Source organism: Mchenga conophoros, linkage group LG6 (genome assembly GCF_057382185.1).
Source record: "Mchenga conophoros isolate Kocher_MC1m ecotype Shallow Benthic linkage group LG6, M_conophoros_male_GT1.1, whole genome shotgun sequence".
Classification (NCBI taxonomy): domain Eukaryota; kingdom Metazoa; phylum Chordata; class Actinopteri; order Cichliformes; family Cichlidae; genus Mchenga; species Mchenga conophoros.
This window is the reverse complement of record NC_140531.1, coordinates 31,678,394-31,822,572: the sequence shown is the minus strand read 5'-3', so window position 1 is coordinate 31,822,572 and position 144,179 is coordinate 31,678,394. Positions and strand designations below refer to the sequence as shown.

General features: G+C 38.7%; 5 protein-coding genes across 8 annotated transcripts; 1 reads left to right on the top strand and 4 right to left on the bottom strand.

Annotated features, from left to right (window-relative positions):
* The first annotated feature begins 29,313 nt into the window (after positions 1-29,313).
* LOC146572956 (uncharacterized) lies at positions 29,314-34,826 on the top strand. The gene is made up of 2 exons (XM_085277429.1): positions 29,314-34,514; positions 34,717-34,826. Exon 1 carries the CDS (start codon positions 29,410-29,412, stop codon positions 34,045-34,047), a length of 4,638 nt encoding a protein of 1,545 aa, XP_085133555.1. The 5' UTR covers positions 29,314-29,409; the 3' UTR covers positions 34,048-34,514; positions 34,717-34,826.
* Positions 34,827-66,343: 31,517 nt separating this feature from the next.
* On the bottom strand, positions 66,344-70,862 carry LOC146572955 (ependymin-like). The gene is made up of 6 exons (XM_085278706.1): positions 70,718-70,862; positions 70,384-70,418; positions 68,998-69,132; positions 68,482-68,665; positions 67,974-68,061; positions 66,344-66,840 (listed from the first exon to the last, which is right to left on the bottom strand). Exons 1-6 carry the CDS (start codon positions 70,860-70,862, stop codon positions 66,690-66,692), a joined length of 738 nt encoding a protein of 245 aa, XP_085134832.1. The 3' UTR covers positions 66,344-66,689.
* A 5,416-nt stretch (positions 70,863-76,278) lies between these two features.
* On the bottom strand, positions 76,279-111,131 carry pnpla6 (patatin-like phospholipase domain containing 6). Of its 4 annotated transcripts, XM_085277428.1 has the most exons (37): positions 111,023-111,131; positions 105,007-105,095; positions 99,981-100,034; positions 99,500-99,587; positions 99,307-99,389; positions 99,076-99,167; positions 98,814-98,954; positions 98,272-98,431; positions 97,764-97,844; positions 95,855-95,983; positions 95,595-95,675; positions 95,037-95,172; positions 94,395-94,463; positions 93,817-93,917; positions 93,284-93,463; positions 92,726-92,803; positions 92,339-92,544; positions 91,126-91,257; positions 90,840-90,963; positions 90,492-90,605; positions 90,314-90,389; positions 89,640-89,789; positions 89,420-89,483; positions 88,957-89,125; positions 88,639-88,821; positions 87,822-87,940; positions 87,397-87,553; positions 87,157-87,273; positions 86,978-87,047; positions 83,923-84,039; positions 82,089-82,205; positions 80,230-80,378; positions 79,740-79,892; positions 78,994-79,110; positions 78,780-78,867; positions 78,352-78,497; positions 76,279-78,005 (listed from the first exon to the last, which is right to left on the bottom strand). In XM_085277428.1, exons 2-37 carry the CDS (start codon positions 105,052-105,054, stop codon positions 77,931-77,933), a joined length of 4,164 nt encoding a protein of 1,387 aa, XP_085133554.1. In that variant the 5' UTR covers positions 105,055-105,095; positions 111,023-111,131; the 3' UTR covers positions 76,279-77,930. The 4 variants fall into 4 exon arrangements, with proteins under 4 accessions (XP_085133554.1, XP_085133552.1, XP_085133553.1 ...); XM_085277426.1 differs by lacking the exon at positions 82,089-82,205; XM_085277427.1 differs by lacking the exon at positions 83,923-84,039 and having other exon boundaries at positions 95,049-95,172.
* Positions 111,132-111,652: 521 nt separating this feature from the next.
* On the bottom strand, positions 111,653-117,307 carry LOC146572953 (ATP synthase peripheral stalk subunit d, mitochondrial-like). Its single transcript, XM_085277424.1, has 6 exons — positions 117,195-117,307; positions 115,836-115,966; positions 114,304-114,400; positions 112,259-112,330; positions 111,926-111,988; positions 111,653-111,837 (listed from the first exon to the last, which is right to left on the bottom strand). The coding sequence occupies exons 2-6, from the start codon at positions 115,955-115,957 to the stop codon at positions 111,706-111,708; spliced, it is 486 nt and encodes a 161-aa protein (XP_085133550.1). The 5' UTR covers positions 115,958-115,966; positions 117,195-117,307; the 3' UTR covers positions 111,653-111,705.
* An 888-nt stretch (positions 117,308-118,195) lies between these two features.
* On the bottom strand, positions 118,196-120,541 carry LOC146572952 (homeobox protein MSH-C-like). The gene is made up of 2 exons (XM_085277423.1): positions 120,030-120,541; positions 118,196-119,454 (listed from the first exon to the last, which is right to left on the bottom strand). The coding sequence occupies exons 1-2, from the start codon at positions 120,448-120,450 to the stop codon at positions 119,042-119,044; spliced, it is 834 nt and encodes a 277-aa protein (XP_085133549.1). The 5' UTR covers positions 120,451-120,541; the 3' UTR covers positions 118,196-119,041.
* Between the last annotated feature and the right edge of the window lie 23,638 nt (positions 120,542-144,179).

Below are 144,179 nucleotides of genomic sequence, written 5' to 3'. Positions count from 1 at the left end.
ATTTGTCTGATGACTCGATGCAAATGACAATATTTCTGTGAAAAGCTACTCACATGTTACTCTTGCGGGCATTGGACATGTGGTGGTGCATTAATTAGCAAATGTTATATTTGTCAGATAATAAATTATTCTGTTTCTTGCTACAAAGATTACTTAACCCCTTCATTCATTCATGCATTAATTATGACCACCAGAGGCTATTTTTGTGTGTGTATCTATACACAGTATATATCTATCTATGAAAATATCAACGTTTTAATACAGAAATTGTTTTTGAGAGATTTCAGTAAAAACCAACCCAAACTACAATGTGGAAACTTTGCACTTATAAATTGGTATAGCTTACAGAAAGAAACAGACAATGTCTCACTCTTAATGCACAATGCACAATAGTCTTAGCATTTCTTATAAACACATTTTACATTTGAATGGAAAGGATGGTGGTAATGCAAACTCTCAGCCCATCAGATGATTCAAACCTAAAACCTTCTTCCTGTGAGATGACATTGCAAAGGACTTTACTGATTTTGACATTTGGTGTGACCTTGACCTTGATCCACTTTTCACCCAAATTAAATCAGCTCGAGTTGTTATTGGTATCTACAATCACAAAAAATTCAAAATGGTACACTGAAATTCGTGGACACTGAGCTGCTAACAAACAAAAAAGCCCCCACAAAACTTGACACTTTACTGCCACACGCACAACCTCCAAACGTGAATTTTAATCCTCCGTAAAAGAAGACCATGCAAAGAGATTCACAGGTGAAGTTTAAATCAGGGGACATGGACTCAAACAAATATACCTTTAAATCTGTACTAAACTAAACAGCTCAGCTGAGCCAGAATATTTTTTTGAATAATGAATAAGAAGAATAGAATAGAATAGAATAATCCTTTAATTGTCCCACAAGGGGAAATTTGGCTGTAACAGCAGCCAGAAAGGCACATATACAACAAACACTACACAGGACACAGAACAGAAACATACACAATTTTTCTTACATATTTACATCAAGGACAATGGTTACTATAAACAGAGAACTGTACAGTTATTAAATAAAATAAAATTAACTACAGATGAGAGGCAAACCAGGCTGTAGTGCGAATCGCTTGATTAAATTATTGCAGTTACAGCGCAGATGTAAACATCTATGATTGTTGGGAGCAGTTTTGATTGTACAGAGAAAACATAACTTGGTTGCTTATCACAAGGAAACTCCATGGGCCTCATTTGCATTTTATATTTAATTCTAATTAATTATTAATAATATTCACTCCAACGATTTTTACTGCACTGCTTCTCCTTTGCCTCGTGTCTAAGCATTATCACAGCTCTCAGCAACTATACATTTGAAACCTTTTTGAAGCATTAAGGGCGATTGTGGCTCAAGATTTGGGCGTTTGTCTTGTAATCGTAAGGTTGCCAGTTCGAGCCCCGGCTCCGACAGTCTCGGTCGTTGTGTCCTTGGGCAAGACACTTCACCAGTTGCCTACTGGTGGCGGTGGCACCAGTGTCTGGCAGCCTCGCCCCTGTCAATGCCCCAGGGCGGCTGTGGCTACACTGTTTCTTGCCATCACCAGTGTGTGAATGGGTGGATGATTGTGTAAAGTGCTTTGGGGTCCTTAGGACGAAGTAAAGCGCTATACAAATACAGACCATTTACCATTTTCATTTAAACTGAGCTGAAAAATAAAATGCATCACAGACAGAAAAAGAAAACTTCTTCTTCTATCAAATAAATCTCCTCTGATGTCAAATTTATGAGTAGAATGAAAGGCAAAACAAATAAAGCCACAGAGCAAAATCAGTGACAGTACTTTTTTTAAAACCAAGATTTGATTGGTTCATATTGGTTACATGAGAACTGATATGAGCTAATAGAAATGACGCACTGGGGAAATTAATATGACTGTTCCATCCTAATATTACAGTCCCAGGCTTGACACTGATGCGGTGCACACGTTTGTTCAGAAATCCAGGCATTTGAAAACTCTGCAAAATCTCATCAAATTTTTGTAGATTGTTGCAAACGTTGAACAGGTGTAAGTAGCAATTAATGCTTCATTAGTTGTGTGTTTGTTTCATCGTGTTCTGGCTCTGTCGGCTTCTGCTGCTCTCCATCTGTCATAAACAAACATATTTCCCCTCAGGTGTAAGTGGCCTCTTGAGTTATCTCTGTTTGTGGTATCTTCAGGTGCTACATTTATTCTGCTCAAATTTGTTCTTTTGATCTCTTTTTACTGTTTTTTCCACTGTTTGCTAGCTGCACGGCTTCATTATGCAGCAGTCTGTCCCACTCGCCCTCGCTGAGTGTTTAATTGGTCTTTTATATGAATCCCAACATGTTTCTCCAAAATGAAGAGAACATTTTACTCCTCAGGGCATGGCAGTTTGTTTTTTAATCTAGTAGCCCGTGTGCTTACAAGTTTTTAAGCATTAGCATTTGTATTACAATGAAAACAAATGCTAAATTCACATCTGATACTTGTCTGAAGACAGGTGCTGTGGCCAACACAAATGCATTGTCACAGCAGCTCGCGGCTACAAATTCAACACAGATGCTGGCATGGCTTGTCAAATTCAACACAGATGCTGTTAAAGTTTGATTGCCTGCTGAAAGATGTAATCATTCGCCACGTTGCATCTCGCTCCTCTCTGAGCAATTTTAGTCTTGCACTGCTAACCAAGGATGAAGCCAGTCCTACTCCCAATCTTTGTTTGAATGTTTCATAAAACTTTGATTTCTAAAATCCCTCATTGCGCAAAAGAAATGGAAAAATAGTCCCCATTGTGCACAGTAATATTAGGGCAGGCATCAAGTTAAAAGCTGGAAAGAAATGGATAGTTACAGTGCACAGTTAAAATACAGCCAGGGAAAACCGTAAAAACAAACCACACCAATGCATATGACTGTAAGTAAAGTTGTGCCTTTTTTAAAAAAATAAATAAAGACAAAAACAACAAGCAAAAAAAGACCAAACTGAAAGCCAAGCTACTGCTCTGGAAGCTGAAGTGACTAGATTCGAGGACCATCTGCCAAACAAACAAAGGCATAAATCAGTGTTTTGACCAAAATGGAAATCTCTGGTCTCTTTAAGTCACCACTAAGTTAGTGGAGAAAAACAACATTAATGGATGATGGTGCTTGGTGAGTCTTTTAGCCTCTTTTCATAACCTAATTGTTTTAGTCACTGATCATTGTTTTCATGTTTTCTGTGTCATTAAAGGAGTGGCAGATGCTCTCTGTGATAAACCACCCACCTTTTAAAGAAAATTATCCACATCGTTTGTCTAAAATCAGACAGGCAAATGCTGCTCAGTCTAAATGGCAATTTCGCTTTGCAATGTTGGCTTCAAACCTTTTTCTGTTGCTTTCAAGCTTGTTAACCAAATTAAGTAGAAACACATCAGAAAGTTTAGACTTTTCTGCTGAGAGTACATCATGTTGCCATTTGGCTGCAAGGGCTGGAAGTGGGAGATTTATTAATGCCACAGGAGCAACCAAAACCAATTGTTTATTGCCTGCATTGGGACCGAGCCTACATGAGTATACTAACAATGAGGAGACATGCTCATAATGCCACTGAAACAATTATTGTTTTCTCTTTAGCATGCAAAACTTCATGATGTTCAGTAGCTATTACTGGGAAACAGCACCCTAGTATTCAGAAATTTCTCTTGAATTTAAAATAATTTCAGTCAGTATTCAACTCCTTCAAAAGGATAACTGTTAATTTACACACAAGCTGAACGCATGTTCATGTGTCCCCTGTGCATGTGGCACAAATTTCCGTGCTCAGTTTGTTTTGAATTAGATTAATGGCTTTAGTGAAGCTCAATATGTCTAATATGGCCTTGCTGAGGATTGCTGGAAAAACAGAAGAGACATCCAAATGCCTTTTAATTATGTCAATATATTTGTCTTTGTGCTTTGGCAGGAACTTTGTCTCTTTTTCTTCATCAATTTTGTTGACTACCTTATGCCTCTTTTTCTGCCTCCCTGTATCTTTCTCTGTTTTAAAATTCAAATACTTGTAGAACATGAAATTTTGTTATTAAATGTTCAGCTTCAGTCACTAATCCTTTTTCACTTCACCTGCACATTTAGTGCAGTTTTACACATTTAAATTTAAAATAAATTTTTAAATTTTAATACTGGATAAAATGAGCATTTGCCCCATCAAAAAATATTCACAAACGTAATGATGACAGAAAAGTTTTCAGTAACGTGTGCAAATTTGTTAAAAATAGTGCTGTCAGCGTTAATCTCGTTAAAATGATGTTAACGCCATAACCGCATTAATGCCATTAACGTGTTAGCGAGTTATTGCGGATCGCCCCGTGCGAGATTAACGATTAACAGCACTAGTTAAAAATCAAAACTGAAATACCTTATTAACAAAACGTTTAGACTCTACTCTAGATTCCTAGATGCATGCTCTTTGATTTGCTAATCACTTAAATGGACTGAATAAACTGGACAGAGTTTGGATGTCAGGATAAATCTTAAGGCATACATTTCAATTCTTTGCATTCTTTCCTCTGTGATGAAAATGTGGGAAGACACACATCAGAGAGAAAACTATTTCTAGAGCTTGATTTTTTTTTTCCTCAGGAGAACATCTGCCTTAATAATTGTGATATGGAAATAGTTCAGAACCAGAAATCTTCCTAAAGTGACTGATAACTGTCACTCTTTCCATGGCAGAAATTGAAGAAGCTGCCAGAAGGATAAGTGTCTCAACAAAACCAATCAAATCCTCATAGCAGGAAGAAGAAACTATAACTGAAAGGGACATGACAGCCTACTGGAAGTTAGCCAGACTTAACTATTTGTGCAGAACTCAGAGCATTTGCAGGCAGCAGCAGAATCAACTGTAGGTGCTCCTCAATGAAAAGAACCAAGAGACTGCTCAGAATCCAGGGGGAGATGTTACAAATGCAGCCAAACACAGAAAGATCTCTGAAAAAAACTCCAGATGAGTTGACGAGAGTCAGCTGCACAAAAGAGTAAGGTGGCACCTCAGGCAGAAGAGGTGGTGGGATACGCCCACACAGGCACCACTCTATGCAGTCCTGTGAAAAAGTAAAGACACATTACTGCTTCTATAAAAACAGGATCATCAATTCGCTGATCCGAGGCATTCATGTGTGCGTTAACACAATGCCAAAGCTGTCTAAGACATCAGCAGCGACCTTCGAGAAACAATTGTTGTCAGTCTGGGCAAAGTTGAAAGGCAGGCAAAAAAAAAGAGATACATATCAGACTCTACAGGTCTCATCTAGTGTGGTAAATGTTAATCACAGTACAATTGTTCAAGACTGAAAAAGCACAGCTTATTTGCAAGGGTTGACAGGAGAAAGTCTCTTCTTTTTGTAAACAAGGTGACAGAACTGCTTAGGTTTTTGAAAGTTACATCTAAATACACCACAAGACACCTGGAACAATGTTATTTGGACAGATGAGACCAAAGCAGGTTTTGGCCATAATAAGCAGTGGCATGTTTGGTGGAAACCAAACACAGTGTATCAGCACAAACACATCAGACCAATATATATTAATCCAATCTCATGAACTGACAGTATGAATGTAATGGATTGCCCACACCCAGCCAGTAAACTTACCCAGGGAGACTGGAAAATGGCTTCTTACAAAGTATTGATTAAAGGTCTGAATAGTCAGGCAAATGAGAAACCTCATCTTTTCATTTTCAATTTATTTATAGAAATTTCAAGAAATATGCTTCAGTATGATTTTATGGGCTACTGAGTGTGGATTGATGGGGAAAATTGTCTTTTGTGTTCATTGTCTGGAGAATTCATGGCATTATAAGTTGTGCAAAAAATGAAGGTACCTGAATACTTCTTGAAGCACTACAGGGAGCAGTAGACACTGCATGGCACAGTAGAGAGAAATACAACACTGTGAGTAAAAATCTTTTGCTTTAAAATCAATACAAGTCTTATAAAATGTATATAATGACAAGGGGCATAAAGTGCAGTTGTACTACTTCTAATCAGAACCCTGCAGTGGCCACTGACCAATGTGTACGTCAGCACCACAGGTCTAAAGAAAAAAGCTTTTTCCTAGAACGCCTCAAATCAATCTCAGAAGGGCGAGAGGGGAGGAGGAGGAGGAGGAGAGCAGTGGAGTGGGGGAATCACAGAGAAAGCAGGCGGGGCGGGAAAAATATGTTCACAATGGTTTCATAAACCCAGGTAGAAAGCAATCTTGAGAATGCTCCTCACATATCGAAAGGTGCCCCTGTTCTCACTCTGCCTGCTCTGTAAAGCACCAAATGGGCCGATTGCTGTCTTATAAGGTTGTTGTGGTCAGACAAGCTCTGTGCCTCACCGAGGTGAAGATCAGAAGAGAGGTACTTAAACAATACAGGCTTATTGTGAGCTGTGGGAACTTGTTACAGTGGAAGGTAAAAAGAACGTGTACGGACTAACGATAGCGCAGGTGAACCAATAGTTGTTTGGATCTCTGGAGAAAAAGAAGTGGCTCTCTCTAAGGAAGAGGAAGGTTCAGAAAACAATGCTGCTACTAATTATTTTCTATATCATTCGGCTTTTAGATTTAAAAGCCAAGAAGGGGGGTTTATGTTTATTCACTTTGTAAGAGTCTGCTTTGAAGATGAAGATTACTATAACTTATGTGTATTAAATAGATTACTAAAGTAGCTCATTAGCTCAGCTCAGCATAAAAACTAAGAGCTGTACTATCTTCTATGGGTACCTAAAAGGTACTACTTTTGACTTGGGAAGTGACGCCTGTCCTATTCAATTTATTTGACATGAGAAATTGGCAGCCAGGGGATCCTGGTGAGCAGGTGGGTTGGAGTCACAAGAGACTACAGCAATGGTGTGAGATTTAGCTAATTTAGTTAGTTGAGTCAGTTATGTGATTTATTTATTTAGTTATTGAATGGTTAGGCAATATTACACCCATGAACAAAGAGTTATATTATTAGATGCAGTTTTAAAGAAAGACCCATCAGATTTGAGCTAATTATTTATATCTACATGCATGAGTTTGTGTGCAGAATGGTGACCTTGTACTGGCCTCTGAGGTGTCAGCATACATATCTTTACCCTCTGTCAGTTCTTGTATTAGCTGTATAAATCTGTGTTGGTCACATCACTCAGAGAATAAGCTGTGGCACTGAAAGTGAGAGGTCATTAGTTTTAGTGGTAAATCTTTCTCGTTTCTTATTCTTGCCATGAGCTAGATTTGTGTTTGTTTGTTTCAATTCTTGTAATAGAAGTAATAGCCACACATTTTTGAATAAAAATGTCCAAATCAAGGATGCTGAGCAGACAGCAATGCAACACAAAGTCAGAACATATGCAAGGTTTTCATGGAACTACAAAGCAATCAAGCTGAGGCTTAGAGGAGCCTCCAGAGAAGACAGTCCACTGTTTTCTCTGAGACAATAAGTGTACAATTTAGTTTTTGGTCTTTCTGTTTTTTTGTCTGACTTTATTGTTAGTAACATTCAGGCGGCAGCTCTGAAGACAAGAAATGCATAGTACAATTACAAGATTCATAGTTTAGTCAATTCACAGATCAGAAAGAAAGAAATGAGACAGCAGAAACCAAACCTTTTACTTTTACAGACCTGCTGTTTTTTCACAATGTTGCCACTTACAAGCTCGGTAATGATCCAACAACAACAGCAACTTAACCGATGGTACAAGCAAGGACAGAAACCTCACCATCTGAAATGATGTTCATACAATAGCTTTTTTAGTGTAGGCTGATATTAGGGAAAACTCTCTTCTTACTATACCAAACTATTAACTATATATAAGTAACCATATAAACTTTCCTTAAAAGGCATTTATGGAAGTCCAGCTATAAACATGTTACTGTCGTAGCCTTCTTCCATTTTTGCAGATTTCATATTAAAGCACTGCATGATATCAGCTAAAGATATTACAAGAACCAACAATTAAAATATGTTCTGATGCCGAAAATATGAAAACATGTCATTGTATCTGTGAGCACCATGTGTACCAACGCAAAAGTGGAACTGAAAGGACCAACACATGTCGACAAGTGTTCTAGTCTATTGCTACATGCTGAGGAAGAAGAAAAAGACTACTCACAACTATAGGAAAAACTACGTGTGAAAGATGGTGACAAGTGCAGCTGCTGCAAAAGATCTTCCCCAACTTGTTAAACATCTGGCACCACCATGCACCTGATTTAAAACACTTTTTAAAAATAAAATAGGTTCAACTACAAATGATAATGTTGTTTTAGTATCAAATGGTACAGAGAGTTGTGCCATTCTACTATATTAGTAGTAACTACTAATGTGACTACTGACCGATGGTACTGTGGCATCCCTAATATCAGCTCACTCTGAGTATCAGCAGTGTTGAGATCATTTATTGTAGACTGTACATTTATTCTTTTGACATTATGAACCACATTAGCCTCAATTAGATATTGTGATAACGAGTATGGAAGACAGGAGAACATGCGACTGGAGATTTTAAACTGGTACATAAGTATCTTCTCCAAATTCAGCCCCAGGTGTAACTATCATAATTACATAGTAACTACCATATTTACTTGGGCATAAAATTAGTAGCTATTTATTAAAACATCTCTCTATACTACAAGGCAACATTATTATAACGAATATAGGACTACAGATTTTTTTCTGTCTGTCCTTGGGCATCAAAAGCTGGGACACCTAAATGTAAAGAATGAATGATGTATTAAAAAAAGATTTAATAGGAAGAAATCTAATTCTCAAAAAGCAACATTTTGAATGACAGTAAAAACTTTTGCACATAAATATTATTTTATGGAATAATTTTAGGGCATTTTTGACTTAACTTAAAAAAAGAATAGTAGCAGAACAGGAAATGTGCTGAATTTTGTCATATGAATCAGAAAGCCATCGCTATATCCATTTTCATGTATATTGATGCAGTGAGAAGGTGAGCCATAATTTAGCAGAGTGAGATTGCCTCTCATTGGCTGAAGTATATTAAAAAGCAGGATTCAAATCTGGGAACTTTCTATAGCCTCCAGAAGCTGAGAGGTGGGCTGCTTGGCTTTGCTGTCACGCCTTTGTGATTTTAAGAAAAATATTTTTCATGCAGAAAGAAAATAGATTATAGAACCCTGTTTGAGAATATGGTGAGAGATGATTTTGAATAAGATATTATTCATTCACTCCTCACATGGCTTCCACACTTAACAATACACAACCTTTTCCTCTCTGCACATTTGCATAATGATATACAGACGCTAGATGATGTTGCATAAATTTTAAAAGCTCCTCTTTTGCTACAGTGTATTAATCCCAGACCAGTTCAGGATGGCACGATGATTGAGTAAAAACTATTTTACTGCTTTTTTGACAATGTGTCTCTGTCATCTCTTTCAGTTTTCAGAGCTACACCGAAACACTTTGTTTTCAGCTCATGAATGTTTTATTCACCCGTGGTCAGCTTCACTCAGGGGGAAATGTTGACTGAATTATTACGTGCACAAAAGCTGATCATCAGAACAGTTTTTTTTCTGGATCAACCTTGCGAAATTCACGACTTCATGTTCTCACTAAAATGAAGCAGTAATGAGTTACGTGGTAACACTGCGGATGCCATCTGTTTTCAACAGATGACACCATGGCGCTGCAGTCAATATTCAGATTTTACCTGAGGTCAGATGATTTTCAATTTATTTGCAAAGCATCAGTAAATCAGTGAAAAAAAAACAGTTCCACTGTTTGCATAACACCCTTTTGATAACACGTTCTGTGTTTGGTGAATGGATTGATGAAGCAATACTAACTATTTGGCAAAACATAGTGAACATTATGACCGATGTGCAACATTGATGAAAGATTCTCTCTCATAAAGGCTGTAAAACTCAACTTTGCAGTCCTTGACGTCTTCGTCACTTTGCAATTTTGAAACCTTTCTAAACACAGCTGAATAGTTTTACTCTATTTTGATTTAATATAGTCAGCCAAAAGCTTGCATAATATTTCTTTATTGCAAATTTATTCTTAGGCATCAAAGTTTCCCATTCCTGTATAATCAAGGACTGCATTACTATGGGTGACATTTCATGATTCCTATTTATGAACCCAAAGAGATTTATAAAGACTGCAGCTTCACACAGTGTTATAAGGCATCTTTCAGCTCACAGCTGTGTTTTACAGCCCACAACTTTGCTGTTTACTTGCTGCCTCCAAGAGGCCAAAAGTTTTGCAAATGCTGCTTTAAATTATATAAAGCACTCTGAAAGTTTTCCACCTGTTTTAGGCACATATTTAAACAGTTTTAATTAACCTTCAATCAGGATCTGCGTCCATCATTGAAAGCTTTGATGACTGAATGCTGTTTAGTGTGCAAATATATAACTGAAGCCCACACAAAAAAAGAAAAAACACACATCAGCCACTTCAGGCTTTTGTGATGTGTCTTCTCAGAGGATGATGGTTTATGTTGGTAGTTGTAATTTATAACCATTAGTGAAATGATTTTCCTCAACACCAGATTTATCATTGTTAGGAAGATTTATCCCACCATCATGCCGAGAACAGATGAGCTGGACTCGAAGAGAAATGCTCCTCGCTGTCATCTGGCGTTGCTACACTATAGTATATATGAACATGCATCATGCATGTGGGCGGCACAAAATCTAGTCAGGGACCTGAGAACCCAGACTCTCTGTACACTGTGTATTAAATGCAGCCAAAGTTTGTGTTTGATTGTATTATATCATAAAGGCGTTTCTCAGTACCTGGTTTCCCCCAAACATGGTGGAGGCAATTGTGACCAAAAAGTTCAATTTGTGTTTCATCAGATGAGAAGTCTTCGCTTGTTATGTTCTGAGAGTCTTGAGCTGCCTATTGGCAAATTCCCAGCAGGCTGTCATGTTCCTTTTAGTGAGGAATAGCTCGTGTCTGGCCATTCTGCCATGAAGGCCTGATTTGTGGAGTGCTTCAGTAGTGGCTATCCTTCTGTAAGTATCTCCATATGCGAACTTTGGATCTCAGTCATCGTGACTTGTCTGACCACATCTTTGGAAAACTTTCAGTTTTGTGCCTTGACACACTCCTGTCACTGATGTACAGAGAAATCTCTTAGCTTCAGAGTTTCGTCGTGATGCATCCTCAATCATCCAGGTGTTCATCTGGACACAGCATCGAAAACACTACGTCCAGGCTTCAGAGCTTAGGTTGTACACAGCATACGCCATTGACAGTGCGGCCTTCTGCTGACAGGTTCATGTTTTTCCTTCATTCAGATTAATTCAGTAGTCACAGGTGGCCTCCATTTAAGGACCACTGATAAAAGTGGGAGCTGTAGCACAAGTGATCATGCGGAAAAAGTGAATCGAGTTGAAATTAAAATGAGTCTGAAAGAGACCTAAAAATCCAAATGTTCTGTAAACATGAGCTTGTCCTGAGGCATGACAATAATTATTTGTCCTTGAGGGAGCACGCGCCTGTGAGCTCTTAGTCAAGTGCCATTAATGCAATGTATTTGCATCCTATTGTACTGTCGTGCTGTCAAGTCCTCATGAAGTTGTACTGTTGGGGCCTTTCTGAGATGTTCTGAGTTTACTGCTATTTATATTCAATACTTTATGATAATCTTAAATGCAATTTAGTAAGTTTTCAGAAACGCAGTTTGACTCTAACCCCAGAGCAGTCTATTCTCATTTTTGGAGCAAAAATATTACAGTTCTTTCAAAGTCCCTGTAATACACTGGACTAGGACAAAAGCCAGGCGGCTCACCTTGATTGATACATATATCGTACATACACACATTATGTATAGATTTCATTTCATTTTGTTTGACTATTGAAAAAGGTTTTACTCCGGTTGGTACAGTTGTTGTTTGGTTAGATCTTAGTTGAACTGCAGCGTGTGGCAATTAAACAACATATTTTAGGAATTAGCAGTGGTTCATGGTCAAAGTAGCCATTCATTTTACCTGAATCCTTGAGTCTCTTCCTTCCCCATTATGTACTTCCATCTATTTTCTTAGCACGTGAATTTCACCTTCCTCTGTCTCATCCTTGCTTCTCCACAGCTGGTGCTAGCAGCAGCCTCCTGTGACTGTGATTATTAGTTGCTGCTGGCAGAAGTCGCAAAAGTACAGAGATTCTGTACTTAAGTAGAAGTACAGATACTTTGTTACAAAATGCTCCAGTAAAAGTATGGATTCAACTTCTTTACTCAAGTAAAAGCAAAAAAGTACCGTACTCTAAGCAAGAAAGTTAAAAGTAGCTCCTTTAAGGACAATTCTACCATCTATTTTTACACAAAAGTAACTGGACCTTTTGCTATACAAATAATACAATAATTCTAGTACATGAGAATAAAAATGAAAGCACTCATCTTCTATCCGCTATTTAGGACACAAGCAGTACAAGAGAATTAAATATATGTGTTTATTTTTTCTCTTGCCTACATTGTAGAATGTGACTTTGTATAAAGTTGGTATAACAATTAAATTCCATCAATGAACCATCATCAGCTTAAATGTAAATGGTGAGCCCCCAGCAAAGGTAGGAAGAGGGACTGGTCGCATTAATTAGTTTGACTGGGCGATCCAGTGTCAGCAATGAAAATGAGCAAATGGGCTGTGCTTGTAAGACTGGTGCACAGCAGCCCTTTAAGTGGAGCACATCTGTGCTTTGACAGGTATCTCACCTCTGTCAGAGAACAGTAGATGTTAAAAACCAGTCAAAAATAGAATCCATGCCATCAAAGATGACACAAATCTACAAATACAAAAAAAGACCATAAGTGGTTGAAATAAAGCCATCTACTTATTAAAATATGTGATAAAATGACAGCAGAACATTTTGTCTCTCTGATTTTGATGTCTAGAAGCAATGAGTGCTCCACCACAGCACGGTGGAGGTCAGCAGTGCAAAAAGAGATCAAAATCACGAGTTCATCAAGCTCCAGTCTGCTCTAAAGACTCTGTTTCTGAGTCGTTTCCTGCCAGAGCCACTAGTAGAAACCCCCCCCCAAAAAACTGTCCCCCACTAGTAGAAGAGGGGGATATCATTTTTTATATTATCTTACTTGTCATCTTAGACAGTCAGCCTTGGCTGTGACTAGTTCCATGCACTTGTTCAAACCTGTTTTCGAGGGCCACTCGGTAGAAGATGGTTAAACTAAAGTGAAAGTGTCCTCAGATGGAAAGCAGCTGAAATGACATGTAAATTGAACTGATGGGCTGCTTAAATTCACAGTACAAGATGAAAAAGGATTTAATGCTAAGCTGTTCTAAGAAGTTCAAGTATAAAAATATTAGAAATAAGCGTAGTAGTTCCACTAATTTACATTTTTGTGTTTTGTGTCCCACTTTGTCTTTTTCAAAAATTTGATGAAATCAAATATTTTCAGAATTCTAAAGGAAATAATGTGAATGATAATGTGAAGTTGAGTTCACCATAGGTGGTTTATAATAATGATAAAAAAAAAACCCCTAAAATGTAAATTAAAAAAAAACATACTACAATATGTATGAGACAGAAAGGTTTTTTTTCTACATTTTATTCTAAGCACAGATCTTGTGGCGTTCTTGGTTGTGCTCCCACTAATATGGGTTTTGTACATCTGGCTTCACTTCACTGGCTCCTGTAAAATCATAGATTAAAATCCTTTACTTAACACTTCCTGTTTGACGAGGGAATAATATATCTCAGAATTCTCATAGCTATGTAATATCACAACAGTTCAGGCTTACTGTTCCCAGACCTGTGTGAGGCAGAGCCTTCAGCTGTCAGACGCCTCTCCTGTGGAACTTCCCATCATGCCCTGAGCACCTCTCCTCTACTCTTTTTCACTTCTTACCGTTTTTCTGTGTATTTCATGCAGCCCCTGCTTCATGTCATTAAATGTGTGTCTCTCTCTAACATGCTTCATCTTGTGTGGTTGAGCTTGGGATGAGTCTGGTCATGTTGGAGATTTCTTAATGGAACGTAAAAAGTTCCTGGAAATTACTGTTGTTGCAATTTGATGCTATATGAATAAAATGAATGACTTGAGTCGCCGATTTTCTTCTGGCTCCTCCTTATCTGTTATGTCCTGTGGAGATCCATATGGGCCTTTTAAAAATACCAGGAGGTAAGTAACTAGGAAGCAATAACAAGAAACCAGCAGGAAGGCAGCAGTGATTTTAAGCGTTTCTAATCTCTTTTAATCCTCTCTTGTCATTTCCTCTGAAGGCATATTAATGACAGTGATATGTCATACAGCATGCTCACATATTCTGAATAATCCCCATTTATTAGTTCATCAAGCTAAATGTATTGCCATTGCTTGACTTTGATAAAGGTTATCTAAAATATATTTATTCTTAGATTTTATCACAACCTTCTATTCCTATGCTGCTCACCTATTTTAGCGAACCATCTATTTGCCATACTGATGTTTTAAATGTTAGCGCTAATGTTCTACTTTATGTTTGAAGTTTTGACATGAGCTGTCCTTAACAGAGTTCTGCACAAAGATCATATTAATCTCAGCTGTAAAGTACTGATTAAGCTGCAATGCATAAAATGTATTAATATAAAAAAACGAAAGTATCAGAGCCCCAAAAATGTACGTTTTCAAAATGTATTTCTAAGCTTGTCCTTGCCTGCTGTGATGAATGCAAGGTTTTCTAAGCCTCACTTCTAAAACACTTTGAAATAGTACAAAGAGCGTTTGAATGGAGTTAATCAGGCTCTTGTTGCATCAGATCTCTAAATTTAATTGGCCGTTGACAGCGAATCTCAGTACACAGCTTGGTGAGTGACTTTAAAAACAGTAATGAATGGACTAATGGTGAGATCTTCATTGAGTTGCTCACAACCTGAATTTATAAGCATCCTGTGCCTGGATAAGAAAGATTAAAATTAGGATAATTAAATGCATAATACTACCAGACTAAGGTTAGAAATGGTTCATGCAACTTGTGTGACCACATCAAAAATAAAAAGTAATGATTCCACATCTTGCCTGCCACACTCAAAGGCAGCGCAGACTGAAAAGCCACCCATAGTATAAAGCGGGAGAAGCAATTTTGCAAAAATATTATACGCATTTTAGAAAGAGCTCCTGTGTTGTGTATTCATAGTGTTTATTTATTATGTCAACATGAAAGGTGACAGACACAGACAAAGGAGCAGAATTAATGCTCCTGTTCTATGCATGTCTATAGGATTTATTTAGTAAATGTTAAGTCTGCTTTACCCCTGCAGCAATGGTTAAATAACATGCTATGATGTGTGCATCTTGGCTCCTGGTAGCTCCTATTTTTTTATTCTGCCCACTTTCCAACACTTTTATTCTTTGTGTCTCTGCAGCAACTTGCAACATATGCTGTGAATCTGGATCAAAGTGGCATACCAACCAGCAAACCGCCACTGCAATCCTTATAGCCGTATCCACCTACTCAGATATAATACTGAATCCAACGTTGGAATTCTTTCTTTTTGCTCTCTCTTTTGATACAACTTAGAGGGGAACATGTGACCTCTTTGCTATTTTTAGCTTCCATTCACATGTTAAAATAACATCCTGCTCTGGGAATAATAGTGAGAACTTGTGCATGTATGACATGCTGATATATCATAATCATAATGTTCCTTCTCTCATGCACTGGATTTGTGTCAGGATGAGGTCGTGGACGAAAGAAGGAGGACCCAAACGCTGGACTCACGGTGCAGAGATGAAGAGGATTTATTGGAGGGTGAGTGAACAAAGCAGGACAGATGGAGTGACTGGCTGGCTGAAAGACTGGAAGAATGGCTGGCTGACTAACTGAACATACAGACGGAGGGACGACATGAACATCAACATCAATGACACGACAGAGAACTGGTGAAACCGAGGAACTTAAATACACAGGTGGATGATGACAATGATTGGAAACAGGTGAGTACAGGGCTGAACATAATCTGACTAATGACACGGGAGACAAGCTGGCACGGGAAAAAACAGGAAGTGAGAACATTAATGTGGCGAACCAAACTGAACACGAACAAACTGAAATCACTGGGTCAACGACCCAGGAACCCTGACAATTTGTCATCATTTTCAGAGCTGCAGTGGTAACATATAAAACATATAACCACCTGGACAGAACATTTTGTGACAGCACAAATGTGTATCAAAGGTTTGTGATATTAGGCTGCAAGTCATTCTTGGTGTTTAACTATATACCCCAAGGCTATACCTTCTGCCAGGCACCTCAGATACTCTGTTAGATACTTGTCCTGAGGATATACTTGGAATAAAATTTTTATTTTCTTTGTTCATAAGCTTTATATGAAGTAATGTGAGATAAGAGAATAGTTTTAAACTTTGAGTAACAAGAAACCAATCACACAGAGACAAAACTTTAGACAAAAAGTCATTCAGAAAACTGCTATTACCTCATTATCTTTATGAAAATAAATTATTCTGTAAAGATAACAATGACAACACAACATGACAAGATAACAGAATGTCTACCACTGAATCATTTTGATGTAAAAAGCTAGTGCTGTTAAGATATTTGTGCTCTTTTTGATACAGATGTCAAAATGTGAACTTTTAAAAGAAACCCTAACTGCTTAGCGAGCTTATATAGACACAGTACACACTGTGTATCTATATATAGACTTGCAGATTCTAGGTTAGACCCTCTTTTGCCTTCAGAATTTCCTTAATTCTTTCTGGCATAAATTGAACAAGGATATAATTGGTGGTATAATTGAGTCCATATTGACAAGACTGCACCCTACATCTGCTGCAGATTTGTCTGCATCACATTCATGATGTGAATGTGAACATTTACTATAGTGAACTCAAGTTCAGGAAAGCAGTTTGAGATTATTTGGTTTGTTTGCTTTGTGTTGCAACACATCACTGAAGATGAGAACACTGTGGTCACAAAGGGATGGACATGGGCAGCAATAATACTCAGGAAGGCTGTGGTGTTTAATAGATGCTCAGTTGGTACTAAGGGACTCAAAGTGTGTCAAGAAAGTTTCCCCTACATCATTACAATACCAGCAGCATGAACCATCGATACAAGCCAGGATCGGTCTATGCTCTCATGTTGTTTTGATGTGTACACAAAATTCTGACCCTGAATCTTGCAGTAGAAATCGAGACTTATCAGACTGGGCAACATTTTTCTATCATCCAGTTTAAGTGAGCCTATGTGAACTGTAGTTTCAGTTTCCTGTTCTTATCTGATAAAAGTGGCACTCATGTGGTCTTCTGCTGCTACAGTCACCTGCTTCAAGGTTCAACATGCTGTGAATTCAGAGATGCTCTTATGTATACCTTGATAATAATTCATTATTATCAGGATGTCCTAAAACCTCCCTGAAAAGCCTTCAGCTAATCCAAAATGCTGCAGCAAGAGTCCTGACAGGGACTAGAAAGAGAGAGCATATATCTCCTGTTTTGGCTTCCCTTCATTGGCTTCCTGTTAAATCCAGAATAGAATTCAAAATCCTGCTCCTCACGTACAAGGTCTTAAATAATCAGGCCCCATCTTATCTTAATGACCTTGTAGTACCATATCACCCTATTAGAGCACTTCGCTCTCGCTCTGCAGGCCTACTTGTTGTTCCTAGAGTATTTAAAAGTAGAATGGGAGGGAGAGCCTTCAGTTTTCAGGCCCCTCTTCTGTGGAACAAGATTCCAGTTTGGATTTGGGAGACAGACACTATCTCTACTTTTAAGATTAGGCTTAAAACTTTACTTTTTGCTAAAGCATATAGTTAGGGCTGGATCAGGTGACCCTGAATCCTCCCTTAGTTGTGCTGCAATAGACGTAGGCTGCCGGGGGATTCCCATGATGCATGGAGTTTTTCCTTTCCAGTCACCTTTCTCACCCGTGTTAATAGACCTCGCTGCATTGAATCATATCTGTTATTAATCTCTGTCTTTTCCACAGCATGTCTTTATCCTGTCTTCCTTCTTTCACCCCAACCGGTCGCAGCAGATGGCCCCGCCCCTCCCTGAGTCTGGTCCTGCCGGAGGTTTCTTCCTGTTAAAAAGGGAGTTTTTCCTTCCCACTGTCACCAAAGTGCTTGCTCATAGGAGGTCATTTGATTCTTGGGTTTATCTCTGTATCTATTATTGTATGATCTACTGTGCAATATGAAGCACCTTGATTTGGCGCTATATAAGTAAAATTAAATTGAATTAAATCTAATTGGTTGTAAACATGGTTATTTTAGATACCGCTGCTTTGCTATTAGCTTGAAGCAGTCTGACCATGCTCCTCTGACCTCTGCTTTCAGTAAAGCATTTTTATACAGAGAACTGCTGCTCAATGGATATTTTCTCGTTTCCAGGCTATTCTCTGTAAAGCCTAGAGATAGATAGTTTTCCTAAACTGGCATCAGACCAAACTGGTACTAACAGCCACTTTATGTTCATAGTCACTTAAGTCAACTTTTGTCTGATGCTTGATTTGAGCTTCAACATGCTGTCTTGACCATTTAGATGCCTAAATAGATTGAATTACTGCCATGTGGCTTTCTAGCTGCCACTGAGATTGGATATATCCTGCAGTGACAAATTACACAGGTGTACCTAACACACTGGGTGGTGAGTGCAGCTTCCTTAACTGCAGAAAGAAAGAGAGAGACCATGACTTCTAAAAACGAAATGTTTAAAAGTTCTGTCCAGAGACAGAAGATGTTCAGCAAAATCCTACAACTATCTTGAAGATGTCTCACCTGTAGTTAAGCGTGAAGCAGTGGAAGGCTGTTTAGTAAGACTGTGGAGTGCTTACCAGTTTGGTAAGTGTCAAAGCTACACATACTTATGTGCAAGACATATACATACACACACATCCTTTGTTATTACAAAATAGGCTCTGAAAAATGTCTTTATGCTTGAGCTTCAATATGCAAGTATGAGGTGCTATAGAGTCAGTCAACCACGGCATCTCATGTCTCCCAGAAGAGGCACAGTTGTAGTGCCTCTTCAGATAATTGGCTGTAAATATGGCATATTGCTGAGATTTTCTTTACCACATCAGTGAGTGCATGCTTACATATATGAGTTCATGCCAAACTTAACATTTTTGTTAATCTCTGGATGCCAAAGCTGAGATCTGCTGAAAAAGAATCCGATCTGAGCAGTTTATCTCAGATGCTTCAATAATAAAATCCTGTCAGGTGCTGAAAACAAATGCATTGCCCAGGCTGTCTCTCCTGCATTTTGTGCTTCCCGTTTAAATGGAATTCAGGTGAGACTGTTCCCTTGCTCACTCTCTCTGCCTAGCTCACACTCAGAAAATTAAATTTGGAGAAATAAAGAATGGCATTAACACTCTGATGGATCACAGTTAGTCTCAAAGTGTATTTACAAAGAGGTAACTGGAGACTGTTACTGCGCGACTCTGCCTTGAGGAGCCCTTTCATAAGGCTCTAGCTACAATAATGGGAGATGGTTTCCATGACAATGATGCACTTTTGAGGGGTAAATGAGCAGGAGCTTGAATATGAACTTTCAAATACCCCAACCCTCCCACCACCCCTCCCACCTGTAGGCAATGAGCTCCTCTTGATTGCTTTTGTCGCTGTGTGAGGTGGAAAAGAAATGTTTAATTTGCAATCATGATGACATACTGTACCATTAGATGAATCTGTGCACAGAGACACATTTTCAAGATTGCTTTTCATTTGCGTTTACCTTGTATCTCATCACAGTGACTGAGCATATCAGTTTTCTATTCCCATCTTAATCCTCTAATAACATAAAACCAAAGTAGTAATAGTGCAAAACAAAACAATCACACCAATCAATAATTGCATTAATACTTGACTCTATAATGTATGAAGAAAAAACTACTCCCAAGTTGAAATTCAGCCTCATTTTAAGATCTTTGAGCTAATTGTTTTGGCATTCAGTTCAAATATTTATTTATCTGGTTCAGTATCACTGTTCTCTGTAAACTAATACATAGGTCTAGTCAAGGTTATGACTGTACCCAAGCATGAAACTTAGCACCTGCCCACTATCTCCAATCAAAATAGGAAAAAAGGAAGAAAAGTGACTCATCATCAGGCTTAGAAAACAGTTAATGATCCATCCTGTATCCTTTTTTTCAGAGTAGAGATGGAAATGAGCAAGCGGCTGTAAAACAAACCTCTGTAAGCTGTCATTGTTCCCAACATCTACAATATTTTTTAATAAAGAATAAGCGCAATTTAAAAGTTCTAGAGTCACCACTTTACTGGAGTTCTACTATGGGAAAAATGCTTATTAATTAATTAACTAATTTATTGATTGATTTTTGGTGCTTTTATGATGTGAATGCTGCTATATTTGCCACCATTTGCCAAAGACAAATTTCCCACGCAGGATAATAAAGTTTATTCTTATCTTATCTCACCTTGCAATATTTAGTGGGCCAGGAGCAATATTTCTGTTGGTGACCAAAACACATAAAAGAGTGAACAATGAATGTGGATTTGGCAGATGGACAGATACTATCGTGCTTGGGCTCAGATTGGACAAAAAAAGAAGGCAAAAATGAAAGTAAGTGGCTCAGTAGAGAGGTCTCACAACATGAACACGACCAGGAACTGCCAGATGAGAGAAAAGGTGTTAGAGGTGAGTAAGAAATTTGTGATGTAATTTTGAGACCTTACTTGTTAGTTTCTCAGGAGATTTGGAGGGTCAACGATGGCAAACAGCTGGATGGCTCAGGTATGAGTACCTGGCAGCGTTTGTAAAACTCCTCAGGAGAATGGGGATCCAAGATAACAGATTTGTCAAGCAGGCTTTGGACAGCAAACTGGGAAACAGATGGAGAAACAGGGTTACAAGACAAAACGCAGAAGATCTCGCATGTTTCAAAGAGGGCCTGATTATCACCGCACTGGTGATAACATTGACGGAGGAAAGCTGCCCTTAAATATCATGAGCTTGATGAGTTAACTCTGAGCATGTGCGGAAGGATAACCCTTACAGAGAAGCTCCACCCACAGGCGGCCCACAACTCCACCTGAGACTTTGAGAGATGCTGACTTGAGATTAATGTTAATGTTACTCTGTGGCCTCTAAATGAACAAAATAGGAACTTTGCTAAGAGCCATAGCAAAGAGTCGCGGTTAAACAAACTTACCAAGTTAACTTTAGCTACTATGCAGCATCCCCTTTAACAACTTCCTTGCTATTCAACACTTCTTACTTCTGATTCCAGCAAGAAGTGTACTTAGCTACCCATGACTTGCTAACACAATCTCTGGAGAAAGCACGAAGGCCTCTTGAGGACTTAGAGAAATGAAAAACAGGAAAAATGGGTTACTGTTTTTCAGGAAAGCTATCTACCTGGAGGAAGGTGAGTGAAGCAAGACAATGAAAAAGAATTGAAAAGAAACAGTATGAAAAGAGGAGCAAAAGAAAGATGAGCAAGAGAAAAGCATCTTCACTGCATGAAGTAGAATTTCTATACTTCGTGACAAGTGCAGGCAAGATGAATTGTTGTAACCCACGTGTGTAACTGGATAATGGGATTGCCCTGCTTGTACATCAGAAAAGAAAAGCTGCCTGAAGAATAAAAATCTGTACACAAAGGGAAAAGACACACAGAGTCCGAATGTGTGGGAAGAAAAATGAAGAAAAATCCCATGGGCTAATAGTCACAGCATTAGCTGACTGCCATCCACCTTGACTGACCACAAAAGTCTCTCCACGGGAACTATCATTAAACCCTCCCAACAGGTGTCTGGGTGAGTGATTTTAACTAGAGTAAACAGAACAAGATTAATGGTGCGAAATAACACACAAGGGCCAGAAAGACAGCGATGCAACAGTGACCGTGTCAATGAAACGATTATTAATGTTTGGTAAGGTGCAGACATTGTCTTTGTCACTCTCATGCTTCTCATTGTGTGTTTTCCTGCTGCAATGTTTGGTGCCCTGGATAAACTAAGTATGTGTGTTCATGTGATCAAATGATTAGGAATATATTGTAAATGATTTCCAAAACATGGTGTGTAAACACCTCATTCAAACATGTATTACTCTATAAGTTTTGTCTTGGCATATTAAAGCAGCAGATGAAGTGAATGAGATAATAGTTTTTATAGCAGAGCTAATCAAAATACTTTATCATTGTTCCCTTTGTTGAATCTCTAGATTCAGCTGTTCAGCCCAGGCTGGTATGGACAAATCAATAGCAAATTTAGGATGTCAGCGCTGAGCCGGTAGCTTATTACATGAGCCAGTGTTATTTACTAGCTTTGGGCTGCCTACCCCTCCTTGGCCCTCCCTCCCTTTCTCTCACCTCTTCTCTTCTTCTTCCTCTGCATGTTCCAGGTAGTAGTACAAATAGTCCACCACACAGTAAAACCCACTCCCACTCAATGTCACCAGGAGATGATTCAGAGAGAAACCAACCTGTTACATGCCATTTCCATCACAAAGTTTTAATATTAGTCCTACAGCCCCAAACACAAGGCCTATAGCTACTTGTAGCTGCATTCTCTCTAGTTGCCACAAGGGGGCGCCTCCTCAGGTATCAAAAAGAAGTCGCTGCATAAAGTCTATGGAAAAAAGTTCCCAGCTTGCTTGATTTTTGACCTCTGTGAACATTTTCTGATGAGTTTATGATCTTAGTCACTGGTTTCAGATCTTAGTTAATACAACATGATGTTCTTTTTTGTAAATTATGGCCCCCATAAGAGTCAAAGCACACGATAAAGCAGGGTTTGGAATAGGACTGGCTAATGGCCCTTAGCTTCTCAGTCAGATCCACACCTTGCTCATTGGTTTCATAAAGCTACATGATTATGGCCAAAACAGTTAGCTTGTAGCATCACAAAGGGAAACCAGCGGATCATGGTTGCTATGTCCACCATTTACATTTATTAGATCACCACCACATATAATGTCTATGCCACAGATGCTATTTAAATATAATCATCGCTGCTATCCAAGTATTTAAAATTCACAGTTCTAAAATATTTGTGTGTTCTTGTTTTTATGACAGATTTTATAACAAGTCTAAGATTTGTTATTAGACCATCTGCCCATAGATATATAAGCACTACATGGTCTATTGTCAGTAGGTGTGAGAGTTCAGTAGGAGGTCATACACTGTGAACCAGGACATACTGTATATGAGCACATGATGCTACAGTGTGGCCATATGCAGCTCAGATTACCTCTCTTTAGACTCTGATCCATTAGCTCATATTGTGCTCTCGGTATGCATTCACAAAAGATATGTAGTAATGCGGGATCTTACTAGGGTCTATGACCTCAGTCTTTAGACTGGGAATATACAGTACTTTCTGTCTTAGTATCTCTTTATTTTTCAAATAGCCCTTTAGTGCAGAAGAGATAAAAATAAATGATTTGGTAGTAGAAAATGAGACGCAGTTGTTAAAATCACCAATGTCACAAATAAAGGCTCCACAGCACAGTAGATCAACAAAAATACATTTTTAAAATGAGTCACAGGAAAGAAGAGTACAGCCAGGATTTAGTATTGTCCTTAGAGAAGCAGTTGTCTGAATTCAGTAGGACTGCAAGCCAAGCATCTCTTTTTCTGCTCTCTTTCTTTGCCGAGTTAAAAACTATTATATCCAAATTTATTTCATGGCAATGTACTTTTTAAAATTTAACATACTCAAGTACTAAACTTCGATATAGCTTTCTATATGTGCACTATGACCTGTTAGTCTTGCATCAAGGAGCACAGGTTCATTGGTCATTGTTAACCAAACATGGACACGCCCATGCACATGGGCAGTGGCTCGTAGTCGAGTGAGTTTCCAGAAACACTGGTTAACTGTGCCAATGAGATGGCAGTAGTTTAAATGATGGATGCAAGTGTGCAATAAAGACATCCTTTGTTGGGATGAATGAAATAGATGGTTTTCACTTTGGTATGTTTTAACTGATGTCTGTTTTTGGATATCACTGGTCAAGCACTGATTGCTATGTCTGTCCCGACTAAATATAGATAGTGATATAAGCTTATAGTATGATATAACACATTAAACTTCACCACAGTACATAAAGAAACTATGATTACCTTCGCCTTAATGAGCTGTAACAACAAACGGCTGCTTTCCCAAGCATCAGTAATATGAATCCAATACTGTAACCTCACAGTGCACTGACAGGAGTGCTTTTGTAACATAGTCAGCATTGTTTTTGAGGTTTTATACACATTTTTAAGATGCATCCCATTTGATTTAAAAAAGCACCTAATTTTTACTCTGCTTTGTAGCATCAGCTGAATGTTGAGAATAACTAGGAAGTAGTTTGTGTTTTCTGTGATTGTTTTCATTTATTATGCCTTTTACTTTGAGTGCAGTCCAGTAATTCAATTAAAAATGCTTAATAACTTAAAAGAAAACTCACAGATAAGAGACCAGAGTAGATCAATGGCAAATTGCAGTCCTAAGGTCTGTTTTATAATACACATATTCAGAAATAAAATGAGTCATCAATTGTTAAAAAATCGAGAAAGCATGCATGTTTCTTTTGGTTTGGTTACCGAGGCAGCTTGGCCTGCTGTGCACCGATCATCCAAATGTTACTGAACGAGGAGGTGGCTGTGATTCTGCCTCTTCAGTGTTTACACACAGCTGTTTAACCAGGGAACTTTAGCCCACAGAATGGCTTGCCGGCAACATGGCAAAGGTAGGATTATGCCTCTGCCAAATGAGGCAGAACAGGCTAATTCTATTTGAGCTTACTTGAGTCAACTTTACGGCCCAATTAGCCCCATGTAGGAGGGTGATGGTGACAGGAAACAACAATGTTCCCTTTTTGCCAGCACAAAATAAGAGATATTAAATAATTCCTTCTTGTTTATTGTACTGGCTGGCTTTAACTTGGCATGGTGGAAAATTGGTCACTGGCCATATTGGTTTATGCTCATTAAAGAGGAAATAATACCTTAATTTCCCACTGGTTGTTTTGATTTTAGAGCGTCTCTAGAGCAGCTGATTTATTTCATGGTGCCTGTTCACTGTCTCTGTTTGTTTTAATGTCCGGTATTTTTGTCCCATGTATGTTTTTGTCAGACCCTGTTGTCTTTTTTTCTGGTTTTTTTTTCTTTTTGCAGCCTTTCAGCAGTTTAGTCTCTCGGTAATATTACATTTGGTGGTTACATATAAATTCAGATTAAATAAATAAATACATTTGACGACTGAAATTGCTCCAAAAGGCATACAAGCATGGTTATAAGGACAAGGTGAATTCTTGCAGACAATCCACAGCTGCAGCCATATATGTTGGCATCAAAGTCCAACTTTATTGCAGTTGTTGTTAAGGAGTGATTTGGCTATAGAGGCCAAACTGTTGCGAGTAAGCTGATAAATGTGGCTATTTATTTTGTAAATTTTGTAGATAAGCCAGTTCCTTGAAACCTGCTCACAGGCAGCTGCCTATACCAATAAGTACAGAGTTCTCTTCTTCTCTGTTATGTTCTAAAACACAAACTGAATCTGTGATAGGTAACGTTTGGTTTTTGGTTGAAATGGCATATTTCAAACAATAATCTATTCCAGAATATGAGTTAACAGTTAGACATCTACAGCAACAAACATTTCAACAAGATGATAATTGCTAATTACCTGCTTATTCTGTGACATCAAGGTAAATTAATTCTTCAATCAAAACATCTAATTTCCAATGTAGGAAGATTGTAACAAATTCCCTTTAAGTGTTCAGACAGCTGGTGTCAAATTTACAAATAGCAATAGTTTAAAGTCTGTTTCTAAAAGTTTGGTGTAAAGCTTAAGCTAAAACAGAAATAACATTAACATAAAATAACTAAAACAGCTTAAAAACTACTTTGAGATGGAATTGGAAATTTAAGTTAAAAGGAAAAGTATGGTAGATGACGAGGAATTTGTTTTTATGATTTGAAGTTTTTCATTTTTTATTTTTCAGATCAAATAACTATAGACTGAGAAATTATTTTAATTTGCTTTTCGAATCATTGTATCAGACTGTTTGATTCCTTCGAGTGTAGCAGTGGCTGCAAAAGTCGGGGATTTGCCATACCATTTATTTCGCAGGCATTTCTCAGAGCCAAAAGACCATTTTAGCAGCCAGTTGGAGGGTGTGGGTGACACACCAAATAAAATGGCTCAGCAGAGCAAAATTCTCTTTGTTTCACTGCCCAGTTAAACTGATGGGACATGAGGTGACACTGCTAGTCCAAATATCTGTGATGATGCTAAGGGCCCAATTTTCAGGCAGTAGACTGTTGGTGTTTTGTTTTGGTTGTATGAATTAACTAACACAGTGATGACTATTCATTTATACTTGGACTCACATTCTCTGAGAAGGCAGTGAATAATTTCGAAATTAACAGCTTGACCTGAGGTGTATAGTAAAGATTTATTGTGAGAATAAATATTTAATTGAAAGGGTGAAAAAATACCACTGAAAAAAGAAAAACTAAAAGATATTTATGACATATTTAGACGTGAAACTGACATACTGATTTGTAAATGTTTAAGGAACAATCATCTTAGAGCCTCCTCAAGTATATTGTTTTTCATCTCAATATACTTGAGGAGGTAAAAGGCAACAGTGAAAGGATTGTGAAAAGCATACTGTCATGTGGAGAGAGTGCAGAGAGAGTTAATTGAGTATCACATTTCTGTTGTTACTATCTTTAGTAATTTCAGTCTTTATACAAAGAATGAAAAAAAAAGTACACATAATTGGATATCATTTCTATAGATAGCCTACTCCCCGCCAGGCTTTTAATCTGTTATAGAATAATGACTCACAAGTATATAAAATTATCTGCTGTCCAACTGATTCTTTGTGTAGAGATGGTCACAGATTTCTAATTTAATGCCATGTCTTTTAAAAGTCACATAAAGATAATTACAATTGTCTAACCCTTTAAATCGGGAAATAAACTCAGCTATTAATACAAGGAATTTTACCTTGCATCATCCATTGAAACAGCTTCTTTTCACTTAAAAAGGAAAATCAAATTAAAGGGTCATATTTGAGATTATTTGGGACACTCAGTAGGTGACACTAATCATTGTGTATGAAGCATGAGTCTTCATAAATGTGGATCTTAACAGCAAATGAAAGGCTCCCAGAGAAACACGACCACAAGCTGGTAAATCAAGCTTATTGTCATGTACACCGCAAAACACAAGTGGTTACACAGAGCAATGAAATCCTTACTTTGCAGGTTCCCTTCACACAACTAAATAACAACCAACTAAAATAAAGAAGAATAAATTTAAGCCTGAGCATAGAAAATAATAAATAAAGTAAAACAGTGCTTTGTAGCACTTGTAGCTTATGTAGCTTATGTGTGGGTGTAGTCAGGATCTAAAGTGCAAGTAGCTGCAAAACTGTCACAGTGGTAATAAATATAGATGATGCAATATTAAAATGTTATGTTATGGTATATATATTTACAAAATTGCACAAATGTACAAAATAATTTTACCGTAAGTTATTTTAAGTATTACCAAAGTAAGTTTATGCAGTCCACAATATTGAACCATCCATGATGCATGAACATAATGCATAATAAAAAAAATATGAAAAGCCAAGGTTAAGCCACTGTGTAATAGAGCATGTACCCCTAAAGTGTAGCATATTTACATATTTACAGTATAAATTACTTAAATATAATTAGTATATAATTATTTCCTCTAGCTGACCAATGATTTATAATCTAATGGAGTTTTTGTCTCGAGCAAGATTAAAAACCTCTGCAAGAACTTGCAGAGGTTTGCACATGGTCTGGAGTTGTGACTGTTGTGCATTTGCCGTACATTGGAGTAGTAATTAAGGTAATCTCCTGCAAGTTTCAAGCCGCTGCACAGCGATTTTCACTGCATATCAAGCTGTGGCTGCCGTCAGCAGCAGTTATGCAATTTGAGACAATTTTATGGTTCAAGTTACAATGAATAAGTGAAATACTTTATTGTTAATATATGTGTGTGATGTAATGTATGTTGTTGGCTGGAAATACATTTACAAGGGTTACAGAATGTTTCCGGGGTGGAACCAATGTTTAGTCTGTTGTTTGGGGTGACAATATTTTCAGTTACACGCCACACTCGGTAGAGCGCAGCATGCTTTTCGTCTCTCTCTGGTGGTGGTAGAAACATGTAGACGCATGCAACGGAGTGTTCGACTATGGGAAAGAGTGACACTACAAGAAGCGTTTCATTTAACCCCTGCAAGTTAATGCGGCCAATGAGGTATGCAATTTGTATATGTTGTGATAGAAAATAAGATGTTTGTTTGTGATAGAGCGAGCGAGTTTATGGTAACCACGTGTATATGTTAGCATTTTGTGAAGGTAAATTGTAAGCATTTGTGTTGTTTAATGATGTACCTTATTGTTTATTCTCTATGAGAACAATGTACGGTGGAAATTGATTATTTTATGTTGTTGTACAGTTCTCACGGCATCGTTACGGCATCTCTGGTGGCATCGTTGGTGGCGCCCGTGTGCAATAAATGCCAGTAAATCAAGAACGCCTTGTGTTCGTTTTTCAACTTGGAGGGAGTTACAGTGAGAACTCAGTCTGCTCGGCATGAGGCGAGGAGACGAGTAGCGGTGTCCTCATCCACTGGGCAAGAAGAAATTCATCGCACGCTAGCATCAGACAGATAAGACTATGCATACGCCAGTTAACCTAAGCAGCAAACAGTTGAAGTTTACATGGACGATCCTTTAAGTGATGCATTTAAAACAAGTTAAATGTTAAGAAGTGGGTCAACTTTGACGACTGTTTAACGGAACACTGTAAGAACTGAAAGTAATCTGTGCTCTGCATATCTCCTTTCTAAGTTCATGGTTCTGTCTAATAAGATTTTTTATAGGTGAAGTCATTTTACCTATTCGTGTTATTTGGATGCTAGAAGTGTTGTAGAATTAAGTGCTGCGTCGTATGTGTTGTTGGTTTAGGAACAAAGTTCACCATATTTATACGACTCAAGATGGTATTCATTCAGATATTTTATTAAGGTTTAAGGTGTTGTAAAATCTTGAAGGTATTATCCATTCTTGATGTTTTGGACAAGTTCACCTAAAGACAAGGTTAAGCTTGTAGCTATTAATATTTCAGGCAATTGAGCTGGTCTGTTGTTAAACCGCATGTCTGTTAAAGGTATAGCTAGAATTTATTTTGTGCCAAGTAATAAGTAAACATCGCAGAATGGATCAAACAACTGAATATGAAACTAAGAACGGCGACTTACTTGAGGATAGTAGTGCCACAAATGTACAGCAGTCATGTGAAGAAGAGCCACGAAGAAGTCAAAGATCTCGAAAGCTTACTGAAAAGGCTCAGCAACTGCATGATGATAAGTCAAAAAAACTTCAGCATCGTTTCACTACAACTTATGATAAATGGAAAGCAAACGCCAAGCAAGCTAAGAAAATGATAAAGGGAGCCCCCTCTGTTGAGGTTGTGAAGGATTTGATGTGTAAGTTAAGTTGTGCATCAGCAGATGTGAAACACGCATATGAAGATTTGCGCAAATGTGCTTCCCCAGACAGTGAGATCCGTCGTAGGGCAGACACCTGTGACGCGGTATCCAAAATAATCTTGGACAATGAAACCACTTACCTTCAGAATAAAGATAACGAAGACGTTCAGATAGAGGATTTAGTCTGGCCTGAGTCTAGTTCAGTGTTTTCATCTTCAGCTTCTCAAGGCACAAGTAAGGGCTCTCAAAGAAGTCTAAGCTCTGCAAGCAGTTCCAGCATAAAGTCACAAAAGTCAAGCCTTTCCTCCATTAAGAGACAAGAGGCCGTAGCAGAGCTAGCTGCTACACAAGCTGCACTAAAGGTCCTGCAAGAGATAGAATGTGAGCAACAAGAACTTGAAAGTCTTGAAGAAGAAAATCGAAAGAAGATTGCATTACAAGAGGAAGAAAATGTGGCAAGAAAGAAAGCACTGGAAGAGAAACGCAGACAAATAGAGCGCTTACAGACTGTTAAGGAGCTAAGTGCGGCGAAGGCACGACTCCAAGTTTATGAACAAGACATAAGCTCGGATGAGGAAATAACAGAGTTACTTCATAACCACGCAGCTCAACAACATAGATCTCCAGGAGTTGTAAGGAGTCCACGTGAGCATCCCGTGATACACCAAGCAGATAGTATCACAGTCCTCGCTGAAGCAATAGCAGAGTCTATTAATGTAAGCCGTCTCCCAACACCTGAACCATCTATCTTCATGGGTGATCCACTAAGGTATAGCGATTGGAAGATGTCATTTCAAACCCTGATAGGCAGGAAAAACATTCCAGTAGGGGAAAGAGTCTATTACCTTCGTAAATATGTTGGCGGACCTGCAAAAAAGGCCATTGAAAGCTACTTCCTATTAGGAACGGATACAGCTTACAACTCAGCATGGGACATCCTGGAAGAAAGGTTTGGAAGTTCATTTGTGATAGCTAAAGCTTTCAAGGATAAGCTTGCCGCATGGCCCAAAATCGGACCCAAAGACAGTGTTGAGCTGAGGGATTTTTCAGACTTCCTTAGAGGCTGCCAGGCTGCAATGTCCCAGATTAAGGGTCTGGAAGTATTGAACGACTGTGATGAAAATCAAAAACTTCTAACAAAACTGCCAGATTGGCTGGTGGCCAGTTGGAATAGGAAGGTGATTGAGATAGAAGAAACTTGTAATGTGTTTCCTACTTTCAGTCAGTTCGTGGAATTCATCACAAAGGAAGCAAAAATAGCTTGCAACCCAGTGACTTCTCTTCATGCCCTGAAGTTTAATGATGGTGAAAAGGTAAAGATAACAAAGGCACGAAACATTGGTGCAAAGGTGCTTGCGAGCAACTCTGAAGAGAATGCAGAACGTAAGAAATGCACTTTTTGTGAAAGATGCAATCATGGCATACAGACATGCTGGAAGTTCAGGGAAAGACCAGTTGAGGAACGCGTTAAGTTTGTTCAGACAAGGAAGTTGTGCTTTGGATGTTTACAACCAGGACATCTCTCAAGGACCTGCAAAAGAAGGAGTCTTTGTGAGACATGTAAGGAAAAACACCCAACATGTTTACATGAAGACCGTGAAAGAGCAACCAGAAGAGAGAAAGGCAGTGATGAGCATGGGGAGAGTGTAAAAAACTCGAAATATGCTAAGTCAACGGAAGGAACAGAGAGCAAACATACTCCTGAACCATCAAATGAAGCCACGTCAAACAGAGTAGTGCAAGGTATGGACAGCATGTACTCCTCTAGGGTTGTCCCAGTTTGGCTATCTACATCAAGTAACCCAGAGAATGAAATTCTTGTATATGCACTACTTGACAACCAAAGCGATACCACATTCATTATGCAAGATAAGGCAGAAGCTCTGGAAATGAAAGGGGAGGCTGTGCAGTTAAAACTCTCCACACTTTCATCCAGAAATACAATCATCCCGAGTCAAAGGTTAGTTGGACTGCAGGTGAGAGGTTTCTATTCATCAAAGAAGATTTCTCTCCCTGTAACCTATTCAAGAGAGTTCATCCCTGCCAATCTAAGTCACATTCCTACACCAAGAACGGCAAGAGCTTGGACACACCTAGAGCATCTTGCAGAGGAGATCGCTCCATTGATTGAGTGCGATGTAAGGCTTCTCATAGGATACAACTGTCCACAGGCTTTGCTGCCCCGAGAGGTCGTCCCAGGTAAAGACAATGAGCCATTTGCTCAAAGGACAGATCTTGGATGGAGCATAGTCGGTTGTGTTAGCCCATGTGTCGACTATGGTGATGCTATAGGAAGCAGTCACAAGATTGTCATGAAGTCAGTGAAACCTCACCTCCAGACATCTAAGAAGCTCACAAACGAAGTGAAATATATATGTCGAACCCAAGTCAAGGAGTTCATTTCACCGCCAGATGTGCTGAGGATGCTTGAGTCTGACTTCAGTGAGAGAAGAGTAGAGGATGCTAATCTATCTCAGGAAGACTTGCGTTTCCTAACCATCATGGAAGAAGGAATCAAAATCAAGGCGGATGGTCACTGTGAAATGCCGCTCCCCTTCAAGAAAGATCGACCAAATCTCCCAGACAATAAGACGTGTGCAGTCCATAGGCTTCGATGTTTGAAAGGAAGATTTGAAAAGAACAAACAATATCAAAGGGACTACACGACCTTTATGAGTGAAATCATAACAAATGGGGATGCAGAAAAGGTCCCAAGAGGAGAAATTAACAACAGTCCTGTGTGGTACATTCCTCATCACGGGGTGTATCACCCACACAAGCCAGGAAAAATACGGGTTGTATTCGACTGCTCAGCAAGATTTGAAGGCGTGTCACTAAATGATCACCTTCTTACCGGACCAGAATTAACGAACAGCCTGATAGGTGTTCTCTGTCGCTTTCGCAAGGGACAAGTTGCCATAATGTGCGATATCGAGCGTATGTTCCATCAGTTTCACGTCAAAGCAGAGGACCAGGACTACTTGAGATTTCTCTGGTGGGACGATGGAAACTTCCAGGCTCAACCATCAGTCTATCGCATGCGAGTGCATCTATTTGGAGCTGCCTCTTCCCCTGGTTGTGCAAATTTTGGGTTGAAACATGTTGCTGCCCAAGGACATGGTCACTACAGTGAAACGACCATTCAGTTCATTGAACGAAACTTTTACGTGGACGATGGGCTCACAAGTGTCGCAACCAAGGATGAAGCCATTAAGTTAGTAAAGGAAGCAAGGCAACTCTGCAGTGCTGGCAAACTGCGAATTCACAAATTCATTTCTAACGATCATGAGGTACTTGCATCCATTCCAGAGAGTGAACGTGCAGATTCAGTACGAAACCACAACTTGGTTCTTGGTGAGTCCCAAATTGAGAGAGCTCTGGGAATCAAATGGTGCATTGTTGCAGACCAGTTCCATTTCAGAGTGATTGTGGATGAACGCCCACTTTCTAGAAGAGGAGTCTTATCAACTGTGGCATCCATCTATGACCCTCTCGGCTTTGTGGCACCATTTGTTCTGGTTGGAAAGCAAATACTCCAACAGATGTGTCAAGACAAGGTTGGATGGGATGAACCACTGTCAGAAGAGCTCAAACCACGGTGGGAGTCTTGGCTATTGGATTTAAGGAACCTGGCTGACATCAAAATTCAGCGCTGTTATCTCCCAGAAGGTTTTGAGAAGGTCGAAAGATATGAACTGCATCATTTCTCAGATGCGAGTGTTAAAGGGTACGGTGAATGTTCTTACTTGAGAGCAATCAGTGTTTCAAACCAAGTCCACTGCTCTCTAGTTATTGGCAAAGCCAGGGTGACTCCTACAAAGGTCACCACAGTACCCAGGCTTGAGCTATCAGCAGCAGTTATTGCCGTGCGAACGAGTGACCTGCTTAAAAGGGAGTTGGAAGTTCAAGCCAAAGAATTCTTTTGGACAGATTCGAAGGTTGTTCTTGGATACATCAACAACGAGGCTAGAAGGTTTCACATATTTGTGGCAAATCGCATTCAGCGTATCCAAGAAGGTTCCGATCCAGACCAATGGAGATATGTGACTTCTGAGAACAATCCCGCTGACCATGCATCACGGGGTCTGACAGCAAAGGGACTAATTACTTCCAGCTGGTTCACCGGTCCAGATTTTCTCTGGCAGGATAAACTTCCTGCTGATGACATTAAGGTGGGAGAGTTGGGAGCTGAAGATCCAGAACTTCGTAAGACTTTTGTCCATAAGACACTGACCACAGAAGATTCGTTGCTCAATCATTTCTCAAGATTCTCAAACTGGACAAGGCTAGTTAAAGCAATTGCACGACTCAAGCGATACGTCAAAGAGCTGAAAGGTCTGATGTACAGAACAAACGAAGTCACCAGTCTTGAGGAGAGGAAAGAGGCAGAGCTTTTCATCATAGCTACTGTTCAAAACGAACTGTTTTCTGAAGAAATCAAAGATCTGAAATCGAAGCAGACAACAACAAGAGATCGTGCAAATAGGTTGCACAAACTGAATCCTTTCTTGGATGAAAAGGGTGTGTTGAGAGTGGGAGGTCGGCTGGAGCATGCAGATTTACACCCACAAAACAGTTACCCTACTTGAAGCTGAATAGTTCAGAATTCTTGTCTCTGTGATCTATGTGACTAAGGGACTGTATACACTTGCCTTTACAACGAGGTTCAGTTGAAAAATCATTAATGATTTGGTGGGAGTGTGGCTGCCGTCAGCAGCAGTTATGCAATTTGAGACAATTTTATGGTTCAAGTTACAATGAATAAGTGAAATACTTTATTGTTAATATGTGTGTGATGTAATGTATGTTGTTGGCTGGAAATACATTTACAAGGGTTACAGAATGTTTCCGGGGTGGAACCAATGTTTAGTCTGTTGTTTGGGGTGACAATATTTTCAGTTACACGCCACACTCGGTAGAGCGCAGCATGCTTTTCGTCTCTCTCTGGTGGTGGTAGAAACATGTAGACGCATGCAACGGAGTGTTCGACTATGGGAAAGAGTGACACTACAAGAAGCGTTTCATTTAACCCCTGCAAGTTAATGCGGCCAATGAGGTATGCAATTTGTATATGTTGTGATAGAAAATAAGATGTTTGTTTGTGATAGAGCGAGCGAGTTTATGGTAACCACGTGTATATGTTAGCATTTTGTGAAGGTAAATTGTAAGCATTTGTGTTGTTTAATGATGTACCTTATTGTTTATTCTCTATGAGAACAATGTACGGTGGAAATTGATTATTTTATGTTGTTGTACAGTTCTCACGGCATCGTTACGGCATCTCTGGTGGCATCGTTGGTGGCGCCCGTGTGCAATAAATGCCAGTAAATCAAGAACGCCTTGTGTTCGTTTTTCAACTTGGAGGGAGTTACACAAGCTAAATGAAATGAAAACAGATCCCTGAAAAGAAATCAATTTGGTATCTACAGTCTGCTCTGGGAAATGTTAGGCAATAATGCAAAATGTGTAAGTTATATTGAAATAGATGTAATTAGGCAAAATCACCACAATAATGAAACAGATTTTTCTGTGAGCTAGATATAAGAAGAGTAATCAGTGAACGCATTTCAATGACTGTGAAGTCTGTTGGATAGAATATAAAACATTTTAAGAGAATATGAGCCATTTACTCTCAGCACGGTTTGGTAAACAGGCATTATTCTTGGAATAAAAAGCCTCATATAATTTCTGCTAATGACACAAGTAAAAATTAGAAGAGGGTAAAGTGTCATGGATAAATAATGGATCAATACATATTATAAAGATTCAGTGTCACAAAATATTACAGTACAATATGAATGCAGTATAGTCCTGTTTGCTGTTAAATCTGAATCCATCTCCCAGTTTATTTTATAGAGGAAAAAAAAATCAATGCTCAAATAGAAAAAAAGGAAGATACAGAAAATTGTATTTACCATCCTGCTTTCTCTGCACTGATACTCCCAGCCCCTACTGTTCACCCCATTTATGTTTGGAAACTGGGCAGGGCGGGACAGTAAGGAAAATAGTTTTTCTGTAAAAAATAAGTGGTTTACCACATGAATGATAATCATGGTGCTGTTGGTTGCTTGGTTACCATCTCTTGAAATCAGAGGTTGTCGAGGGACAGGAAAGGGTTCTTTGATCCTCTTGGGGTTTGTGTGTTCCAGTGTCTTGAATAGCACGTCAGATAAGGACAGTCATTTTTAGGTTGAGAATTTATTGTACATTTAAAACAAATATTATTTGTATCTATATTATTTAAATATATTAAAATAACATATATTGTTATTTGCTTCAAGTGTTGACTGATAGCTCTGTCTGATCCCATTTCCAGGTAGGAGTAGAGAAAAACAAACGTATCACTGAAGTTCTCTGCAAAAATTTCAAACACACTTAACCGATGATTTCACTGTGTGGGAGAAGTTTAAATGGATGTTATGTAGGTCGGTGCGGCAGTTTGGGGCCTGAATAAACACCTAGCAACAACCTCATCATTTAACTAGTCATTAATATTTACATTCCTTCAAAGGCCCAATATGTTCTCTTTTCTAGATGACTGATTACAATTAAATAAAGTTCATTAAGCTTTAATGAAATGCAAGCCTCTGTATATTGCTCTTGCCTCTATAACACAAGAGCAATGTGAGAAATCATGAACCAGCTGTAAAGGGTAAAATCAATCACTGTTTTTCATTTAAATGCCAGGCAAAGAAGCATAAAACCATAGTGAGCGTGTTGATTACACAGCCTTAGACTAACCAGCTTTCCAGAGAAAGAAATAGACCAACCATGGTTCATTTCTCAACACCAATCAAACTTTTCAAGGACTGCAGATTTTCAGTTTCTGTGTTTTGCCCTTGAAGACGCTTCCACCGATTAAGCGTAACAAACCCCTGATGTACGGGCTGCAAGGACAGCCATATAGACATATACACTTTAAGGAGTTTAGTTTGACTGTCTACTGACTGAAAATCCTGCTGTCAGAGCACAACACTATACATAAATCTTTAAATGTCTAAAGATGCTGTGACGGGCCTGGGGATGAATATGGGGGCAGGAGTTCAAAAAGTTGTACTGTTTTAAGACAAAAAGACATTCTGGTTTCAGTGTGGCATTAGAGCATGCCGGAAAACGCATTTGTAGGACATGTCTGACAACTGAAGGCAAATGCATTTATAACAACTATGAAGAGCTACACTGAAGTGACGCAGTATGCTGACAGTGTTTTCTGTCTAAAGTCATCAGTGTTGGGACTATTATTAAGTAACGCGTTACAGTAACTACGTTGTTATTGTGGTATTGAGCACGGTAACTAGTTATTATGCCAAAATCAGGAACGCGTTAATCAATACTGGGATTTAGATAGGCTTGTTATTCGTTACTTCGTGTGGTGGCTATCACGGAGCTTCCACAGATTCAGTAACATTAGCAAGTGGTGGAGGCCAGCAGGTGGATGAGGGAAAGGGGAGGCAGGAGGAGAGCCCGAGGCGGCCGCCGGTCCGAGCGTCAGGTGAACTGAACTTCAGGTAAGAAGTTATAACCTGCAGTCTATCTGGGTCAGATATAAACCAAGTTTAGGTGGAGTTTATTTTCGTTATGCTGACTTTTTACAGTCAGTTACAATAACTCGTACTGCGTACTAGCTAGCATGACGGAGTTTCTATACAGCTGGGTGGGTACTATGATGTTACTGATAGTGAACTTTATTTTGTTCATAAGGTTAATTATTAGAGTGTCCAACCGTCCCCTAACAAACGGAATCGTCTCGTATTCAGAGAAAATATTACGTGTTTCGTATTGAGGTGAAAAGGAACAGTTTGTCCCGTGCTTCAGCTAGAATGAAAAAGACACAAAGCTGGAGTTATTCTGTGTCTTTGCTGCACAGCTGCCTCTTCTTCTCTCATTCTCTCCCCCTCTCCCTCCTGTTTCTACTTCAATCATGAAACTGATCAATGATCAGCTGATTGGCTTTTCTCTCTTGTTTGTTTATCTCTCACTTCGTGCCAGAAGAAACCAGCGGATGTCGCGCTAAACAACAGCAGCACATTTAAGTTTGATCAGCTGTTGTTAGAATTTATTTAATATTACTTTCTAGTATCAGCTGATGTTTGCTGGAGCCACAGCTGTAAAGCTGCTGGTCATGATGTCGGTTTGTATAGCTGGTGAGAGGGAAACATGAAGATGAAACCAGGAGATGTCCTTACTGGATCATCAGAGCTGTGATGGAGAAACAGGTTTACCTTTTAGGTGAGTTGAAGGGAAGTTATGAACTGTTTCTGAGAGACAAATAACACCAGGATCCTTTTTTATGTAGCTGACAGCTGCTAACTGTGGGTGGATCTAGCAAAGTTTTGCCAGGGGGCCAGGTAGGGCATTAACAGGGAAAGGGGGCACAAAGAATACTTTTCTTTCTTATTCTCATTTAAAATGTCTAGCTTTTAAAAAATAATTATCTGAGTCTTACAACAAACGATTGATAGATTGATACATATATACCATCAAGACAGTGTACATCACTGTCACAACAGCGTTTGTTTTCATTCAAAGGCTTTATGATTTTTCCTATAGTCAAAATGCCCGGGCCGATTTTCTGTCCCAGTCCAGCCCTGTATGCAGCTCATCTGCAGTCTGGTGTTACCTACATCTTCCTATTCAGAAGGCAGAATTTCCGAGTTCTGAGTACAATCAAAAGCTGTGACGTAGGCTAGAATCATGGCAGCAGTCAATGACGGTCCAGGCGTGGGATTTCTCTCGTGGAAATATGCACATTATTTTTTCCTATCTGTTGGTAGGTGGCACAGTGCACTTGTGGCAAGTAAGCAAGCTAGAAGACTGGCAATCTTGCTGGGTATCCAGTTATGGAAGCAACACGTTAACAAGAGAATTCTGAGTAAAACCAAAGTTACTTTCCCTAGTAACTAGTTACTTTGAAAGTAACGAGTAACTTGAAGTAACTGAGTTACTTTTGATGGAAGTAACTAGTAATGTAACTAAGTTACTAATTTAAAATAACATGGTGTTCTGCCTTTTTGTTCGCATGAAAAGTTATAAAATAGCAATCTCTGTACACTGGGACAGGATCTGGTTAAGGTTTGCATCTCACAAGATGTGGAAACTTAAATTACTTTGTACAGCCTTTTAAATTCAGACACTTTGCAGGGGTGGAGCAATGGAGGGTTGAATGTCGAAGGTTTTGTGAGCCTAAAGAAAGATTTCTTCGAGAGGTGAGAACATTATCAGACCTCTTCCACCGTAACGTTGTTAGATATTACACGTTTTGGCTGGAGGATACTGAATACGAGTGGGACCTTAGAGATGACAGTTAGCTTGTTATGCTAATAAAAACTGGAAAGTTGGAAATTATTTCTGTCTGGTCAACCCTTTAAGTTCATCAACACTTACACAGGGAATGATATAGGGTTGCAGTGAATACACCCCTGGGTATGGGACCTTTTCTGAAGGTGTCCTGGCAGTTTGCTAAGAAACTTTATATAACTTTCCCTGTAACTTACATATATATTTGTGGCCATTCTTTTTTTAATTTTGGCTTCAGCAAAAGCAGATGGGCCTGAAGAGATGAACACATAATATCTGTTGCCAAATTTAAAATTCATATCAATTTAATGCTTATCTGAGCTCAGTAAAGCCTTAGCTTAGAAAAGAAAATATTAAATAAAATTTTAATTTAAAGGTTTATGTAATTCTGTGTAAATATCACCAAAACAACCAAAGCTCAGGGTATGGCTATCAGTCTGCCACTACACTTGTAACCTTTGCAGCCAGTATGTGTTAGGCAGTGTTTTTTTCTAACTCGAAACCAGTTTGGCAACGATGAAATAAAACTGACTGGTGCATGCCAGAATCCACTTATCGTGGTACCTGATTGTTGCAAAGTTTTATTGCAATTCAAACTACTTTCATGGTAAGTGCTATTCTTCCACAATTCTCTTTTAGAAATTGAGCTTAGCCTTCAGTGGAAGCAGTCATCTATAGAGTGTACCTGAAAATGAGCAGATTTTTTGTAGCTTCACCCTGTTCCTTGCCTCCATTATATCACTTGAAACACCTTGACAGCAAACAATTCAAAGGCTCTGGTGGCCCTGAGAAGAAAACAGTCTCTGCGGTCCTCTGTCAGCTCCGACCGTCTTTTGCCTATGTCTATAAACAAACACAAGGCTGCTGACAAAATTAGTGGTCGCATTCTTTTCTGCTTTCCCTGAACAGAAACTCCGTTTCACCATCTGTGGCTGGATTTTGAGTGCAGGTGGGTGATTTCCCTGTAAATGTTAGTCAGTTGGCTGTAGACCTTCAGCGTTCTGCCAGGTCTCAGTGTAGAGGATTTGGCTGAGTTATAACTTGCATATGTATGCTGCTTTGTGAGGCTGGACACCATCTGCAGAGTGTCAGCTGTCCCTCTGTGTGTGTGTGTGTGTGTGTGTGTGTGTGTGTGTGTGTACACACAGCAATAAGACTCTGTAAAGGGGCTGGATTTTCATGGGTTGGAAAATGGTATTTAAATCCTAAATGAATGTAATTGTTATTGTCATTTTAAGTAGAGATTTGGTTTTTTACTACACATAGAGGCAATTTTATAGAGGCAAATTAATTTACAAATTTTATTCAGTCTCTTGAAAAATATTTCTGGCTGCATGAGGGTTTTTCTTCTTTTTCTTCTCATCACAAATCATGATGATCACACCTGGTGAGAGAACACACAGCTTGTGCTCAGTGCTTTTCAGTTTAATTTCGAGAAGTACAATTAAACCTATCATACTGAGGATTCCCAAAGAACGCGAAGTGAATTTTAGAGGCGGCATGGATGCATGTCAGTGAAGAGACATAATTATATGCAAATACACCCTTGGAATATTTGTCTAAACTAAAAAGGTTTCTTCATGAGCAAAAATACATGTGAATCCTGTGTTTCAAAAATATACAGAAAATGGAATTAAAAAGAAAAAAACAAAAAACTAAACAAAATGGAGGAAAATAAATTGAGGTGGGTTAATCCAGAGGCAAACTGAGTTGAAGTGTCCTTTGCTACCTAGTTTACAACTAGTGTACAGCTGGGATGAATTAACCAGGCGTGAGGAGTCAAAATAGTGTGAGTGATGTGAAGCCAGGGTTTTCTTTTCTTACTTTAAATATGCTTTGTCCTTCTTTTGTCAGCATCAATGTAACATCAAAACATTTGACTGCAAAGAAATGAGGGGTGCAAAGATTTGAGGTACCCCTCATTTCTTTATTTTGGAGTTAAGACTTTCTTGTAATGTATTAAAAGTGCACCACACTTTCTCAAGTTTCTGAAGTTCAAAGTTTCTTTGCACATTGGCCTATCAGTCATCAACAAATTATTCATTGCTCATTTGTTTGATGGAATCTATGAAAAATGCCAAAGACAACACAATCTGGGATCATCTTGATAGAGAACAGAACAAAAGACAACCAACGTCCAAAGAAGAGCTTTGCAATGCCCTCCAAGAAGCCTGGACAACTTAAATAAACTACAGGAATGGCTCCCTTAGACCAGGGGTTGGCAACCCTAGGCACGCGTGCCATAGCTGGACTGGCCATCGGGCATACTGGGCATTTGCCCAGTGGTCCAGTGACTTTTTTTTTCTTTGTAACGGTATAAACAATGAAAGGTGGTGGATTGGCCAGATGCTGGCCGGTGTGTAAAAATAACTCAGTTGTTTGGTGGTGGCTATGGCGGAGCTTCCACAGATTCAGTAACATTAGCAAGTGGTGGAGGCCAGCAGGTGGATGAGGGAAAGGGGAGGCAGGAGGAGAGCCCCGAGGCGGCCGCCGGTCCGAGTGTCAGGTGAACTGAACTTCAGGTAAGAAGTTATAACCTGCAGTCTATCTGGGTCAGATATAAACCAAGTTTAGGTGGAGTTTATTTTCGTTATGCTGACTTTTTACAGTCAGTTACAATAACTGGGTGGGTGCTGTGATGTTACTGATAGTGAACTTTATGTAATTCATAAGGTTAATTATTAGAGTTGCCAACCGTCCCCTAAAAAGACTGAATCGTCCCGCATTCAGAGAAAATATTACGTGTTTTGTGTTGAGGTGAAAAGGAACAGTTTGTCCCGTACTTCAGCTAGAATGGAAAAAGACACAAAGCTGGAGTTATTCTATCATTACGCTGCAGCTGCCTCTTCTTCTCTCATTCTTTCCCCCTCCCTCTCCTGTTTCTACTTCAATCATGAAACGGATCAATGATCAGCTGATTGGCTTTTCTCTCTTGTTTGTTTATCGCCCAATTTGTGCCAGAAAGAGGAAACCGGCGGATGTCGCGTTAAACAACAGCAGCAAGTTTAAGCTTGATCAGCTGTTGTTAGAATTTATTTAATAATAATTTCTAGTATCAGCTGATGTTTGCTGGAGCCACAGCTGTAAAGCTGCTGGTCATGATATCAGTTTGTATATCTGGTGAGAGGGAAACATGAAAATGGGACGAGGAGATGTCCTTACTGAATCATCAGAGCTGAACAGGTGATGGAGAAACAGGTTTACCAGAGATCACATTAACATGTGTGTCTCTGTATTAACAGACATGCCATATTGGCCCAGTTTATTTTTCTTATCATTGTTGTGAGGAGATCATAAATAGCATTTGCATGTTCTGTTATACAGTTCATTTGCTGTTATGGAGTTCTTGTTATGGATAAAAAGTGTCTTTTTTTTTGTTTCAAAATAGCTGATAACTATTCGCTAATAGCTGCCAACATCTGCGAACAAATATAATTCTATAAAGTTGTTCTATATAGTGTATAACTGTTAATATAGAGCGTTATTAAATTTATTGCTAATGCAATCATGTGGCACACTGACTTCTGAGGAAATTTTAAATGGCACTCGTCATCAGAAAGGTTGCCTACCCCTGCCTTAGACAGTTCAGGTTGTGTTGAAGAACAAAGCTGGTCATACCGAATCTTGAACTTGAAGCTTGTTAGAATTGTAAAGACACTGTTTTTGCCGAATATACTTCATGATATTTGGCAATCGTCTAAAGGTGTTGTGTGTCGGCTGTGTGCGGACAGGAATAGGACCCAAGGTGCAGACTCCAGAGACAAACTTAAACCAAAACAGCTTTAATGCTGAACTCAAACATAACATAACTGGAAAAAAATCAAAATAAACTAACACCGGTGGATTGACAAAACACACAGCAAAATAAACGGTAGATCGCGACACAGACACAGAGAAACACAGAGCTAAAATACACAGAAGGAGCAATCAGGGAGTGGGTAACAGGAGGGAAACACAGCTGGGGCAAATCAGGCCTGACGAGACAAAGGAGAAGCAAAACCAAACACATTAACATGAGACAAGGACTTTCAAAGTAAAACAGGAAACATAACACAGACTCACAGGCAAGCACTATAACAAAGGGAACAGAGACGTGGGACCAGGGCAGACACAGACACTGACTGGACGTGGGAATACAGCAGACAGGGGAGACAGCAACAAAGGAACACAGACAGAAAACCAAAACACTAAAACTCTAACCAAACCCCACCCAGAGGACCTTAACTAAGAAAAACCCGTAAAGCAAAGCTAGAATATAATGAAATAACAAAATCAAAGAACCAAAAACACAAAACACTGGGTCAACAACCCAGGGACCCTAACAAAAGGAGGATGAAGTCATTATGTCCATTGATGGAGAATTGATTGAAAGAGTTACTGAATTTCGTTTTTTGGGTGTAATAGTAGATGAAAATTTGACGTGGAAATCTCATATTGAGTATATTAGAAAGAAGATGGTTAAAAGCATTTATATTTTGGGAAATGTAAGAGATTTATTAGATTATAAAACAATGCACATTTTATATTTTTCATTGTTTTTCTCATATTTTAGTTACTGTGTTGAAGTTTGGGGGAATACATATGAGAATACTATAAAACCTCTAAACGTATTACAGAAGAAAGTGATACGAATGATTCATAACGTTAGAGAACATACAAATAAATTATTTATAAAATCAAAATTATTAAAATTAGGAAATTTAGTGAAATTACGCACACTATTAATTATGTTTAAGGCTAAAAATAATATTTTGCCCTTTAAGTTACAAAGAGTATTTTTAATGTGTTCAGGGGGAGAAGACAGCAGAAGGAAATTTTATTTTAAGCATCAGCTAGCTAGGACTACACAAAGATTAATGAGTCCAACGGTTAGGGTTATACGACTGTGGAACTCTCTTCATTATAATTTAAAGAATTGTATAAGTTTACATTGTTTAAAAAAGTGTTACATGCTTAAAACGATAACTCAATATGAAGAATGCGAATGAAATTGGAGTTCATTGAAAATGGATCCATTATAATTTTTTGTTTTATTTATTTTAATTTTATTTTCTCCTTGTTACTATGTGGAGTGGTATATTCTGATTGTAAATTTGTTGTGGTTTGGGTTAGGACCGGAGATAAATGTTAATTAGTTTTTTCCCTGATTTTTGGTGCCCACTTGTAATATAAGTTGGAATGTAGATAGGGGGCAGGGTTTAATAAGAATATTTTCTTGTTCCTGCTCCTTTTCACACATGGTTGTAGGGCTTTATTGATAGAAAGTGTGGTTGGTTTGTTTGATCTGTTGTACCAAGTGTGAAATAAATAAATAAATGAAATGAAATGAAATGCCCACTTATACTGGCACAATCTCCCATCTACATAGAAAAATATAAAAACAAAAGCATGTCATTTTCTCATACAGTAACATACACTCAACAAAAATATAAACGCAACACCTTTGTTACTGCTCCCATTCCCCATGGGATGGACGTAGAGACCTAAAATTCATTCCAGATACACAATATAACCATCCCTCCCAAACAGTGGTCACAAATCAGTCCAAATGTGTGGTAGTGGGCACATCTGCTATATTGAGATAATCCATCCCACCTCACAGGTGTGCCACATCAGGATGCTGATCTGACATCATGAGTAGTGCACAGGTGTACCTCAGACTGCCCACAACAAAAGGCCACCCTGGAATGTGCAGTTTTTTGCGCTATTGGGGGTCTGGGGACCCAGAACCGGTCAGTATCTGGTGTGACCACCATTTGCCTCATGCAGTGCAACACATCGTCGCATGGAGTCTATCAGATTGTCAATTGTGGCCTGTGGAATGTTGGTCCACTCCACTTCAATGGCTGTGCGAGGTTGTTGGATATTCGTGGGAACTGGTACACGCTGTCGTATACGCCGGTCAAGCACATCCCGAACATGCTCAATGGGTGACATGTCCGGTGAGTATGCTGGCCATGCAAGAACTGGGACATTCTCAGCTGCCATCTGCCCTGAACAATGTGAACCATGATTCATCCATGAAGCGCACACCTCTCCAACGTGCCAGACGCCATCGAATGTGAGCATTTGCCCACACAAGTCTGTTATGGCGACGAGCTGGAGTCAGGTCAAGACCCCGATGAGGACGACGGGCATGCAGTTGAGCGTCCCTGAGACGGTTTCTGACAGTTTGTGCAGAAATTGTTTGGTTGTGCAAACCAATTGTTCCAGCAGCTGTCTGGGTGGCTGGTCTCAGACGATCTTGGAGGTGAACCTGCTGGATGTGGAGGTCCTGGGCTGGTGTGGTTACACGAGGTCTGCGGTTGTGAGGCCGGTTGGATGTGCTGCCATATTCTCTGAAACGCCTGTGGAGACGGCTTATGGTTGAGAAATGAACATTCAATGCACGGGCGACAGATCTGGTTGACATTCCTGCTGTCAGCATGCCAATTGCACGCTCCCTCATTGCTTGTGGCATCTGTGGCATTTTGTTGTGAGACAAAACTGCACATTCCAGGGTGGCCTTTTGTTGTGGGCAGTCTGAGGTACACCTGTGCACTACTCATGATGTCAGATCAGCATCCTGATGTGGCACACCTGTGAGGTGGGATGGATTATCTCAATATAGCAGATGTGCCCACTACCACACATTTGGACTGATTTGTGACCACTGTTTGGGAGGGATGGTTATATTGTGTATCTGGAATGAATTTTAGGTCTCTACGTCCATCCCATGGGGAATGGGAGCAGTAACAAAGGTGTTGCGTTTATATTTTTGTTGAGTGTAGTTTCTCTGTCACTGCTTATGGGTTTGGTTCAGATATCATGTTCTCTTCCATTTTAAATTTCAATATTACATTTTGATGACGCCATCTGAGCAATAGTAAAGACGTACCTGAAGCTACTGATGATGAGAAATGACTTCTGGTGCTTGTCATAAAACAAAGCATTTGAAAGCTTTAATCACAGCATGGGCGACTGCAAGGGTTCAGATGAAGGATGCTCTAACAAATGAAAAATAGAAAACATTCTGGGTACATGACTGTGATTAGTGATTCTATGCTACACAGCATAGATGTTTTCTATCTTGACTCCTCATTGCTTTTACATTCTTAAACATTAAAATAAATGAAAAAATTTGGATATAGATACATCAGAAAATGGAAGCAAGTTGACAGACTCAAACCACAGGCAAAATAATACCGCAGTATGGGCGTGCACTAGCAAAAATAATTGTACAGGATGTAATAAACCCAAATATGAACTACAATACTGAATTGCTGTTTAAATCATTGCATTAATATGAGTTACTTCTGATAACTGAAAAGAAAAAACATGTTGATAATACATTTGCTTTACTTTGATTCATAAATAAAGTCTTGTATTACAAGATTTCATTTTTCTTTACCCCTATTTAGCATCCCCTCTTTTTTCAACAACAGTCTGTAAACACCTGGGATCTGAGGAGGCCAGCTGCTGCACTTTTGGGAGAAGAACTGTTCTCAGATATAGGAGTCTAGCTGCTTAATATTCCTGGGCCTTCTTTATTGCATTTTCCATTTAATTATGTGCCAAATGTTTTCAGCTAGTGAAAGATTTGAACTGCAGGCAGACTAGTTCAGTTCCCAGTCTCTTCTACTATGAATCCATTCTGTTTTAATAGATGCAGTATGCATTTATCAGTGTCTTCAGGAAGATACTGATAAACTAAAAGACCTTCCCTGAAAGCTATATGGAGCAAATGTTGCTTTAAAAATGTTTTCTCAGATGTACTATTGCCATAAAATTCAAAGTGAGCCAATATTTTTCATAGAACAGTAAAATATCTGAATTTAAGCATTTCAACAATTTAAACATTTTAAATATTTAACCCTATTTTCTGTGTTTTATTTTGAATAAAGTATTGGTTTATGAGATTTTTACATCATTGTATTTTGGCTTTTATTTACATTTTACTCAGCATCCCGGCTTTTTTGGGACTGGGGATTGTTTGTTTTTGTTAGAATAGAATAGAATAGAATAGAATAGAATAGAATTCAACTTTATTGTCATTGCACATGCACAGGTACAGGGCAACGAAATGCAGTTTGCATCCATCCAGAAGTGCTTTAGTGATATAGATATATTACAATATATATTAGCAATAATATAGATATGTGAGTATATTACAGAAATGGGTCTATTATGGTATGTTATAATGTACACGGTATGAAGTATGTTGTGAATATTCTATAACTATAAGTATGTACAGGCTGTAGTGAGTACAAGCTATGTACAGGATATGAACAGGATATAAATATGAAAAACTATACAGAATATGAAATAAATAAATAAATAAATAAGGTAGGTATAGGTATATTGTGCATAGTGTGACATACTTTTTAGGGATATAGTGATGGTTCATGCAGACTAAAGCACACATGAAATGAACAAAAGTAAACAAACAACACCATTGTTGATGTCACAAACAAACGGTTAACGATGACCTTTGAAACCTTTTTAGGGGAAGGTGGAGAAAGGCAGTAAACGCACAACTTCTGCGAACCAGTGTCACTGCTCACCTCCTTTACACACATCACATAATGGCCGTAAACAATGTGTCAGATCAGTGCAGAACATCTGAACAAAGCTGGTTGAGAGCAGAAACAATGCATGTAATGGAGGCCAGCCATTCTTAACCTCAGCTACCCATTACACTCACTGAGCTATTTCTGTAGCTGTAGGTATGGGGACAAACACATACACACAAAAACAGAACTTAAAACAGATATGACTGGATTAACGGGGGGATAATGGCAGGTGTTGATGGGCTGGTTCCATTATTTCTTCCATCAACGGCTGCTTGGTGTTTGTATAACAGTCACAGTAATAGCAGGTGTTTTTACTTAAACCAGAGGCCTTTGGGGTACAGTTTAGTCGGCTGAGATAAAATCCTGATGTGTTTGTGATACTCATTAAAATAACAACAAAAAGCAAAAAACAATTGTGGTTATTAGGTGCAGAATATCACTTTACAAGCTTTGAAAAACAAGCAGCGTTTGTTAAAAAATTCGACAAATGGCAGATGCTTCATATTTCAGTTTTCCGACACAGTTTTCCTCAAACTTTTGCAAAACATGCTGCAGTGATTGATTCTTGAATAAATTCTAATGAGCATAATGATCAGATTAAAAAAAAATATTACGTACATAATATCATGAAAATAGTATTTCCCCCCTCAATGATTTCTTTTCTTTTATGGGTTATTTGTCACATTTAATGTTTAAAATCATTTCATTTATTAAGAAATTAGAAAGGGGGCAAACACGTTCTCTGGCACCTTTCAAAACAAAGAATCATTTTTTACATTATCTACATTTCTCATCTCCACGTTATTTCAACTATTGTGTAAGACTGAAAAAAATTACATTAGAGGAGCAGGAAAATATTTTGTTTTCAGACTTATGCCTGAAGATGTTCGAAGCTAATGGCATCAAGTGATGATCAGAGAATCTTAAACTTCACAGAAATACACACCCCCCCCCCAAACCCCCACAAAAACAAACAAACAAAAAAACAAAACAAAAAAGACAAAAAACAAACAAACAAAGACTGCAACAACAGCTTTACTTTAGGGGTGCAACATTAAAACTGAAACCGTAGTCATTCTTTACTTCATTTTTGTCTTATTGATCAGACTTTGATGGGAATAACCAAATTATTTCTCAAAGAATTTTGATTCAAAAGATCTTGGTGAGCATTTTGCTTAGAAATACAACCTTTTTTGTGAACCCACATCTATTCAGTGATAGACACAGTGTAAAAAGCTCTGATAATGAAGTAAATAATAATGAAATTGTTTGACTTTGATAGAAAATGTTTTGTTCTGTTACGGTAAGAAGCTGATTCCAGCTAACGGCTGAAGGCAAACGTTTTATTCTTCACAGTTTCTTTTCTCGTCAGACACAAGAAATGTTATTTTCTTCACGTAGGCAGAAAACTGCATTCAGAAAGTCTCTTTGTGAGACATTTAGCAATCTTGTACAATCTTACATGTACAATACACATGTAAGTATTTGAATTTAAAACATAATCTCACTTCATTCTCCGTGAGGCTAAATTTGGTTTACCATGGTAATTTCACAGAGGTTCAAAGATACCACACATGCATAAAATGCTTGATGTAACTATCTAGCAAAACAGTTGAAATTTTATTAAATCTGAACATGCATCTTAACAATGTCACTTTCAGGCCTGACATAAAAGGAATACAGCACTAACGCAGTACTTCTTCATAGCCACATGTTGAGGGCAGACTGGAATCTACACTGACTCTCTGTCGCCTCTTGAAGTACAAACAAGACAGGACTGAGTGAACTAGTTTGTATGCACACTTTTAAGTTCTCACTCCAGGTGAAGAGGAAGATGTCTGTGACTTAATGTCAAATCTGCCCTTTACCTCTAATAAACTAGAAGTGCTCTCGCTCTGTGTGTGTGTGTGTGTCTGTGTGTACGTTATTTGCTTTTCTTGATGACCTTTCATTGAATCTGTGTTGACATTAAATACTGTTAAAGTTAAACAATCAGTCATGACTGTTATTACTTTTTCTGACACTGATGTATAGAAATATTTTTCGATATTACTCTAACAGAGATATTAGTATAGCGCTAGATAAGAGTAGGTAAGAGTTTCTATGATATAAAATGAATGTGTTCACTTTTATGACACGTTAATTTTTTCACAGTCTGTTTCAAATAGGTCATCTGACAAATAGGCTCTGTTATTATTACCTATGACATATAACAGCTGTATTGTGGAAATTAGATCGAATGATAAATGTAAGGATGAAATATTTAAACACTAGTTAAAGATATTATTTGTTATATTGATCAAGCATCGATCTATCCAGTTTCTTAACTGCTTTTCTAATTTAGGGAGAGGACTTGAGCCTATTCCAGTTGTCATGGGATAAAGGGGGAGTACAGCTTAGAGTGCCACCAGTCTAGCACAGGGCTAAATATCATCAGAATGATTGACACGTGAATCAACCTAATAACTGCCTAATCAAATGAATTCATTAATTAATGGTTGAAAAAATATTCCCAGACTACTTTCAAAATTGAGCCACATAGTGTGAGGGGTGGGGTTAACATTTCCTTAACTGTGCTGGTTATTCCAAACAGGATGTTACCTATGATCTGTGTGATCTGTCTGAGTGGGAAGACTTAAATATTAAATATAGGTCATTCAAATGTACCTGGCTGATCATTTCTACCTTTCAATATTTTGGACTTCATGAAAAAAAACAATACTTATTACCTGGTATAAAAAAGTTTTGTGAATTTTTTATTTATTCACAAACCTGGTAATTTGATCTTGCATGGCATTTAACTATCTTCTCACCTGCAAAACTACTGCAGAGACCGTTTTATATTATTATTATTACTATCATTAAAATGTTAAAAGTTGCACTTTTAAAGTTACTGTTAATCTTTCACTGGCAGACTGACTTTGTACATGGTGTAACAGGTTTAAATAGATGCTATCATGAGTATGTTTGTATTGTTAAAATAGAAACCTCATGAACAAACAAGAACAATCATGCTCAAGTACACTCTTCCAATGCAAATATAAAGAGAAACCCAGTTCTGAACATACATGCACGCATAATGAAGGTTGTTATGCAGCACTGACGCAGTGATGGAACTTAGATGACGGATGTTGAAGCGGATCTTCCACCTCCAGTTTGCGATACTACTGTTCATAGAGTGAATGTACATAGAGCAACAGAAGCTCCGCACCGTGTGAACTACAGTGACCGCACAGGTTAAAGACAAGCTGCAGAGAAAAGCATGCAGGATCACAATGTATGTACACTGTTTAACTAACAGGACCATGTAAGGGACAGTCGAAAGTGAGTACCACAACAAATGCTGAGCTGAGCTTCCTTTAAAACTGCTTTGAAATTGAGTTTAAAGTGAGCTCCCTTTATATGATTTTTGGCAGACCAGATTAGAAATTGAAGCCCTTCGGGGTTTTGGGAAAGATACTCACTTTCAGCAGGTTGAAGTGAGTGAGTCGACCTTTTAAATAAACCAGGACTAAAGGTACCAAGGTATTAGCTATTTTTGAGGGGGGAAAATTTTGCTTTTGTGATGACTGAAGTTTAAAAATAATAACCCAAAAGAATTAATAATTAATAGCTCAAGTTTATTTCTGTCTATGTGTAATGATAATGCAGTTTGTTTAATTTAAATCAATTTTATATATTTAAATATATAGCTATATATACAGTTATATACAGCTCCAAGTTGCAGTAGCGGTTACCTCAATGTGCTTTACATTGTAAGGTAAAGATCCTACAATAATAGAGTAATCCCCTTTGATTAAACACTTCGGGAGCTTAGGAAGAAACCCCGGCAGAACCAGGCTCAGGCAGGGGCAGCCATCTCCCACGACCAGTTGAGATGATAAAGATGCACATATTACTTTGCAATTGGTACTAGAATACCTGTTGCTATATTTTGCTAAAAATGTATTTTTGCTAGAATCCATGCACCCAGCTAAGCCCTGCTGATCTGTCTGTTACTTTTGTTTTATATGCATAAATTATGTTAGTCACATTTTGTGGATAAGCCTTCCGATCCCACAATTGTGGGTATCTGTATGAAGTTCTATGGATGAAAAATCCTACAAACACCGGTAAAAACACAACTTAAGCTACTATAGGAGTTTCTCAAATGTAGATTAAATCCATTAATCTCACTAATAAAACTTTACAAGCAGGGCTCTCTTCACTGGTGTGATTGCAGGAGGCAGGGTGGAGGGGTGTAATGTAATTCATCTTATTACTTCAAAGAAGAATTACTATCATCTATTGCTCATAATGGTCTAATGATAAAGTTTTAGTACTGTTTACTCTTCAATATAAATAATTAATCATTGTAATTCTAATGATTGATTATTATTTCAGTGTTTTTGTGCACCTTCTGGCACTTAGTGCCCTGAAGACGGTGCGTAATGTGTATGTAGTGCTGGGTATGTTGTTGAATGTGAGTACGCCTTTACAATTAGTGCCAAAAAAGGACTCTACTACAGTTACCTACAGTCATATGAAAAAGAAGGTACACCCTATTTGATTTCAAGGTTTTAGGTGAGAGCAGCTTCAAACTGCTCTCGTGTATCTTGCCAGCTTCTAAAGTTTTTTCTGGATTCACTAAATCTTGAGTAGTTTTGAAATTGTAATTTCTGCTTGGCACTCTTTTCAACTTTAACGGTGCAATCATTGCTGACCAACACACCCTGAAGCTTCCTTACTTGGTTCAATTCCTTACAAGGCTAGCCTGGCTTGCCTTGTTTTTTAGCCTGTCTGTTTGCAGCCCTCAGTCCATGGCTGTCTGTGCTCAACCAGCATACTCACAGTTACAAGAGGATATCCAGTGACTGAAGCTCTACCTTAGGAAGAAGAATGAGCTTATAATACAGTTTGCATCTGTGACCACCACACAAGTGTAGCACCTGGCTTCTTTACACGTTACCTGCTGTGGCAACATTGGCAGCTGCTCCACCACTCAGTGCTCGGTCCCAGCAGCTTGCTGTGATTCCCCACTCCCCTGGTCTGGTTCAATAACCTCTGGAGGAGAGCTCGTCATCTCAGCTGATCTCCTGGGTCTGGCTGATGAGATGTGGCCCATCCTCATGGTGAAGCCAAAGTCCAAAGTCTGCTCCACGTCCTGTACCTCAGAGCCGTAGGCCCTGGAAAGGGCAGCAAGGGTCGTACTAGACACCCACTCCGTCTACACCCAGAGGCTAAACAGCTGATGAACACATTTTTAAAACTGAAAAATGTGAACACACCATGATCTCCCGTGCAGGACCACCTGAGTGACCACTTAAGTTCTAATGGACTATCTGCTCCACAGCGGGATGATGCTTCTGCCTCCATGGCTGCTGGAGACACCGGTGACCATTTAAGCACTGAAGATGGGATTGCTGCCCAATCTGTAGCTTGCCTCCACCAGTGTGTGAATGTGAGAGTGAATGAATAGTGGAATTGTAAAGCGCTTTGAGGGTCTCAAAAAGCACTATATAAAATGCAATCCATTATTATTATTATTATAACAGGGATGCTGCTCCAATTTCATTCCTCAAACTGACCCTTCTTGTGATACCCCAGTCACTGTACCTATCCGGGGACCTGTGTGAAGGATATTACTATTCAGCTGTTGAAAACCCACCATAAACCCTTGGCAATAGTTATCCATGTCAGCACTAATGACTGAAAACCTGGTCAGTCAGAGACCCTCAAACAAGACTATTTACCTTGTGGACAGTCTGCTGGACACCGGAAAGCAATACCACTGGTTCAGCCTTGCAGAAAACAAGACTTTCAGTTTTAAAGTTGGCCACCTCATCTTTACCAATTTCAGTGATTATAAGGCATAAACGGAAAAAATCTTATATTGTCCATATTTGTACACCCAAACTCAGTGATCTAATTACTGTGCGACAAAGCCTCTTCCTCTCGAGCCCGTCTCTCCTGCAATTATTGTGCTTTTTAACAATATAGCTTTATCTAATAAACCATTCATACTTAACAATTTTGTCACAGCTCAGAATTTTGATATTTTCTTTGTCATTCAGACTTTGCTTAAACCAGACGACTGTCGTCCTCTTCATAGAACTTTGCCCAAGTTCTTGAATTCCCCGAGGTGCTCAGGCCATGGTGGGGGAATAGCAGTGGTTTATAAGTTTTATCTAATTTGTGTCCCATTTGATGCTTGTTCTTTTGACTCCTTTGACTTAGTATCTTTCAATTATAGCATCACTGATCATATCCACCACCAAAGAAGAGAAGGCAGAAAAGCTAAATGTAGACAGAAAAAGACTAATTTATCTCCATGTTCACTCCAATATCCATATGAAGGAGTTACTAGTCATACTCAACCAACTCATAAAAGATGTGAGAACATTTTTTTTAGAAGTTTGATTAACAATAACAAACATAGTCCGAAGTTTTTATTTGACACCATCAGCAAACTTCTTAATTCTCCTTAGTCTGATATCACTCCCATGCCTTCCAATGAGTTTGAATTTTTTTAGATTTCTTTACTGGAAAGATCAACAGTATCAGGTCACAGCTCAAGTCTGTACCTCTTCCATCAGTATCAAACAGATATTTCAGAATTCATATTAATCAAAGTATGTCCTCATCTGCACCGTTCATATATGGAGTGCCCTGGGTTAAATCCTTGGACCAGTTATGTTTTCCTTATGTATGTTACCCCTGGGCCAAAGAATTAATATCTTTTAATGGAATCTCTTATCCCTGTTATGCAGATGACAGAGTTCTATTTTCCTGTTAGCTCCAACAACCTGAGCAGCTCCTGCTTCAATGTTTTTCTGCCATTACAAATTGGATGTATTCTAATTTCCTCCATCTCCATTCCGAAAAAATCGAGGTTCTAGTGTTCAGCCCATTCAGTTTCTCTAAGGAAGTATAGCCCCTTTTCCATTGGTACCCACTCAGATCGATTCACAGTGGTCTTTAATGGTTTTCTGGCTTTTCCATTAGGTCATAGTACCTGGTACCAGGTACAAAAATAGTACCTGCTAAGCTGGGGTTCCAAAGCGATCGACCAGGTACTAAAATGTGGCATCGTCAGACTCCATGCCACTGATTGGCTAGTCATTGGTGTCACTTGATGAGTCATTAGAGCTTCTCATTCAAGAAGATCAAAGTTGCCATTTTAGAAACTGGCCATTGGGGGAAATGGCTACAAAAAACAATACTGTGGTCCCTGAGTCTGATGAAAGCCACAGACCGAGCCGCAGGTACGTCATCGCCTCGATGTCTGCCTTTGTTCTGGCGTCCGTGTCACATACTAATTATAAAGCCTCAGATGAACAAGCAAAAGTTGTGACATCTGCTTGATGACATATGATGCCACATCAGCTTTTACTCAACAGAAAAATACCTAAAATGCAGATGCAGTGTTTAAGCATACCCTTACTTGCTTCAGTACAAAGGGTGAGTCGCAGCTAGGTGCAGTTATTAAAATGCATATGATTACTTTATAAGCAGCAAATGCGGCCATCACTATAACAAGAGATGTTTTGGCAATTTGTTGGGGTGGAGCATTCAGGTGTGTGCTCACACAACGCCAAGGAGCAAAGTCATCAGCAATGATCTTAGCGAAGCCATTTCAAAACAATATTGAATGATGTTCATCATTCTACAATGTAAAAGAGTGGAAAAATTTCAAAAACATTCTGGTGGAAAAGTTGATGTTAAATGTCAAATTTCATGACACTACAGTTAGAATAAGACTTAAACGTGGCTTGTTTGCAATGGTTGCCATGAAAAAGCCTTGTCTTCCTTAAAAGGAATGTAATTGATTACTTCAAACTATTTCTGCTAAAGCTGCTTCTGTAAGTTTTTGAATCATGGGCTGGACTTGATTTTCAGGCTCTTCTTCTGTGTTTTTGCTTTAGTTTTGTCAAATAGATGATGACAAAGTGTGATTTGTCATGTTCTGTAGTTCATCCAAGGTGGTATTTACCTAGAACTGGGTAAGGACCAGATTATTTTACTACATTCTGATATGTTTAACCGCAGAATTGAAACAGGGTTTATTTCTTTTCGCATGTGACTTTATTTGATGGTTAAATATCAGTGCATGTGTCAAACAAATGTCACAAAGTTAAAAAATTCTAATGTTTAGGTCAGTAAAGGTAAAAAAAAAACTTTGAAGCATACATCATGTGCTGTTTTGTGTTCATGTCAGTACTGATTTTTTTTTTTCATTCCCATGGTTACTACACTTACACAATCACAACTTGTGCTACACAAGTGTGAGTGTCAGTAACTACACATATATCATTCTTTTTGCACCTATAGATGATTATAACACTGCTCAAACTTAAAACCACACAAATCAGGTCTCTATCCTTGCTTGTGACTACTGAAGGTGGAGACATGTCCATCTGAGACAAGGTTGTACCAGCAGCCCATAAACAGGTTTAATCAAATTCTGGTTGTGAAGGAGTGTTTAGCCTCACAAACTCCACATGATCTGTTCCCACACTGTGGCTTTCAAATGCTGGTATGAAATTCTTTATGCGAGGGAAATCTCACTGAATGGTTTTATAGTCAGTGGCAGATTAGACTGAAATGAAATGCTTTAAGTCTCATCTGAAAGGCCCTTAATTAGAGAATTTGTACTAAATATTATGCTTATTCACAAAATAACAAACTTAGCCTTTAAGAAAAGAGCTAGTTTCATGATGTCATAAAAACTGAATAGAGTAGCTGTAAGGTGGTTCGGGTTTTTTTTGTTTATTTGAGTGGAAGCGAGCCAGAGATGAATGATATCTCATAATTAAATGCAGAGTGTGTAAACATATAGTGAGTGAAAAAGGGGACTGAAGAAAAAACATTCAATGCATCATGGACATGGACAGGAATTAGTAAGAGTTTAGCAACTGTCCTGGATGCGGTTTTCCACTTTACCATTTATCTGGTCCATTTGTGCAATAAAAATAAAAGTCCATATCCATGCTCAAGACTGTGTCACTATTTTCCTCCTGGGACATGCGAACTGAAATCAGCTAAGAGTAGAGAGGGTGTCTGCCTCCCAAAACCTGAACTGGAAGCCACAGAAGAAGGACCTGAAAGCTGAATGCTCTGGCTCCCTTGCTACTTTAAAATATTCTAGCAACCGCAATAAAGTTTAACTTTTGCTTACCTGACTAAAGACTCCATTCCTCCACATAAAGCCTCTCCATTTCAAGTTTGAATGTACTTATTGGTTTGGGTTCACCCCGTTACAGAATTACAGATATTTTTAAGTGGGTGGAAGCAAAAGTACCTAAAGAGAAAATATAAACTCCACACAGAAAAATTCCAGAATGGATTTGAATCTAGACCATCTCTCTGTGAGCCAACAGTGCTAGCAACCACACCCACTGTAGAGCCCATATAGGCAGACAGGTAGGTGCAGGAACCAGATCAAACTCAGAAAACAGTGAGAAGATGCAGCACATGAATGAAAGAACAGTTTATTCCCCTTATTTACTGATTTTTTTGTTAGGCAAGATAAATCCATCTTAGCTGTGAGTAATTATAAATGGCTAATTACAAATGAGTTTATTGGAGTGTGGCCTTATTGTCCCAATAAACAATAATAGCATACAATTTTTTTGAATGCATCTGAAATTTTTTTTTAAAAAAAGGGTTATATAGGGTCATCGGTTTAAACTCATGCAATAACATCTATTTAATAAAAAAATGTGCATGATGCTAATTATCATAAAATTAATTAATCAAGAATTGTGAATAAAAATAAAACATAAATAAAAAAGGTGAATACACTATATATTAAAATACCCATAAATCACAAACATGATGAAATTCTATGACCCTTTCCAACAAATAAGTGAGTGCATGCAGTGAACAATCCAATATTTCTACTAATATAATCTGGAAGACAGATACCCATGAAATGGGAATCCCAGTATTGTATTGTGTTTATACACTACAAACTGTGCTATCAGTTTGTAGTGAACAAACACAGAACAGAACTCTGTCTCTGTCACCACCCCATAGGAGGAAGTGCCATTGCCAAACTTTGAAGCTCAAGGGAACAGATAATGGCCAATGGACAAATGAACTGGAACAGCCATCAGTATTTATATTCCTTTCAGAAAACCTGGCTTTCAATTCCAGATTAGTTTTGATTATATATGCTGATTGACATGGATATGTCAGCAAATAGACAATATTTTTGATCCCACAAGAAGTTCTTGCTGTAGGCATGACATGCGAAGGAATTCATAAAGTCTATATATCTTCACGAGTTCATGCCTAATACAAGCATGAAAGGCAAAAAAATGTTTTTAAAATAAAAGAAAGGTTTATCAAAAATAATCTGGCATTTTGTGGTGCATTTTTTTTTTTAAATCATTTGTTTTAAAATTGAAAGACAGCACCGGAGATGTAAAAGTAGATGTGTTCTGATGACTGCTGATACAAAATCAAGGGTGAGATTGTCATATTTTTTTCCACACACACCTTTTGTAATAGGTGAAAGCTATTTATTTAAAGTTAATAAGCAATAAAACAACAGACATATCAACAACATGAGAAACATGCAACCCTTAGACAACCCTTAGTAGAGTAAAGCAATGCTAAGCTGTGCCACTGCAGTGACATAATTTGTATTACTACAATATAGTTTCTTATTAGTATGCAAAGCTAGTTTCTTTAGACCAAATACCTCCTCTCAGTTTACATGTTCACTTTGGAAGAGAGATCTCAAAACAGATATGTACTAAGATTAACACCCTCTGTTAACAGACATTGCCAGTGGCTGAATTTAATTCTACACTCTGGGAAAAGCTTTTTTAATCCTGTTTAACTTTGTGCTAAAAGTCACCCTCTGTGAGAAGTCAATGAGCTCAGATGGGGTACACATGTGGGGAGATTTTCCTGGATAATGGTAAAAAAGAAGAACAATATGTTTACTCCTGGGGACTCTTTGGACAATTCTGTGTCAGCCAGTGAGATCAATTCTATTTACTGCAGCAAATCTCAAACAGATTTACAGCATGGTTTCCTCTATTTGTGCCCTCTTCAGCTATGGCTTTCATCCCTTACATCGAATTACTCGTTCTGCAAATAACTTACACATTAAATATCTGTTTCACAGGAACCTGTCAAAGGCTTTATGTCATGCAAACTGAATAACATGACTTTTCTTTCTTTATGATGCCAGATTATTGTATTTGGAAAGGTTGTAGCATATGCCTGGGATCTTGTTTGTGTATATATATATATATATATATATATATATGTGTGTGTGTGTGTGTGTGTGTGTGTAAGCATATTCATGACCATATGTTTTGCCTGTATTGTTGAGCCTGTTTAAACAAGCTTGTGTCACAGACCCGCTCAGCAAAGTCATAAAACGCGTTATCACAAATTAACTTCTGCTTTTTCTCTCACTTTGAAAAACAGTTTCATAACATTTAGTGGACTAGCACTCGAGGGCACTTACTCACAATTATAGTGTATTTTAAAATATTATAGCGTGCCCTTACCTTCTCATTATATTAAGTTAAGTTGACATAAAGAAAACCCCATTGCATGCATGGATGAGGCAGATAGAGTCCTGTTTATGCACAGCAAAATCTCCAGTGTTAAATTAACACTAGAGAGTGTCTATATGGGTCCACACCTCTGAGTGTTAAATACAACACTGTTGAGTGTTAAATTAACACTTTTGACAGTGTTATATGTTTAAAAGTAACCTAGTCAGTTTTGAAGATTAACAATGGCTAACACTGAGCAGTGCTGATTTTCTAACACTGGAAAATAACTCAAAATGTTAGAAATATTCCAGTGTTAGAAAATCAGCACTTCTCAGTGTTAGCCATTGTTAATCTTCAAAACTGACTAGGTTACTTTTAAACATATAACACTGTCAAAAGTGTTAATTTAACACTCAACAGTGTTGTATTTAACACTCAGAGGTGTGGACCCATATAGACACTCTCTAGTGTTAATTTAACACTGGAGATTTTGCTGTGTGGGCAACCACAAACTCACTGAGGAACACTGGGTTTGTGATTTCAATGTAAAAGAACAAACTAAACAAGTGAATTTGTTGTTGTTGTTAACATGTCTGCATATTTTACACTGCAAATTTTAAATGTTTTCTCTAATATGAACTTAAGAAAAATTTGGATTGAAAACATCAAATAAAAGAATTTAACAGAACTGTAAAACCCTTATATCATACCTATCCAATGATGATGACATGAAACCCCGATTTACAATCATTTAAAGTTATAGTTAAACAACTGCGGGGAATGTGTGTATTTGCTTTCTTGGAGAGTGTTAAGTGATTTTTTACAATGCAGCCCTGAGCTTGTCTTACTCGTCTCAGCTATGTGAGAATGTTAGCGTCTCACTTAGCTGGGATCAGACATTAAAACATCTTTACTCAGCCAGCTCCCTATTATCAAGTCAGGGTAATGTGTCATGTGAGAATTGCCATCCCTTGCCTATCCAAATGTAGTATTTCCAATAGTGAGGACACATCTGAAGCAGACATGTCAGAAAAAGCAACTGGAGAATGTCCTGACCTGATTGTCCAACACTGTCCTAAGCTTTACTTGTTTCCAACACACAGCAGATGTTTTAGCTTAAAAACAGTAGTTTGATTATTTAAAAAAAAAATTTAAAAAAGAAAAATGCTGAAAATTTGACTTTGCTTGACATGGAGGCAGTATTGAGACTTAATTCAAAAAGCAAAATAAAAGACATGTATAAAGAAAATCCCTTTACTTTTGGTTCGAAACAGTAGGCATCTCCCTCTTCAGCACCTCTGCAATCGCCTTAGACTGTCAGGATCCTGGGTCTCCTGACCCAGCGTGTTTAGTTCTTTGTGATTCTTGTATTTTGTACTCGTGTGATTTATTCTATGGTTTCTAGTTTTGATCCCGTGCCCTTCATGTTTCTCTGTGCCCCCTCTGTTCTGTGTACGTCTGTGTCTTTGCATGTTTGAGCTTCTTGTTTTCTGTCACTCTGTATTGTGAATCATGTTCTCATGGTTGGTCTTTTGTTACTCCCTTGAGTCTAGTTTCTTGTGTTCCAAGCTTAGTATTTCCCTCTGTGTGTTTTGGTTCTTAGAGTCCTCTGAGAACCAAAATACGCAGAGGTTTATGACATCTAAAAAACTCAGACATGGTTTATGTCTGTGTTTCTTAGTTGCTGTCTCCACCGTGTCAAGTCCGCGTCTCTGTTTTATACTTCCTGTTTTACTTTGAAGGTCCGTGTCTTATGTGAATGTGTCCTGCTTTGCTTCCTTGTCTCGTCAGTTCTGATTTCTCCCAGCTGTGCCCTCCTTCTGTGTCTCATTCCCCTCGTTACTTCCCAGTGTATTTAAACCCTGTGTTTCTCTGAGTCAGTGTTGTGTTGTCCCTCATTCTGTGTGGAGTGCCCTGTGTCTCTAGGTTGCTTTTTGTATAACTTTCCCCTTCCAGCAAATAAAGCTGAGTTCTTTCCTCGTGCCTGCATTTTGGGTCCAACTCCTGCCTGCCACACAGCAATTTATGACATAGACAACCACCAGATTCAAACCCAGATCCTTCTTGCTGTGAGGCAACATTGCTAATCACACCATGCCTTTCCAGCATCAGGGAACAATACGTTTTGATTGTTCAGAGGCTTTTCCATTCAAGTAAGCTCAAAATGCAACACACAATGGAGCATAATCATGTGAGGAAATGTAATTTGCATACAGTATGGCATAAACATGTTTTTAAATTTGAAGGAATTCCTTTCCAGTAATACTTATCTGGGTACTTGTCTATGTAGCTGAGATGGACAAGTGTCGCTGTAAAATATCAATGACACTTTGAATTAAAATACAAAAACTTATGTTTGTATTTTTGAAAGAGTAGCTAGGTTGACGTAGATATCTACTTTAAACTAAATTTTAGGGTGTATACCATTTTGGTTACAATGCCCATTCAATTTCATGGTAACCTGCAAAGATGGCTTTTCACCTTCCACTTTTCAAATAAATGTAGATGTAAAGATGAGTGCTAATCAGAAATTACACACAGGTTGAATGAATGCCTTGTGCTTTTTGGGGGGGGAAATATATTGTGTATGTCAGTAAAATCTCCTTTACTATTAAATAAAATGTACATTGCTGCTCGTACAGTTAGCAAATAAACACATGAGGAGGCAGCTAGAAGATTAATGACAAAGAAAGAAAGAAAGAGGAGCAGAGCTAGAGAAGTATGTAGAGGAGGAATTGCCTCTCTCATTTGCGTAAAGAGGATAATTGGTGGCTGACCCTCTGATGTCCATCAACCTCTACTGAATAGTGAGGTGAGAATGACTAACAATGTTCTGCTGCATCACAAGCTATAAAGCACACTGCAGTTCACACTCACACACCCACAAATTCTCATAGACACACATTAAAACCTATAACCTCGCACACAGAGTCTTATTTGTATGTGTAGTACCCACTCACTGGAGTCATCACTCACTAATGCCTGTAATTAGGGCTCTTTGATCAGGCTGGATGAGTACTCAATAAGTACACTGAGTAGTAATACAAGAGGTTTTGTAGCCATTTGCCGTGTGTGGGGGATGAACGAGATTTCATACATTTATTTACTGATCTATTTTCTTTCTTTTTGGTACATGCTGTGAAAAAAAGGTTAACCTGTAAGAACTTGTAAATTAATGTGCTTCTCTGCAATCAATTTTAATATGCAGTGACTTGATCATCTGGGAGTGTTTGATAATGTGAGGTGATTTTCTAAAGGCATGGAGATGTTACTGCCATATAATTAAATACTATCTGTTTGCATATGAGTCAGAGGGAAAACGTGGCACATTTTGAGTTTAAAAACAAAAACAGCCATCATAGTGCAGCATGTGCTCGTTCTCCCGGATAACTCATCCAACAGGAAGCAATATTATACCAAGGACATGTTTGTATGTGCACTGTGGGTGTTGGCATCAAACAGCAAGAGCTTCTCTGTACACATCATACAGATGACATATAGGCCTGATCAAATATTCTCCAGTGGAAGAAAATGATGCTATAAGGATGCTGTAATTCCAAAGTAAACCAAAAGCTAAACCCAGTGGTTGGCTCTTCTCGGTGTTAACTTGTTTGTCTCATTGAGACAGATAAAATCCTAACAGAGAAAAGGGACTGGCTGCCCTATAAGTCAGCACCAGATCACCAATTTGTATCTGGACATTTGTGATGAAGTATCAGTTGCAGATGGAACTGCTTAACGACACATAACGACATCCTGATTTGAAAGACAAGATAATAAGCCAATTTGTCTAAAAGTCTCGTGTTAGACGTGTTTGAATCAAATGTATGTGTTTTTTTCCACAAATATAATCATTTATCATAATGTTAAAATTTGCCAGTTTTACTTGATATGCTTGAAAAAGATTCCCATCAGCCTCAGCTGTGCTTTGAATTTAGTGCTGATCAGCAATTATTAGCAGGATAACACAGCTACAATAGTGGCAAAGGTAAACATAACCTTCTGTGCCAAATGTCATTATGCTACCAGTCGGGCTGGGAACCGGTTCACTGATGTTAGACTGGCTACTGCTGGAGGGTAGAGCGAACAGCATGAAGCACAGGCAGACACAGCTGCAAATGATTGTCAGAAGTATTGCATGTGCTCCTATAGTGCCTCAGTGCATTTTCACAGCTTGGTCAGTTCCTGTCGACATCTTTATTTGGTTTGGTCATATTTTTTGACAGCCAGCCCAAGCGACTGTCACTGCAGGATGAATAGTAGAGTTAAACACGTTGAACATCAAATATTTACCGTTAATGTATTTGTGATTTCAATGTGTTTAGCTTTTTTATTTTTCCATTTCATTTGGGCGTTTTCATTTGCCACTGATGAGAGTTTTAAGGCAGCAGGGTTTGAAATTGCTTCTACTTTCCAGTGACTTTGTGACTGATGGTCAATCAGGCACAAAATTAACAAATCTGCATACAGCACCTCCTACGTTAACATTTAGGCTCAAGTGAATCTGGCCAATAAATAAATAAATAAATTAAACAAAATAAATGTAATTTCTTATCACAACAGGTACTTTACAGTGAGCCTCCTGCACATTTCTCAGCCTAGGTCGCAGCATGCTTAGAGAATCATTAGACTGATAATTGGGCAGACTTGCAGGGCTATTTTTGCTGCTAATGCTTCCATAGCAGGTTGTCAACTCTTAAATCACAAAGGACAGATGGCTAATTTTTCACACTGGGGTTAGGTAGCTACCTCTGAACAACATAGTGTTGATTATTAGACGATGACTCACAATTCCCTGAGGTGAAATAAGTGTGATGATCCTCTACTAATAAAAATAAATTCTGTTATTATTGACGTTCATTGTGTAGACAGGTATGACTATGAGAGGACATGGAGGAATTATACTGTACCTCAAGAAAAGTAGAAAAGACATATAAAGATACACTCTTTTTATGTGCGAGATACAAACTCATCAGCGCTGGATATTGTGTTCGTGTCACTTTACCTATTTATCTCGAGTACCAGTCATATATTATATTATGCGTCACAGATAACCTTGACAAAAGGACTAAAGAGTTTATTGATGTACTTGTCAACAAATGCAACTTCTCATGTGAAGCACTGGTAGCGTATATAAAACTGTATGACTGATAATACACCACAGGTGTCGTATACAATGATACTGCACCACACAACCTTTAGAAAAACAATTCTCAAAAACTGCCAGAATTTCAGGCCACATCTAGAGTTGATTTGTAGTTTTTAGATGCATCTCATAAAATATTTGAATGTACAATATTTATGATATAAAACACTGAATGAATAAGACATACTCAAATATGAATGCAGAGTATACTGTAGAAATAAGGCTCTCGGTAAACACACGCAACATTAGGCTGTTGTTCCCTGGGAACATTTATTAAAGCCTTATATAATAATTATTAACAAGGTAATTGAGGTTTACGACACAGATTACTCAAGCGCATACACTACAGCACATTCAGTTGGAAAAGACAAATGAAAGCAGTATCATCTGAGATGATGAGGGATGCTGCCTCCATCTGCTGAAGAATGACTAGTACTGCAGTTTTCTACGTGAGACGTTAAGCACAACAAGTTATCTGAATAATAAATAATTTTCTGAAGGTTCTGATCGATTTTAAAATCTGTTCCCCAGATTCCCCCTGATTTAAACAAGAAAATGAACATGTATGTGACAAATTTGCCCCTCATGATATACACTACTTTCATTTCTGCTCTTTTGCACTCAGTTTAGATGCATCCTGACTTCTTTAGAAGATGCTTGATGGAGAACAGTGCAAACAGCCTCATTTTAAAAATACATTTTCCTACATTACCCCCAAATGACTAATTTTGTGCTAATATACATTGATTATTGATTATTGTTTGATTTGCATTGTATATGTAAAAACTCTACACTCACTTTCTTGAAGCTGTTTTCATTGTTAGAATCTTATGTCATCAGTTGTGGTAATTCATGATTAACTACATTGAAAATGCATTGGAAAAGGAAATATTACTGAAATAAAATTCCTGTTCATCATAACATAAAATGGTTAAGTTATAACCCAAAAGCTATACTTTAATTTTGTGTAATATTAAGATGGCTATTTTATTGTATAATGATTTCATTAATGCAAATCACCTGTTGCACATTCTGAATTTGTTCAATGTATTTGTGTAAGTTTTGCATTAACTGTTTAGGAATTACAACAATTTGTATACCGTTTCAGAGGTTCAAAAGCAGTTGGATAATTGACTAATAAACTGTTTTATGACTATGTGAGATTGGTTCCCTCAATGTCTAATAAAACATTTGACAGATAAAAGATCTGGAGTTGATTCCTAATGTCATTCTTTCATTTGGTATCTGTTTACAGGAACGCTCAATATGAAGTTCAAAGAGACGCTGATGCAATTGCACCAGCAGAAGCACATTATCACAGAGCTTCACTGTTGATACAGGAAGGCTCTTTCACTGATCAGTATCAAAATTTATTAGGTCAGATCCTCTGATATGTAGCTTCATATAGATTATCTGTATGTGTGTTTATAAACAGTTTTCAGTCAGAAGATAAATATAGAGCAGTCTGTGATAAACGTTTTATGATCTTTATCTTTATCAGTTTTCAATGGCAGTTACTTAGAGAAAAAACTCTAACCCTCTGAACATTCAAGTGATGCAGGTTTATCAATCTGACATAACTTTTATTCTTGGGATTACATGGAAATGCAAAGAAAGGATCTTTGACACCAAAGCAAATATATACTTAACTGATCATACTGTTGAATGCAAAGATTATCGTTAAGCTGACAACAGAGCCCAGACACATTTCCTTTCTTCAATTGTTTGCCTGATTTTTCAGTTTGGTTTACCCATGTTTTGAACAAACTAAATGAAAAGGAAATTAAAATGTAAAGGAAATAAAAAGAAAACACATTTATGTAAGATGTTGAAAACGGCAATCTGTTCTGCAGTTCAGATTTTGATGCACACAAAGGTCATCTTCACCATGACATCCTTTTGTTCTTCATAAAACCATATTTTACATGTTGTTTCACACTAATATGGTGACACTAATTTTTCGTGCGTACCCAGTTAATTCCTTTAAAGTCTTTACTTAGGTGTAATCAAACAGCAGGAATGTGCAAATGCAAATGGTAAAAATGGTAAATGGCCTGTATTTGTATAGCGCTTTACTAGTCCCTAAGGACCCCAAAGCGCTTTACACAACCAGTCATCCACCCATTCACACACACACACTGGTGATGGAGAGCTACATTGTAGCCACAGCCACCCTGGGGCGCACTGACAGAGGCGAGGCTGCCGGACACTGGCACTACCGGGCCCTCTGAACACCACCAGTAGGCAACGGGTGAAGTGTCTTGCCCAAGGACACAACGACCGAGACTGTCGGAGCCGGGGCTCGAACCGGCAACCTTCCGATTACAAGGCAAACTCCCAACTCTTGAGCCACGATATTATATTAACATTTTCCACACAAGCATTTAAGTGCAAATAATTTTATTGACATAATGACAAAGACAGAAGACAAAGCAAATCTGAAAACTGTTATTTGAAGGTCTCCTTTATGTAGTGTTGACTGCGTATCTGTAGTTCTCACTCTAATAATATAGATTTTTTTTATTTACATTTTCTACCTACAATCCAAAGGTAAGGTCTGTGAATTGCAGATGACAACTCTGCTGGATGTCATGTTAATGTAACTTTAAAATGACATGATGATCCAGTCATCATCTCATGATGATGACTGAATCATTCAGGTCAAATATGGATTTCTGCTGAGGGACAGGATTTGTAATTATCTGTAATTATCTTTCTCAAGATGCTCAAGATGTTTACTCTATTCTCTTGCTCTTCATGGCCAGAGACTCCATGACAGTGAAGAAATTATGTGGTGTTTCTGTTTCCTCCAGTTCAGAGTTGGCACAGAAATCAGGAGGCAAGTAGTCCATAGGGTTTGAGGTGCCAATTACCCAGTTGAAGGTGCTGAAATTAAAAAAATACAAGTTTACTTGTATGACTAGGTTACCAACATCAAATTCAAAATTTACAGATGGAAAGCAGAGAATAGAACGCCGTAACACTTCAGTGTCTTAACTTTTGCATGGTTCAGGGTCAAAAATCCAAAACAGGTTCTCATACATATGATTCTGTTTTCTACTGTATAATATAATAATATGATATGTGTTTGCATTATATTGTTAGACATACTGTAATAAAAAGAAATTCCCTCTCAAATCTAAAATGGTTGCTGAAGTTGTTTTTAATATCATTAGCACAGTTTTTGTTCCATTTTGTCTGTTTTAGTTTTATATTACTGCGACAAAGTGGGTGGAGCATTTGCACACTTTAACACTCACCATTTGTCTTATGCGTGTTAATTTTACACACAACATTATATTGTTTTGTCTGCTTGTGCTTATTTGCTGTGGTTTGCCAATCCTAAGGTAACATTGCTTCACTTTGTGTGTGTGTTAAATTTGTGGTTAACATCAAAACAGTTGATCAAGTTAAAGGAAATACACACACATACATTTTCAAGTGTATTTTATAATGTTCAATTTTTTTAAAAAAAATTTTCCCCAGGATCCATGCAGGTCAAGTATCTTGTTACTTTTATAGTGCTGGTGATGTCATGATTGACATCACTGGGCCAAACCAAGTTGGGAAGGGGGGGGGGGGGGGGGGTCTTTCTGTAGGAAGGCTTGTTTTAAATGGATTTGTTAAGAATATTCGAATTATTATTGAATTTTTAATTATTTATTTATAGGGAACCATTTAGCCATGAAATTGAGCTAGTGATAAATTACTGAGTGTTATGTGTTTCTCAGATGTTCATGTTGCTTTGTAGTTTTACTGGCTTACCAGCTATTGGTATATCTGGACTAATTGGCTGTGTAGGCTTCAGATGGGGAGAGGTGTGCTGTGTGTGTTGTGTGCCTATCATGTTGGTTAGTATATATTAATTTATGGAATTTCATTTATGTCTAAGTTTCATATGTCATGTAGAATATTGTAAATCTTATCTAATCTACCCTTTTCTCATAACTCAACTTTTTTTTGCTGAGTCTGTCTACATACCTTCCCTTTACATTCGAGACAGACTCTCTTACAGTTACCTGACAGTGAGCCACCCAGATTGTGGAGTATAGCTTGTGAAGGACACAGGGATGCAGCCGATCTCAGTAAAGACAGTTGAATAAAAGCCTGAAAACATACAGTATAAGTTATATGTAAACAGGCTACCTGAGTGGCATAAATGGAAAAAAAGTGTTATTTTACATTTACTAAATTCACTACTATTTCTTTTTATTTTGTCATAAATAGGAATTTACACTTCTTGTCACTATGCTCGACATGCATGCACAGGCAAAGGTAATTTGGTCATTTAGTAGTACATTGGCTTAACCTAATAACTAGTAGGATAGAAAGGTTTATTGTAACATACTGCCAATCCTTTACTACAATGTCTACTTGAAATTACCAATCAGTGTGTACATTTACACAAAAATAAATTAAAATTTGCCTTCCAAAATAATGAAAATAGCACATAGCACTAGTGGTAGTATTCATGGCCTTTCAGCCTTAGAATTAGTACAGAAGACATTTATTTTTGCTTCTTCTTACCATTTTCTGAAAGACTGCCATACCAGGTGTTGGTTAGCACACCCATTCCCCAAGAGGAGGAGGAGCCCATGAACACCTGACCCATCAGTTTAGCATCAGGGGGAACTTGCATGGGAATGAAGGAGGAATCCAGCTTCATCTTCTTGCAAGAGAGTGTTTTCCAGTTGGACTCGTAATAGACCCCCTGAAAGGATGAACAAAGAGAGTGAATGCTCTTTGCCTGTTCACATCTTGGCTTGTATGCTGCCACTGTAGTATTGTAGCCAGCACGGTCTTATAATATGTTTGCATAAATATCAGTGTGTTTTTGTCATTTTATACTTTCATTTTATTTTTTCAAATGTCACACTACGTTTATTTATTTTTTTATTCTAAAGATTGGAATTCTGTTTATGTGTTAGGTAAGACAGAAGAAATGAGTAATTTGAATGATATTTAGATACTTTTTGAAGTGGGAGGGATCATTATGAAGGAAAAAAAACACAAAACATCAACAGTGTAATGAGGCTTTACTACCTCTCTAAAAAGCATCAGCTGGTCCAGAGCAAAGTCCTGATTGTCACCAATTCCGAAGTTTTTAACTCGCATCCTCTGTCCCAAAGCATCATAGGTTATTAATCCCGTTGAGGAGATGAGTCCATCGCCAGTCATCTGAAAAGGAGAGATAAAAGCCAGTTTTATGAATGACCTAAACATTACTTAATGGTCATTAAATTATATTTAATCTGCTATGTCTTTAGTTCAAAAGTTTGTATGATGTCTGACTGCACTACTGAGAAAAGCACAGAGAACTGTCTAATTGATTCACAGCAAGAAACTGGATATCATGTGTCCATCCAAGCAACAAAATCTTTGTCTCAATGAAATGAAGTGTTTCTAGTTGTGAGAACTCATCTGAAGCAAATGATATCATCTTGTGAGGCTTGTGAGCATGTGAGAAAGTGAATGTCTCAAACATATATTCCTGAACTTGTCTCTAGTTAATGTCTAAAACCCAGGTACTAATGTTAAAACATATTTCAGTACAAGTTGAAGTACTTCAACTTCAGCTTATTGATCAGCTGACCTGGTCTTTGTGGATCTACACAGCTGAATTCAACAATACATCAGCAGTTATTTCATAAGTTGTCCTGGCTGGTTTCCATCCTTTATACTGACAGTAAGCTGTTTATGCTGTCTTCATATTATACTGTATACAGCCACAATCAGCTTAATTTCAAATTCATTTCAAAACTTCTGAGTATTTTCATGAAACCTTTAAATAATGCATTCAGATTGTTTTGCAGCATGTTTCACAATATGTAAAAATATAATGCCACACGTACAGACCCAATATTTGATTTACAAAAGTGAGGACTTACATGTAAACTTTGCATTTCCAGTTTATCCAATACCACTGCAATATAGTGTCAATATGAATATAGCTAGCAACACTCTGTGTGACAAACTGCACACACACTCATGTGTTTGGCTAGATGCTGAAGTGCGGGTTAGGCAAACCAAGTGTGCGACAAACCAAAGGTAACAAGCTTTTTTTGAAAATGCGTGAACTAGAAAGTACAGATATTTTTTAAAAATGTAGGGAATAAAAATAAAAAGTTGTCAGAAAAATAAATACTAAAGAAAAGTACAGACACCTGAAAATTCTAGTTAAGTACAGTAATGAAGTATTTAGACTTCATTACTTTCCATCTCTGTTAAAACCTAATCCGTACATATTAAGGCACAAAAAACTGCTCTGTTGCTGCATAATCATACTATTATGTAAGGACATATTACATCCAACAGAAAAGGGTTTAGTTGGCATAAAATGCAAGAGAAGTTTGCTTAACACTGATCAGAGCAATAGAGATATATAGTAAGTTCCTAAAGATTATCTGTGGAGCACATCAGTGAACTCACCACAGTGAGCCCTCCACTCAGCAGCTCTGGAACGACTGTGGAACAGAAAGTCAAAGTCAAGCTTCATTTGTTATAACAATCTAAAATTAAATGCATAAATATACTCATTGGAGAACCTTAGCTTACTATACAAATTAATCTTGGCAGCCTAGTTTGACTATACCTGGTTTTTAAGATAGATTAAAAAATATGTCTGTGTCTCTGAGTAAAAATAACTTTTCTAACATTATGAATTGAGTTTTTTCATATTTCTGTTTCAGGCACATTTAGCAGGTCTCTTAACACAGATATAGACATCAGTTTGAGTATCTTGTTCATCTAAGTCCATACTCACCACAGGGTTTTGGGTATTGGGCGACACCCACTGCCAGCAAGAGGCTCAGGCAGGACAGCACACTAATGAAGTTCATGGTGAGAAAGTTGCAGAGTCGCCGGACCAGGAGAATCTGTGAGCGCTCTGGTTCAGGAAACACTTCCATATAAATCTGCTAACAGGAGGCAGTGCCCACATCATGTGACGTCCTTGTGCGTTTTCTGGACTATCTACTTCACTAAATAATTAACAGTTGTACTTTACAGTTTACAAGACATGGCTGTTTTTAATGTTGAAGCCTAAAGCTCATGACTTAAACTGAAAATAAAATGCAAGTAGGCTATTCTAATATGCCTTATATTTTATCTTAAATTTACATATCTTTTGCAAAAAAAAAAAAAAGGGGTGTATAGAATGTCATTAAAGTATTAAAGAAAAGGTCCTTAATCTGAAAGATAAAAATTAATAATAATAAAAATGAACATTAATAGTATAGCCCTTTTTGAAGGTTATTGCAAACAATTAATCCTTAACCTATAATTATTTTGCATTGCATGTGTTGCAAGTCTTCTTACAGTTTGTGCTATTCAAACCTGAAGATTTAGTGCCTTTCTCAAAAACAAATTTACCTGTAAATCATTAGTTAATGGGCTAAATGGCTCCAATCTTTTAACTGCAGATGTAAATATTCCCATGTTATTCTAAATAACTCCACCTGCTTATTTCTCAGCCTTGATGACAAAAGCATATCTGAATGTCACACTGTGGCGAGTTCTTCAGGATCCTTTGGTTATGCACTTCTACCGGGGGAACTAAAAATTAAACAACTGACTCACTTAAAAGCATCAGTTAGTACAGACCAAAGGTCTCACCGGCTTTAAAAACTAACGTTTTTAACTTGCATACTCTAAAAGCATGATAGGTTATCAATCCTGCTGAGGTGATCTGCCCACTGACATTCTAGGTTTTGAATACCACAAGTGGCAACAATGATTAATACATCAACATTAACCAAAATACAAAAAGTAATGCTTACTTTATGTGTTGAGTATTTGTATAAAAACAAATATGATCGCCACCACTTTTCAGTAGCCCAACTGTAGCTGATTAATAATGTCATTATTTCAAATATTCCTCTAATGTTCAGAAATTCTAACGGTCACCTTCTTATTATTCTTCCCTACATAACAAAATCCACAATGACACTTTAATAAATATATTTTTTACTTGTTATTATTATTTATTTTTACCTGTGAGTGAGTGTGATAAATGACCCTCTTTATTCAGGGCATTACAGTTCACACAAGGCCAATTTCCAGTGGAAAGAGATTTGGGAAAAAAATAAAAATGTATATCAGCATATGCATGTTCATCATATATATAAATCTGTCTTTACACAATTGACTCTCAAATTAGCAGAATGCATAGTGGTAAATAAAGAAGGATTATCAAATACTTTACCAAGAGAAATGGGTGAAAAAGCAGAAGCTATTAAATACATTGTGTGCGTTACTGTCAGTGCTAAATTTCATATAAATAACAAGTAGCATTAATATAACAGCATGATTAAATGATCTTAAAATGCCTGTTGAAAAATAAATGAGGAAGATGTCTGGGGAATCTGCTTAAAAATTATGTTCACAAACAGTGAGATCTGTAAAAAGTCTTAAAAGTAATTTTTAAAAATATGATCTATCTATATATATCTATATATATACCTATATCTCTATCTAGATATATATCTCTATCTAGATATATATCTATATCTAGATATAGATATATATATATATATATATATATATATATATATATATATATATATATATATATGTTCAGGCCTATGCATATATATATATATCTATATCTATATATATAGCAGTTGTCAGCCACCTCCTGTACATGGATGACATCAAGCTGTATGCCAAGAGTGAACGAGACATCGATTCACTGATCCACACTACCAGGCTATACAGCAATGACATTGGAATGTCGTTCGGACTGGAGAAGTGTAGTCGGATGGTATCAAAGAGAGGGAAGGTAGTCAGAACTGAGGGGATTGAACTACCAGAAGGCAACATTGCAGAGATAGAGGACAGTTACAAGTACCTGGGGATCCCGCAGGCAAATGCATAGGCCTGACAACTGCTCCGTTCCGTAGTCGGTATCCGTAGCCAGTCTTGTTAATGATCTCACTGAGGGGGTTCAGGCCTATGCAGAACAGCAGTGGGGACAGAGCATCTCCTTGGTAGATCCCGCACTTGATGGTGACTTGTGCTATGGGCTTGGAGTTGGCCTCTAGTGTTGTACGCCACATCCCCATTGAGTTCCTGATGAAGGCTCTTAGGGTCCCATTGATCTTGTACAATTCTAGGCATTCCAGTATCCAGCTGTGGGGCATTGAGTCATAGGCCTTCTTGTAATCAATCCAGGCAGTGCACAGGTTGGTCAGTCTGGTCTTGCAGTCTCGGCTGATTGTTCTGTCTACCAGTAGCTGGTGTTTTGCGCCTCTGGTATTCTTGCCAATTCCTTTCTGTGTCCCGCTCATGTATTGACCCATGTGCCTGTTCATCCGATATGATGCCTGACAGGAGCTTCCATGTAGTACTGAGGCAGGTTATTGGTCGGTAGTTGGAGGGGACCGGTCCCTTCTTGGGGTCCTTGGGGATCAGGACCGTCCGGCCTTCGGTTAGCCATTCCGGGTGTCTCTCGTTAACTAGCAGCTGGTTCATTTGTGCTGCCAGATGCTCGTGGAGTGCAGTCAGCTTCTTCAGCCAGTAGGCGTGAACCATGTCAGGCCCTGGTGCTGTCCAACTCTTCATACTGGAGACCCTTTCTTGGATATCTGCCACTGTGATGGTTACTGGACCCTGTTCAGGGAGGTCGCTGTGGTCTGCCCTCAGATCCTCTAGCCACTGAGCATTGCCGTTATGGGTTGCGTCCTTCTCCCATATGCTCTTCCAGTATTGCGCCGTCTCCAGCCTTGGTGGTGCTGTTCTCTTATTATTGTTCCCTTGCCACTGAGAGTACACCTTTGCTGGTTCTGTGGAGAACAGCTGGTTTATTCTCCTGCCTTCTATCTCTCTGGTGTACCTCCTCAAGCGGCTGGCCAAGGCTGTGAGTCTTTGCTTGGCAGTTTCCAAGGCCTCAGGTATGGACAGCTTGCTGTATTTCTTAGGCACCGTATTTGTCGCACCTTTCTGCAACTCTGTTAGTTGGCTAACCTCCCTCCGTGCTACTTTGATCTTGCCCTCTAGCCTCCTTCTCCATGGAGGGTACTGCCCCTTGTCGCTGTTCAACTTGTAGCCAAGCATCTCACTGATCACTGCTGCCGTATTGTAGATCAGCTTGTTAGTGTCGGTAATCGTGGTTGTAGGTATTGCCTGTAGTGCTGCATTAACATCATCTAGCAGACCTTCTGAGGGTACTTCACGTAATCTTGGTAACCGGCTACGGGGGATCCAGGTTTCAAGCTTGGCCATGATCCTATTTTTCAGGTCAGTTCCTCTCGCACTCAACGATCCTTCTCCTATCGCACTTGGGGCTATGTACCCAATCTCGGGTGGGGGTGATGATATCTCCCCCCTGACCTGGCGTCCTGACTCCTCCTTGCCGTAGCATTTGTGTTGTACCTCGTCAATCTCTAGCTGTGAGAGCAGTCCCTTCTTTCGAATGTATATATATCTATATATCGATATATAGATATATATCTATATCTATATATAGATATAGATATATATATAGATATATATAGATATATACAGATATAGATATATATAGATATATATCAGTCACACGTTAAAGAGGACAGGTCAAAATCTAAATTTAAGCTACTCTTGTCTGGGTTTTTTTTATTTTATACTTTTATTATTTATTTTGATATATGGTATAATTGTAGAAAGATTTACTGAGTGTACATATTAAATAAAAGGGAAACCTTCATACAGATAAACGCCCACTACATGACCATTCAGAATATGGGTCAAATGGAAACAGCTGCCACTGACTACTGATAGTGATTAGAAAAAGTTGGAAGGTGCTCCATCTTTATCTTAGGACTGATAGTCGTTTACACCACATAAAAAGGGGCATAATTTACAGGAGGTCACTGTGGATCAAATGTTTTACTTGGTTAATATTAAATGCAAACCAAAGTATTTATTTTATCAACACGCTGGCAGTTTGGTTGTTGATTCAGCACTTTGTTCCAATTTTACTCTCTACAGTTACCAGGGTAACAAACACAAATCACTCAAGCACAAGCCAGCAAGTTTGAGGTAGTTTTACTTTACTTGTTTTTCTACTTCTGCACCACTACAACAGAAGGAAATACTGTACTTGTACTTCCTACATTTATTTCACGACTGCAGTTAAATAAAAGTTAGATAAGAATAATTTAATCTCCCCCACAGATTATAGAAGTAAAACAATAACAATTAAGTGAGTAATGAATAATTAAACTTAGGAATACATGGCTATTATTTTAATAGCCCTTTCTAGATGCAAACTGGCTGCTTTTTTGTTTTTTGTTTTATTAAGCAAACAATTAAGAAATTATTCAAGAAAATATGCATAAATTTGATCCATGGTTAAAATCATTTAAAAGTTACGGCTAGATACAAGATTTCTCAAAATTGCATCCACCTGAACTACTGGAACAGTAATAAGTTATTGTATAAGTAAATAAATATAAATATTTCTAAATATTTAATGATAACTGTCTTTAGACTGTTTAGATACATTTTTGCAACAATACACTTTTAAATTTATGAACATTTTCAGAATTTAGTTTTTATTTGTACCATGGCACTTGTACAAAGTGGTGAATATCCTTAGATTGTACTAAGCTAAGAAGCTATAACTGGTAGTATTTTAAGTAGATTCAATGAGTTTAGAGCTTCATGGACTTATCAACAGGTTTGTTAACTTTCCTTAGTTCTCAACACAGAAAAGCCAAAAAACAACACTGATTGTCATCAGTAGCTTCATGCTGTTATTATTGCTCGCTCCCTACTCTTGACTCGTACATATCAAGTTTGTCGAATTTTTAACAAAACAAGCAAACGAAAAAAAAGTGAACTGCAGGGAAGAAACTTACCTGCATGTGTTCTCGAGCAAGACTGCCTTCAACTAATCTTGACTTGTGACTTTGTTCATGTCACTTAACGTTAAGTTAAAGTAATTCTTTCAGCATATGTTGGAAAAATATGGTTGTTTAAAGTTATTATAAGAAAAAAAGTATTATAATACGAAAGCTCCACATTACAAACTATAATAAATGGACTTTTATTTGTCCTTTTTTGTTTGATTAACTTTTTTATTATTATTTAGTCACTTTAAAAAAAAAAACTTTTAAAGAAAAAACAAAAAACAATAGGATACTACAGATCTGCCAGTTTTCCGCATGAAATGCTCCTCTACCTGATGAAGCAAGCAAACATTTTTGCTGCAAATAAACTTCTGGTGTAGACCAAAATCAGTATCCTTTTAAAATAAGCTGAAAATCACAGCTAGTAGACAGATGTGAGACAAGTAAATCTCATAAAAACAGTTTGATAGACAAAAACAATACAGGTTACACATAATTGGATGCATATTATATTTATTTTTCAATATGCATATTAAATATTAACCTTTTTTTATACCTTAGATTCCCTTGGCATCTCAAGTTTCAGGGCAATCATTAAAACAACCATCTTTAAAGAAAAGGAATAAACTCAAACATTTCAGTGCAAAGTGCTCAAGCCAAGTTCATTAAAACAACATACGATCCTGTCTCCGAGTTTAAAAATGAATTAGTTGACATGTATAAATAAAAGAAAACGAAAACAAGTCTGGCAACTGTCCATAATAACTGAACTGATGTTACAAGAACAAACCCCTTTTTTTTCCAGTGTAAGTTCCCTTGGTTTGCAGCAAAGCATCAACTTACAAATTCTCACTTCATATACATATATTAATATGAACATTTTGTGTATTTTAATATAATCTTGTTACAGTTTCTACAAGAGGTCCATATGAATTAAATATTATATTAGGTGAACTTCTGTGATTTAGAGGTTTAGGATTACTCGGGATTTCTGCGTATTATCCACATACAATCTGTTGATATTGTCAGGGTTTTATAGATAATGTTGGCTCGTTTTGGAGATTATCATTACTCCAAAATTTGCAATGCACTCACACGTACACCTTGTTATCACCAGAGGACACTATTGGCATAAATGTCAAGTCATACGCAGGAACCCTGAGTACTGTGCGTGTGACCTTGCCTAAGCATAGGCAGACGCAAACTTGTTTGTTGTTTAGTGTCAGTCAAATGATCGCTCCACAGTCATGCTCATTCTGAGTGTGTTGAACTCTGGTAGAAAAGGCATCGTCTTTATCTGGCATCATCTCAAAAAAAACAACTCAAACGGCAGATTTTTAGCACACAGACAAAATGTCGTCCACTCACATTCATCCCTAACTTTCACCGCACACTCCATATTCCTCCCCATCCACCCAGCTTTATCTCAATAATGTATTTTTGAAACCTGTCCACTGCATTAATTCACAAATATTTCTGCTCATTCAACCACTCCACTTTGGTGATAACAATTTGCCATTCTTCCTGTAGCATTCCCTAACTGACTTTCTACATGGTATCTAGGATAAGCTTAACATAATTACATTATTAGTAATTACAGCTCTGTCTATGCTCCCTACTTTTCCTTTTAGTGCCCAGTTACCATTTCAACAATTCACAGCTTTACACATCAGTACCAGTCACTCCAACACACAGGTAACCCACACACACTCATCTGAACAAGCACACATCAGAACTGAGGACTATGTATGTCAAATCATCAATGACACAGTGCAGATAAGGTGTGCTGACATTAAAGATGTACATAAAGATTTAGAGAAACAGAAGGAACATGCAGGTGATTCCAGTTGCTGAAATGGAAGTTTAGAGTCTCAGTTTTTGTTATGGTTGGAATTACAGTAAAGTTGACGTGTCTGAAGAGACAGATTCTGGGTGGGGTAAATTTTCAAAGCCTGTTCTTAAACCGCATAATCAGGAGAAAGTCACTTGATGCAAAGAAGATTCAGCAGTTTAGACAATAAGTGGCTATGCTCCAGAAAGAAAACTCTGAGTTTTTAGTAGATGCAAGGGCTGAGTGTGATGCCCACATCTAACACTGAAAATTTATGGACCCTTAGTCTTATCCTCCTACTCCTTCGTGGCCGACTGTCAGCAGTCTGAGACTTCAGAGGTGTTGGAGTCACTGGCAAGTTTCCGACGTTGCCTCACAGATTTCTCCTCATCCTGTAGAGAAGACAGTGTTTTAACCATTTGGTGTAACTTAAATCTAATGCCAAGAGATCCTCCGTTTCTCGCCTGACAAAATCTCATCTTGGACACAAGATATCAAACATAAAATGTCTTAGGAAGGTTTACAGGACCTTGGTACTAGCATGTTTGACATAATAAAGCGTATGGTGACTGTATGTTTCATTGTATTATTTGTAATGTGGAGTGTAATAAACATTGAAGCATTTTAAGGGTCTGAAGATTTGCTGGAGAGCTTTTCATCTAAAGAGGTGAGTTATTATTGTTTCATTGGAGCAAAGACTGGTTGCTGGAGCTCAGAGAATTAAAACTGTAGTGTTACCGTCTGAAAAACTCCATTCTGTCCCCACTCCCCAGGAGAGTGGTCTTCAGGGTACTCTGCTTCATCCTCCTCTTCCTCCCCTTCTTCCTCTCTTACTGTGTCCATTCCATCTTCCTCATATTCTGTCAGACAGTCCGACTCCTCCGCTGATCAGAAAGATTTAGAGGAGATATTATAGAAAGAAATTATTGAGACTGACCCATCCATTTAAGGTGGCACTCATAAAATATCAGGAACATCCCCTATTATATTCAAGAAAAGAGACAAGGATACAATTCCTTATTTATCAGACTTATTGAATTGTACGTTGTCACAAAGGAGAATGCTGTAAGCTCTGTCTTTACTATTCTACATCAGAAGGAAAATATATTCCAACAAAACATCAAGAGCAACTCTTTCTAGACAATAATGAATTAGTAATTATTTACCTTCTGCAGCAAGGTAGCTTTGGACTGGCTCTATCCTCGATACAATCTCTGCAAGATCAGTGAAGTCAGCTCCTGGACACGTGTAGGACTAATGGACAACATGTTATTATTAGTATTACATATAGAACTTGCAGGTTCACCTTTAAAGACACGAGTTACAGCAGCCATGTAAGATAGGATTAATAGTTTAAGTGTGCGTATGTGCCCTTCTCACATCTGTTCTCTTGCTGTCATTGTAGTCGGCTGAACGATGGTCTTTCAGCATGTTCTCGATGATGTCACCCCGAGCCCAGCCAGTGAACACTAACTTGCCGTGCTGAAAGCCCACATCCTGCAATACACAGTAGTTCAAATGAAAGTTGTAAGTGTTTAGAAACAGACCAACTGATTTAAATTCAGACTGAAACACTGATGGATCCTGTGGTGTATTTAGAGTAATAATAAACATTTATATTTGCACTATGGGATGTTAAACCAACAGTTGACTAATTAAAGCTGTGATAGCTTTTCTTATGTTGCAATATACTATCTAAAGCTAGTAGCTTTACTTAAAAAAAACATTTAAAAAATTAGCTGTCGATTCCATTTTCAAAGAAGCCCACATTGTTTTCCAGTATAAACAGAAACCAAAGTAGTACTTCTCCCTTTTTTGCCCAAATAATCAGATGATAGACACACGAATTTTAAAGCTGATCCATAATATGAGACTAGGGATTTACACAACTGTACTTGATGGGTTTAGATTTTATTATTGTCATTTGTATTAGGAAATATTTAACCATATATGCTTAGAGGTGTATAATCAATTGTGTAGTGATAGGATGTGTGATCGTACTTGTTTTTCAGATTCTCACCCTTCAAAGAGATTACACCCATTTTGGAAGTAGCCTGATTTCAGGTTCACACAAATAAAGTGTATTTTTGTGCAATTAAAAACCCCATACTGGGTAAGTAACTCACATAGATCTCATCAAACTTGCCAAAGTCCATGGTCTTGAAGCGGTCAATGGGTGGTCTGATGTACTCACAGTAGGCACTCTTCTTAACCACTTCTAACTGTCGCACGCACGACACATAGGCCAACCGTGACTGGATCTCTGCCATGTCCGGCACCTACAGAAGGGAGTATCATAGATCTTTATTCAGACAACACACTACCAGATTTCACAATAAATAAATAAAGATGAATCTGCTGATTCCATAGCAGAATTGGATATGCTACACATTGATCAGATGGACTCAAAAGGTACCACTGCCTCATACTGCCAACCCATAAAAGGCTTTTTCCCAGAAAAATCTTTCATAGAAAAATTTTGGCACCCTCTAAGAAAGTTTTAGCTCGAGCCAAATAGAAACATTTGGAACCAGTATTGTTGGACTCCACTTACTCAGTTACAAAAGACATTTATGTTAGCCCAATCTAAGACAGGAAAACTCCTGCATCCAGTACCTTTACTTTCTCTGCCCAGGGATTGATCCGTTTCCACAGCAACCACCAGCCCGACAGGCAATCGCCATAGTTACACAAGTCAGTCTCATCTTGACTACCCACGTCGATGGCAATGACTGTTCTGGCACCCGTGTTCCTCGCAATGTCCGCTGTTAGACGTTTAACACCAGTTTTTTCACACACAAGCACACAATCACGCAGACGAACGACCATAGCGTCACAAAATCCGGCAGCAGAGATGATAAGACAATAAATACGGTGTTAATAAGTTTGTTTCAGGTTTGCCTCCAGAAACCTTCATTTTTAGAGGCTCAGTGTTCTAACAGACGTACACCACAAAAACACAAAACTTTTAAGACATACAAGTTGTAAGCTCACTTCAGAGAATTTACAGCCAATTAAATGAGATGTATATATGTAAACTATACATATTTCCTGGCCAAATAGCGCAGGGCCTTTTTTATCCCCTTATTAAAAGGAGCTTTGCAATAGTAGGCATTTTTGTGGTGTTGAGTCTGTGGAAGACAACCCACAAGCCTGAAACACTGATCCAGCACCCCAAGAACAACTTTAAAAGCAGCTACACAGAAGGCAGAGTGAAACAAACAAACACAGGATGTTAATTTGACAAAGTTCCCTTCCACTGGATCAATCTTTTGGGCCCAGGCAGCACCATATTTCACAAAGCATTAGCCGGGACACAATGAGAAATGATTTAAATGCAGAGCAGAAAACTGCAATAGGCCAGTCTCATTGTGAAATATGGTTCTGTTTCTTCAGTACAGAGGATATTTTTTTATTATAAATACATCAACCCAGACTCAGGGGAATTTTCACCGCCACATCAAAATGAAAACTATGTAGTATGCATCTCAATTGTCATCATCATCGCACAAACATTTCAGGAATATGTACCTTTGGCTCTGTGCAGTTGCTTTTAAGCAATGATCATCCATTTACTAGTCTGCAGACAAAAAAAGTTGTTCCCCTGAGTCTGAACACACACCACTGATTTTTCCTCTTGTTGAAAGCACGTGACAAAAAAAACTTACGTTTTATTCTTACAGCTTAAACAGAAACCTCACCAGGCAGCTTTTTGGGTTTGTTTTAATGTAAACTTGCCTGAAGTAGTTAATTTTGAAAATGTGTGGAACATTTGTATGATTATAATACCAATTAAGATTTTGCTGCAAGCCTGTTAAAAATATTATTGCCAATCATACAACAGTTTCAACATGAGAAGAATCAGAATGTAATCTCAAAGCAGACTGGCGTCTTATGCATGGCGGTTTTGATGTCAGAAGAGGATTTGTTTCCATTTCTTCAAATGTATATTTACTAGAAACTTCTCTCCAACCTTTTTAATTCTATCCCTATCTGACACCAGGCTGCTTCACATACAAATACATCCCCACTGTTTAATGCAATATTTCCTAGTTGTAGAAAAAGCCTTGTATTTATATAAAATTTAAATAAACTTTAAACGTTGCATTTCTTCCCCCATCTGGCAAACCAGGTTACTTCAGCGATTGATTTAAAGTATAGTTTGTTTTAATCTGGGCTTTTCAGTCCACTGATTTGAATTTTCTCATTATATAAATTTGAACCGTCTTAATATTCAGATGGGGAAAGCTCAGCAATACCACAGGACTTTCCTCCATTAACATTAAGCATTCATCCACTTACTTAAAAACACAACCTCTTAATATTGCTAACCTAAAAACCACCATTCAAAGCATCCCCCCATCACCATCCCACCTTCCCCCTCCTCTGGGAGACAGGAGTTGGATAGAAATTAAGGACTGGATTGGTTCGGGGTGGGGTGAGGTGGGGAGCAGGGGGTTACCACCTATACTTGCCTGGCAGGTTGTTGATGTAGCCACCATCCATTAGCAAGTTGCCATCTTTGGGGTCGCAGAGAGGCGGCAGGTACCCTGAGAGGGTCATGCTCGCCCGTACATAGCGCCACAGTGAGCCTGGCACACCAAGGAGGGAAGGAGGGAGGAGGAAGGGGGGGATAACATCTCAATAATGTTTGCTATACGTTTCAGATTAGTGTCGACACAGACCGCAATCCAAACACCAGAGCGAGGTCGGACAAAAGAAGGTAGTCGATCCCTGCAAAGGCTAGGACTGTCGTTCTGCCTACCTTTAAACTCTGCTGTAAACCACTGCAAACCTCATTACCTTGCACATAGATCCTGTGTGGCTTGTGCAAAAGGTAAAAAAGTAAATGGCAACCATCACAGAGAATCAAGGTTGTTTCATCTCCAAACTATGTCCCAAAAACAGTGCTTCACTGCATATGATCCTCCTTTATAAGTTCCTCAAAATCTACAGACCTATTGCAACGTTAGTGAATAAACCAAAGCAGTAGAATCCAATTTTACTCCTATTGCCAACTGTGTGTAGGGACGGAGCAGTAGTAGATGTTGATGTGACAATGTTTGGAGATTTTTCAGAGTGAATATTACAGGGAAGCAACCAGCCTACTCTGTCCTGCAGTACAGCTCAGTGTCAGCAGAGGGCAGGAGCAGACAAAGTGCTGCATGGGTTGGAAGGATAAGGAGCACCACAGAGAAAAGTGAGGGGTGCTACTATGCATAGAGAATATGTGAATGCTTGAACAGAATTACATTACTGAAATGTGACTTCTGAAAAAACACCACTTGCAGATTTTCATCCCTGTTGATTGTTTGTCATTTTAAGGGCTTCGTTGACTGTGTATAAGAGGTGCAATGTGCAACAGCAAGATCCAGAACACATATTTTCTAATAATAATAATAATAATAATAATAATAATAATGATATTTGTCATCAATATATATTTATGAAAGATATATAGATGGGATGGCTTTAACTAACATACTGGCATGCATAAAAAAGCAAGCAAAGCCAGGGGAGAGGACAACAGCTGGATAGGAGGGATTGAACATGCTCCTGTAGGCAGAGATGACTGAAATAAAATAGAAGCAGGGAATCAAATTGCATTTCAGTCCATTTGACATACACATTTAGGTGAATTGGAACACACAGTGATTTACATGTGATGTCAACATCTCATGTAGATTGCAGCCGTTCACCATCTCGTCAGTTCAACACTGAATACTGTCTGTTCTCTATACTTGATCTCGAGCTGATAAATCTGCCAACATCTAAATTAATTGAGGTTGACTTCAATTGAAAATGACAAAGAAGAAAGAAAAAAAGCCAAGTACAGTGGTGCATGAAGACATGCCTCAACCTTAATGTCATAGGAGAAGTGTGAGTTTCAGCAAATAGATGTGTTCAGATGAAGCCTGATGATCATGCAGCTCTCTATGACCGACAGATATCCAAACATGCATGGAGAAATCCTGAGACTGAATAAACACAGTGGAGTTCAGTGGGTTTCGTGATTTTTTTTTTTTTAGGTGACACTAAGCTAAATGGATAAAACGTGTTCTCTGTGTGAATAACAAAGTCAATGGGAGAAACGGTATGATGCAATCTGGGCTTTAAGATATATGTAGGATGTAGTCTTTCCTTCCAAACCATGGGCTCCCAATATCCACCAAGTCAAGGTGGGGTTAGTTACATTGAGAACTTGGGAGGGAGACGAAAGAAGAGGAGGGTAGCTGGGTGGTTGATTGTCGATTTGGGGATGGAGGCGGGAGGGGGGAGGTTTTGGTGAGCGGGTGTTTAAAATCTGACCTGGGACATTGTTAACATAGCAACCATCCACAAGCAAGTGGCCATCCTTGGGGTCGCACAGGGGAGGTAAATAGGGGGTGTAGGAGGCGCTGGCTCTAACATAGCGCCAGACACAACCTGTCAGGAAATGGAGATGGAAAAGGAGCAACACATCAAATATGGGCCAGACTCCACATCACAGATGGGGTAAAAGAAATATGAAGGAGAGTAAAAGAAAGAAAGGAGAAGAATAAAGAGAGAGAGAGAGCGAGGAACATGGAGAAAGAAATGCCTGCAAGATAGTGAGGAAACTGAAAGTAGCCGCAAGTAGCTAAAAAGAGAAATGGGAGTATAATCTCATCAAAATTACTTTTATATGCCTGTGATTTTAAGAAAATATTGCAAATTCTAATATGATCCACCTTTTATATAGAGAGCTAAACTGCAGGAGTACTCTATAACCTTTTAAATGTAACTATTTGAGGGAAAAGAGGTTACCTCAGAGCTTTGTTCAGAATACTAACAGGATATCAAAATATTTGTGAAGTAAAATTTAATTCAAGGAACAGAATATGATCTGACATGAACAGTTTATTTTTAGGATAAATATTAAAAGCCAGTGGTGATGTAAATGAAAGAAAATGAAGGAGAAAGAACAAAGTATCAGAGAACAAATTTGAAAAGAAAATAAAGAACAGTGATGCTATCTGATGTGTTCATTAAGCATGTCAGAGAAATAGTATTAGCACTGTTAGATGACTGGTTCATCCAGCAAGGTGCGATAAAGACAAGAAGACAAGGGATAACTGTAAGAGACATGAGATGAACAGACAGAAACAAGGAAAGAGAGACAGACAGAGAGTCTTAGGCCTCCAACTAAAGCTTCTAAAAAAATATAAAAAGGGAAAAAAATCCTAGGTAATTTTTCTGTAAAAGATTTGCAATTTCTATTTAGCTTCATATCATTCTTAAATTTGTGCCTTGGCTGTGTTCCTCACTGGATAAAAACCAAAGTAAGTAATTCAAACTCTCTGCCTTACAACAACCATCAAAATGACAGTTATTATTTCCTTTCAGTGACTCAGAGTGACATATTCACAATAGCACCAAGCTAGAAATGCTGGACAAAAGCAAACCAAAAAAACCAAAACCAAAGAAAGCACAGAATGGAGATGAAGGAGTGATGGATGCAACATGGGATGGAAACCATTAAAAGGCAATGCGGTAAATGGTAAGTTAAAGTGTTCTGGATCCTACATGTTGACATGGGAGAAGATTCAGTATTCTGAGGTGAGTGACTACACAGGTTATTTTGTCTTTGTTGTAAACTATAAATGAGCATATCTGTAATGTCTCTCCATGCTCAGAAAGACCAGACATAAAGTTATATATGAAGTGAATTCGGGGAGTTTTAAACATAAATTGGATTGACACTAAACAATGAAAAAGCTACAGGTTTGTTTGTTTTTTATATTAGCACATGGCGATAGTAAGAAAGGAAAATCCAGATATAGAAGAGAGAGGAAGAAAGAAAGAATGAAATTTAAGTAGGCACATGATAAGAGGCAAAAGATGGCAACAAAGAAACCAAGTAAGAAGGCGTAACTCTAGCAGTTAGTTCATCCACATGCCAAGATGCAAACATAAGCATTCAGCGTGCTTAGCTGCAGGACTGAGACCTGAAAGCTTATGAACTCCTCAAATCCAGCAATCAGCCAGTTAATAATTCAAAACACTGATTTTACATCAAAGACTACAATAACTTCATTTAATGTACAAGACTGAATATTAGAAACGAGCATTAAACAGAAAATGGTAAACTGGATTTGAGGGTTGTTTTTTCCACACACAGTTGTTTTAGATTGCAGAGATTCATTTTGGCTATTGTTAGTGATGGTGCATTTTTAAGCAAGTCAAAAAGAACACACATCTCAGCAAATACACAGACAAGCATCAAAACATACGTCCTTTCTTTTGTACATACTTAGCAAAATCTCTTTCTAACACTTTAATGGAGGCATACTCCAAACAAGGTTGAAACTGGCATGTTTTTTGTAGGAACAAATAAATGGGTTTGCAAACGAAAGGCTACATGTTCCTTTGATAACTGCACTGTAATCACATATTCAAACATTTTTAATTATCCAATCTAGTATTTCTCCCTGTCTCATATATTTTTGATATGAGGAACTTAAACCTGCTTTCAGAATAACTTTAAGTATCCTCCCACGGGTAGTGGACACAGTAAAAGCAGGCCTCTGTTTTGCCCATTTCCAGATGCACGCCTTGGATGCTGTTCTAGTAGTTTTGCATAATTTACAGTTCAAAAGAAGAAGTGGCTCACAGGGATGACTTTTATATGTACTGACCTCATTACTGGAAATTATGTCCCTATATATGAGAGAAGGTACAGAGAAGCATCATAGCCTCCCCCCCTTAATCAAATATACAATTTGCCACCTACACATATATCCACCATATTAGTATTTGTCTATGTGGAGATTGCAAACACACCAGTTCAGTTTAGTTTGGTGTACATCCACCTCCAACCTTACATCTGAGACTTCTGAGAACATGCAATCCTGCCACTCTCATAATGCATTAGCCAGCTAAATGCTTGTTTGTGGCATCAGCTTAAGCCTAAACGTACAACATTTACAGATTTGCCATCTAGAGAATACGAGACATTATAATCCCTTTAGTACCTCGTGACACTTGACTGAGTAGAACAACATGCCAGTATATTCACTTAGATAAGAGCTTTGATCACTGTACCATATTATTTCTGACTGACTGCTGCAACCATTTAATTACATATGAAACCAATTTCACACATTAGTTTTCTGTCATTCAGGGCAGTAAAAATGGATTAAGTTGGGTTAAATTTAAAAAGAAGCAACTGTTCATTTCCACTTACATGTATGCATGAATGTGAACTATTCTTAAATCTTAGTAAATGTACTCCATGTAAACATAATGTGAAATACAAACGTACTGTAGTAATCTCGACTAAATTTTAAGCTAATAAAATGCTACAGGGGTAACGACCCCTGCGGTTAGAACAGCGCTCACTTACCATCCTGATGAACACGCATAGCTGAGGCCGTGATGTCAGTGGTGACGTTGAAGTACGGCAGCCACAGGTCCTGAGAAAACATTTTATTTCAAAGTTAATGATAGAAAAAAAACAAAACCCTCTTGTCTTATGGCAATGTTGTTGCAATAGGGAAAAAACATTTTGTACCACAGTCCCACCTCTATTTGCTTGTCCTGAAACACTTTATAGATGCTGGTGTTAAAGGCAGAGCCAGAGAACATGGAGGTGATGGGATAGGTAAGATCCAGAACTGTTTTAAACACCGAATTCATTGCCTGTTAAACAAAGAATTGCAGGGAATTAGTAGATGTTTGTCAGATTTTTGTGAAAAACTAAATTGTCATCAGATATGACCAAAAAAATGATTGCGTTGATAGTCCTAGATGTGTGTGCTCTACCTTAGACCACTCTCTTGCTCTCTGTTTTGTTCTAACAGCACTCCTTTCTTCTGCATAAAGGGCACCGATGAAAGAGCCAATTGAGGTTCCACCCACTATGTCAATAGGAATCCCTGCTTCCTCCATAGCTTTAATTACACCGACATGAGAGCAGCCTCTGTAAGAGGGAGACAATTTGTCTGAAAACAAGCAAGTACGCACGATGCAGAGTACATTTACAACATCAGTATTTGAAATGGCTTTTAGACTAAAAGACAGACACATTTTCCTAATGCTGCTTTACTCTGTATACAGGCACAGCATAGTGTTTCCACATTAGAAATCCTTCCATACATTACCACACAGACATTAACTGCACATTAGTTTAGTACTGCTGAACGTTTGTGAACTTTATTGGTGCAGAAAGTCTCATCGACTTTGCTCACCTAGCACCACCACCTCCAAGCACGAGAGCAATGCTGTTTCCAGTGAGGACTCGGGCCAGCCGAGAGAAGTCACTATGTCTGTCTGCCGTTTTCTCAAATACCTTCTCATACACCTCCCTCTGCACAAGCACAGGAAGAAAAACACACAAAAATAAATACAGGGGTTACATTTTATTATGTGTAACAATATTATCAAAATATTACAATTGCTGTTATGTTGAACAGTAAATAGGGCTGGATGAGGTTGCTTTAAAAAAAACAACAACACTCAAGCAACATTTTAATGAATGAAATGATGCAAAAAACAACAACCCCCCCCCCCAAAAAAAAAACAAAAAAAAAAAAAACAGTGAGGCCTCCCCAAAGTGACAGGGGAGTGCTTTACCAACTAAACCTTCTATGATGTTTCCAACATGAAGTGCATACTGGCAGCTGTAACCGAGTTACAAAAAGTTTTAGTGTGAGAGCTATCCTAATGGTGTGTCTTGTGGCTGGAGTGCCAGAAAAAGAAATTACTCTTCAAGAGAGTCAGGAGGTCTGGCTAGTATTTAACAATGCGAAAAGCTGCAGATGTGAAAGGGTAATGTGTGTGCACGTGCCCTAATTAGCAAAAAGCAGAGAACTGTGTATTGTTTACTGTTAAAATGTGAGGCTCAAACCCATGTGGACTGTAGTTAATATCAATCTAGCATACTCAATATTCAAAACAATTCTCCTAGAATATTGTACCTTCTAGATATCTCTGCCATTCTGTCCACCCCTAAATGTAAATAAACTGAAAGCATCTAAAAATCCTATAAAAAAATTGACTCTGTACCAGTTTGCTGGGACCTCGTCTGGAGAAGACCCTCCGGGGACACTTGAGGTGAAGATGCCCTGAGCACCAGCTGCGCATGTTGAGCCACTCGACTGTCCTGGAAGGTCCAGGTCCATCTTCTCTGTGCAAAAGGACCAACTGTTTCAAAGCTCGCACTGCTGTGTTTTCCAGCATCTGCTCCAACTGAAGGAAGACGAGACAGTTAAAGTTATCTGTTGCCATTAGATTTCTTCTCTTCCCAGCTCTTTTCCCACACACACACACACACACACACACACACACACACACACACACACACACACACACACACACACACACTTCTCCTAGTGTAGGTTCCTGGTCCCCAAGACCAACAATGAGGATGCAGTCAGCCTGTCGGATGCAGCGCTGTGTCCATGGGGTCATGCTGTTGTCTGTCTGGTAGAGGACAATCCGATTGATGTCCTCCTGCTGGGCCAGCCAGCCGGAGAGACGATACTCATGGATACTGATGGATAGAGAAGAAAAGCAGAGACACAGACAACGACTTGGAGGTATGAAAAGTAGCAGAAGTAATTTGTTTACATTTTAATACATTATAGGTATGCAACACGAACCACGCCTACAGCATTTATAGCACTTATTTGCAATGCCTATCTCTACAAAAATACAAAACTCAGTAACATCTAAACAAGTAAGGAAAAAATAACACACACACTAAATGCATAGCTTCAAGTAAAGCCCAAGCAACAAGAAAAAAGGGTTTGTGATACAGACAAGATTCTTTGATTATCAGACTGACCTGTCCAAAGCCGAAGCACCCAGACGTTCTCTAATTATGTCACTGGTTAAAAGTAATGTAGGTCCTACAAGAGTCAAACAAATTGTATATCACAAAAAAGTAAAGAACTTGTGCGTTTGTTTGTCGACCTGCTTTAATTTAAAGACACAGCTACACAGAAGTCAAGCAATCCCACTAAAAAAAGGATTTTTACGAACAAAACTGAAATGTGTGGGTTTACCAATGGCACTAAGTGCATGGCTGAGCTCTAGGTTGAATGCATTGATTGGCACTTCATCACAAACAGGCAGCACTGCGACAGTGGAGAGGTTGCTTGCTGGGTTGGTGACATCAGCACTTGTTGTCATGCTGGGAAGACTGAGGGCTGAACCTAAAAGATTAAAACAGTGAACAAATGGAGTGAATGAGAAACTGAAGGCTGTAAAAGCACAGCTGGCTGGTGAGGAAGCACGCATGTGTGTGTTACTGCCCTCACTAGTCAATACTTGAATCGACAAAATGAACTAGACTATGTCAAGATAAATTAGCATTCAACTACATGACCAGAGTGACGCATAACGCCATCCTGCACAGGCGTGGGGGGCGTTACCCTGAAAAGAATATAACACTCCTAACTTTAGCAACACTAATCAAACTAGCATGACAAACTAAATCTGTATGTGCAACCACATGTCCCAGTGATGACGTGCAATAATAACAGTAGTATATGTGTGTATGTCTCGGCAACATCTGCAATATTTAGAATACCATTTAATTTTTGAATAAAGTGAATAATGGTCTCATGTGGTTCTGCATTAGTTCTCAACCTTGCTCATTAGCGCATGCTCATTTCATTAAATCTGGTCACCTGATCTTTTTTTTGGTTTTTTCTTCTCCTCAATTTACTGGACTTACCAGAGAATGGCCCACGACCCTGCTGCAGATTTCCCAGAATCTTCTGACCCAACAAGTGGATCAACCTTGTCACCACCTAAACACAACAGTAGAGAAAATTGAAAAGAAACTATGTTATTATAGTACATTAATAACATAAAAAGCCACTTAATAGTACTTCAAGGACAAAGTCACAGACCTGTGGATATCGTCGCTTGATGTTGTTAAGGGTTCCCTCGGGCAGTTTAACCAGCTCAGTGTCTCTCACAGCATGGACCGTTGTGGCTCTTGGCTGTTTGGTCAGCGCCTCTACCTGATACATAGTTAGATTGGATTAGTCCCTCACTTAAAACTTAAAAAAAAAAAAAAAGAAATGAGAAGAAATCTAATCGAAATTTTCCAGATGTGGAAAAATGCAGCACACTGCTCTAGTCCCAATCCTAGCTCAGGACCACAGCTGTTTTTAACTTAATAGTCTTGAGCTTATTTTACTAACTAGTATCTATTCACACATGGGTAGGATGAGACAAAAATGCCTTGTTCTCACCACTCCAATGAGTTCTCCTCTACCGTATTCCCCCACCAGTTCTTTCTTGCCGTTCGCCTTACGGATGACTGAACGCAGACGTCCATTCAGAACAATGTAGGTGCAGTCTGACTTGTCATCCTGTCTGTTGATGCGTAGATTACAGGAAGAAAAAGCATATTTTACATTTACCGTTATAATTATGACTGAATAATAAGAAATGTAACAGGATGACCAAGTATTGTTTTCACATAGATGCAAAGATTGTTTTCATTTCTTTTTCTAAGTAAAGACGAGAGCAGAGTACCTGTAGAGGGCTCTGCCAGCTTCTACAGCCATCCAATCAATGGCAAAGTCCATCTGCCTGACAAAAGGAGACATCCGGATTGCAACCGTGTGGGCTGCACTCAGCACCACGCTGGGCTGCTCCCTCATGATCCTGCAGGGGGAAGCATATAACAGAAAGAGTGAGAACAAATACTGAATAATTCACACTGGAATATGGTCAAAAGTAGAGAGATATAACTCAAAACTGGGAGATTACTTTAGAAAAGAATACTAAAAGTTTACTTTTTTATATTTTAAGCTTTCATATTCTCTGGATGTATGTATGAATTTCACAAGCTGGCTTTTTCTTATTTATTCAGGTGATACAAGCTTTGTGTAAATGTGTATGCATGTTTGTTTTTGTTTTTAACTCAATTTAGCTTCAGTTAGCTTTCAGAGTGGGTTTGCTCATTTCAGTTCTTACTGTTTGAAAATGTTTAGTTTTAGTTTAGTGTTTATTAGTTTCAGTTGTTTTAGTGTTTTTAATTATTAATGTATGGAGCGCAAATGGTAGAGGCAAAATTTAGGAAAATCAGCACACGTATTATAATAATTAAAAAAAGAAAAAGAAGAAGAAAAAAAGCAGGCGTTTTTGAAAGCAGGTGAATCGCATTCAAATTCTCAATCAACATGTCCATCGGTGCCTCATCGGCAAGTTGTGATAACAAATTTTATAAAATTAACAGATGCTAAAACTAAGGGTATTTCTCCCATATTTTTATTGTATTTTAATTAGTTTTTATTTGTTTCAGATGGTTTACAAAAATGTCGTTTTTAAATTAACCTCCTGGGACCTGACATCTGCATATGGGGACATCACATTTTGGGTTGTCTAGACCACAATACTAAATTTTGCTCTTTCAAATGGCTTTCAAACGGGCTGTATTGCTCAAAGAGGCACAATTGTTGTTTTTCATTTTGCTTTTGTGTTTTGCTGCTGTGTTCAGACACCAAATAAAGAGTTTTGCACATTATTACTCAATTGTGACTTAATAGTTTTCTATCGAACACTAAAAAGCCAAATAGCAAAGAGAAATTAAAAATGCATGCCATGAAAGAGTTCAGGTCTTAGGAGGTTAATTTATTTTTTAAAATGTAATTTAGAATAACCTTAAATATAAGTGAAAGTGACCTAAAGTTATTTGCATCTCTTGCACTTAAAAGTTTATCCGCACTAAAGCCGTAAGACTCACTCATAGAATTCAGACTTTGAGATCTTCAAATAAGTACAGTCTCGTACAGCCTTGATGGTAAATATAAGGGGTTCTCCAGTGAGTACAGCAAGCTGGCCCACCATCTCTCCCGGATGGGTGACAAACAGACAGACATCCTCCTGCTTGCCGATCATCCGCTGGTAGACGTGCAGACAACCAGACAGGACAAAGTGCAAACTCACGTCCTTTTGAAGTGAAAATAGGAAGGAGGAAAAAAGAAATACAAAGACAAAAATAACTTTTACTGCTGCAGTAATGTACTTTCTTTCTTTACTACATCTAATCTATTTCTGCTTTATTAATGCAATTAAAAGAGTAATTTGTAAGTTTTCAAAAGGTCATAGGGTTTCAGAATGTGTGAAATACCTGGTCTCCCTGTCTTGCTAACACAGCTCCTGCTTTTGCATGGTGCAGAGTCACTCTGCTGTTTAACAGAGATGGGTCCTGCATAACAAAAGGCAGAAAGCAAAGCAAAAGTCAAAAATTTATTGGGCAGTGACAAACGATAAAGCTAAGTGGAAAAAGACAGTGAATGAAATGCTTTTACTCCACTTTGTTGAGCCTCGGAGAAAGATCGTGCTGCAGGCAATGATTTATTTCTTCACTCACACTTTGATCTAGTTACACAAATTTATTTTAAAAGTTTAAATGTAGCAACACCTGCACAGAGGCACAGATTGCATAAAGTGAATTACACAACCCCCTAAAGCACCACTGAACTCTTGCGTTTATTTTTTGTCATCACAGACTCAGTAACTCTTTCTTTTTCTAAAGCAACAGTCAATCATAAGGAAACCTATTTGCTTGCATTATTTGTCAAAACAAATTGTTCGTCGTATTATGATCACAGCCTGTAGGAGTTTAAACCGGCATAGAACAACAGCAAAATACTATCCTTGAACAATCAAAAAAAGTAAAACGAACCTCAATCCTCATAAGCTTTAGGACCTCCTTCTGACCTTCCTCAAAGAGAGCGGCACTGGATCGATTTGACACGGGTGTAAAAATGTTGTCCACAACTGGCTCTTCCTCTGGATACAGATAGATTCCTGAAGGAACTTCATCTACTGTCACCTTCCTCTCACGCTGTTCCTGTGATATGGACTGTAATAATGTAATAGAATAATCATAATGTAATATGCATACTTTGCCAATTTATAATAGGTGTTCCTGCTGTTAAATCAGGAATTCTAATTCTAAAAAACGTTATCAGAGATACAGCACTACTCTTTTTCCACACTTTCTCAAATATCTTATATTTAGCTTATCTTTAAATATTTTTGGCTTATGAATCATATATTAATTACTTCTTTGTTATTCATTAACTGTGGTCTATACTATTCTCCATTCTAAAATACTTCTGTTTTCTTTAAGTAATTAACCAATGTAATGTATACATATAAGGAGGGGTTTATATCTTTTCTCATTTTTGTCCTGAGAGTCTGCAGTGTACTGACCCGAGTATAAGTGGGTGGAGTGTTGCTTTCCTCTGCCGAGACAGAAATCCGTCCTCTTTCATACGCCATGTCAAAGTCTGATCTTAGACTTTTCTGTACACCTGTTTAAAAGGTCAACATTTAAGTGGTTTAATTATTCTTAGGTTGATCTATGTTTAAAAAGAACAAATGAAAATGTGATGGCGCAAGAAAAAGGCAAAATATATTGTCATTTTTTTAAAAGGTTTTGCCTGCTTATTTACCTGCACTGTTAAAATACATTTCTTACAAATACAAGTGTTTCTAAAACAGTAACATTAACAACTGGTCATATATGTTAAAGTGGGCAATAGGCAAACTTTTTAATATGAGCAGTATACATTAGGTGTGCATAGCATATTGTAGATGGATGAGCTGAACGGTTTGTGGTATCAGTGTAACACTTCGGCTACCCATTCTCTGCTGGCTTCTCAGTAATCATTCTACATTAAAACATGTTTAAAATATCACACTGCACTGGAAGAAAGTGTCTGACTTTCAGCAAAACTAAAGAACAGTAAGACAATATAATCTGTCAGTACAAGAGAAAGATCCCTCACCAGCAATGTCTACAGGCATTGAGATTGTCCTGCTAAGAGTTGGCACTGTTCCATCCTTCCCTTGTTCTCCTGTTGTGAAAAATAAATATGATTTAAAGCATTTCTAAGTCACCCCAAAGCAAAAATAGCACCGGAGAAGACATATGCAGGGTTCATGCGCATTTCTTGGGGTCAAATTCAAGCACTTTTAAGCACTTTCAAGGTCCATTTTCAAGCTTTTCCAGCACATAGCCAAAAAAAAAAAACAATTTATGTTTCACTTTGCATCACCTCAGTAAGAGGTAAAATGTAGGGGCGGGGTCACACATTGAAACAGACTGACATGCAGAGGTGCGAGGCAGCCCAGGCAGGGAAATTTTACTTTGCGACTCCTTTTATTTCTCTATCTGATAAGAAAACTATTCGGTCAGATAGTTATTTGTGGTGAATGAAATACAGTTTCAAGCACGTTTAAGCACCACATCTGAAATTCAAGCACTTTTCGTACCTTGAAAAGGCAATATTAAAATTTATGAATTTTCAAGGATTTCAGCCACCCATACGAACCCTGCATATGAAGCTTTAAAGCAACTCTGTACACCTCAACTAAGATTCAGCTTCTCTAACACTGTGAGTTACTTAATCTGTATGCTGACACCCTACCTGGAGTTTCACCTTTAACGGCTGCTTCTCGGTGCTCCTCAGGTACCGTCAGGCTGCCAAAGCGTTTGCCATGGCGTACAGGACTGGTGCGAGTAGGGTGGGGTGACTGCGGTGGCAGACGTGAGGGATGCATTTCCTGTAAAAACAAGTAATGTATGGATGAGAGTGAGGTAGATGATTAATTTGAGTGTGTGTTCACAAGGTGGAAAGTACACCATGATATTAGTATTTAGGCACTGAAATCATGAAAACAGCAGGATGTGTATGAGGACTATGAGGTCCAGGTCACAAGGGTTACAGCACTTGTGAATCTATGTTACCGGTAACTTTACTGGTTGAGTGATAACTATCAACATACAGGAATTCTGTGGACTATTTTAAAGCATTTGAATGGGCAAACACGCATTACTCCTCGTCTTAAATATTTATATTGGCTTACATTTGATCTCAGGACTAACACCATTCTGAACTCTTTGATGAATATAATTGGGGTTTTTTAAGGCAATTAATCAGTTTAAGACTTTCTTTCAAACTGGTGCCTTGATAAGATGAACTCACATGACTGAAGAGCTCATTGGTCAGCCCCAGATAGTTGTGGAGGGCTAGCACTGTTACTCTTTGGAGACGAACCATGATAATCTGAAATGGCACAACAGAAAGCTAGTCATTTCAAGCATGAAAGGAAAACAATTAGTTTACAGACGTCGAGCCAGAAATACAGTGTGTGGAAAACGAATCCATAAATACGACTCTAATTTTAAGCACATCTACAAAAAACCCCACAAACACTGAGGAATAATAATCATTATACAACTCACCTGTACTACTCGCACTAGACTCTCGGGATATTTCTCAAATATAGACAGGAAGGCTTCTACAGGCAAACGGAGAACAGTGGAAACCTCTGCAGCCCGTGCTGACACTGTTCTATAAGGCTTCTGGTGGCCCTGCACACAAATATCCAAAAGAATACTTTACATTTTCTCAGTCTATCTGTACTTACAGAAGCTCTACAGGTGGGATGTTTCTAATTAGCAGTTTATTTGTTTTTATATGGAACGACCCCAAAACATTACTTAATTTCAATCGACACAGATTGAATTGGTTAAGGAGTTATTTAGAAAATAGGTCGCAATATGTACATTATCTCGGCAATACCTCTGAAAGATTGAAGATTGTATGTGGTGTTCCTCAAGGTTCTATTTTGGGACCTAAACTTTTTAATTTATATATTAATGATATCTGTGATGTATCAAAAAGGTTAAATTTTATTTTATTTGCAGAGGACACAAATTTTTATTGCTCAGGAGAGAATGTGAAAGATTTGGTTGAAATTATGATTTATGAGATTTTAAGATTGAAAAAATGGTTTGATGTAAATAAATTATCTTTGAATCTGACAAAAACGAAATTCATGATATTTGGCAATCGTGTAAAGGAGGAAGAAGTCATTATGTCCATTGATGGAGAATTGATTGAAAGAGTTACTGAATTTCGCTTTTTGGGTGTAATAATAGATGAAAATTTGACGTGGAAATCACATATTGAGTATATTAGAAAGAAGATGGTTAAAAACATTTATATTTTGGGAAATGTAAGAGATTTATTAGACTACAAAACAATGCGCATTTTATATTTTTCATTGTTTTTCTCATACTTTAGTTACTGTGTGGAAGTTTGGGGGAATACATATGAGAATACTATAAAACCTCTAAACTTATTACAGAAGAAAGTCATACGAATGATTCATAACGTTAGAGAACATTCAAATAAATTATTTATAAAATCGAAATTATTAAAATTAGGAGATTTAGTGAAACTACGAACACTATTAATTATGTTTAAGGCTAAAAATAATATTTTGCCTTTTAAGTTACAAAGATTATTTTTAATGTGTTCAGGGGGAGAAGACAGCAGAAGGAAATTTTATTTTAAGCATCAGCTAGCTAGGACTACACAAAGATTAATGAGTCCAACGGTTAGGGGTATACAACTGTGGAACTCTCTTCATTATAATTTAAAGAATTGTATAAATTTACATTGTTTTAAAAAGTGTTACATGTCTAAAACGATAACTCAATATGAAGAACGTGAACGAAATTGGAGTTAACTGAAAAAGGATCCATTATTTTTTGCATCATTTTATTTTATTTACTTATCTTTTCTCCTTGTTACTATGTGGAGTGGTATATTCTGATCTGTTTGGTTTGCGTTAGGACCGGAGATAAATGTTAGTTTGTTCCTTGCTTTTTGGTGCCCACTTGCAATATAAGTTGGATTGTAGATAGGGGGCAGAGTTTAATAAGAACATTTTCTTCTTCCTGCTCCTTTTCACACATGGTTGCAGTGCTTTACTGATAGAAAGTGTGGTTGGTTTGTCTGAAAGAACTAACTGTGGAAACTGTTGTACCAAGTGTGAAATAAATAAATAAGTGAAATGAAATGAAATTTAGAAATGGATGGAAAAAAAAAAGAAAAAAGAAAAGAAATGAATGCTGGGTTTAAACCAAATAATTACTTTAGAGTGTTGTGTCATCCAGTGAGAAACGGTTAACTGAGTCAGCAGGTGAATGTGCTGTAGTATGTAGGTGTGGGCCAACACAATGACACAAAGTCATGTTATCTTATTTAGCGCTGTGTAAATGACTGTTATGAGAACTGGCAGGGTCTGTATAAGTAGGTGTGGCACAAAGCCTTTATGTGCGGTAAGAAATAGGTGTGACCTACTGTGATGACATCCAGAATGCTCAGGAGGCTATGCACACTGTCTCCTGGGTAAACCTCTTTCACCACATTTTCTTTGCCATCCTGGAAGACAGGAGTAACGCATTCATATCTATGTAAACAATTAAGTTGTTTTCTAAGAACTTATACTCAAGTTCAACTTGAGTGTGTACATAAAGATTCACACAATCAATATACATATAGATGTACACAATCAAGTATCAATATAGATAAAGCCTGCACTAACATCTCCCTCAGGACTTAAAACTTGGTAAATATATCCAAACACTAACACTGGCTAAAGGAGACATGATTAGCTACAATTTTTTTAAAGCCAGTGTTCTTGTGGGTAAGCACCTTGGTAAACCACTTTGCTGCTTGCATAAGTTTGCACAAAGTATTTGTGCAAACTTACAAAACATACAATAAACTATAGTCATAATTAAAAACAACAGTTCATTGCATAAAATTCAGAGGTAAACATGATTAAAGGGACACGGAGCCTGCATACCGTTCCAGTAAGGCACAATTCTAGTTTTCCATCCTGAACAACATAGATGCTGCTGTCGGGCTGACCTGGCCTGAAGACATACTCCCCTTGTTGGAACTGCAAAAACACCATGTGTTTGCACAACTCCAAGAAGAGTGGCTTCTCAAAGTGACCCAGCACCCTGTATGAAAGGACAAAAGGGAAGCTTGGGGGTTAGGAATTACACTCATTGCAAACAGCTGCAAACACTTGGTTTGTACAAAGGGCAATTAAAATGGTCTTTCTGTTTAGTTGTGGATTTATATATTATAAAAAAATATGCAGAGGTGAATTAAATATTATAATACAGTATATGACACGAGAATTTATCAGTTGATGGTTCAATAACAGCAGGTACAAGGCACTTTTTATAGTAATGTAAAGATCCTACAGTATTCTGGAGAAAACCCCAACAAATCAAATTAAGCAACCCCCTATGAGCAAAACTGTGCTTAGGGAGGACCAAGCACCTGGATCTATGTACTCTGGACTACAAAACACAATCACACAGACATTAAACCTACCGGACATTTTTAAGCATGTAGAGCACCTCAGAGGGGAGGTGGGAATTGGCCACATCAAATTCAGTGAGGTCTGCCTCCAGCACTGAGGGAGGGGGCTCCTTAGCCTGAAGGATGGGAACCTCCTTTTTAAAGCGCAGGATCCTACACAAGTCACATGCAGGAAGATAATAAGAAGGAAATAAGAGGAAAGCAACTGCCACATAAAGAATGTTAGTACAATCAAAATAGCGTATGCTTGATGAAAGTTAGCATTCAGATGTACTTTTTGGCAATGTTGAGCATCTTCTGCTTCTTCTTTAGGCGTGGCCGTGAAGAAGAGGATGTACCCACAAGGGACGAGGTAGACTGGGAGACCTGATGAAACATAGTTTTGTTTAAATATTACTCTTTCCTTAAAAAAAAAAAAAAAAAAGTACTATACACTGAAACACTACGAGAATGACGTGTTTCTGTGTGTGAGAGCCAGCTAGAGCTTTTATACAGCCTGACTCACTTTACGCATGATCTTTCGCCCATAGAACATCACTTTGTCTCTCTTGCGGAAGCGGTATTTGGGAGCCTCCTGAGCTTCTAAGTCTGTTAAACATAATAAATGACATTACCACAGGTATACACACTACTGACTTCATGACTATCCTTATGCGTTTTAGATGTACAATGAGAAATGCATTTCAGCAACTACTGACTTCGAAGCTTGATCCTCCGCAAGATGAAGAAGATCAGGATGGCGATGAGGACTATGGCGATACCTGCACCAATTACCATCCCCACCATCTGAATAAAGAGGAACCAAAGAGGGAGAACGTCAGTGGTATACATTATAGTATTTACAACAGTAAAGCATTTATTTACTTGGATATTTTAATATTAAAGTAATATTTTAGTTAAAGTATTTGTGTTTTCTAAAAAGAAAAAAAAAACTAAGTTGAGGCCATTAAAAACAAATAATTTTATTTTCAGTTTTTAATTATTTGTTCATTGTCATCAAGGTACATATATTACCAGCAGTAAACATGGTTACACCTACTTGAGATGTATTACCGTAGGTAGTTTCTGTTAGTTTTCCAATTTATTTCCAAGTGTATAAATCTACAGTTCCCTTACCTGTGTGACAAATTGGCTGTTGAATGAGACTTACTAAGACATGAAATCAAACTGGATGCTCACCATGCTCGTTTGTAGTTCCTCCTCCACAAAAGTCTTGATGTTATCAAACCCGTCCTAATGTAACAAGAGAAGACACAAACAGTACAGTCAATCAGAAAATGAAAAACAAAACAAAATAAAAAATGTTTTAGGTATTGGTCCCAACCAACTACCGGCCAATAACCTGCCTCAGTACCACATGGAAGCTCCTTTTAGGCATCATAGTGGCTAATATGAACAGGCATGTGGCTAAATATATGAGAGGGGCACAGAAAAGAATTGGCAAGAATACCACAGGGGCGAAACACCAGCTACTGGTAGAAAGAGCAGTTGCTTGCGATTGCAAGACCAGACTGACCAACCTGTGGACCACCTGGATTGACTACAAGAAGGCCTATGACTCAATGCCCCACAACTGCATCCTGGAAACCTAGAGCTGTACAAGATCAACAGGTTCCTAAGAGTCTTCCTCAGGAACTAATGGGGGATATGGATACTGACTATGGAACAGGGGAATTGTAAGCCACCTCCTCCTCACCTACATTGATGACATCAAACTGCATACCCACAGGCAAATGGAAGCCATGAGAAGGATGGTAGGAAAACCACAACTAAAAAATACCTGCAGAGAGTAAGGCAGGTCCGGAGGAGTCAGCTGAATGGGAAGAAGAAGATCCAGGCAATCAACACCTACATCCTGCTAGAGATTAGATATCCTGCTGGGATACTAAGCTGGCCAAAAGAGGAGACAGAAGCCATGGACATCAAGATAAGGAAGCTCGTTAGTATGCATGGAGGGTTTCACCCCAAATCCAGCACCCTGAGAGTTTATGCTATGCAAAAAAAAAAAAAAAGGCTGGGGACTAGTGAGCTTCAGAACCACTGTCCAGGATGAGACAACAAACATCCATGATGACTGCGTGCTTAGTAAATACCTCAGTCAGCAGAAACACAAGAAAGAAGAGGAGCAAGGACAAGAACCATGATGGAAGGACAGGCCCCTGGACAGTATATGCCACCGGCAGAAAGATGAAGCAGCTGGCATCCAGCAATCCTACCAGTGGCTAGACAGAGCTGGACTGAAAGACAGCATGGAGGCACTAATCATGGCAGCACAGGAACAAGCTCTGAGGACAAGATCCATAAAAGCTGGGGTCTATCACACCAGGTAAGACAACAGGTGCAGGCTGTGTAAAGATGCCCCTGACAATCCAGCATATAACAGCAGGGTGCAAAATGCTAGCAGGTAGGCCATACGTGGAACACCATAACCAAGTGGCGACATGGGATTTTTTAATTTTTAATATTTTTTTAATTATCTCCTAGTATGAAGCCCGGGCCTGCAGGCTTCAGTTCTGAAGTGCACTGGAATGTGAGAATGCGGAATTTGTCCTTGAGGAAGGACTGCCTAATGCACATGAAACAACAGTCAAAGGAGATGAGAATGCAGCAACTCATCTGATCCTCTTCACACTTTGCCCTTACCATGTTTCACATAGTTACAAACTGATTACCACACAGAGTTTCACAGTTTTGGATACTATTAATAGACTCAGGATTTCAGATATAAAATTACTGGGCTCACAGGCAATATATTTTGGCTTTTCTTTCAACTAAGGAAATCTTTATTACTTAAATTAAGTAATATCAAACTCAGCACTTACTTTTGAAATAAAGACTGTCAGTTCAAAGAGTTTGAAAAGAGTGCAAAGATCTTGTGGCCAAGACAAGCTTCTTTATGTGTCTTTATGTGTGTGTGTCACTAACAATCCATCAGATACCATATTGCAAGAGTAAGAGTAATAGGTGCTGTCTGACAGCCAGACAGTAAGACTGCATGTCCGTTATCAGTCATTATTGATTACCGTATGTTTAGCTAAGGGTTATTAAGCAGTAAATGTCTTAAGCTGGACACGTCACTTGACACTCACTGATAGTGGAAATTAGAGACAGTAAGTGCATGGACAGCATGTGCACATGGAAATGCACTACACCTGCAGACTTAGAATAAGAGTTCAAAATATAGTTCAGAAATCAGTGAGTTGAGTGTGGAAAGTGTACATGTATGTTAGGGATGGGTATCGAAAACCGGTTCTTGTTGAGAACCGGTTCCCACTGTTTCAATTCCTTGGAGTTGTTTGCCATTTTTGCAAACGATTCCCATATCGATTCCAGTCGCCCCGAATGACGTCATCACGTTGCGGAGCGTCATTTACCTGGCAGGAAACATGGCGGCTCAAACGCTCAAAAGTTTGGTTATACTTTACGAGAACGGATGACAACAGGGCAACTTGCAATACTTGCAAAGTAGATATTTTATTTAAGGGAGGAAACACTACGAATATGCAAAAGCATTTGCTCACAAAACACACGATAACCTTAAATGAATGTCGTGTTTTTAATTCCGCTCCAGATTCGTGAATCTCAACCCAGCAGCAGCGGTAACGTTTGCACGTCCTCTCCCGTTAATGCGGCAGGTAAATAATCAACTAACAGTGCATATTATGTTAGCGCGATCTGCCTTATTACAAAACCTGCCATTACTGTGCATTTAGGTGACCATGATGAGAGAGACAGACAGAGTCTGGTTGGCTCAGATGCTGGCAGTTCTCGCTGCAGTCTACCGGTAGCGTCTCCTTTCAGGCCAGGATAGACGAATGTCACCGAGCAGTGACTGAGTTTGTGGTCAAACGCTTGAACCCATTTGCCACAGCAGATGCTAGGGCTGAACGATTATGGAAAATAATCTAATTGCGATTTTTTGCCCCAATATTGCGATTGCGATGCGATATGCGATTATTTTTTAAGGTCTTTGTCTTCTGTATTATTAAACAAAGACAAGCAATACATCATATAGTATGGCCAATACTATATTACATTAATTTTAAACTGTTCTTTCCTGGAAGACAGACCTCTGTTATGATGACATGAGGTGATGCATGAATTGATGACTGACATTTTTATTTAACTTCTTCAATCACAACAGTATATTTGAACATACACAATAGTTTATTTTTAGCTTACAAACATCTGAGCATAAAGTGCTGACAAGGAACCCTGGTGTAAACATTAAAATGAAAGTCAGTACAATGTGCAGATTGCAGAAATATACATAAAAAAAATCAGTGGCTTTACCACACTCAGTTTTTCGACATCTGTGAACTACTAGACAGTCATTAAATTAAAAAATATTAAATAAATAAAACTAATAAATAAAAAATACACACATCTTACTGATCTCTGCAGTCAGTAACATTACACATAAAGTGCAAACATAATAGCAATTGTATAAACACACACACAAACACGCCTTTAAAATTTAAAGGCGTGAAATTGGACGGTCTAGTTCTGATTAGCGTCACCGCTGTCTCGGTGGAGTTTAATAAACTCGGCCGTCTGCTTCTTGCTATCTAAAATATAACCAGACACTGGTGTAAATTCTCGACTGTCTCATACTTCTGTTTAATAAGTTTTCTGTTTGACGTTTAGTCAGCTGTGTGAAAACCAAGGAGGAACGCACCCGGGGGATTAATAAAGTTTTATTTTATCTAATCTAATAACTTTAATCTCAGCCAAACCGATTTACTCACGAACAAACAAAACACTGAAAAAAGCCCAACAATAACATTTTTAGGTTGTCTAAGTGACTTATATATTACGTTTAACCCGAGCAGCGAAACTCCGCGGTGATCTGAAAATGATGTGCCGGGAGTTGTGCCGTTCTCGGCCGCATCAGTAATCCTCGAGCTCCCGGCTAGCTGTCGAGCTGGTGGGTAGCAGACGCCTCTGAAAACGTCGAAGCACTTTTGCAAATATGGGATATCTTGATAAACCGAGCAGATATTTGATGTTTACACAACTACTTTCTCGCCTGAAAATATGTTAAAAGTTTATTTTGTGACCCAGAAAGATTAGTATGAGTAATTTTAAAACTTAGTAGCGGCCGCCATTGCTGGAAACTGGAGTTTGGCTGGGCCGCGCTATGAATTCTGGGATATGGTAGTAATTTGGACAGCCTTATAATCGCAGTATAATCGCAGCCTTTGCGGTTAGAAAATTGCACTTGATCATGTCGCGATATTATCGCAAATGCGATATATCGTTCAGCCCTAGCAGATGCCCCCGATTTTCAGTAAATGAATGTGTTTAATTGTAGGCAGGGACATTACTGGATATTCTTGTGTAATTGCTACAGAATAATTTATGTTATACTTTGTTATTGCTACAGAAGAATATTTATTTTACTTTTACAATTTTTTCCCCCGGGGACCTTGTGACACCCCATTAAAGAGCCGTAGGCTGGATCTCTTAAGATCTCACTGTTGGGTTTGTAAGGCCATGTTACTCCTAAATCTTGTTCAAAGAGAAGATATAAAACAAAGTTCTAAGCTAGTCGACCTTAGTGTTCTCCTTTTTAAAAATAAGAATCGATAAGAGAATCGAATTGTTAAACAGAATCGAAAATGGAATCGGAATCGTGAAAATCTTATCAATACCCATCCCTAATGCATGTGCATTTGTCTCAAAATGACAACTAGGACAAATCTGTCACTGTGCATGCATGAAAAACCATATTCAGCTTAGTCTACACACTCTAAAGCTAACTTTGTTTCAAATGAAAGCTCAAATTGTGCACCACTAGGGTGGTCAAGAATGACCAAGCTACAGACAGACAAACTGGTGATGGCTAACCAACGAGACATATTAGTGGTGGACAAGCAGATGGCTCTAGTGATGTAAACGTAGTCTACACACTCTCAAGCTAACTTTGTTTAAAATGAAAGCTCAAATTCTGCACTAGCTGAGAAGTTTTAAATGGACACTTGTTTCAAGGTCTCTTTCTAAAACCTACAAGTCAGCTTTTCATATTTTTGTAAGCACAAAGTTATGTGCTAATACAAGTCACCAGCACACCGTTTTCTACTGGCAGGTTGCTGTGGCTTATGTTAATAACCTTGAAGCCTGTTTACACATTAGGATTGTGAAAGACTGCCCATCCGCTGGAGCAAGGACACGTATACAAATAAATACTGTAGTCAAAACCAACCTCTTGGCTGTGACCTTCACCCTCTTGTTCGGAGGTACTCTGTCCCATTGTAACCCTGTTTCTTCATAGGGATGGTCCATCAACAGCCACTGAGAACAAAGATAGATATGCATACTCAACAAAAAGCTATTTTGACATGGCACGGTATGAAAAACACAGGTACACACTTTCAAATTATGGAGAGGCAAATTCTATTTAGCTGCTTACTGTGATTTTTCCTGTTAACACAAGTCAAACATATCTTGAGCCAACATGTTTAGCAAAGCAAAGTAACTTGTTGAAAGTCAACATAAAGCGTTCTTTGACATGTTACAGTTTGGTAGTCTATGCTGCCCAGCTGAGTGAGAAAACCACAGTTTGTACTACCAGGAGTATGAGTGGTACTATGGACGTGCATCCACACAAACAAATTAAATAGTTCACAGCTGCAGGAAAAAAAATAGTGGGGCAGAACGAGCAAATGTAGTTCAAAGACAAAGAAGTTGTTAGCACACACAGTTGCATAAGAGAAGAACATTTCTCAGTCCCTAACTAAAGTTTCTGGATTAGCTGTCTAACTGCATCTATTCTTCAAAAATCGCTTCAACTGCACAGAAGAAAAGGGATCCAAAAATTTGCATCCTACAACAGCATATTGCTGACATCACTGATCCAGGCCTTAGTTACACAGAAACACGGCAGGCTTGCTAGATAACAGATAAACGACTATACAGGTAGTAACTCATTACCCCCTTTTCACCTTTTTATCCTTCCCCTTCATCCAAATAGGAATGATTTTCTTGTTGCTCCACTAAATTTGTGCCATTTTTAACGGGACATTACATGATGATGAAATTAAAAAAATTAATTAATTAATTAAAAAGGCAGAAATGCTGGTTGACAACAGCTTTGTGTTCGTTAGGTTTGTATCTTAGTTTTCGTGTGTTTACGAGTGACTGCATAAGTGGAGAGGTTTTTTGTTGTTTTCTGTTTATTCTTTTGCACATACAATTTTCCTTTAACCACTGCCATTGTACACTGTAGTATTTTACCTCCCCAGAGAGATACACACTGAGCAGTAGGAGATGTACAAGTTTATCCAGGCACATACCACCTAACTGCCCACATCTGCCAGAATACAGACAAGATTCAGCTGACACAGGCATTTATTCTATAGCAAAAACAACAAGCTCACTGTCTACAGACAAATAAATAGCAAAGCTGACTGAGGTCAACCAATTACCCACTAACTCTAAAGCCTCGAGCAGAAAGTGATGCTGGAGGTTAAACAAGCAGATTCTATGTTTGCTAAGGGTATACAGATTAGGCTGCTGCACAAAGAGGAAGATGCCTATAAAGAAGCAAGCATCTTATGGCTAAGAAAAGACATTACAATAACAATGCTGACCCTTTTTTCTGTTTTATAAAATCTTTTGGTATTGGACAGTGGAAGTTACTGGAAGTTTTGATAAACGAAAAAGAAAATATCTTTATATCTTAACAAATTATAAAATATATTGATAATTTTTAATGTGAATTATTCAGGACTATAAAAACAATTTTGAAATACCAAAGCCTTTTATCATTTTCCATAATAATAAAGAGCTGCAACAAATTTTGTTTATATTGAAACACTAGCATTAGTAAATCATCCTAACTGAGAATGACTGTTTTTTGTGTGTGTTTGTTTTGGATTCCTACTTGAAAAAATAAATAAATTAGACACTCAACACTAGGGATGGCACCGGTTCTGACATAAACGGTAGTAACCAGACTGAAAAGCAGCGCACATTTCAGTGCTTTATTTCGGTGCTTTTCTTTCCTGAGACCTCATACACTTTGGATTCTAGCCATTCATTTTACCTTTCCGAGGACAGAAGGCGGGCCCAGGTACATACGTTCTTTTAGAGCAAAGCTACAGAATAAAAAGTCTGGCTGTACTTCACAGCAAAAGATGCAAACTCATCAGCCTGCAACAAGTGCTTTAAGGTGATACTGTCCAAAGGAGGTAACTCCTGGAATCTGATGAAACACCTGGCGACGCATAGCGTTTTTTTAAAAGCCGAGAAATGCACAGTATTTCATAGCTTGCTGCGAGACCTCACACACCGAGCACATCTACTGCGGGTGTGGTGCCTGTTATCGGACCCAGAGTTAGCAACATCCCCCAAGAACCCGAAGAGGAGAGTCCTGGCCCCTAGCCCTGCCAGTGTAGCAGAAATGATGAGGATGATGATGGCAGCAGCAGCCGTTCTTCTCTGCGTGAGTAGCTTAATGTTGTTCGTGTGTAATTTACGTTGAGTAGGCTAACCACATTATTACATTAATGCACGTAAGGTGAACTAGCAAACACTGTCGTAGTTACATGCGGTTGTCTTCTTGTTTGATGGCAGATACTCCCTTCACCCTGGCCAAAAAGGCTAAAATGACCAAAGAAAAAGTGGGAAACAGCTAAACATGAGAGGTTTTTAGACAAAATTGGTGTTTTTTCCATTGATTAAGCACTGCTTCCAGCCAAGAGTGATACCATATATGCCCTATACCTGCAGAAAAGGCTAAAACATTGTTATCTTTTTACAAAAAAAAACAGCTAAAAATGAGAGGTTTTTGGACAAAGTGTGTGTTCTCCATTCTTTAAGCACCGGTTCGAGCACTGTTTAAGCACCGGCACCGTTTCAAAAGTACCGGTTTGGTACTGGTATCGGATAAAACCTAAACGATACCCATCCCTACTCAACACACCTTTAAACTGAGTTTGGATTATATTTTTCTACAAATACTGACTGTTAAAATTTGTGCAACATACAGCATGTCTCGATGTTACCACCAATTGCCTAAATGTTTAGACAGGATGTATACAATAGAGCTGGGCGATACGAGATTTTTTCATATCATGATATGTTTTTTTCATTTCAGTCGATAACGATATCTATCACGATATAAGCCAAATAACTATATTTGTAAGATTTAAATGTGCCGTTGCTCACAAGTAAAATGTGAAATAATCAGCAGCTTGTTTTTATTTAAATATTTATTTCCCATAATAAGTTCAACAGGGTAGATGTACTTAAGGAACATGAGACTTTTTCAGATAAATAAAGGCAAATATTACAAACTACACAAAAGGCAGTCACTAAAGCGTTTAAGTTTCAAAATGGAACAAACGAAACGGACTACTAAATTGTCAATTCCACTTAGAAACAAAATATTAATTCTAAAAATAAATCTTAGTTTGTTTTACAGAAGAACAGACAAAACTGACTAACTTTTGTCAATATCAAATAAACTGAGAACTAAAAGGAAATTCTCAATCTCTCCTTGTTGTATAGCTGAGCTTTTCAAACAGTTTTAACAGTTACTTTAGTCTGACAAAAGCCGAATGACGAATTAGCGCTTCCAGTCAGAGACTGAGGCTACGTCCACGCGTACACGGGTATTTTTGAAAACTGAGATTTTCCGTTTTCGTTTTAAAAAATAATCCCGTCCACACATAAAGGCAGAAATGAAGGAAAACGCTGCTATGAACATGCCAAAGCAGCAGGTGGCGCTAGATTCCTAACCGTGCAGAAATGTTGGCCAATCAGAAGTCTAGAAGCCTCGGTGGGAAAAAGTAAAAGCTGGGGCATAGAAGCAGAAGAGTCGTATGTGTGGACGGACAGTAACTGTGTGTATATGTAAGCATTTAAACACTGCAGAGAGTAGAATTAACAGTAACAGTATTGTAGAAATTCATTTCACCGAAACAATAACGTGGCGCACAGTGTGACGCATGCACCAGTTTATTGTATTTCCAGACTTGCTTTCGGCACAATTTACCTTTTTTTTTTTCAAGAGGACAAGAGCAGTGAAGTCTATCGCGATAGTTTAATTTCTCTATCGAGTAAAAGTTATATCGCGATACATATCGTTATCGTTCTATCGCCCAGCTCTAGTATACAACATAAACTGCAATCAGCAGCAGCTTTCTCCTGTGCGATTGGTGACTCGGAGAGAGATAGAGAGGCTGGACTGATGCATGGATGAAATTCAATCTGTGAAAAACAGAGTGGAGTGTTGTGTTACATGAAGTAACCCTGTGCATCATAAACAAAACCACAGAACAGCATGCTGCTGCAAAGGACCCACAGAGCTACAACACCGCATAGGAACATCTTTAGCATTTCCTACCAAAAGGCACAAATCTTGGATCCTGGCATTTATCTGGATGTTACTTTTACATATACCAGCCACCGAAACCTTGCTGCAGACCAAGCACACCCCCACGTGCCCTCCATACTGAAAACAACTACTCAAGAACTGGAGGAACACAACAAAGGATGCCATGGTAACCTGGCCTAATTTAAGAATGGACAAATAGGCGAGCTAAGAATGGACTGATAAAGTAGTCCCATGTGTTGCAAAATCTTTTTTCTGCCTCTGTTGAAGCAGCCAGTGTATCAAACCTTGCGTAAATCCAGACAAAATAAAAACTGAAACTTAGAGTTACACTTGACACTTCACTCAGCATAGTTTTAAAGTGTGGCAATAGCACCTTTAAGAAGAGTACAGGATGATAGACCCAAAGGAGATAGTATTCACCCTCTAGCCTCCAAGCAGTGCCCCTCTCCATGCAGCCCTACTCCTATTGTTCTCTAGGAACAATGAAGCCAGTGTTTAACCCACTATACACGATCTGACCTGGACTGACTGTTAACAGAGTACCGACTATACCATGAGATTCATGGTAACAATAACAACAGTTTGGGCTTTCAAGGTCTTGTGATGTGTATGGTTGGAAACTCTGACAGATAAAAAAAAAGATTCCAAAGTGGACTGAACTATCACTCTGTATCTTAATGGTTAAATGGTGTATTTAAGACAGGTAAAGGGAAACAAAACAGTTCTTTTGTTGTTACTTTCAGCCCAAACTGGGATTTTTTTTTTTTTAAATAAAATACAGGCAGCATAGAGCCCTGACACATGCAAACTGCAGCAAAGCAGTGACCAGCTAGTTATATTGTACCGATCTGTCCAGTGTTTTGCCTGTATTTGAGTATTAAAGCCCTTCTCGCACAAAATATACAGTTTAATATATTTAGGAAGTGTTCTGTTAAATTGTGGACATGCCAACCAGGTGCAGGAAAGCTACACGTGACTGTGAATTTTGTTCAAAAACTGTTCATTAGCTGCACGGATTTATGTTCACATTAGCCTTATTGTGCTCTGTCCAGAGCCTGTAAACATAAATATCATATTAAATTACACTCCTGCTCTTCAGGGGGCGTCTTCTGACTACATCACTGCCCACTGTGTGAGGATGACATTAGCTCGTGTTTCCATCCAGCTAAAACTGCTCTCCATAATTTACGCCCGAAGCGGCGCTGGTTTGCTGACTCTGGTTATTTGGTTGCGTTGTAAACAGACCCTGGTGGTGAGGATTCACCTTCAGTACATTAGAAAAAAGTGGAGTTTTTATAGTAAGCTTTACGACATTTAGGTAGCTAGTACACACCAGCAGATGGTGTTTTTATTTTTTATTTTGTCGCAGTAGTGTACCGTTAGCTAGCAAACACTCACATGAAACCAATCCCGAAGACGACAGTGGCTACATAGATTAGATTATAGTTAGGCCTCGTTTAGTTCTTTCAACTCGGAGAACCGTTTATTATTAGTATTAGTATTAGGACACAGCCGATAAGCTGGAAGTAGAAAAATCTTTGCTACCTTCAAGGCAGAGGGCACCTGACAGATTATTGTCACGGGATGTTAGCTAGCTGTCGTTACCGGTTTTCTCCGGCCATCATTAATGACTTGGGGGTGCAAGAACTTCTAACCATCGTAAATACGATAACGGGCTTGGGTTTACAGTTCGTCTTTTTCTGACCTCCAAAAGAGCAATGTGACAGAGCTATAATATTAATATTAGTGACACAGTTGAAGAGCTATCTCCGGTTTTCACTACTATCATTAAGTAAAAGCCTCGTAAAATTATACAGTCGTCTACTAAAACATATACCAAACTCATCTCTTTAAATAATATATGTATAGAAGGATTTACCTAAGCTGATACACTCCGGTCAATCGTCACGTACAGTCAAGTGAAACACAACGGAAATCATCTTCAATGTAGCCCCTCCTCGTCTAAGTCCGCTAGACCTCCGTCCAATCAACATTGACGATGTTGTCAAGTCGGCCCAATTAAAATACAAGACTGGGCGCTGGCCCAGATCTCCCGCCCACATTTATGTAAATAGAAAAATCTGTGTCCAATGAGAATTTAGAATAACTAACCAGACGACCCGTGATTGGATAATATTTGGAATGATTGACAATAAGACAACCATCACTCGCCTTTGCCGCGGGATACTGCTACACCTTTAAGAATGATAAAAGTGTTAATAAAACAATCAAACCTCAATTAGTTCCTCACATGTCCGTCACTTCCGTTACGTTTAAATCTGTCATTAGCTATATGTTATTTTCGGGAAATCGCTCTGTCTTGACATTAAAATATAGTACCTTGTCGAAACAAGACGGCCGTTATTTTCACCCAAAGCTTTTACTGCAAATAAAACTGAAGCAACGTTGCCCTCTCGTGGGAAGTGTAACAAAGTGCTACTTTAAGAGAGACAACTAAAATAGACATCTTTTTTTCCACACACTAATAAAACAATGAAGACAACAAAGGTTCGCCCTTAGAATACATAATCTTTATTGTGAGGTCAGTGTCAAGTAATGAAGTTACAGCTCTGCAATGGGCTTATGGGGCCAGTATGGGTGTTTGACCTTGTCCAACTTTGTCTCGGGGAAGACGCTGTTGAGGTCCTCGATGGTCATCTGATCGAAGGGGATCATGTTCTTAAATTTAGCCAGCTGAAAACACACAAAGCAGAAAAGAAGTTTTTAAACACCATAACACACTCATGGTGCATTTGAGCAAATAAGCCAACTACTGTCTCACCTCTTCTTCATACTGAGCAATGCGGGCCTTGGATCCTTCAATGTAGGCTTGTGCACTTTTGTTCTGTTGGAGAAGAGTGAATTATGAATTTGAAAGAGCAAAAAGAAGAAGAGATTTGGGATGCAGCTCCCTCTGTTTTAAATGTCAATTTGTGTTTAAACAATTTTGTGACCTTTGGAAAATTCTTTGCACATTTACAATTCTTATTATTAAAATATGTACACATGGTATGGCTGCCAATTCTTCTTTCATCATTACAGTTTCCAGATAAAAATGTTCTTACTTTTAAGCTAAACATGCAAATACATTAATTTGTTTGATCTCGCCACTTACAGCCTCAGCCTCCTGCGCATTGATGGTGCTTGTCTGTGTGTCAGTGGGCTCAGGAATCTGCAGTGCTTTAAACTGTGTGAAGGAAGAATAAAAAAGTAAAAGATAGAATTTAATAACACAGGGAATTTAAGCTCTACTTTTTGTGTCCCACTCAAAGCTAGTCTGAGACTGTCAGACTACACATAAAAATGGATAAAGCATTAATGCTTCCTCCCATGGTAAAAAAAACTGGGAGTTGGGAGCCCCATGTTATGGCAAAGCATGTGCTAATTTTTATTTTTATTTTTTAATTATAGGCAATACAACTTGGAATCTAAGGTATTTCAATTGCAGGATTATTTTGTGCCTGCAACACGCTTGTTTTTGAGACCGGTTTTGAGTGGATTGTGCTGCAAACAAGGAACATGAGCTTTGGAGAAAAAAACAAAACAAAACACTTTCTAAAAGTAGTGGGTCCTGACTCGTTTTCGTGATCTGTTAACTCACTGTTATATGTAAAAGAAGGTTTTCAAAATAATCTATGCTGTGAAAAACTAAGTACACTATTGATTGAATAGCCTGTAGAGCCACCTTATTAGTAATAAGGTGAAGTAATCATTTTACATTTGTTAATGCATAATTCTCTTAATGTCCCACTGACAGCATTTTGATCATTTTGAGGTCTGTACTTAGACTGGGTCACTCCAAAGCCTGGATTTTTTTTTTCAGATGGCCTCACGTTTGACTCCAGAATACTTTGGTAAACACTCAGTGACTGTAAGACATTCCGATCCTGTGGCACCAAAGCAAGTCCATATCATTAGCCCTCCACAGTTGGTATGAGGCATTTGTGTTGATATGTTGTGTTTTGTTTTTGGTAAATGTGAAACTGTAAATTATGGCCAAACATCTCCACTTTGGTTTCCTCTGTATAAAAGGACAGGAGTCATGTGGTATGTTACGATGCAACTTTCCAAACTGAACTGTTCTTTTTAGAGAGAAGAGTTTTTCTCCTGGCAGCCTTTCCAAATAAACCATAGTTTTTTGGTCTTTTTCTAACTGTACTGTCATGAACTTTAACATGTAAACATGCTACTGAGGCATGTAGAGTCTGACATGTGGCTGTTGGGTTTTTTGCAGTTTCTCTAAGCACTGCACGCTCTGAACATAGAGTGAATTTGCTGGTCCACTCCTGTGAAGATAGTAGGATTGTGTTAATATGACACTGAAGTTTTAAAACTGTTAAAACTTCTGCTTTAATTGGGGTTTTGAAGATATGTGGCCACCAACCATGTGACTTAACTTGTGACAATGCAGAGTCAAGTAAATAAGGCTCCAATCACACAGATCTAAAGACTGGTCTGCTAACCATTTGGCAAGCACCAGTGCCCTACCAGGAATAAGTGGTTGCTGGAAGTTGATGGCTGTCACCGGGAAAATGACTGTGCATGATATATGAGAAATCTCAATCGAGGTGGTCACACTTGTTATTTGATTGGTTAATCAAGCGCATTTGATTATACTCTATAAATCTGTCAACAAAATATTTTCAGTGCAATCAAAATTTCTCCTGTGCAATAATTGAATATTTATTTTATTATTGTTTTTAAATATGTACCACTGGCTCTATATTCATTTATTTATTATACTTGACTCTTTTTAATCTTTGTACTGATGTTTTTTATGTCTTTATGTGATCTTGTGCAACGTAATTTTGTTCTGCATTGCGTCTTTGAGGTACTGCTAAGTGAAAGCAAATCTTGAATTAGCAGCACCTGACTGCCACTTACCCTCTTATTTTCAATGGAAGATGTAAGGGTGTACTTAATTTTTCACAGGGATTCATGTAGCTATGTGAAAACTGATTTGATTTTACAGCCACTACAATGGGGCATTACAGGACAATCTTTCATAAAATGAAAACACAATTTTAATTATGTGAAAAATTTTCAGAGCAGCTAGACACAACATTAAAAATGCCACAAACAACTTTTTAAAAATGGCATTCTACACACGCTCTATTTGGTGCTTTAATATTGACTAATAACCTGCTGAGAAAAGCTCACCTTTTTCTCAAACTCATCAACCATCCCGGCTTTGGCCACTGCACTCCTGTAGAAGCTCCAGTCAATAGCCACAGGCTTTTCTGGCAAGGAGGCTAGCCTGGTAGGGAGGAGAAGAGCAAAAGAGAAACCCAAGTAGATGATATTTAAGGTGCAAAGAGCAAATAAAATGGACAACAGAACTGTTCACAAGTTGATACAAATGCAAAATTCAGTGATGATGCTTCTAGGAGACAAATTAATGCAACCGCCCACTTTAATTATTATAATGATGGTATAAATTAAAGTCTGCAAAGAATAATGAGACAGCCGCTTAATTTTCTATTAAATCTCTAACATAAATTTATTCATTAAATTGATGTCATGCAGTTACTAAGGTGATGCTTTTTTTTCTCTGATGTTTTTTATAATCACTGGAAACCAAAATAATAACTGAGATTAAAATGAAATTATTCACCCAGGCCTTAGTCTGCAGGTTATACAAGATGACATGTCAACTTGATCAATCTGTTTTCTACTGGCTGGGTGACCCAGTCACTGTTATCGCTGCTCTCCATGTCATTAAGCCATGTCTTAAAAAGAGTTTCTTGTTCCAACACATTCCAACTCCTTAAGTCTCCCACAAACACGGCTCTCTCTACAACCACAAATAGAATGGAATTATGCAGGAAACATTGCAGTTTAAATAACACATCCCAGTGTACTACAGTCAGTTGTTTTGTACTACTGATACTTCCAGCATCAGTAGCGTACAATGTGTACAAGATGAGCCGTTCAAGCAGCAATAATTAAGATAAATATCTACCATTTGCACTATTTGCTGTGTTCTCTTGAAAGCAGAAAACATCTTCTTTCTACTAAAGCTGCAGCGATTGATTGATTCGATTATAAAAAATTCTCGACAAACATTCGATGCTTCGTTTAACACTCTGTAGCGTGCTACCGTCGCCATGAAAAAGTGATGCATATTTGCCACTAAAAACATATTCAGAAGCTGCATGTGAATAAAAGGTTTGTCAACATTAAGCCCAGGTAGCCTCCAGTTTTAAACAAAAACACTGATAACACAATGGCAGCAGTGATGATGATGCTGGCCCAGCTTAAGGTGGAGCCAGAGTGTTTACGCACAGCTAAGAGGCGGAGCCGTTACCATTATGGTGAGCTCAGGTTTAGTGAAAGAAAACATGTTTTCTAACATCCAAAAGATCTGCACAGTTCCTGTGTTCACCCTTAAATCTTTTACTGGGAAAACCTAGCAGGAGTACTTCATCAAAGCATGTGATCAACAAACTCTGATGTTAAGAAAAGCCAAGTTTGCGGCTGCTCAATCCACAGACGTTTGTTTTACACTGGGAGAAATCTGCAGTAATCCTCCAGAAGTTGAATTAAAACAAACAGATGACCTGTTAACTTAATCTGATTATTGAGAGTTTACTTGATTGGGTAATCGACAGATTAGTCGATTGATAGCTGGAGCCTAATTTCCACACATTGGAGATGATGATGTATAACATAGTGAGAGGTGTATATCATACTTGGCAGAGATGCCATCACTGCGAGTCTTCAGTGCATTGAACATGCCACGCTGGTTGGGTGGAACTCGCTCGGCAAATGCCACCCAGTCAATGGCCTTCAGGGCTACACGACGGCCTGCCATCTCGACTGTCTGAAAACAGAAAGGACACATGTTTTTATTTATTTTAAGTATTGAATTAAAATGTCAACAATCATCTAGACAAATCTTGTCAACATGTGTTTTGGTCAATAATTAGTTTGTTTGTTGAGAAACAAACAGAAAACAGGAAAATCGTCTGTTGATGAGGAGGATACCTGGTTTGAGGCACCACAATGAGAAGACTACTTTTATTTTACAACTGGATTTCAAAACTTACACAAGCATCATACAGAAAAATCATCTGAGAACCTTGCCTTTCACTCCTGCTGCCATCCTTCTGTCAAACATTACCACCAACCCTGCACACTTCTTCGCCTCTCTTGTACACTGTCTGTTGCTTTGGTTGGTTGACCCCAGGTATTTAAGATTCACCAATTCCTTAGACTAAAATCAGAATAAACTTAAATATGTAAGCCTAAAATTTTAATATACATTTCAAATGCATTTGCATAACGTAGGTTAAACATAAGGACAAATGAAAGGCATATTCCTCACTCAATAAATAAAGAATGAATGTATATCATTAAGGAACGAACGGGTATACAGTTATTTTCATGTTTCCTTAATTTATGCTTGCATACTGTGCGTGGCATTCAGTGTATAAAACCCGATTGAATTGAATATATAAAATATAAAATTGAGTGTCTAGTGATTGCAGCATTTGGAAAGACATTTGCGTTTACATAAAACTGACAGATGAGGAGTACCTTACATTGTTAAATGAAATAACTTTCAGACAGTAAATATATATTACATGTTCACTTTCAAGTTATTGAGAGTGGAGAGATATTTTGCTGTACGCCGAGATATGAATAAAATACTTCAACTCAATGTCCTCATTTCGCTGGACCCAGAGGTCCAGAGTTTCTCCTGGTCCTCTGGGTCACGGTCAGACAATATGAAGCCTGTTGAAGCTAAATAATTGTTGTGTCTTGATGATGTTTTATATTTTTTAAAGATAGTTGCAGTGGCACCGTCCGTGACGTTTTGCTCAATTTAAACACTCAAAACCGGCCAAAGGTAGCTAACTCTGTTAGCTTGCTAGCCAAGGTCAGAGGACTCCGTCTATGACACCGGGACTTTGACAAAACACGAATGTGGCCGGTCAGGCTACTTTTCCATCTTCCATCCACCGACACATGCATGACCCCAACTAACCATTATTTAAGAAATTATTATCAGATATTCTTTCAATCAGTCACCCCTTCTCTGTACTCACCTCGCTGCAGTGTTGTCTGTGACAGGACGGACCAACGGAAGAGCCTTCTTCATCAGCGCCTTGAGCCGCAAATCGGCGCCACCGCCCTCTGCTGGACAGGCTGAGTAATCACAGCCTGTCTTCATGCGTTTCCTTTTCTTTCCTTTTTTTCATTTGCAAACTTTCGCAATTATGCGATCCAGCTTCTAGAAGCCAATTTCTAGAACTGTGGGCTTAAACAGTGAGTAATTATTAAATAAATAAACCCTAAATCTCACTGTCTATTAACTCTATATTCCAGGTAATTATATTGGCCTTAAGAGTTTACCAGTGTCCCACAAGTGTAACCAGGCAATAAATGGAAACAATAAAATGCATCAATTCCAAAACCAAAGCCATCATTAAAAATGTGAGATTTTCCCAGAAACGTGGCGCAATTGGTGCAACCTGTAGGTTAGACAGATGAATGTCACTTGGTTACTTGATGTGCGCAGCAAAGATAAAAGGTTTCCTTTATCCTTAAAAATCCACATCCTTTGAGTCGGTCGTGGGAAAAATGTGTTTTTTATATTTAAAAGTAAAATAAAAGTGTACTATCTCCAATAAACTGTATCATCGCGACAAACTGAGATTCAAGTAATCTTTTTAGGATTTACAGACCAAACTGTTTTCGCTTTAAAATGTAAATAAGGAAAACAAAACAATACGCTATGCTCTTTATTTATAAATTACGAAAGGTGCACAATGTGGTAAAAGTAAGCGGATCTGCACTGAAAATCAAACAGCTATGTGGTCATTCCCAAATCAGATAATTAAATGCGTGTGAATGCGATGAGGTTGTCAGGTAAACGTTTTGCACACTTATAAATCACATAATAAAATATCTAAATAAAATTTGAAAAACATTTAACTAACAAAGCTTTTCCGCTGCACTGCACAGTAAAAACCCGCAGAACACACGGAGGCTCCAGAGGTCAATGGCGATATTAACAGAAAAAAAAAGTGAGTCAAGCACTTATCAATTCTTGGATAATGTTTATTTACTAAAATCAGTTTTTACAAGTTACTGCACATTTTTGATAGACTCATGTATGTACACAGTACAGATACAAAGATATTCAATAAATACCACTTCTCCTGCCCTTTAAGCGAGACTGCAGGACGTTTAAGAACACTACAAATTTTATTTACATTTACAGCAAAATTCATCAAAGTAAATCTAATATCACTCCCATAAAGGCCACGTTGTGAAGGTTAAAAAAACTAATACATGTATTTTTTTCCTAAAATATAATTCTGTCTCCGTTCTTTAAAAAGAATGATAGAAATCGTGACAATAATACAGATATTAACACAGCAAAAATGGACAACGCTACCCGATAACAGAAAAAATATTCATATCTTGAATGAGGAATTCAAGTGATGATAAAGAGAGTACACTTCGGGGTCCTAAGGCACTGACACCAATTAAGTACTTTTCTGTTGCTTTTATTAATGTCCCCCAGCTTTAGAGGATTATTGCCTTTAGATCCGGACACATTTAATTGCCCAGTTGCTACTGGAGAGCACGGAGGACAGGCTGGGATGAAATATTTAAGGCATGTCATCTACTGTGTGAGTAGATGACATCTGCTTATGGAGTTTTGCTTAAGAAAATTAAGGCCAAGAATCCACGATTCTCAGAAGTGGACACAAAATGAGAGCAAGTGACCGCACTCGGAACGATTACGCACACGTTTATACACCGGTATTCGCCACTTGTCGTATTTGTCTTCGGTTTTGGAGTTTGGGGGGAAAATAGTCTAAACTCCAAAACTTTTTAATTGTGCTGTGGCCAAGAGCACACACGCACACACACAGGAACATTATTAAGACAAATAGTACATCCCATAAGTGACGGGTCCACTGAACAGTCCTGGCACAGGCAGACTGGGTCTCGGGAAGGCGTTTGAAGGGCCCCAGGATGGAGAGCTCATGTGCGCTCCGAGGGGGAAAGGCAGCGCGAATGCAGGCAGGACGGGCTTGGAGGCTAACTTAAACTTTTCCAGCTCGGCCTCCTGAAGTCTCTTGGCTTTGGCCCTCCTGTTCTGAAACCAGATTTTGACCTGAGTCTCCGTCAGGTTGAGAGAGTTGGAGAACTCGGCTCGCTCTGCGATGGAGAGGTACTGCTTCTGGCGAAACTTGCGCTCCAGCGCCAGGAGCTGGGAGGTAGTAAAGGGCGTGCGAGGTTTCCTGTTGTTTTTATGCTTCCTTAAAGTACACTGAGTTGGACTTGAGCTTCCTGTCACAAAGAAATTGCAAAGAGAAAAAGCTGAGGTTAGATTAAATCGGAGTTTAACTGAAGCGGGATTGTCACAGCAGGTGAACATAAGAGCCCTCGCCACTGGATACAAACACCAGCATAACGCAGCTTACACACACTGATAAATACACTGCAGTATATTGATGTTGACAAAATAACCTGCATCACACACTGTCACATCTTTGTGGAATCAAAGGCTTGAGCACATACTCAGATTTTCTGCTTTCATTTATGACTTTTTAAATGTTTAAAAGTTGTTTTATTTATTTATTTATTTATTTATTTTATAGATAACAAGACATATATGGCATCAAATGGTAAAGGGTCGGTGCAGCAGAGAAGCGAGTGTTTCTTGAGCTCAGATGCAAAACATATTTCCATTGTTATGCATTTATTTACCTAATAAATGACCAAATAAAAATAGTATTTACGCATCATACGTGTGTAGGAAACAAAAAGGCGTCTCACAGTTAAACTTGTTATGCAGCTCCTATAGAGAGGTGGATAAATGCAGTTTATTTTTGTTTCTGATAACTGCGGAGGGACGGACTTACGGGGAGGTGTAGAAAAGGAGGACGTCTGGAACCAAGTGCTCTGATCTTTCTCACAAAACTGTGGACTGTCTTCGCTGGAGCTACTGGAAACACCCTGCGAGCTCTCAGCCGATATCTTCCTCTCCGCGTAAAAAGTCCTTGGAGAGAGATGTTCGCCTTGCCCAGCCACGGGCTTCGGAAGGACCAGAGCTAAATCTGAGGACGAGTAAGAAGTCCGACAGGTGGTCTTCTTGGAAATCAATGACTCGACGCTAAACGGGAGGCTGCTCCGCTGGAGTTTGTATCCTTTCTCGGTTGTCATGTCTTTGGGTTGCAGTTCCTCGCTCTCCGTATCCGTCTCCTCTTTTTGATGAAGCTGTTTGGCGTCTTGGGACGGCGACCCCTGCACAGGATTCATCATGATACAAGGGGATGGGGCCATGCACCTCCGTGCGGCCCGTTTAGAGGAATTACGTGGCTGAGGGGTACGGTGTCCAATGTGCGTCTTTGCGCTGTCAGCGGTGCCCAGTAGCTTTTTACGCGCTGGACGGGATCGTCTATAAAAGGACAGGGGCTGTCCCCCTCCCTGCTTCGACCAATCATCTCGTCAAGTTGGCCTCGTGACGTCTCAGAGTGTGGTTTTGATTGGCCTGTAGCCTTCCAAGAGAACATCAAGAAGGCTTTGAAAGGAAGGAGACGTTAATCATACAGACCCCATGCGGTGCGGGACTATTGATGGCTCTCACAAAGTAGCTTAGACCAATTTTAGTGCAATTAACCAGTGGGGAGGACTCTCTTGACCATTTACATCCTTTAGCAGAGCACTTCCATCGGTAGTATTAGTTTAATTACTCTCTTACTGTAAAGCTGAGCAAGGGCTAATGAGTTACGTGTCGATATCAAAGTCGTACTTTTATCAAAGAGATTAAAATATATTTTGTGCCCCAAATTAAATATAATAAAAGCAAATCCATTTGTCAATGAATAACCTGCCCGTAAGTGTATATTATAGAAATAAAAGTAAGTGAAACAGCTTAACAGAAATTCCAATCAGAAAGAGTGCGAAGCCAGGATAGAAATTGATTAGGTATGAGTGTTGGTCACACAGCATTGCAGCAATTTAAGGCCTGTCAGGAGCTCTTCTCCTTAACAATAGCCTCGGTTGAGAAGCAACAGGCGTTTTCTTTCTCCAGGTCATACTATTTAATAAGCCAGACAAGTTGTGTTTTGCAAGGCGCCAGACTCGGCAGGATCAAAAAGGAAGATACCTCGGGGAGAAAAGGCAACGGTTAACTCCACTTAACCAATTGTCCTCCGAATATTTCATAGTCCAGTGCATGGAGCTGGGTGGAAACAGGCGCTGACAGTTAACTGTTTCACGTCTGGGTTCATTTTTCCAGTCATCTGGACATATTTTGTTATGCGAAAAAAAATCTACAGCAAAAAATAAATTAAAAAAGAAAGAAACCTTTTGAAACTATTATAATGTGAAAATGTTCATAAAATGAGAAACATACCCATGATACTGAATGAGTATTCTTAGCTTGGAAGTTTTTACCATTGTAGTTGATAAAGTTCATTTCTGTTCATCACTGAGTTTATAACTGTTTTGTCATAAATCCTTTTTTGAGTGGGGTGCTTTAAATAGGATAAAATAGAATAAATAAATAGAATAAAAAAGCACAGTAAATGTGTAGTGAGGTAGAAGCTGAATAAATATGGAAATACCTATGGCGCGACACCTCATGGTTTGATTTGTCGCTCACAACAATAACTACAGTATAAATCCCTTTAAATTTAACAAAGATTAACATCTAAATTCTTCTCCGCTGACATGTCCAAGCTGATATCACATTAAACATGTCAGCAGCACACTGCAGCCTCCAAGCCAACACAAGACCCCACTGAGAACTCACACAGTCAGCAATGCTATCAAATACACAAGAGGAGGATTAGTGTGAAGATGGACTGAGCTAGTGGTCAGTCCAAGAACTTAAGCCCTCCACTTCCCCATCCTCTTTTACTCCCCCAAATTACTTTAATAGCCCCCCTCCAAGGCTAGTTGCTTAACTGGATAACAGTGGTATGTAAACTGACTTGACCTGCCCTGTGCATAACCATGTATCACAGCTGAACCTCACATAGGATTCAGCATCTGACTTTAAATACAATTCACATGATTGGCAGACATTTCTTTAAAAATTTAACAGAGAACCATTATTTGACTGACAAAAATCTTGATTGAGATCAGTGATGGCTGACCCCCTGAACGCCCTCAGGTGTAAGAATTTACCTCTCATCAGGTAAGAGGCACAACTCCTGCTTAATCATTCAACTTGAGTAAATCCTGATGTTGAGTCTGCTCCTTCATTTCCTATCTGACAAAACAAGTCCTCTGTCTCCTCACACACCCTGGCCCCTTGTCACCCAGCTGGTTTGTGTTTAAATGTGTACCCCTTCCCTCTTGCTCATCGCCATACTGTCGTGCAAGAAGGGGATGAGAGTTGGGCCGTGGAGTGCACAGGCTGATTCATCTGATACAGGTACATCCAAAGATAAATCTACATGAGAAGTACACTTACCTCTCCTCCCCTGGTGTTTGGTGCAGTGTATTTAGCTTTGGGCCCCCTCTCCCCTACCTCAAAAGACATTTCTGTAACAGCATGCAGGCGAGTGAACAGTGTCAGAAGGTGTTAGTGAGTTTGAAAGCAGATCTGTTCTTCAAGGTCGATGCAAGCGCAATGGGAAGCACTTTCCCCTCAACTGGCACCAGAAATGAATACTTTTTCACATGTATGTGCAGGGGGGCCGTTTCCAACAATCTCATAGGTGAAACCATTTATCCAGTTCATAAAGTGGTGGTGGCACAATGAACTATGTGAGAAAACAGTTTAGGGCTGTAGACCTTTAAGGTCACTCTCATGTCAAACTTTCTTTTTTTTAATCATAGAGCCAAATAAACCAGTTTTCTTTTTCCTTTCTTTTAACATTTTTTTTTTTTTACATATACAGACTTATTGAAGTGTGCAAAAACCTATGGATGCAGATTCTGTGTTATTCCTGTTGAGTTGATATCTGTCTTCCATCAATAATTTGTCTATTCCCCACTGTAGCGAGGCCTTCTAACAAACAGATCATTTATGAGGAGTGAGTGAGCCGTGGAACCCAATCCTTGTGAGATGTGTCAACAGTGGCACAAAGACCTGTAGCTACAGGCCTCAGCGAGATGGACACTTTGCTGACATGACAGCGTGTGGAGCAGATGGAGACATGGGAGCATGTTACTCTCAGCAACATCCCAACACGCCAATCTTGCTTTCTCTGGCTTTTCTTGTCTGAAATTAGCTGAAGAAAACCGGAATACTGAGCCGAAGTTTAACAAAGCTACCCTCTTCATGTAATCAAATGGAACATTCTTCGTAATGATGTAGTCATCATCTCTCCATGAAACCAAGAGGTAACTATTTATTATTTAAAAATTTCTACCTCTGCAAACACTTTAATCCGTTCAGCTTCCTCACATACGGCAACCAGCACAGCGCTCTTTGTTTAACAGCAGTTTAAAAAGCAGTTATTTGTGTTGCTCCGTGCTGCGGAAAATATCTTTGACCTTTAATTTGACTTAACAAGTTGATCCAGTCCACATCAGACTGGCTTCAATCCTGCACTTAAACGCTAGTTTGACATTTTCTGCCAAAGCCACTTCCTCTTGTGGCATCAGAGTGCCCTGTGTTTGAATGTCGGGTAATGAGAGAAATATTCTTGCCGTGCTAAAGGAAAGGAAGCAAATTGCCTCCATCATGGCTTCTTTTTTGGACTGTAAAAAAACAATCAGGGGACGGAGTGCCCTGCGGTGTTATAGCTGCTCTTTTTGACTCAAACCAAATAACAGCAGGGTTTATTTCATACATCAGTGGGTATGGGATTTTGCATTTTGAACTCAGCTTTTAAATTAATGCTTGCTCATGAGCTGATACAGGCTAGATTTTTAAGCAACATCTCTAGCACTGCTCACCACTCGTTTGAGCGTCTTCAAAAACAGTTGTGTTCTTTGAGAGGGTTCCTCCTGAGCTCTCTTGCCAATAGAGATTGTTAAGGAGAAAAACCTCAAGAGGTGACAATGCAATTGGCAATTTCGTCTGGCTTTCCATCGGCCATAGAAATCCACATTCTTGAGGAAAGTCTAGAGACAATGCAAGTGGGCGAGTTAGGTTGAGCACTGGGGACGAGGAACTTTGTGTGGCTACTCTGCGGTCTCATTCACAAACCGAAGAATGTCACCACAATCTCATATGCTCTTAGCAGCCAAAGCTGCGATGCAGTATATCTGAAGAAGAAGAAGAAAAAAACTAAGGCAGCAGCATCAATTTTCTCTTTTACTGCTGGCTTCAAATCCCAGAGAGGCCAAAACCAGTAACTATTGTATAAATTACAGCAATTTGGTCGATATCATATTTTCTGTTTTACGTAATAAAAAAGTTTCGGCTGATATTTAAGCGGGGCAAGATAAAATATCAATAATTCCTTTCAAATTATTTCCACAAAGTGTAACTGAGAGGATTATTCAATCCTTATGGCTGAATGCAGGTACATTTACAGTACTCATATGGTCCAATTATAGTAAATTAGGAACAATTTGTATGTATAACATTTCGTTGAACTGGAAAATAATCATAATCACAGCAATAAAACAGTAAGTGTTCAAAACAATTTATATCAAAAAGGATGACAATTTTTTTTTCTCACAAAGCTAAATCATAGTCACATTTTCTTTTTGACAATTGCTTCCAGGTGAGAATCTTTAGATTTTTTTTCTCCTGTCAGTGTATGTTTTACAAGCAAATGAACCATCCCCCATAATTGATGTGAAATTCATGTAAATGTAGCTGATTTAAAAATGCCCCCATTCATTATTTTATTTAAAATGTCCGTCTCTTTACTAGCTAATCTTGCTTTGAATCTAATTGTAAGTCAAAGATTTTGCAGTCAAAAGCGGTTTCATGCACTGTAGATCCAAGCTGGCAAGGCTTGTTTCATAGTAATAATGTTATTGCAGGCACCAAAGGTCAGAACAAATATGTGTGTTTGAATATCCTGAGATTACAATTTCAAAGTCCTCCCCATGAGAAGTCGAACAAAGGAGAGGGTGGGAAGTTTAAAAAGCGGGGTCTCTTTCAAATAAATAAGCATGCCTCGGTCCTGAATAGGGCTGCTACCCAGCAGCCGGATTGGTTCTCAGAAGACTGAGAGCAGCAACTGTGCACGCTCTCCTTCTTCTTCTCATCCTCCTACACTTAACTCCCAAACACACTCATGTAGTAAACATCAGTAAACCTAATAGAGTCTCACAACTATAATTAACTGCCCCGCTCATTTCTTTATCCCACCTTTTATCACCTCTGTTCACCCCCTTTTCACTCGCTGAACAGACCATGGTCGAGAAAGTAGATGGGGGGTAAGAGCTCCCCCTTTTTGTGCTATTGCTTAATGAGCCTGAAAATACAATTGCACTGTCCTGGCTGTGAAGGTAGCCTGCAGGCTAGTGTAAATTAGCAGTGCAAGGAAGCCTGGAGGGCTGAGTCTTGCTGAGTAGCCAGAATAGAGAGATGTGGTGAGAGGGGAAAATCCTGTTAGGGCAGTGCATATGGAGGAATCACGGTGCATTTTTGACCCAACTGGAGCTCACAGGGCCACTTGTTGAATCCCGCAGTTGTGAATCTCAAATGCAATCACATACAATCTCACTACCGATCTGTGAGATTTATTGAGACTGCACCACAGCCATGTGTAATGGCATCTATTATGTGAGATGTCAGTTGTTCGTCACATTTAAACCTATAATTCCATTTAGTTCTTCACAATGGCTCCTTTTCAGCCACTACTACAATCATCATTCAATTTAATTTTCTATTCTTTTGTAGATTCCAAGGCAGCGAAGGCGAGTCTCCCACATTGCATATGTCCTCTTATGAGCTCGAGATGCTCTTTTGACCGCTCCGCTAGGCATCTGCTGCCCGTAGCTGCATTCTAATGCACATATCCTGCTGGGATGTTAACTTTAGGCCCTCAGTAATTGATGGCTTCCACACTTCAGCCGAGTCCCCCCTTTTTCCTTCTCCCTGCCGATTGTTGGTATATCTCTGTGGTTTGGGGTCTTTCAGTCAACCATTGTTCTTTTATAGAGGAATTATAATAGACTAAAGTAGAAGGAGAAAAGAAAAAGAAAGGAGGGGGAGAGAAGGGGAGGGGATAAAAAGAAAGTCGCTGCTGATATTTAGTGAACTCCGAAGGGGGAGTTTTCATTCTCATTCTGCAAGTTTGGCACATGCCTTCTGTTACTAAGTGGCAGTGGATTGAAAGAGCTTCTTGCATTTCCCATTCTGCAGCTCTGCTAGGTGCCTAGACTTACAACCCTGGCAGCTGTTGGGCCTTCTATGCAGCTATAGACTCCTCTCCACAGGTGAGCTCCCCTACCAAACTCCCAGTCTCCACTTCACTCAATAGGGCCTTTTTCAAGCCTTTTATCAGTGGGGAGAGGCTGCCTTTATGTGTGTGCCCCTCACATAACTGCAATTCATGGTTCTCAAGATTGCAATTAATGTTGCTCATTGTGTAACGCCAGGGTGATTTATATCTTGTTTTAGCATCGTCTTCCCAAGCACACTTGGACTTTTTGAAATTTTGTGTAAATGGCAATTACAACATCCAAGAAAAAACAAACATAAGCATCACGCAAACAAACGCTGTTTCGGTGGCACAGAGAGTGGATCTTTTTCTGAGGCTTACTTCAGATAAACAACGCTCTAAAACAAATGAATGGAAATGCAGCGCAGCTTATTTGAAGGAAAAATAACAATTTTGTGTCTAATTTCTCCTAAATTTGCCACATTATGATGCTGCATACAGTATGTGTTTATGTGATATGCTAGCCAAAGTGGCCAGTGGTTGGTCTCTATTTCTGTAAGGCAACAATTACTTTAAGCGCTATCGGCTGGACTGGTGAACCACTCTAAATGATGTTGTTGTTTTGGTTTGGGCAGGTTTCAGCACCTTTTTTCTTCAGATTTCAGTGGCAGAATATTTACTTGTTTATTTTCTTCTTCTCTTTTTTCTCCCTGAGATGCGAGCTGTTACATATTACTCCTAAGGTGTGGTGCCTCTTCCCTCAAAGGGCTCCACTGTTTCCTCCAAACTGCTGCCAAGCTGGGCTATCTATTCATTTGGTTACTTAAGTGTAATTGCTCCCCTTTGAAGCCTCAAAGAGGCAAATCATTTGCTTTGGCCTCGGGGCAGTAATGGTCACCGAACTGGCGACCCCCTCCTGGTCCGAGAGCGTCGAAGAGACCGCGAGAGGCCAGCTCCCATACGGAGAAGAAATAATACGGCCTGGGCCGCTCAATTTCACCTCCCTTTTCATCCCATTCTTTGAAAACTTTTTATTAACAACAGCTTTCTCTCTCATACCAGGGCGCCAGGAGAGGGGAGGAGAGGAGGCAGAGAGGTGGGGAGGGAGGGGTGGTGGTGGTGGTGGTGGTGGCGGCATGAGAGGATATCAGCAGCGGGGGAGGAGATGGGGGTGGTGGAAGGGGTGGCTGTCCCCTGTAGATGTCTGCTGGATTCTCACACACTCACATGCACATGCATATACATACACACATCATCACTAGTGACAGGTCAAGGAGGCATTGAGAAAACAGCCTCCCCCTTCAGTCTCCCCCATGGCTCACACTGCTAAACAGGGATTCATGTTTCATATGCCACTGGCCTCACGCTCACGGACACGCACACGCACACGCACGCGCGCGCACACACACACACACACACATTCCTAATCCGCAGAAGCTTGCGAGTGCATGTGCATTTTCTAATATAAATCAATAACCTATATGACCCTGTGCTCATACACATGCATCTGTGTACCTGCTCACCTCATTGTAGACATGGGAATGTATTTGACTCGCCTCCTTTCAACCCACGATGGGCCGCGGGAATATGCGGCAACGCAGTACAAAGACCACATTTAACGCTCAAAATTACTCCACCACTTACTGTAATTGTCACAGGTCTGACCACATTGACATTGTAATCTCATAATAAGGTAATGGGAGGACTGAAACTGTGTACAGGAGTGCAATTAGAAGGGTGTAGTTCAGAAAAAAAGGGTTAAAATGTCAGAGGACAACATTTCCTGCCCAGGCGGAGGCATACAGTACTCCACGTTTGTGTTTTTCACGAGGTTTCACCGATGAAGACAAACCCAAAGCTGATGAAGGTGCTCTGTTTTCTTCCTTATCATCCATGCAGGCTGTAACTAAAAGGATACTGGCAATCACTTTTTAGCACAAAAATAACAAATTTCACAAAGAACAATCCCTCTTTAACGCAGGAATTGCACGTTTCAAATCTTACACTCTATCTGGACTCTGTACCGTTATAGCGATGTGACGAGGCCTACTTTTAGAAAGAAAAATGATTACTTCTAAATAGCGCAAGTTATCTTCAAGACAGTGTGGAGCCAAATCAATGTAGACAGGCATCCATAAAAAGCCAACCTGGTTATGAATGCTGCATTTTACTTGTATCATTTTGACTTTGAGGTTTTTAAGAGAGAAGCATTCCCTGCAGTCAAGCCAGATGGTAACAATTCTTAGACATATTACGAGCTGCTCTCTGCCAAATAGCATACCTTTGGGCTATGTTTTCAGTGGGCTATAAAAGCCAATAATGTAATTTTGATCTATTTTATCAGATATCACCCCAGCTCTGGCTGCGTTTATATAAGACAAAGTTTTAAACAGTACAAGGAGTCTCTCTGTTTTGCTTTTCCCTCTATAAGTGCACAATTTTCAATATCTGACCTGCTGTGTGGCTTTGCTTGTTTGACTTCTGCACTGGACTGAAATTTGGAGTGGGCCGCAACGGAGAGGTTGGCCTCCATGTCGTCAGACATATGGCACTTGGTATATGTAAAAATACACTTAACTATAGGTGCGTGGTTGCCCACAAGATGACTTGTGCTGGCCGGCCCAGAGAGAAAAGGGGATTCTTTGTGGAAGTACTTAAAAAGTCTGACCCTGACATCTCTTAATGTAACAATGACACAGTAGCAAACCATCCCAGCACTACACCACACTCCCCAGTGGCCTGCCATCAGGTCCATGACTCACCACTGACCTTGCAATAACTTTCCAGCGCTCTACCAGCCCCATTTAGAAAATCTTAAGGGACACGGTATTCAGTATGACATGGTGTAACACTAAACACACCTGAAAACAGAGCAAGTTCGCATAAACATACTGAATAACAGAGCCAAGGGATTATATCCCATCTGTGGGTACTTCTCCCTCGTAATGTCTAAAAAGTGTAATTGCCCCAGAAAAAACACAATAAAGTTGGGACGATCGAAGACATTAGCTCAGGTTTTCCATTGTGAAGCATGTTGTTTTCTTCAGGTCCGATCACATCCACAACTGGAAGCCTGCTGTGTGGAATTACTCGCACTAATGGCACTACACACTTTTGTTGCAGGAAATCGGACAGCCAGGCTGTAACTGCTAAAACGGCGATTAAAAACCCCAAATTGCATCATGATGTTGGGCAATTCAGCAGAGGTCTAAAAAGCTCTCCAAATGAAGTGAACGAGATTATTGAGCAGTTATGGGATGTGTAAAATTGTCTCGTGAAGCTATACCTCTGTCTAATGGATTTCTTTGGAAAAGTAAGACTTAAAAATAACAAAATCTAAATCTGAAGGCAGCTAGTAAAGACTAATTAAAGTTTGCAATAATAACTCTGTAATTTGCTTGTCTGTGGGGTCATTAAGTGTCTCCCTGGCTCGGTTTAATGGGATACAAACTGCAGTTAATGAGACAAATAGTTAGCTGTAATTATGCCCGGCTGAGTGTTGGCTATAGATGCTCTGAAGACTGAGCAACTCAATTTGAGATTTCTTTGTACTCAGTAGGTGCTGCTCATTTGCTGAATTGCGTGTATTATGAGTGGTTTAGATGAGTTTGTTTAATAGTAATTGAAGGTTGAGTACAAATACCTGAGCCATGAGGGGAAAAGAATGATTTGCTGATTAAAAAATGAGAACAGGGGAAAAACAGTTTATGATCAAATAGCTCCACCAGCTTTTAATTATATGTGACCTTTTTAAAAATGTGGTCTCAATTTAACATCAGAGGGAGGAAAGTACAGTGTGCATTATTGTGAGGTTTTATCTCCTCATAGTCATATCCCCTTATTGCTTGTGCTGCTTGTTAAAAGCCATTGTCGATAACAAACACAATTTTTCTGTGATAAACTGAGTAAGACAGGAGAGCCTCAATGAGCGGTCTGCACAAAACTGTCTTTGTCTCTCATCTCCAGCAGCCAGTTACAGCAGCCCCCCCACCCCACCCCCCAATGACTGAAGTCTGACTTAACTAAACATTTTTTTTTCTTCGTCCCTTTTTCTCTCAGTGAATTTGTGGTCGTGTGCAATCTTTTAATGAGCTCCATCTTTGACCTAGGTTGTATGTTTCCAGAGATGTCATGTCTTGTAAGTCAAGGAAAGACTTTAATGTTCACATGATTTAAACGTAAAGGGACAGATTCCAAAAATGAGGCCCAGTGCCAGAGAGGAAATATTATTCCTGTAAATGAGAAATTGTAAATGCAAAGTACATCCTAGAGATGATGTGAATACACTGGGAGCAACAGACTTTGAAGAGTCTGAACTTTTAAGATGAAAAAATGATTAAAATTTCCAAATCAAGACGTGCTAATGCTACTTTAACGTTTTCATTCCAAAATGAAAGCCACCATATTCTGCGTTTCCAATGTACACTACACATAAATCAGAATCCAAGGGTTTTTTTTCCCCCAATGTAGTTTTTTTTTCTTTACCGTAAATTTGTTGTGCGTGTTTCCTGTTAAAACACATGACTTGTGTCTTTATTCTTAACTTCAGATCATAAGGATGAAAAGAAGGCAAAGAGAAGGAAAAATAAAACAGAGAAGGACTTTGGCTTGTGACCGTAAGTGACATGCTTGCCACGGCATTGTTTGAGGTTTTTGCAGACCTGTAATCAAATTTGGGAAGGTTTGGAAACCTATCGTCATGGTGTGCTCTCCAAGACAGAATGATGTCCAGTGAAACAAAAAAAAAAAAAAAGAAAAGAAAAGAAATGCTCTCGCACACATTCAACGTGCTGTGCTAGACTATGAGAAAATGTCTTTCTGAAAAAGAAATATCCCCCACAACAGCAATTTCCATGCACCATGAAAAACGTTCCTATTACAAATACAGTTGTTATGTCCTTAAATCTGTTTGTTTTGTCATATTGCTCCGGGGTTGTTTCTTTTTCAGGAAACCCTGCTTCAATTAAGTGTGATGAAACACATGTGTCCTTTATCGGGGGCCAGAATCTTCTCCTGTTGGCCTTTGAAACGACACCGGCTCCACGGGATAATTGGGTTTTAAAGGGGTATTCTCCCGGGTTGCCACTTCTTGTGCCTGTCTGCGTGGATCAGCTGATGTCTGTAGACTTTTTATAAGTAATCATAAATTGGTTATGTATGTAGCTACAGGGATGATAGAAATCCTAGGACCCAACTCTCTTTTGTGTTGGGCCCCTGACAGACACACAGACTGACATCCCCCTCATAGGTGCGTGACTAAATCTGATCCAATTATATGATTCACCTTTGAAGTTTTACACTTTCTGCAAAATTGATGATTGTGCTGATTTAATGTGGACCTCACAGTAAACAAAAGCAGCTATATAGGTGTGGGGTTTTTTTTATGCTTTTGTTAGTAATAAAAGAAGAATTACAGAACAAGAGCTCGGCACTACTTAGTAATATCCTCTCTCAGATCATTCAGCTCATGACTCAGCTGATGACCTTCCTGCCCTTCACAGAGATGCTCCATCAGTGGAGGCTTTAGTGATCTCCAAACCTCCACTGACAACAAACCAGTGTTTACTGTTACGCTCCGCTTGCGTCACGTCACCAAAACAACAGCCTGTATGCGAACAAAAGACTTCATATTAAAAGCTTGTGACAGAGAGCACTTTTTTCACTCAGAAGCAAAGGGAAGAAGATTAAAAAGTTTATCCTCCTCGTTGCAGAAGATAGGTTTGCTCTCAGAGGAGATTGTGACAAAGACAGACTGAGCAGAGTGGAAAACTGATTCCCTGCCATCATCTCCTGTCATCCTTTGCAGCACTTTGGCCTCCACTCCAATCATCTGTCTACGAAATGCTCCTTTGAACAGCTGAACTTCTTGTAACCCTATTTGATTTTGTTTATTTCTTTATATGCTGTGTTTATCTTTATGTATACCCTTCCAGTGACTTAAAGGAACAAAATAAAGCAACTCAATCACTGATTTGCATTGTATGGAAGTCTCTCACAAACACACATGCTTTAACTTTATCAAAGTAATTTCAGCTAACTATAGAGATCTCCTGAAGCGCTGTCTTAATGGTACTGGACTTAGTGTAAAGTTTTACACTGGCTGCCAGGGGCTCAGAATAACTGCGTGAGTCGTCAACAGGAAGAGTGTGCTTCATGACTACAGGCCAACAACTTTAATTGGCTTTCTGCAGGAATTTCTGCTTTGACAAACTAATTGACCCACAACTCCCTGGTGCTTTATCAACACAGGGAAACGAGGGAAACGCCACTGGGCCGATAACCAGCCAGCCTTGTAAACCAATCTATAACCAATGGCCAATTTGAAACATGTGTTATTGGCTATTTTACAACGGGTCCCCACTTTTCCTTGACTTGGATGTTTTGATGTATGCACAGGACCTTTTCATGTCGAGTCTGTCACTCTTTGATTGACAGACGCGACAGAGCCAAGCCAGCATAAGTAAGTGTTATTGTATCTCACCTCAGAAAAATCTTGGGAAAACTCACTTTGGTTGGTTCACCAAAATGACAGTGTGCATATGAGCCTGGTTTTTGTTGTTTTTTTTAACTTACCTCTTGTGGTGCCGTATGAAACTGTCGAGATTGTCCAAGTTTTGTCGTGTTGAGCTTTCTTCTGTCACCTTTGTGCAGCAGAAGATAATAAAATTTAGCTGGTTACGCTCACAGCACTGCAAAATTTAAATCTGTCTGTTGTTTTCTTTTTTCTATAAACATCTAAGTACAAAACAAGCCTTATTTAAGAAACTGTGTATAAAAAAAATAAACACAAAAATACATTTCATCTAAGGACTGCTGTAGGTCTTGAAAGACATGATCTCTCAGATTTGCTCATGAAACTGGCCCCTTTTGCATCTTTCGTATGTGTTTACTTCAGTCGTAAACCATGTATGAGTAAACCACTGTAGGAGACCTTTAAGTGTAATGAGGGAAACCATTGCCTTGTTCCTTTATTAACCCTCGCGTGACAAAGCTATGTTAGTGATCAAAATAAATGACTGGGATGTTTATGTTTATGATATGCATGCTATTTTTCAAATAACTATATTATTTTTATTGAATCCTTTATTTAACCAATAAAAACAAATCTTTTTCAATAGAGACCTGTGTAAACAAACATTCGGATAGACACATAAGGACACATTATGCAGGTTCATAAATTAAGAAAATTATGTACAAGAGTAATTGCAGATAGTAGTTACTAGTAGTAGTTTTTGTATTTTCTTCCAATTTTAAGAAACTAAGTATTGGATTTAAGAGGAAACTATGAAGTAGAACGAGTCGTCAACCCAACGCACGGTTGACGAATCGACACCCCGGCAATTCTAGTCTGCATGCCAAAGCATCCTTGGCAAAATACTGAATCCCGAGTTGCCCCCAGTGCATCCATCAGAGTCTGAGTGTGTGAGTGAACTTTAAAAAAGTGTTTAGATACAGAAAAACATCCTTGAGTGAATGTCTGTGTAATTAAGAGGGTGAATGAGGTTTGTAGTAAAAAGAGTGCTCAGTTAGAGGATAAAAGCTCTATATAATTACTATTCCTTTAACAGGTATTGTTAAAAAGTCCTACGAACTTATGTTGTAAGTAAATGGTAAATGGCCTGTATTTGTATAGCGCTTTACTAGTCCCTAAGGACCCAAAAGCGCTTTACACAACCAGTCATCCACCCATTCACACACACACATTCACACACTGGTGATGGCAAGCTACATTGTAGCCACAGCCGCCCTGGGGCGCACTGACTGACTGTGTTTAAATCGAGTAAAAGAGAAGAGATAAGCAGGCAGTCTTTGAGGTAGAGCCTTGAAAATGAACAGCATACAATGCTGCTCTCTTCTGTTAGCTAAGGAGGACAATGGTGATAAAGTGGTGAGTAAGAAAACAATCACCTGTAGTGCAGTGAGATACAGCATATAAATAATGTCACCATAAACTGTGTATATTATACTTATGTTGTCCCTTTATCTATGAAAGATATTCTATCTTCAAATCAAATAAACTTTTTTAAAATTTTCATCAAACATCAGCAGTATGTACAATATTTATCATGTTAGCCATACTGCAAGTTTTAAAATGTAGTGATTAGAAGTGTGAAACTGCAAAAAATAAATAAATAAATAATAATAATAAAAGCCTCATTTTAATAAAAGTCCACACATATTTCTGGGGTAATAAATAACCCTATATAACTTTCCATTATTGTTGGTGCACCAATGGGCCAAATCCTTTTTGAAGAAGTAGCTTGACAAATTAATAGTAGGAAACATTTTTATGACTAAAAATGTCACAATGGCGCATATAAATATATGACTGGGGTCATATATGATGTCGCTCGCTCGCTTAAAGGTTGTATGTTAAGAACGGCAGATTTTGTTTTTCGTTCTTAAAAATGCTCCTACTCATTCTTTCTATATTCCTCCAGTGATGCAGTGTAGTTCACTGTTCACTGCAAGGATGCTTTTTGCCAAAAGGATGCAGAAAGGTGATTATAAAAACCACTTCATTCATGGCTTTGGTTTTTCATGGTGCTTACTGACAATGAGACAAATATCCTCAGACCTGCCGAGTAAAGGGTTTTGCACTGTCTTGTATTTTTTTTTATTAAACAAAGAATTAACTGCATTGTATTTAGAAACAGTTAACCAGTGCAACATATGGAACATATCTGAAAATTTCAGCAGTTAATAAAAATTTGAAATCGTCTTCACCTGGACCCCAGTTGGTGAAAACATGCTTCTGTGTTACCTTTGCTTCGGTAGTGACACTTTGGCACAACACATGCTGTTAACACTAAGTGATGAAAAGACCCAAGTGAAAGGTATGGTCTTCCCTCGTGGATGTGGTATTTGTTGCAAGATTGAACTTTTCCAATTGGCTACAAAAATTAAGCCATAAAATCTTTCAGTGAGTGTGACAGGTCATGATCAAAACCAGCTGCCAATTAACTTAATGACTGAAGCTATCACATTCAATTAGAGCCAGTGTATCGACTGTCAATCCACCTCTTGGCTTGATCGCTAAACAAAAACACAGGCGGAGAATGATCACTTTAGGAGGCATGTCTCTTTTTTTTGTGATCCTTATCTGACGAGCCCTGGATCATATTTGAACCAGTCGGCCCTGACAGGTCCCACGGATAAACTGCTGTATGAGAGGGGTCACCTCAACCTCTGGAATCCATCGTCAGCTTTCTGTCTTGCACAGCTGACAAATGGTTTCAAATAGCATTCAGGGGGCTTTACAGAAGTATTCCCTGATGTGTGTCTGCGGAAAGAACAATCTAAAAGTAAAAAGACACAAGAGGAGGAGAGTGGTAAGAGAATGAGATGAAGGGAGAGATCCAAGTGAGATAAATAAACCAAAACAAAACAAGAATGAGAAGCACTTTCTCTCAGTTAGACCTTTACTCTGGCAAAGAGCCTACTGTAATCCCCCAGAGGAGCAGCTATCAGGCAGAAGTTTGCTCTGTGGTCAGTGTCTTTAACCCCAGATGATAACACTTAGCCTGGCCATAAAGCATAGGCCCCTTTAACTGATCCATTAGTGTCCGATTCCTGAGAGTGGACCCGCTGGTGTCTACTGAAACTTACCAGGAAGCCTTGAAGGAAAATAGCATTGCAGACATGCACTGAGATCAAAGACAACAACCCCCTCCTCCTGACTACCTTTGCTCCCTCTGCTTCTTCACATCCAACTCTGTCTTTCTCTCCTTTTCTCACTGTGTCCTCTAAAATATTGTCCAGCTTTTAAAGTTTAAACAATTAAAGATAACCCAAAATGAGATATTCATGTTTTATCCATTTTTCATTCAGTAGGATCTGAAATTTGGGTGCAGGCCAATGAACTAGAACAGCAATGAACCTCTGTTATGAAGGAAATAAATCAATAATAAAGAAAGAAAACTAATTAATGTTGCGTTTTCTTGTTTTTTGGTCTAGAAAGCAAGCTACATGTAGTTTGTGTGGTTACCAAACACCACCACCACATGATCACATGATCGTCACAATCATGAATGACTGTGACAGTTATACCTGTTGTGAAAGGAGTCCGATTTGAGTAGATGAGTCAGTGAAGCTCACTTCTGTCTGATGACGGCGATACAGAGGTGAGGTGTTGAAGATATCCTGAACATTTCTGCCAGCAAGCACTGCTGTATTACTGCTGTTAGCTGCTATCAGTAGAACTTTCTTTTAAAAGGATCTATCATTATTGGACAGACACTTAGTGAATAAATTCTCATTAAATACTGGAATGTAATATAACTGCTCATCAGAGGGAGAGTGCGATATTTAGGCTGCTCAAAGCTATCATTAGTCGACAGAATGTTGTTACCTTGTAAATGAACTGAAGAAGCTTCTCGGATGAGAGGTGAAACGTCTTCAAGCGACTTAAAGAAGTCCAGACGCTTTTCTTTGCAAGCTCCTTTGACTACGATGACCTGGATGACTGAGAACCTTCACAGACATGTTACCTTGTAACCAGCTGCTGCTGCTGTTGTTTTTGTCACCTATCCAAATCAGATCCAGTCCTGATCTTTCCCAGATCTGTGATCCTAATTCATTTCTGATCCATTTTACCATGCAAGCAGACTGAACCCAGTTTGTGAATCTGTTATGGAGCCAGTAGAATATCCAGGGTGGATCCGGTCCTGAGCCACTTTGCCATTTGGAAAGGAAATCCCCATGGACCCCCATGTTAAAAAGCCCAGAAATTAACATGTTTATGAACTAATAGGCGGACAAAATTACAATAACAAAACAATGATGCAAGATTAATAGTTAAAAACTTAGCAACCTTTACTGCTGAGTCCTTACCCAGTGTTGTTTGTAATGTAATGGATAGATGACATGAAACTAAGTTCCTGTTTTGTTTGATTTCAAAAGCTTAACATGGACATAATATAAATATTTTCCACATATCTTCCTGATGTCTTTCTCTTGTCCTCCACCTCCTCCTCTGTATCTCTGTAGCTATTCACCTTTCCTTCTCTCTCTTTTAATGTCTTCTTCCTTGGTAGACCTCCCTACCGTTCTCCCTTCAACATATTTGTTATCTGTTATATTTTCTTTCTTCTCCTCATATAAATCCTTTCTGTCCCTTGTTGATATTTCCGCTGTACTCTTTCTCTCTCCTCACAAGCCTTTCCTCCCTCCCTTTACCACCAGCATCCCCCTGTCTTCCTCCCCTTGTGTTTTCAATTTAGTGCCACTATGAACCAGTTCAGATTGTAACGCTATCAATTAGTTAGCGACTCCAGCACATTTATTTAATGGGGCCAAGAGCGGTGATTTACAGGCTGCAAGGGAGATGTAAGGGAGAGATGTGCAGACATGTGCTGATATGGGTCTTTAAGGTCTGTGGGAACAGAATCTATGCAATGTGTACCTTGAGGATTTGGTCTTGCGGTTTAAGGTCTCTGTAGTAATGCGGTGAAACCTCCATAAGATGAAAAGGTTTGCAGAGGAAGAGAAGAAATGCAAAGAAAAGAGAAAATGTTTGAGATTTTCTGGACAGCTAAATGCTTCTTTTCATATGTATTGGATTTCAACCACAGTCTTTTCTTCTGCAAGAGCTGCAGCCTTAATATGTGTTTTGGAGATACTTTAAGATAAAAAGCAGAAGGTAAAAATGTATACTTGATTTTAGATGTTTGCTTTCAAAGGAAAATGCTCTTTTGACTGTTGCTGTCACTGACAATGTTAAAAAAAAAAAAAGGCTTGCAGTGATATACTTTTGTATATCATTATGGTGTTAAGTTTCTTTCTCCTTAAGTTGCAGTAGATCTTACAAAGAAACAATGTTCTTTGATTTAGGACCACAGCACTGCGGAGCTGAGGGTTGTCACAAATCATTCTGGTCATCTTTTGAAGTTTCAGACTGCTTTTTCATGATTTTGACAAAATTTCATCTAGTGAAAGACAGTCCTTATTAAAGTCTATTTCCTACAACAGAAAGGGGCATAATTTAAGATAATAATAATAAATCAGTATAGCAAAAATGACTCCCTTATTTGATTTTCATTAATATTTTGTTTCTTCTGCGTGTTTTTAGGTAAACTGGGTTTCTGATTAAATGGTGAGTTTCTGAACTCGCCTTCTATACTGTGTTTTTTCACTTCATTAGTCTCAATCAGTTGGTGAGCCCATGTAACTTGTTGCCTCAGTTTCATGTTTTTAGCTGGCAGTAAATGCACCTGGTGTGGTCTTCTGCTGCTGTGCCCACCTATTTGAGTTACTCTCTTGTTCATACCAGCTTGATGAAGTCTGGCCTTTCTCCTCTGACCTCTGGCATCAATAACACATTTTCAGAAGGGGAATTGGTTATTTTCTCTGTACACTATAGAGAACATTGTGGGGGCAAATTCCCAGTAGATTCGCAGTTTCTGAAATACACAGCCCATTTGGCACCAACAACCATGGCGCCTTCAAAGTCACTTAAGCCACCTTTCTCTCCCATTCCTATCGCTCAGTTTGTACTTCTGAAGGATGTCTTGACCATGTCTTTATGCATAAATGCAATGAGCTGCTGCCGCGTGATTGTTAGATTAGATATATGAAAAGGTGTACTTAATAAAGTAGCCAGTGAATGCAGATAGCTGTTGCTGTTTGTCTTTTTATGTTAACAACGTGCGCATGCACATGACTGCCTCTGCTGTTATCATCTTCATCAAAATCCCCACAAAAGCCTCATTTTAAAGAAAGAAGAAAATGTGTAGTTTCATGTACATAAGTACAATAAATTCATCTAATTAGGGCTCAATTTAATTCATTGTTTGAAAAGAAAACATTAAATATACCTGGCAGCTTTAAAGAGTGGGGAAAATTAATAAAGTAATCTAAGAGAAAATAAATACAGTTCAATTAGAACAAAACATGATGCAGAAAAAGAAACTTGGATATGAAAAAAATATTTAAATCTATTTACAACATTTATAAAATAAACTGTACTTTTATTTTTGGAAGCAGCATCTATTCCAGGGCCTACAATTTGGCTTATTTTATCTTGTCATATCATATGTTACTCCAGTGGCTGATTGAGGTTGATCATAAAACAAAGACTATATATAAACATGAATGACATGACATCACCCATTGCTATGTGACATCCCATTGTGAAGCCCCACCAACGTGATCTTAGCTTTTTGAAGCCTAACATCACGAGCAGTGTTAATTCGCGGACTGATAATTTTGTTTGGTTTTTTACGAAAACAAGATAATAACTATATAAAGCCTAAAGGATGAACACTATTAAGAAATGTACTGACACTTTCATCAACAAATCAAAATGAGATGAAAATGTTCTGGGGAGACCAGATCCGATCAGGACTAATTAAGATGTGTTAAATGCAGGATGAGTTTGGAAGTTACCTATTGAGAGGTAATTTCCTTGTGCAGTAAAGTTTCATCTTCCCCTGACAAACAGGAGCTAGTGTTCCCTGTTGCTCATGAAGATGAGACTGAAGGCTCGGGAGTAGAGGTATTGACACCTTTCACATTTGACATCAAGGAAAATAAGACCGCAAACTGTGTGGAGCAACTCTCTTTATGACTACAGCTAAAAAACTTTTTTTTCCCAGCATGACTAAGACTAAATCCAAATTTACCGTCAAAATTAACGTTCATGAGTGAGTAGTAGATATGACTGCGGAAGAAGACGCCACTGCAGTCAGTGGGTTAATGACTCATGACTGACAAAATGGTTTATCATCCTTTCCAACCATAATTTACAAAATGATCTTCATGTTTTGTTTTGTATGACCTGAAACTAAGTGGCTGATGCCATAAACTCATCAGTAAAGTGTTTATTGAGGTCACAGAGGTGAGGAAAAGAGGACTGTTTTCCTATAGACTTATATACAACTGAAAGTCTTTTTGCTCTCCGCTTCCCAGTACAACAAGTGAAGCTTTACTTTTCCTACCTGGTCTTAATGTTAAAAGGTGGACATAGCTAAGGTGCTAAAATCTCAGCAATCAATTTACAGCCTTGTCCAGCAAATAGTTTAGTTATCTATAGATAATTTCCTCATTTATAATAACTATAAAGGTGGTGATTTTTTTAAATAACTCACCCATTTGGATTTTGTCGAGGCTCCACCAATGCAAGTCACTTTTTTATCCAACAATATCTGACAAATATGGTCCGCTGTGAGGTACGGCCCATCTAAGAATTAGAATTAGCACTAATTAGCAAACTAGATACCAGCCTGCTAACTGAGCTGCATGGGATGCCCCTCTTACTCACCTCTAAATATGGCTGGAAAAACAAAAAACATGTCAATAATTCTAACCTTACAGCTTCAAAATGCAAGAAAGTAACAAAACTGATAATGAAAAAATATTCCAAAAAGTTGATTGTGTTCATCTGGACGTTTCAATCGTTTCATCACTCATCAGTCTCTGAGACTGTAGAAGTCACTTGGATGAGTGATGTAACGTTTCTCCTACTGAAACGTCCGGATGAACACAATCAACTTTCTGGAATGTCCCAACTTGGATTAAACGTGCATCAAAACATGAAAAATATGAGAATATTGTGGCAACAACATTGAACTAGTTAACATGTCTGTTTTTTTTAAAGACGCAATGTTCTCACAACAAAATTATCACTATGTGGTTTGTAGTTGGGGCAGCAGGGTAAGCAGACCAGTGTGTGTGTGTGTGTGTGTGTGTGTGTGTGTGTGTGTGTGTGTGTGTGTGTGTGAAACAGAGCCGGAGACCAGCGTGTTATTGGAGAACCAGAGATGGGTTTGTTGGCTTGTCAGTACACACAGCCAATGGCCTGTTGCCTGTAACCGAGCCCCCACCATGTCTCTCAGTGTCTTCCTCTTAATTACCCATCATTCCTCTCGCGGCAAGGCCCCTCACAAATTACAGCGCATTGTCTCCTGCCGATCGGCCTGTCATCACGCGGCTCCATGTTTCAGAACGCGGCTCATTGTCGACGGAGAGCAGTGTTTGGCACACACACGCATGCACGCACACAAGACCTTCATGCGTCCACATTCACACACATGCACACACAGGCCAGGCCCATTAGCGCTGGTGCCAGCTGACTCTGTGACCCAGACAGGTTTCTGCCATGTCAGCAGGGCCAAATGACAGTGCCATGGTAGTAATACCCCAACACGCTATCACACATGCACACACACACAGTCACGCATGCACATAGACACCATACGGGTGAGCAGAGTGTCGCTTTGGAGAGTCACACATCTTTCTGTTGATCAGCTGAATGACTGCATTTCCCCTGGAGATGAAAGGAGGTACCCCCCTGTTTGCTCTATCAACCAGGATGAGACGGCAACACAACAAAAGCTTCAGTGTTTCCAGCAGGACTCTCCTCGACACGGGTAAACAGAAATGTATGCAAATATTGGGCCTGAGCGGTCAAATTTTGGAGACATCTTTTAAGTTGGATGTTTTTTGGGGGGTGAAGCAAAAGTTGGGAAGCAAGTCAAATGTATTATTTAATGCAAAATAAAAAAAACGTATATAGTACCTTTCTTAATAAGCATCACAAAGTGCCTCATAACAACAATCAACATACAAAATACAAATAACTAACATGTAGCAGCAAATTCTTCTCAATATCAGTAAAATTAGAACTTGTGACCAATGCAGATGTTCTGTCTTTTTAAAACTTAATAATTTCTTTAACTGTTTTAAACTTTTAAACTTTATTCACAGGTTAAACTTGGGGGAAGGGACTTATTTCAGCTGTGGATGAATACACATTTAATGCTCTAGTGAGTATCTGTGGCAGTAAGATGGTGTGTGTGGGATTGAGTCAAGGTAAACTATAGTCTGTGAGCTTTAACTGTAATTAGAAAAGACTGAACACTTGAACACGTTTTTAAACAGATTCAGGAAAATAAAGGAGCTCTATGACAGCTTTAGCTGCACAGTCAATATGTGATGATGACAATAAGTTAGACTTTAGCAGTTTTACTATATGGATTCTATCATGTTTGAAGGGTCACACTAAAAAGTTTTTAAAGAAGCAAATTATGATCCAAAATAAGCACTTGTCTGTCTTTATCTTTTAACACATTGCCCTTAAAATTGTGCTATAATTTATACAGTATATCATAAACACATGAACGGATGGATGGATTACTTAAGATATTTGTGCTTCTATGAGTTATGGATTTATTAGTTTAAATCCGAAGCAAATTATTTGTTGCTGTTGTCTTGTCGACCCCATGTTTTTGGCTGGGATTTAAGATAACATTTGCCACGTGCTGACATGTCTGTCACATCCCCCTCTTCACCTTGGCCAATTCACTTGCTCCTTTGAACGTCACTCTTCTCTGTTCGGGCTCGTTGCGGCTCTGTGAGAAACTTTAGCCGCTCCGCACGTATGTCTGCCAAACTGTTGCATCAGCCGAGCATAAAAAAGGAAGGAAAAAAACTATTGAAAAACAAACACATAGTAAACTTTAATTGTAGGCATTTGCCTTGGGTATGAGGGTGAGGGTTTTTACTGGTTCTCCCTCTTATTAAAATTCAGGCAAAACACTAATTAATAATCACTAGCATATGCTGGGTGAAGTGTGGAATTCTTTTACTGTGGCATTAGGTGCAAATGAGATTAAAAGTGCAGTAATGGCTGCTCGGTCCATCCGTCCAACATGTTCACTTTAAAGAGCACCTCTGAAAGCTTTTTGCCCCTGATATGGGCAAAGATGCGCTAGTCTAGCTTACTTTTGAAGTTCCTTTTTTTTAATAATCACATTATTAGGAAAAATAAGAAAACATAGAGTGTCTTGTTTTTGCTGCATTCAGAATTTAGCAACCCACAGCTCCTAAACAAATGCCACTAACTTATAAGCAGACGGTCCTCCTTCCCCACTAACTGCTCACTGAGACACATGAAAGCCTTGGTAATTGTGAGAGTTGCTGCATTTATGTGGAAGGTAAGGGGGAGGACGGTAAAAACTAAAAATGGAAGGCTCTCATTGAATACAATGACTTCCTTCCCCTCTCTGTATGGCTGCTTCTGTCTTCCAAGCAGGGTAAGAGAGGAAAAAAGAAGTCTCCATTTGGCACTGATTAAGGAAGACACAGATTGGAAGGAGGGGGCTTGGAGACCACAGGGGTTACACACATGTATCTGAAGCCGCGACACTTCAGGCCCCCTCTAATTTAGACGTCTAAGAATTTGCTGTATGTGCTGCCTCATGCCAGTAAGTCTCAGCCTCACTGTAAATAAATGGCACAGGGCAGCGTGCAGTCACCCCCATTTGTAAGTCATTAAAATATTTTTTGTGTGACATATTAATTAGAGTGCTCTGTTCGTCTTCTCGCCTGTGCACGGGGAGTGTTGAGGTTCTGTATGCTCGCAAACAAACGTGTTTCAAGTATGTGTGTGTGTGGCTTCATTCATGCTGTACAGACAAGATAGTTGTTTATCAGTCGTAACCATCTGTAACACGTCATCTCGCCAATTTGAAAAAAAAATTTCACAAGTTTACTGGTAACACTTACTGTGGTTTACTTTCTAGCTCTGAAACAGGGAGGCAGCAGGAATAATTTAGAAACAAAAATGTTGAACATGCCCAAGAAATAATGTTTAATTATTTAATTGTTCCGATTTTAGTTTAACACTAATTAGTTAAAATGCATGTCCTATAAATTTTATTCTCGACCTTTAAAGGCTCTTTTTTTAAGTCTTCCTTTTAATATGAGGGGAAAACAAGTCCTATGCCAAGTAATCAACTTTAAAGGTGAATTAGGAGATTTTTGTAG

Bases quoted from the DNA above. Each gene is read 5' to 3' on its own strand.
- pnpla6 (XM_085277428.1), bottom strand. From the start codon at position 105,054: ATGGGACAGAGTACCTCCGAACAAGAGGGTGAAGGTCACAGCCAAGAG. The intron at 89,484-89,639 runs GTAAACCCACAC...TGACTCTTGTAG, and splicing joins CCATGCACTTAGTGCCATTG to GACCTACATTACTTTTAACC. The intron at 87,048-87,156 runs GTGGGACTGTGG...ATGTTTTCTCAG, and splicing joins TTCAGGACAAGCAAATAGAG to GACCTGTGGCTGCCGTACTT.
- LOC146572955 (XM_085278706.1), bottom strand. From the start codon at position 70,862: ATGGAAGTGTTTCCTGAACCAGAGCGCTCACAGATTCTCCTGGTCCGG. The intron at 68,062-68,481 runs GTAAGAAGAAGC...GTATGTTTTCAG, and splicing joins TGGCAGTCTTTCAGAAAATG to GCTTTTATTCAACTGTCTTT. The intron at 66,841-67,973 runs GTAACTGTAAGA...TTTTAATTTCAG, and splicing joins TCTGGGTGGCTCACTGTCAG to CACCTTCAACTGGGTAATTG.
- LOC146572952 (XM_085277423.1), bottom strand. From the start codon at position 120,450: ATGGCCCCATCCCCTTGTATCATGATGAATCCTGTGCAGGGGTCGCCG. The intron at 119,455-120,029 runs GTAAGTCCGTCC...TCTTTGTGACAG, and splicing joins CTCCTTTTCTACACCTCCCC to GAAGCTCAAGTCCAACTCAG.
- LOC146572956 (XM_085277429.1), top strand. From the start codon at position 29,410: ATGATAAAGGGAGCCCCCTCTGTTGAGGTTGTGAAGGATTTGATGTGT.
- LOC146572953 (XM_085277424.1), bottom strand. From the start codon at position 115,957: ATGGCAGGCCGTCGTGTAGCCCTGAAGGCCATTGACTGGGTGGCATTT. The intron at 112,331-114,303 runs GTGAGCTTTTCT...TCCTTCACACAG, and splicing joins TTGATGAGTTTGAGAAAAAG to TTTAAAGCACTGCAGATTCC. The intron at 111,989-112,258 runs GTAAGTGGCGAG...CTTCTCCAACAG, and splicing joins ATGCGCAGGAGGCTGAGGCT to AACAAAAGTGCACAAGCCTA.